We start from the raw sequence: 117127 nt of genomic DNA, 5'->3' as shown, positions 1-117127 counted from the left end.
AAATTATTTTATAAAACTGTTATGTTCGGATTATAGACTTTACTATAATATAATGACTTTTTATTCTTATAAATGACAATTGTCACATTGTATGTCATACCAGCCTTGGCACTAGAAGGCTAATTCTAACGAGTGAAATCGACTGAGCACTGGAGTTACAGTAAGCATCAGGCCGACTAGGTGCCTGGAGCGTGGGCAAACAAAGTTTCGCTGTCTTTGAGCCCCGACGGCGCTAAATCCGGCACTGACTTCTTTCAAACGAAAGATACAATAAAAGCTGAAAGTGACATCCTTGACAAACCCATGCGAACTGCACAAGCTAATCTGGTACAACACATTACGTACATGCTTTAAGTCCCGTTTTTCCAGAAAGAGATTGATGTATAAGGATGCTCAATTTGTGGCGTGCCCACGGATTTGTTTGCAAAAAGTATTAAAAAACAGAGTGTCGGACAAGCATGGCCAAAACGAGTCTTACTGTGTTACCGGTAACAAAGCAAATGATCAAGACATAATGCGAACATTAACAGAAAAAGGTGATGCCCTTGTAGGAATCATCGTTATGTATTGTTAAAAGTTTGAAACATATTACAGTGGACATTTATAGATATGGCAGATAATTCAACAGTGTTATATCGATGATGAATCTGTAAGCACATGCAGTCATCCCCGTTTTCCCGCAGAGGCCGATGACACAGACGCCACAACCGATGACCTAGTCTGTCAACAGACTGATAATTTTCTTTTCTAATTTCAAAATTACTTCTTGAGATGTATTGCAATACAATATCGAAGCTCCTTTTCTCTTCTGATTGAATTATATATTTTAAGCAGATAAGAAAACGTAACTCTGTTTAGTATAAGTACGATACAAGAAGTAGGAGAGAGTTATCTCTATAAAAATGATAATGCAGGGCTGTTAACAGTCTACCGACGACCCAGAGTCCTGTGTTTTGTTGCGCGGCATACCTTCTTACCATGCATAACACTTCTACCATTGTCCTCTATTGTGATATAATGATATTTAAGAAGAAACAGTAATACTGGACATTTACCATGCTCTAAAATATCCAATGTAGGCATATTTTGACGATTAAAAAACCTGAAAGTTATAAAGCGTTGAAACGCGAAACCACAGGTGGTTTGCGTGTGGCTATGATATTAATTAGTGAAATCATCATTTTGAATGATAAATAATCATAGTATAACGAACAATCAACTTTTATGGAAAAAAAATTCACTATCAAATATATATATAACAAGGTATCCAACTCAAAATCACCCGAAAACGGGGTGCATCGCTTTGAACAGCCAATACTTCATCAATTGTGCAGCGATTTTCACGATATTGATCTTATTCAACGCTGAAATGAATTTCCTTTCTAGAAATGTATATATCTTGTTATATTTCTACAAATGCTGGGTCAAATTTTAAGAAATAACACGATACACAACTCGCGTAACCTACTTGACCCCGATCAGACCGAATTAATGAATGAAATCTTCAGTTGTAAAGACACACCTTCGCATTGGACCAATGAAATCACTCGTGTGTTTAAAATGTCGGTTAGTTGAAATGTATGTAAACAAAGGTTTCAAACGGCGCTGGACAGTTAGTTTTGATGCATAATGCAACGGCAAGCACGGTAAGATTTTTTTTTCACACGCTTTATTGAATTATGGTATCGAGGTCCGTGAACTTTGCAGGGAAAATGCCCTTTACTCCGTGAAGATTTCATTCATTTAACCTGTCTGATCGATGTTAAGTAGGTTATGCGAGTTGTGTATCGTAGTATTTTTAAAAGTTTATCCAGCATTTGTAAAGATATTGCAAGACATGTACATTTGCAGAAAGGAAATTCATTTCTGCGTTGAATAAGATCGAGATCGTGAAAATCGCTGCACAATTGATGAAGTTATGGCTGTTCAAAGCGATCCATCCCGTTTTCGGTGATTTTGAGTTGGATGCCTAGTTGTATATATATATATATATATTTGATAGTGAAATATTGTTTTACAGAAAAGTTTATTTTTCGGCGTAAGCTGCATAAGCCAGCTTTTCACCCTGACTTGACCTTTGTAAGTGTCCAATAAAATTCAAATAAAATTTCCCGCGGCTAGGTACGAATGAATACACTTCATTTATTCCATTGGCTGATTTGAGAATACCACCAGAACATTGGAAACATATCCGCGTCTTTGTACCACTGTTTTACTGTATGAAACAATTTTATCTCTAATGAAAAGGCTTAATAGATAGAACAGTTTTACACTCAATTCTCGACATCAATACAGTTTGTGCGTACACCTTTTATTTTCAGAGTATTACCAGCGCAAAAGCGTTTATACATAAAAGGCTATGTTCTCATATTTAGTACTTACTTCCATATTCCTGTCAACATGTTAACATGTAAAAGTATAAAGAGCAGTGGAAGCGAGGCCTCACTTTAAAGAATTGCATTTCAACCCGCGAGGTTTCGGGTCAAGTCGCGGACATTCAGAGTTTATATACAGGTCATCACCGGAGTTCGCGGTCAGTAAAATAATCGTTATATAATAAAGACGCTATCCGTGAACTAGGTTACCTGGAATTTTCTTTAGACCAGAAATATGTTAAAAGAAGATATTCAGCAATATAATTATGGTATGTCAATAATAGATTCTTAATGTGTTTTCAACAATACAATGATAAATATTATTTTTAATAAATTTAACAATAATTATTCCACCATATTGCCTAATGTACTAAAGTGATATTATGAGCATGTAACAGTTTATAGGTGTCTATCGCAACCGTTGATTATTTTTGATGTTTCTACTTCATATACACTTATAGTAATTAATGCAGCATCAACATACTAAAACAATATACCAGAAAGGGAAAAATAATGCATTTGAATATTAACCGTACTTTCGTTTGACAACTGATCATGCGTTTACGAGTTGAACCTAAATTTAGTTTTAGTGCAGATTTGTTCATACGACACAAAGACACAATATTGTTTTACGGATCATTTCGGCTTACAGGACTGGGTGGGTCACGTAAGAATATCGAATATAAAATATATTTTTATAAACAACTGGTAGCAAGGTGAGTTGCAGATAATTGATCAGTAACCACATTTTAACTAACTATTTTGACCTGTTAATTCTTTTCAGCTCAATTCAACGGTGCAAAATGCCCATAATATCACTTTAAGCATGAGCACGATGATTCTCGATACTGTTAATAATCGAATCAAATAGCAATGCCCGACAGACCACTAAAACAGGTTTGTTCTCGTGTGGCCGGTTGACTCATATGTTTAAATTTCACTTCCATTCTTCTTTTGGTTTTCTGTTTTGTATCTATAGGTTTATGACCAGCAATATGTTATAATGTAAAATAAGCCGCGAAAACTCCCCGTAACATCCCGTACTGCGTGTGATGCAGCTAAGAACTGCACAGAAAAAGACATTCGCTATCCTTGATCTCATTCATTAAACTATTTACGCCGTATATCTTTTTTAAAGATATTTCTTGTTCACTTCTAGGATGTAAATGTTATTTTTGGCTGGAAGTTTATTTCTGTTGTTGTTTTAATTTGAACAAGAATAGTTTCCTACAGATGTGTCCGTTGTTTGTGTAATGAAAAGATGAAGTAACTCATAACAATTACATGCTCCTGAGAGATATTTGTACAATGTGGTAATGAACGTTATCATTAATTTGTGCGAGACAGAACGACTTTTTCATTTGGAAAAAAATAGTCGGTAATTTCAAACAATTACCGACTATTTAAATAGATAATCTTTCCATTTACATCAGTGTTTGAAACGCTTATGAAAAATAATTACCCAAGCCTTTCAAAATTTAAGCACGGACAGATCTGTATCGGACTATTCTTTTCACAAATGAAAATAGACGCTACCCTATTCGTCTGCGTCAAGAATTTGTCGTAAAAATTGTGGTAAGCGTTAGATGCAGACGTGCACAACAGATTTAGTTCTGAATACAGATTTCTGAATGCAGATTTTTATAGAAACTCCTCACCGCAGTTACTTCCCTTGCTTCGTCCGGTCAGTAACTTCTAGTATAAGGGAGACCACTGCGTAGGAGATTGAGATTTATAGTGCAGATAGAATTGTTTTACGAACGAAATTTGTTTTAGGTTACCGGTATAAGAAGATTTTTTGACATAAAACGGTCTTAGAAAAATTCACTAAAAACGGTGTCAGCAATATTCTTGGAAGAAAACGTTAGAAAAATGTTTCCAAATAAAAAATTGTAGAATTACCATATACGATATTAAATAGAAATTTCGTCTGATTTTTGATCAGGAAAGGCTTCATAATGGTCAGCCGTATCATGTGCATTTTCGAAATGTAGTATATACCTTAAGCATAGGTGCGTTGCACCTATGCTAATAATAAAATTTAACCTACATGAAACGGGAATTCGAGCCAGAGAACAACGTGGCTTCCGTCAAGGCCAATGCCATACTTTGAAATCAACATATTTAGGACTTCAGTGCTAAATAGGGCTTGCCCGCTCTACAACTATGCCATTTAATGAGGGATTTTGCACTAACAATGTACCTACATGCATGAGCACTTCCTTGTCGGCTTTCTACCAGACTTAAAACCAACATTCAGTCTCACCCAGCAATATAATTGAGACGCGTTCTGAGAAAACGGGATTTAATGCATGTGCGTATAGCGTCGCCCCAAAGGCTAATCAGGGAAGACATTTTTAGCATAAACTGGATAAAAGAATAGATTTTCTTCAAAAAAAATACAGGCGGAAAGTGTCGTCCCTGATTAGCCTGTGCGGACTTAACGCACATGCAGTAAGCCCCGTTTTCCCAAAGTGAGGCGTTTGATAGCAGCTAACTCATAAATCTGAGACAGCAAAATAACTTAGGCCAGTACAAGTGTTTGAACCTAAACAAAGCATCGGGCGGGTCCAAACATTAATATGTTGTTAATGTGTAATAAAAATGGCGGATTTTTATTTAGTATTTTGAATGGGCGGTAGATTTTAATGCGGGTGACTGTTTCATTGTATTGATATTACTACATTATTACGTTGCATTTGTTGATACACAAACTCACTTATGAATAGCTATTGCTGTTGAAATTGGATGTTTTACAAGGGGAAAAAATCTGAAGTAAAATTTTTTATATAAAAAAAATTGATGAGAAATATATGCAAATGTTTTGTACGTGTGTGGGGAATACAAAACATTATTTTCTTTAACAGTTATTTAAGAATATTATCAAAAATATACCAAACGTTCTTTAAGTCAATGTCATGCTTACACGTTTTCTAGTGTTTTTTTCTTAATTCGTTTAAAAGTAACTTAATAAGAATTACAACATATAATGTCACTGATATGCGATCTTGTACCGTGCTACAAAACTAGATAGTAGACCACAAAAACGTGAAACGCTATCGTTAGTCGGCTCTAGCAAAAATATCTGAGAAAATGTATATTATTATAAAATACCATATTTTTGTATAACAAACATAAAAAAATGAGACTATAAAAAGATATGTAGTTTCATAATTAACAATACTTTGTTGTTAAATGAAGGAAATATTCGAAACCAAACGACTATTCATAACCTGACAAATGTGTGATATAAAATAAATTATATTTACATGCAAATGTATAAGAAAATCATTAACAAAATTAAAATTTACAATTTTACAAAAACAAATGTTTTACTGTCATAAATATATATTTTTTATAAAAATATAGAAGTGATTAAGAGTAATAACAATATGAAAAAATACTATTAAAATAATAGCACAATAAAGTAATACAATTAAAAACCCTGCTATTTAACCGATGGTCGAAAAATTAGTAAGTTTTTGATTGACAAGTAAAACGACGTTAAACGTACACCTGCAAGTATTATCCAAAATATTTGATATTGCGACAATTATGACGTCATGGCAAGATTCGTGTTGCGTTTCATCGAACGATCGTCGGGAACAGTTTGACGACCGCGTCGATATTTCGACAGTTTGGCCACTTATGTCCACTTTGCTAGAGCACTTGACTACGGTATGCTAGAGCACTTGACTATTCGAAACTGCATAGCCGCTGCTTTGATGCTCCATTTTAGCACCACTGTTTGGCCATGGAAAGGAATCCCACATAGAATTAGGCCTCGCTGAGGAAAACTACGGGGTTAAACGTCAAGTTACGTCCCACATTAGCCCGTGTAATCCGCACAGGCTAATCAGGGACTACACTTTACGCTCATGCATTAAGCTTTGTTTACCCATAGCGAGACTCAAAAATATACACAACATTAAATGTTAACATACTAGTAGTATAAATGAAATGTTGATATGTAATAACCGCTCTATTTATACTATTATATGGGAATGCGACTGATCAATATACATGTTATGCACTTCAACGCGTCGAAGCTTGATCACGTACCCGCTACGTCATCATGTGCGTCATTATTGTGTCCAAATAGAACCACTCATTATCTCTTGGGGGTCTGTTAATTTGCAGTTCTACTTTTGGTTTGACAACTTGTCTACCTTCCTTACTGAACATGGCGTAAATAACCTGTTGATCAGAATTGATGAGACGGACAGATATAAAATAGTCCACGGCCTGTTTGAACTGTTTTTCATGTTGTATTATGACGCTTTTTTCGCCCAAAAATAGTCCGCCACCAACCCACACCATATTTTCCTTGAAAATATCATTTACAGGTGTTGACATTGAAAGGGATGAGTTAATCAAACCCATAACTATTTTCTTGTCATCAAAGCCATTCGGCACCTTCATGCAGAATTTGGATTCCAGACGGCTTTCTCTAAGATATCCGACATCGACCCACGCAAAATATCTTGTTTTGAAATAATTATCACGCGCCGCGCGTGCAATGACGTCATACTTGGCAAGTTGCGCGCATGCGTACTCTGCATTGACCGTATTTTGAAGATGTTTCGGATAGCCCGGGGAGTTAAAAATGTCCTCAATTTGATTTCGAAGTTTGAAAGCCCACGAAGAGTTTCTGTTCAGGAGAATGATAAGCACATTCTCCATAGAACGATTGTGCTGTTCCTTCATATGACTCGCGAACCGTTCCGAGTCAGTGAACACAATCAGAGGATTTTGGATATGCATGAGTGACCTCGACCACAGGTAATATTTCGTGCGCGTGAAGTAGTTCCCCGGTGACCCCTTTTCGAAGGGGCCAATGTCGAAGAAAGTGGTGACAACGGTAACATCGCGACCTGCAGATTCAGTCGTGCGATTCGGGGTGAAGAACACTCTTGCATCCAACACGCTCTGAAATGTAGGGCAAACATATATGAGAATCTCTCCGTGCAAACGGAGGCAAATGAACGTGTCTCATCCCAGATATGCCTGTGCGGACTGCAGGGACGGCACCTTCCTCATAGATTTGATTTTCGTTGAGAAGATACTTCCTTTTAACGAAAATTTATCCACAGACGGAACGTGCCATCCCTGATTAGCCTGTGGTGACTGCAGAGGCTTATCTCGGACGACACTTTACGCACATGTATCAAGCTCCGCGGCACACATTACTTTATTAAATATACCGTAGATCTTACTGCAGCAGTTGAGGCAATCAATAGAAAGCTACATTTATTTTCGAAATATTCATTTAGTTTTCGTGTACAATATTTCGGTAAGGTGGTTGAAGGTTCTAGACATTTCCTTCTAAGTGATATTTTCAGAGTCAGTTTGTTGATCAGAAAATTTTCATAAAACTAAAAACATGGGCTAGATCAGTAGTTTTTTTTTATTGAATAAGTCATGCATCGCAACATAAACCAATAATGTATTATTGGACAATATTCTCTTTAAAGTGCATTAACTGTTTAAAATCAATATTAATCCCTTTATATTTGCCTTTCCATTCCATCTGTTCCCAATAAATGTTTTTTTTTTTGGTTTCTAGTTCAACATTTTTATTTTTTTTAAACAGTACATTTCCTTTACTGCCTGCCACAATGTAAATGATCTACATAAAATGTGTTCAAATTCAGAATCCTCGAGATAAGATAAGAAGCACGCGTCAATTGTTTTTCAGATTACAATTAAAAACACTTATTCCATTGTACATGTGTATGTTTATTTACCTCTGATTTCCGGATGGCGATGCCAGGATCCGGCTCGAAGAAAGTCTTCTGCAGGAAGAGGGAGAGGCAGGCGGCGGCCAAAAGGATCCGCAGCAGACGCTTGTCGTTCGTGTGCAGGCACCGCGTGTTCAGGGAGCTCAGACCCGTCATGTCTGAAGAGGACGACAGTCACTTATTAATAAACCACTCAGATACACAGTTTGATGCGTGTGTAGTCCATTAGAGAATAACATTTAATACATTTCTTCGTAGACTAATGTGTTTTTCTTCATTCGCAAACCTAATATACAGATGAGCAGCAAAAAGCATAAAACATGAACAGTCTGCGAGCTACTCACATGCTGTTTTGGTTTTATAGTAGTTGAATATAACCATTTTCAAATCGTAAAACGTCGTCAAAGAGTATACCGTGCACAGGCTCATATGTGAAGATTATTTACGCACATGCAATACGCCCCGTTTTCCCAGATCGAGGCTCAATCTCATACTTGTTCAGATCAGGCCGACTTATCATGAAGTTCGATCTCGATTGAATTATGGCAAACTCAATCAAGCTTGATGTTCGCTAAAAAAAAATTAATATGAAAGCATTTATTCACCACATAGTTGCAACGTAACTATAGTATCATGAAAATATGCAAAAAAAAGAGTAAGTATTACAATAAATTAATCTGCACATAATTACCACACGACTTGAAACGGATTCCAGGGGCTTAAAGCATAGTTAACACAAGCATGTGTGTGTTGTTGTTTTTAATTAAATACGTTTAATTGTAAAGTAATTAGGAGGCGTGTTCATAGACTTTTGTATTTTGGAAAAAAGCATGAAATATTTTTTCTAACACATCTATGTTTTGAAAAGTCTAAACTAAATATAATAACAAGAAATAAATTTAAACAAAATACGAGTATACTGCCTATCCCGGAATCGAACCCGGGACCTCTGGAAGTCAAAGCACATGCTCTACACATGTGTTACGAATGATTCGGTATATAGTCTTCACTACGGTATATAAGTAGTCAAAGTGTTTAATATATACTGCAGAAGACGTATTAATTGTATTCATCTGACGTCGAATATCTGACGGTGACACGTTCAAATAAATAAAATCTTAATAATGAAAATCAATCATCATCGTCATCAGCAGCAGCTGCTGCTGCAACAACATCAGCAGTTTACTAATTATTACCACCATTATCAGCAGCGTTACCGCAACTGCAATTTAAATTGTTGTATGTTTTTACCCAGGAGAATGCAACCCCTTCAATATGATAAGGTAGAAATTTCATAAGGCGTAAACAATTAACTTGTTTTAAATAGCATAAAACAACATTATAATTTTGAGAGGCGTTTGAACAATCCGATTCTTTCAGAAGAAATGTGCGGATATATTTATCTATATTACTATACGAATGTGTAATGCAATATTAACCGCTTTAAGCGAAAATGTATCTTATGCCCTATGCGGCCAGCGTAGAGCGTGATCAGCAGGCTCCGGCCTGACAGCAGCTACGCTGTTCGCTAATTTTACCAAGAAACATTACGCGACTTTAAGGAGGACAGCGTAGCTCCTGACAGGCTGTGCGATTGCGCCGTCTGATCTGGAGCTACGCTAGCGTCTTACGACATAAGACCCATTTTCACATGCTGCGGGTTATTCGTATAGCAATATATTTGATTTCAATCCAGATGCAGAGGACATCGAGTTTGAAGTGTAAAACCTGTATATCGTTTTATTTTGCTGATGACAGTTTATGATAATGGGCATTTGTGTGAAGCTTTATAATTATCAGGAAAATTACCCCAGTAATATGAAACAAGAAACAAGACTCGTCCACCTTTACCCTTCATATATAGTTTATTCTGTTTGTTTTAGGTTATGCAATTACTCTGACATGTGTGCATGTTTTATCAAAATAAAGTGGTTAATCTTTAAAAAAAAACAAAAAAAAAACAGTTACTGTATTCTATTAATGCTTTCCCATTTATAATTGCTTATCATTGCCACACACGTCGTTTGAGAATATAGGGACTTGTTCGCAGATGTTCGTTTTAAAACCATCTTTTTTTTTGGCTGCATATACCGTACTACATTCATTGAAATAATAATCAAACAAATGAACATAAATAAACAAGTGTACTAAAAAATCGCTCACGCCGAGATTCGTACCCGGGTCTTTTGCGAGCAAAATCTAACTCGCCAGCTACTCTGCCATTAAGGTTTCAAATTCTTACGATATCTTAGTGATACAAGTGTTGTTGTTGTTGTCGTTTTCAAATTATTCATGGAATGCGTTACTTAAAAGTATTTGGATTAATGTAAATCTTTTTACGACATTGTTACTATATTTCTCATGCAATATACAGCATGAGTGTGGATTTGATGTTTGTTTATCAGTTATAAGTTATAATTGGAATGAATGACACACATGTTAAAAAGTGTAACTTTGCCAATCTGTTAACAGGTCCCTTAATTAATCCTTGGGCGATGGTTGGAATTAAGTCATAAATGATAGCATTGAGCAAATAAGATAGTAAATTCTCTCGTGTTCGATCTTTACTTTGAGATTTGAATCTTTTTTTTCGCACAAATCAGCGAAGAATGTAAGGTCAATAAGAAAATCAATACCCAGTTTATTTGGAAAAACTGTTAAAAAGTCAGGCGTGATTTCGCAATTCAACGTGTTCACTTTACAAAACCGGCGGCTACTTGTTCAAGATATATAATACAATAATTTTAGAGATCTGTGTGGGCCTGAACAATTTTCGTGAACGCATTATATTTAAGGAAATGAATATGGATAACGACACAGAGAAGCATGTCATTGTTGAACTACCCCCATCCACCCCTTAAAGACAACACAGGGTCCACAAAACTAAATAAACAGCAACTAAAAACAGCAATAATGAACAACAATAACAAAAAAATCATTACTACATGTATTTGTAGTGAATATTCTGCTTTTTTTTTACAACTGCAATATAGTTAAAATAGGCTTTTCTTCGAATAGTCCTTTATCAGGCAATAAACTACTTTCTGTCATACTAACGCGTGACTTTATAATGAGCGGATTAACCCATTTGGGAATCGCATCTGACGCACCATAACGCTGTGGTAGAAAATCAACTGTGCATGTCACAAATTGTTTGCCGCTATAAATCAACGCAAAAACACGCAAAGTTAACTATTTTGACGTTAATACATATTCCTTTCACCAAGCTATCAGTGTTAGTATACGGTGAATAAATGAGTCTCTCTCTGTTAAAATTGGGCTTAATTCATGTGCTTAAAGTGTCGTCTGAGATTACCCTGTGCAGGCTTATCAGTAACGACACTTTCAACTTCAATTGTATTGTAAGTTTTAATAAAGTAGTTTCTTAGCGAACATCCAGTGGCACTGCACCGGCTAATCTGGGACGACACTTAACGCACATGCAATAAGCCCCCCTTTTTTCAAGAACGAGGTTGATGTATAACGATGCTCAATTTGTGGCGTGCCCCTGGATTTGTTTGCAAATAAATATTTAAAAAAGAGTGTCGGGCAAGCATGGACAAAACGATTCTTACTGTCTTAAGAAAGCATAGGATTAATAATTAATGAGAACATTAACAGAAACAGGTGATGCCCTTGTAACAATTACAGGCTTGTATTGTTACAAGTTTGAAACATATAACAGTGAACATTTATAGATATGACATATAATTTAACGGTGTAATAGGATATGATGAGTCTTTAAGCACATGCATTCATCCCCGTTTTCCCGCAGTGGCCGATGACACAGACGCCACAACCGACGACGCAGCGACCCGTGTTTTATTGCGCGACATACCTTCTTACTATGCGAAACACTTCTAAATGTGCCCTCTATTTTGACATCGCTTCATTGCTTCATTGCTCGAAAATTTATCCATGCTGAACAATATTATGCCTGACAGGATCTATGGACAGGGTAAATCATCTATGGTGGGGCATTAACACATGGAATCTGTACAAAGTAAAAGGCAGTTTTATAACCAATCGGTGAAGGAAAATGCATCAGTTCAGCATCTATGGAATACTCTTAATGCTTTAACAAAACCACAAACTTCACTAACTCTTCGAACAAATATAAGGATAAATAATAAAGATATTGAAAATGTTGATGATATCTTAATAGAGTTTAACAATCATTTCATCAACATTTCCCATATAGTTTCGAAAAGAAAATATGACCCAAACATTTATCAAACTTTTAAAACATTTTTAGACAAAAAAATAGAAATTAATGTATTTGACATTCCTCAAATCACGATATTTGACGTTCGGAAAATAATAGACTCTCTCAAAATATCCAAAGCTGCCGGAATAGACAATATTGGCGCTAAACTTCTCAAATAGTGTGGGGATACCATTGTAGGTCCGATTACTTCTATTATTAATAATTGTATAAATGCTGGAATTTTTCCTGACCAGCTTAAAGATGCATTTGTTTTGCAAATACATTAGGGTACAGATAAAAGTGATCTTAACAAATATAAACCAATTTCTATTCTCCCAACAATTTCGAAGATATTTGAAAGACACATTACAAATCAACTGAAATCACATCTTGAAAAGCATGAACTACTCCACAGTTACCAATCTGGTTTCCGCCAAAATCATTCCTGTCAAACATCCTTGATTCGCCTTGTAGATTCTTGGTTACAGTATATTGATTCTGGTCGCATGGTTGGATCAATTTTCCTGGATCTCCGGAAAGCATTCGATTTAGTAGATCATGACATTTTACTTGAAAAACTCAGCATGTACCATTTTTCTGACAATGCTCTTGCTTTGATGAAATCATATCTTTCTAATAGAAGACAGTGTATTTAAATAGGTTCCAGACAATCGTCGTTTCAATATATCAAAACCGGTGTACCACAAGGCTCTATACTTGGGCCAATTTTATTTCTTATTTACATTAATGACATCCCATCCTTCGTTAAAAACTCAACAATTGATCTTTACGCAGACGATTTAACATTACACGTATCGGATTATAACATTCATAATATACAATTAAATTTGCAAAACGATTTGGACAGTATAGCAACATGGTATTCCTTTAATAACAAGTCATCCAAACAAAACTTTATGTATGCTTTTATCAAAAGCTCGTAGTTCTACTGACAAGCTTAGACTTAATATTAATGGCATTCTCCTTGACCAAACCAAAGAATTTAATTTACTAGAAGTTACGATTGATGAGCATCTTACATGGCAATCGCACATAAACAGTGTATGTCGTAAATTTAACTCTAAACTGGCCTTATTAAAACGAATTAACTATTTTATTAACCATGAAACAAGAAAACTATTTTACAACTCATATATATTAACGACTATGGATTATTGTTGCGCATTATGGTGTTCAGCAACACAGTAACACTAACGTAAAATACATTTGACACAAAAACGAGCTGCTAAAATAATACTGAATAAACCATATTCAACTCCTTCAGCTCCCTTATTCAAAGAACTTGGTTGGATGACATTCAATAACAGATGTACTTTCCTAATTGGATCTATTGTTCATAAGTTTGTAATAGGCGCAATGCCCTCTTATTTCAATAATGTTATTCATATCTCAAATAACAATTTGTACGCTCTTAGATCCATCACACACACTGATATATCATTTATTCCGTTTAAGACAAATTATGGAAAACGAGCGTTTTCGTTTCGGTCACGAACCATATGGAATTCAATTCCAATAAGCATCCGACAAATGTCTTCGAATACTACATTCAAAATAAAATTTAAAGAATACCTACACACAAATCATTAATATATATGCATGCTCATTTGGTAATTTTTCTATGTTAATACTTTGTTGTGATGTGTCCGATGTGATTTATTTTGAAAATTTGATTTTTGAAAGATTGATTTTTGTATCATATTTTGTATATTCATAATCATCATCGTCATCATTATCATCGTCATCGTCGTCTTCGTCGTCGTCGACGTCGTCGGAATTGATAAGGAAGTTATTATATCATTTAACTGTATAGTTCATTATCTTTTTTCCCTTGTATGTTCGTATGCATGTTTCAAAATATAAACTTGTGTTTTGTTACTGAAGACCACATTGTAAAAAATAAATTATTTCTTAATGTGAATTCTTCATGAAATAAAGTTATTATTATTATGCAACATACTACCAGAACATACTAGCATCTAATTCTTTAAATTACAAAAATTTCGTTGGGTAAAGGGTGTTAACTATGGTCTGAGTTTTCATATTTACTATTGATGTATGTTGTGTGTCACATTGGCACTGGGACTTCTAAAAACGAAAAGACTTGTCACCACAACCCAATTATATAAAACGATGTGTCGTGTGCAAGAGCCACGCAGCTAGTTTCATTTTCAATGTCGACTTTGCAGTCATTAGTAAAAATATAGCACTGAATGAAAATATGGCATGTCGGCTCTATACAGCCGCTATATATATATATATATATATATATATATATATATATATATATATATATATATATATATATATATATATATATATATATATATATATATACATGTATTGAACAAAATCGAAATAACTTGCTTCAAATTTTACCTACATGAAACGGTAATTAGAGCCAGAGAACAACGTGGCTTCCGTCATGGCCAAGGTCATAATTTGAAGTCGACATATTTAGGACTTAAGTGCTAATATAGGGCTTGTCCGCTCTACACCTATGCCATTCCTAATGATTTTGAACTAACGATGTGCCTACGTGCATTAGCACAGCCTTGTCGGCTTGCTACAAGACTTAACGCCAACATTCAGTCACACCCACCGATATAATTTAGGCGCGTTCTGGGAAAACGGTGTTTAATGCATGTGCGTATAGCGTCGCCCCACAGGCTAATCAGGGAAGACATTTTCAGCATAAACTGGATTTTCGCAATGGAGAGACGTTCTTCAAACAAACAAAAAACATTAAAGGTGGAAAGTTTCGTCCCTGATTAGCCTGTGCGGACTTAACGCGCATGCAGTAAGCTCCGTTTTTCCAGAGTGAGGCTCAATTTGTGTAAGCGTTTGATAGCAGCTAATCCTAAATCTGAGACAGACAAATAACTTAGGCCAGTACAAGTGTTTGAACGTAAACAAAGCATCAGGCGGGTCTGAACATGAATATGATGTTAATGTGTAATAAAGATGGCTGATTTTTTTCGAATGGGCGGTTGATTTTAATTCAGGTGAGTGTTTCATGGTACTGATATTACCACATTATTCTGTTGCATTTGTTGATAGACAAACGCACTTATGAATAGATATCGCTGTTGAAATTGTTTGTTTTAAAATGGAAAAAAAACTGAAGAAAAAATAAATGGAAAAAACTGGATCAGAAATATATGCAAATTTATTTATACGTGTGTGGCGAACACAAAACTTTATTTTCTTTAACAGTTATTAAGAATATTATCAAAAATATAACAAATGTGCTTTAAATCAATGTCATGCTTACACGTTTTCTATTGTTTTTTTTTCTTATTTTCGTTTAAAAGTAACTTAATAAGAATAACAACATATAATGTCACTTATATGCAATCTTGCACCGTGCTACAAACTTGATAGACGACCACAAAAACGTATAAACGCTATTGTTAGTCGGCACTAGCAAAAATATCTGAGAAAATGTATATTATTATAAAATACCATATTTTTGTATAACAAACATAAAATAATGAGACTATAAAAAGTTATGTAGTTTCATTATCAACAATACTTTGTTGTTAAATGAAGGAAATACTCGAAACCAAATGACTATTCATAACCTGACAAATGTGTGATATAAAATAAATTATATTTACATGTAAACGCATAAGAAAATCATTAACAAAATTATAATTTACAATTTTTCAAACAAAAATGTCGGTAAACATAACTGTTTATAAATATATAAAAAAAATTATAAAAGATAAAAGTGAATAAGAGTAATTACGATATGAAAAAATACTATTAAAAATAAAGCACAATAGAGTAATACAATTAAAAACTTGCTATTTTAACCGAGAGTCGAACAATTAATAAGTTTTTGATTGACAAGTAAAACGTAACACCGATGAAGGGATAGAAGAGGTTATGTCCTTATACGTGTAACAAGCCTTGTCATAAACACAACGATGATGATTAATCTTAGTTTAATAATTGTTGATTGAACATTGATAATTTAATAACTTAAATAATGACGAACAGATTATCAAAGATCTTTGATATTTCGACAATTATGACGTCATGGCAAGATTAGTGTTGCGTTTCATCGAACGATCGTCGGGAACAGTTTGACGACCGCGTCGATATTGCGACAGTTTTGGTCACTAATACCCACTTGGCTAGAGCACTTGACTACACTTGGCTAGAGCACTTGACTACACTTGACTATTCGAAACTGCATTGCCGTGTTGCTCCACTGAGCGGGTTTTGAACATTTTTAGCACCACTGTTTGGCCATGGAAAGGAATCTCACATAGTGTTATGCCTCGCTGAGGAAAACAACGGGGTTTAATACATGTGCGTCAAGTTACGTCCCACATTAGCCCGCGTAAATCGCACAGGCTAATCAGGGACTACACTTTACGCTCATGCATTAAGCTTTGTTTACCCATAGCGAGACTCAAAAATATACACAACATTAAATGTTAACATACTAGTAGTATAAATGAAATGTTGATATGTAATAACCGCTCTATTTATACTATTATATGGGAATGCGACTGATCAATATACATGTTATGCACTTCAACGCGTCGAAGCTTGATCACGTGCCCGCTACGTCATCATGTGCGTCATTATTGTGCCCAAATAGAACCACTCATTATCGCCTGGGGGCCTGTAAATTTGCAGTTCTACTTTTGGTTTGAGGACGTTTGTACCTTCCTTACTGAACATGGCGTAAATAACTTGTTGATCAGTATTGATGAGACGGACGGAGATAAAATAGTCCACGGCCTGTTTGAACTGTTTTTCATGTTGTATTATGACGCTTTTTTCGCCCAAAAATAGTCCGCCACCAACCCACACCATATTTTCCTTGAAAATATCATTTACAGGCGTAGACATTGAAAGGGATGAGTTTATCAAACCCATTGCTATTTTCTTGTCATCAAAGCCATTCGGCGCCTTCATGTAGAATTTGGATTCCAGACGACTTTCCCTAAGATATCCGACATCGACCCACGCAAAATATCTTGTTTTGAAATAATTATCTCGCGCCGCGCGTGCCATGACGTCATACTTGGCAAGTTGCGCGCATGCGTACTCTGCATTGACCGTATTTGGGAGATGTTTCGGATAGCCCGGGGAGTTAAAAATGTCCTCAATTTGATTTCGAAGTTTGAAAGCCCACGAAGAGTTTCTGTTCAGGAGAATGATGCGCACATTCTCCATAGAACGATTGTGCTGTTCCTTCATATGACTCGCGAACCGTTCCGAGTCAGTGAACACAACCAGAGGATTTTGGATATGCATGAGTGACCTCGACCACAGGTAATATTTCGTGCGCGTGAAGTAGTTCCCCGGTGACCCCTTTTCGAAGGGGCCAATGTCGAAGAAAGCGGTGACAACGGTAAGATCGTGACCTGCAGATACAGTCGTGCGATTCGGGGTGAAGAACACTCTTGCATCCAACACGCTCTGAAATGTAGGGCAAACATATATGAGAATCTCTCCGTGAAAACGAAGGCAAATGCACGTGCGTAGAGTGTTGTCCCAGATTAGCGTGTGCAGTCCGCACAGGCTAATCAGGGACGACACTTTCCGTCTAGACTTGATTTTCGTTGGGAAAATACTTCATTTTGACGAAAAATTATCTACATGCGAGACGTGCCATCCCTGATTAGCCTGTGGTGACTGCAGAGGCTAATCTGGCACGACACTTTACGCACATGTATCAAGGCCCGCTATCCCAGAGCGCGGCAAACATTAATTTATAAAATATACCTTAGATCTTATCGCAGAAGCTGAGCAAACCGATAGTAAGCTACATTAGTTTATAAAAGACTCGTTCAGTTTTCGTTTAATGACGTAATGACAATATTTCGGTAAGGTGGTTGAAAGAACCTAGACATTTCCTTCTAAGTGATATTTCCAGAGTCAGTTTGTGGATTAGAAAAATCTAAAAACATCGGATATATCAGTACCGGTACTTTAAAAAGAAATAAGTCATGCATCGCAATATTTTGTCTTTTACAAATAATGGACTATTTAGCAATATTTTCTTTAAAGTGCAATAACTGTTTAAAATCAATATTCATCCCTTAATATTTGTATTTCCATTCCATCTGTTCACATCATAACTAACGATTATCAATTTCAGTGTGTTATACAATGGAATTAAAATAACACATACTAGAAATATCAGGTTTCCAAGGTATATATTGAATATTGATGAGTCGATATGAGTATTCTTATTGAGTTAGCTTGTAGTGCTGATCACAAAACGAATGGAGATAAAAACACGCACAAAAACATGCCATTTTTTTTGGTGTTCTGTTATGGCGACGGGTTGAAGCAAACTACACTGGAGATCATGCTCTTGGCAAGCCGGGCTTCCGAGATTAGCATGTGAAGTCCACACTGGCTAATCAGGGACCACGATTTACGCCTAAACGGGATTTTCGCTAAGGAGCGACTTCCTTGAAATACCATAAAAGCGAAGTGTCGTATAATTGATTGATTAAACTATCTTCTAATATGTATATAATCCAAAATGCTAAATATTACATGCTGTTAACAATTAACCCATTTATGCCTAGTGGACTCTCCCATCCTACTAAATTGGATCAATTTTTTTCCAAAAGTAGGGGTGTCTAGTATATTTATTTCTATATTTAGAATATTTCTGACAGAAATTCCTTTAAGCAAACAGCGCAGACCTAGATGAGACACCGCATCATGCGGCGTCTCATCTGGGTCTACGATGTTTGCTAAGGGCTTTTTTCTAGGCACTAGGCATAAATGGGTTAATGACGTCTGAGTTATATTCCCGTCGAGATGTTCAAGTCACAAACTTTGACCGTGTGGAAGAAGTTAAGGCCACTTGAATTAGAATGACAATATATTACCAATTGGATTAAGGTCATTATTGTTAAACGCCATGTAAAATAAGCGGAATTCCAAAGGCCGATGTAGATGGAGGGGGACAGAAACGGCGCACGCATCACTCTGAAATATGTTTAGGTTCAATTGTTTCCAGTCAAGCGAACTTTTTTTCAATCAGCATACATGTATGTTATTTTTTTCTGATGTACGTTACGTGACTTCGTAACTTCCGCTTAATTGCTGTTTTTCTTTGAATAATTTGCTTCGTTAACCATACTATCACAACAATACCAAACGACAGCATAACGCGTCCTACACCAAAGCGAAACAAGTATTTTGTTTGAGAAAAAAACATCCACAAAGGTATATCGTACAGACGTACACAGCAACATGACTGCTAAATCATGTGAGTGTACAAATAACACGTGACTATAACATGTGCTGTGCCTTTCGATGTGTTTTTAAATGGTTGGTAATGATTCAATAGCCTCCTCCCCCTCTCCCAGGAACCTAAGAACCCATGCGCCCTATTCTTATCAGGTTATCGGACCTATTAAAAAGCTCTCTATTTGTTTCCATTTTTTTTACTTATTTTTTTTTGTTTATAGCTCAACTGTATTTTGTTTTTAAAACAGTACATTTCCTTTTTCCTTTGTTGCCTGTCACAATGTGAATGATCTACATGAAATGTGTTGAAATTGAGAAACCTCGAAATAAGATTAGAAGCACGTGTTACTTTTTATCAGATTACAATTAAGAACACTACTTCCATTGAACACGTGTATGTTTTCTACCTCGGATTTCCGGATGGCGATACCAGGATCCGGCTCGAAGAAAGTCTTCTGCAGGAAGAGGGAGAGGCAAGCGGCGGCCAAAAGGATCCGCAGCAGACGCTTGTCGTTCGTGTGCAGGCACCGCGTGTTAAGGGAGCTCAGACCCGTCATGTCTGAAGAGGACGACAGTCACTTATTAATAAACCACGCAGATACACGGTTTGATGCGTGTGTAGTCCATTAGAGAATAACATTTAATACATTTCTTCGTAGATTCATTATTTAAGGCTTCATTTGCAAACCTAATATACTGACGAGCAGGGAATAGCATAAAACATGAACAGCCTGCGAGTTACTCACGTGCTTTTTTGGTTGTGCAGTGGTTGAATATAAACATTTTCAATTAGATTCTGAGCAGCAAAGAATTAACAAACTGATGAAAGTAATGAAAAACGAAAAACGTCGTCAAAGATTAGACTGTGCACACGCTCATATGTGAAGATTCTTGACGCACATGCAATAAGCCCCATTTTCCCAGATCGAAGCTCAATTTCATACTTTGTTCAGATCAGGACGACTTATGATGAAGTTTGATCTCGATTGAATTATGGATAACGCAATCACGCTTGATCTTCTCTAATTCTTCAACATATGAAAGCGTTTATTCACCACATAGTTGCAACGTAACGATAGTATCATGAAAATATGCAAACAAATGAGTAAGTATCACTAAAAATTAATCTGCACATCATTACCAAACGACTTGAAGCGGGCCTAAAGTAGGGTAAACACAAGCATGTGTGTGTTGTTGTTTTTAATTAAATACGTTTATTGTAAAGTATTTAGGAGGCTTGTTCATAGACTTTTGTATTTTGGAAAAAAATCATGACATATTTTTGCCAACAAAATCTATAATGATTTGAAAAGTTTTAACTAAATATAATAACAATAAACTAAGTTAAACTAAATATACTGCTTACCCCGGATTCAAACCCGGGACCTCTGGAAGTAAAAGCACATGCTCTGCACATGTGCTATGAATGATTCGGTATATATTCATCAACTAAACGGTATATTAATACTCAAAGTGTTTTCGACATTGTCTATGAAAAGTTTTACAAACGCTTTATTTGTTAACGGATTTAGAATGATGAGTTTCAATTAATGAATCAATATTTTTTTTGTTTCGGCAGGATTGTTATTTCTCTTGTTTGAACATAATGTATATACATGTACTCTTGAATCTGTGACAGAAATATTGAAAATTGAATTTTACCAAACTGTGGACAAGTCCCTTAAATTTAAACCAACTGCAGACGTTATTTCATACGTAAAACAATTAATAGTACTGACCTCTCTGACCAGTGTCTCGCCATATAACCGAAGTAAACATATCGAAAAATATCCTATACGTCATTCCGATCAACCATATGATCAGGAGAATCTATCTTATGTATGACGCTATATATAATAATGTCACTGATTGCGCAAACGGATCGAGGATTAAACACTCCACCAAACAATCAAACAATAACTATGGTAGGGGCATGTCTGGACCCGACTGTACTTCTGTACCCGAGTTTACACGATCGATAATAGATCAATGCAAACCCAATAATCTCTATGTACAAATAAAGGGATTTCATGACAGATTTCGGATTTTGTGAAAGATTTAAATAGTATTTGGGGGATGTTATTCCGTGAAAACAAATGGCAGGACTAATTACCACCACCATCGTCAGCGTTACAGCAATTTCAAGTTACATTGTTGTACGTTATTTTCCGGAAGAAATCTTATAAGGCGTAAACGATGTATTTGTTTAAAATATAACAAAACTAAATATATTGAGAGGCGTTTGAACAATCCGATTCTTTCAGAGGAAATGGAGTGGATACATTTATCAATATTACTAATTGTAATGGAATATTGACCTAACGTCATACGACATAAGACACATTTTCGCATGCTGCGGTATATTCGTAATACAATATATTTGTCTTCAATCACGATACAGAGGACAACGAGTTTGAAGTGTAAAACGTGTATGTCGTTTTTTTTTCTTATGACAGCTTATGATAATGGGCATTTGTGCGAATCATTATATCATGAAAATTACCTTAGTAATATGGAACAATAAACAATATTCGCCCACCTTTACTCATCATAAATAGTTTAATGTGTTAGTTTGAGGCTATGCAATTAATATAACATGTGTTCATGTGTTATTAAAAGATAGTGGTTAATCTTTAAAAAAAAACAAGTATCAGTAACTGTATGTTATTAATACCCGATACTTCCCAATTATTTTAGCATTACATACCAACACACGTCATTCGAGAGTCACACAGGGATTTGTTCGCATATGTTCGTTTTAAAGCTATTACATGTATTGGCTGCATATATAACACTACTTGAATTAATGAAAAAATAATTATAATATATATAATAATATAAAAAAATAATCGACCACGCCGAGATTTGAACCCGGGTCTTTTGCAAGCAAAATCTAACTCGCCAGCTACTTTGCCATTAAGGTTTCAAATTCTAACGCTATCTTAGTGATACGAGTGTTGGTGTTGTTGTTGTTGTTGTCGTTTTCAAATTGTTGATGGACTGCGTTACTTTAAATATGTTGATTCATGTAAATCTTTTAACGACATTGTTACTATATTTCTTATGCACAAGCGTAAAATTGAATTTTGTTTATCAGGTATAAGTTATAAACAAACATGTTTAAACGTGTAACTTTACCAATCTGTAAACAGGTCCCTTTAATCCCTGGGCGATTGTTGGAATTAAGTCATGAATGATAGCGTTGAGCTTATAAGATAGTAAATACTATCGCGTTCGATCTTTACTTTGAGATTTCAATTAATATTTTTTCGCACAAATCAGCGAAGAATGTAAGGTCAATACAAAAATCGATATCCAGTTTATTTGGAAAAACTGTCAAAAGTATATCTCTATCGATTTGAAATCAAGTCAGGCGTGATTTCAAAATTCAACTTGTTCAATTTACAAAACCGGCGGCTACTTGTTCAAGATATACAATAAAAGAATATTAGAGATCTGCCTGGGCTTGAACAATTTTCTTGTAAGCATTATATTTAAAGAAATAAATATGGATAACGACACAGAAAAGCATGCAATTGTTGAACATCCCCCCCCCCTCCGAAAGACAACACAGGGTCCACAAAACTGCATAAACAGCAACAAAAAACAGCATTAATGATTAACGATGACAAAAATGCATTACTAGTTGTAGTCCATTATTCTGCTTTTTTTTAAACTGCACAATACAGTTAAAATATGATTTTCTTCGAATCGTTCTGTATCATGTAATAAACTACTTTCTTTCATACTAACGTGTGACTTTGTAATTAGCGGACTAAGCCTCTTGCGAATCGCATCGGACGCACCATAACACTTTGACTGACAATAAACGGTACATCGCAAATTGTTTGACGTTATAAATCAACGCAAAAACACGCAAAGTTTACTGGTTTTGACCTTAAAGGGGCCATTTCACAGATATTGGCATGTTTTGAAGTTTGTCATTAAATGCTTTATATTGATAAATGTAAACATTAAATTTTAAAGCTCCAGTAAAAAATCAAAAATAAAATTTTAAAAAAGTAAAAAAAAGTAGGCCGCAGCAGGGCTCGAACCAGTGACCCCCGGAATCCTGAAGTAAAAACGCATTAGCCAACTGAGCTATCCTGCCAAGCATACATAAGATGCGTCTTTTATACGTTATTATAAGCAATCTTCGTAGTTTCACAAATTTAAACAAGAACAGAACTCTCCAAATTATTCAATCGTTTCGCGTTGCAACGCTTTATAATTTTTAGGTTTTTACATCGTGTAAAGATGCATATAATGACTATATTAGACCATGGCAAATGTTCAGTAATACTGTTTCCTCACAAATATCATAACTAAACCGAAAATTTGCGAATCTGAAACAACTTTTTTCAATTTTGTCAATTTACCGAACCGTGAAAAGATCCCTTTAATACATATTCCTTTCACCAAGCTATCAGTGTTAGTATACGGTGAATAAATGAGTCTCTCTCTGTTAAAATTGGGCTTAATTCATGTGCTTAAAGTGTCGTCTGAGATTACCCTGTGCAGGCTTATCAGTAACGACACTTTCAACTTCAATTGTATTGTAAGTTTTAATAAAGTAGTTTCTTAGCGAACATCCAGTGGCACTGCACCGGCTAATCTGGGACGACACTTAACGCACATGCAATAGGCCTCATATTGACATGGGATCGGTTGCGTCCGGTCTTGGTTGCTGGGTCGATACCAGAAAACTAAGGCTCAGATCAAAAGCTAGCGGATTTACAATATGGAATCGACAGTTTTAACTTCCTCTTTTCATTCAGTGCTTTTTGGCATTTGTCGACAGCGCTTTCTTTCGTTTGGAATTGAGCCAAAATACGACTGTTTAATCCGTAAAAAATTCAGTTAATATTAACATTGCTGGTTTATATTTTTATGTCCCCCACTATAGTAATGGGGGACATATTGTTTTTGCCCTGTCTGTTGGTCTGTCTGTTTGCGCCAACTTTAACATTTTGCAATAACTTTTGCTATATTGAAGTTAGCAACTTCATATTTGGCATGCATGTGTATCTCATGAAGCTGCACATTTTGAGTGGTAAAAGGTCAAGGTCAAGGTCATCCTTCAAGGTCAGAGATCAAATATATGTGGCCAAAATCGCTCATTTTATAAATACTTTTGCAATATTGAAGATAGCAACTTGATATTTGGCATGCATGTGCATCTCATGGAGCCGCACATTTTGAGTGGTGAAAGGTCAAGGTCAAGGTCATCCTTCAAGGTCAGAGGTCAAATATATGTGGCCCAAATGGCTTATTTTATGAATACTTTTGCAATATTGAAGATAGCAACTTGATATTTGGCATGCATGTGCATCTCATGGAGCCGCACATTTTGAGTGGTGAAAGGTCAAGGTCATCCTTCAAGGTCAGAGGTCAAATATATGTGGCCCAAATGGCTTATTTTATGAATACTTTTGCAATATTGAAGATAGCAACTTGATATTTGGCATGCATGTGTATCTCATGGAGCTGCACATTTTGAGTGGTGAAAGGTCAAGGTCAAGGTCATCCTTCACAAGGTTAAGGTCATCCTACAAGGTCAAACATCATATAGGGGGACATTGTGTTTCACAAACACATCTTGTTTTTATGTCCCCCACTATAGTAGTGGGGGACATATTGTTTTTGCCCTGTCTGTTGGTCTGTCTGTTTGCGCCAACTTTAACATTTTGCAATAACTTTTGCTATATTGAAGATAGCAACTTCATATTTGGCATGCATGTGTATCTTATGAAGCTGCACATTTTGAGTGGTGAAAGGTCAAGGTCATCCTTCAAGGTCAGAGGTCAAATATATGTGGCCAAAATCGCTCATTTTATGAATACTTTTGCAATATTGAAGATAGCAACTTGATATTTGGCATGCATGTGTATCTCATGGAGCTGCACATTTTGAGTGGTGAAAGGTCAAGGTCAAGGTCATCCTTCAAGGTCAGAGGTCAAATATATGTGGCCCAAATCGCTTATTTTATAAATACTTTTGCAATATTGAAGATAGCAACTTGATATTTGGCATGCATGTGCATCTCATGGAGCCGCACATTTTGAGTGGTGAAAGGTCAAGGTCATCCTTCAAGGTCAGAGGTCAAATATATGTGGCCCAAATGGCTTATTTTATGAATACTTTTGCAATATTGAAGATAGCAACTTGATATTTGGCATGCATGTGTATCTCATGGAGCTGCACATTTTGAGTGGTGAAAGGTCAAGATCAAAGTCATCCTTCACAAGGTCAAGGTCATCCTACAAGGTCAAACATCATATAGGGGGACATTGTGTTTCACAAACACATCTTGTTTTTACTATGTTATACATTATAAATTAAAGATTTAACAAGTAAATTAAAAAATTAACAATCTATTGATATTGTTACCGATGCATTATTTGTAAAGCTTTGGCCGCAAACATTGAACGTTTTTCATGGGCACTATGAATTTATAATTTTTAAACTTAATTGCATACAAAACATTTGACATTTTACGCATTTCTAACTGAAAAACGTATAGAAAGAAACATGGCAAAAAATCCAGCGTTTTTATTTAGATTATGTTTGCATGTAATATTCTCAATTATTGTGATGGACATGTCTTACAGTGTTGTTTTGAGTTTGCATAGCTGTTAAAAGATTGTTTTACGAGAGAAAATCCTATTATAGGGTTCTATCTATGTAAAATAGATGGGTTTCGCTGTGGGAAAACGCGGTTAAATGCATGTGCGTTAAGTGTCTTCAAAGATTAACATTTGAAGTATGCACAGGCTTATCAGGGACGGCACTTTACGCACATGCACCAAGCTCGGTTTTCCCACAACGATGCTCACATGTATACACGTAAACGACAGTACTGTATGTAATACAATATACACTGACGTACCTCGGGTTGCAGCGTTTTCTGCTTCCGTTTGTTGGACACCGTTCCGTCTGCAACCAAGTTTTCTAGAGAACCAAATGGCCGTAGAGCGAATTCTACTGAGCGGCATTATTACTCGTGTAACACCATTGTAGAACCCCCGTGAAAAAATACACAAGAATTAGAACTTCACCAATCTTGCCTGAAATCCGCAGGTTAATTATTAATATACAAACTTCACAAAGACGCGTACAACATAACATTTAATATTTGACCGCGATATTCACTTTGCATATATATATTTCCGAGAACAAAATATGAATTTCCGAAAACATTACGTGCATTTCATGTTTTACTTTGCGTAATATTCGCGACTGATTGTTGAATTCTACATGCGAAATCTAATGTAAACAGTCTGTAAGAGCGATCGATCGCAATCGATCTGCGTGTAAACGGGTCGCCGATATTGGCTATCTACCTAGATTGCTTTTTAGTTGAGACCGGTCGATATATGGCAATCCGGGTCTGTATTCGCGTCAATTATTTATTTACGCAGTATGCTCAGGAGCTACCCTGTCGACTTTTAAGTCGTGCAAGGTTTCGTTGTCTCATTAGCGGACACGGTAGTTCCTGACCAAACCTGCGCAAGCAGGTCTGGGGCTACACCTGCCGGATATGGCAGAAAACCAATTTTCGTCGTCGCGGTTATACAAACATATTGAGAGGTGATTCCTTTTTTATTTGGATTTATTACGAATTAAAACGTAATTGTAGCTCGAGTGGCGTTTTAACTCTGGTCGATTAACGATGTCAACTGTAACTATTTGTTTAACAGTATCGTATGTCGAGGTTTCTTGACTCGCTTTATTTTAGACCGTGAACGTCTCAAATGCATAATCTTCAATAGTTTCAATGTTATGTTAGCACTCAGCGCGATGTGGGTGGCAATATCACAGCGCTTGTCTGTCCATCCATCCGTCTGCCCGCTCGCCGCTCGTACGTTAAGAAAACGATAATCAAGATTACAGTGGCGAAGTGGATATTGTGTCAGCATAGCGACCGGAAGGGCACGGGTTTAATCCCTAATGTGGGAGCGTTCTTTAGATCGCGCTGAAAGACACCAAGAAGTAGCAGATCTACTCAGGAAACGGACTCTAGAGCTTTCGATGCAATTGAGCTAAATTTAATAGATTTAAACTTAAATGAATATCATAATTTTATAATAAGCTCGTATTGCAGTGGTATACTCACTTATCTTGGCGACAAGACTTGTTCAAATTCAAATGGCTAATCAGGACACGTTTAAAAGATCTAAAGTATGGAACATGATTACTGTTTCTACTGTTGTACATGAAAAAACAATTTATATTGGTAGGATATTTTTGTCTTGCTAAAAAAACTTGTTCGTGGACAACTCGTCGATTTCTGATTCTGCAAAAAAGAGGAATTTGCAAAATCAACGAAAATACATGACCCAAGTATAATAGTGTTTTTTTTAAGTACTTACCGTTAAGTGAGAAAGCTGATATAGTTTATAAACCCTCCAGTAGCAAATATCTCAGCAAATATTGCATACCAAATTCTTAAAATTCCGATCATTGCAAACTAAAATTACTGATATAAATCATAATCGATCACATTCGGACATCAGATTTCTGGACTTACAAAATAAAAACACCAGGGCTGGTGACACGCTTTGATGATTGAACGTGAACAAACTAGGTTCAACAGATTGATCACACTGGCATAGACACGTTGAGTACACTAATGGTAATCTTTTGAGTCGCGTTCTGGGAAAACTGGGCTTAACGTATGTGTGTAAAGTTCAGTTTGAACAGGCTAATCAGGGAAGACACTTTCCGCTTGATCTGGATTTTCGCTAAGATAAGATTTCCTTCAAATGAAAAAGTCCATATAAGCGAAAAGTTGCGTCCCTGATTAGCCACTGGGACATGCATTAAGGAGTTTTTCCCAGAACAAGGCTACATTAAATGACTACATTCCGAGTCCATGGAGAAAATAGCTTTATTATCTATTATGGTTGCATTAGAAGCTGTATACTATCACTTCAAACTTACGACATACATATGAGCCGCATCATACGAAAATGAGTGTTATTCCATATGGGACCAGCACAGCTCCACACCAGCCTGTGCATTTGCGCACTCTGGTAAGGGGCCACCCCGTCCACTAATAAGACCAAATGCTCAAGCTACCCTGTCCGCATATGGCAAAAGCTCTTTGCATGACGCTGTTCAAACATAGCATGCATATGTGAGATAAGTTATGCAATATAATTTGAATGGGTTTAAGTGCCCATTTGAAAATCGGTTGCCTACTTTAAAAACATTGTCGTTGCGTGCTTTGTAAACCTTTGAAAAGATGCCTGCATTTGTTTTAGAAATTTTAAATACCAACCATATTTTAAGTGGATCTGCATAATATAAATAAATCATGAACTTCATTAAAATCAAATAATAGTGTTTTACTAACTGAAGATACAGTAAGAAAACAGGTCGAGTTCCAATTACCTTCTTAGCACTTTTAAGAAGTAAATCTTAAGAATATAATTATCAGTTCTGCTTGTTCCTATGTTTGAATTCTAGGAATGTATCTGATAAAAGTTTTTCAAATCATCATGGAGAGTAAATCATGTACATATCATGTTAGGCAGATAAACAATGGCTACAACGGTACGTAAGGCAACCAAACGAGTATCGTTTTGGGAAAACTGGGTTTAATGCATGTTCATCTCATTATCTATGGGTTGACACTTTTTTGCACATGCATTAAACCCACTTTTCTCAGAACAAGGCTCATAAAATTTGAATGAGATTGGAAAATCATCATTTCCAAGAAATGTAATACAAAACTACACTGAAAAGACAAGATTTATTGAGAGAAATAACATGCCACTTTGATAAAATAGCAAGTTAGCCATACAATGAAGGCAAATCTTCAAATACAAAATGAATTTGCTACTTTGTTAAAATGTTGAAAGCAGTTTAACAGATATTTATAATTTGACATACTAATGTGACAAATTAACATGCTCTCATTTCATATCGATCAGTATAATTCAACACGTGGCACTTACTTATAGCATGAATATATATATATATTTCAACATCATTTTAATGTACAATTGCTATATACAGCACAAAATAAATAAATGTAGAGTCTGTAGGACACAACACTGAGCTGAATTAATGATCACATGAATGGCAGGCATACTCACAGAGATATTCATGGCAATGATGAATATAAACGAGCGTCGCTCTGGAAAAATCTGGGCTTTATGCCCGTGCTTAAAATGTCGTCCCAGATAAGCCTGTGCAGTTTGAACAAGCTATTCTTATCAGGGACAACACTTCCAAACAAATAACCAGATTAGGCATTAAGTGTTGTCCCTGATTAGCCCTTGTGGACTGCCGAAGCGCAGCTCAAATGTGAATAATGAAAAACACAAAGATTTATTTTATGTAGCGTAATCAGCTATGAGATTTACATAAATATTTGAGTTAATTAGCATTTTACAATTTACCCTATTTGAAAAATATATCAATAATGCGGGACTTGAAGTGTGGAAAGAGATCTTATTATTACATCTCAACCTCACACACTCTATGTTGATTCTTCTGTTGAATGAAGTCGCTCAAATGGGCAATGCACAAATATATGTCCATACAAACAGTCTTAATTATTAATATATGGGGTTGATAAAGAACTGTTTAGAACACTTCATGTACATACAGACCAGAATTACTTTTAGTAAACATTCTAGCAAACTTGCAACATTGGCGTGAATGCAAATCATTTTTTTGTACAATAATTATTAGAAAATATAGCAACCATAGCAACCAAGGTCACCATAGCAACCAGGATAACCATAACAACCAGACTAACTATATCTACCAAGATAACCATATCAACCAGGATACCCCTAAGCGACCAGGGTACCCATAGCAACCAGGTTAATCATAGCAACCAAGGTGACCTAGAAACAAGGGCAACCATAGCAACCAGGGTAACCAAAGAAACCAGGGTAACCATAGCAATCAGTGCAAGACTACAAGGTATTTGAAATATGAAAATGAAGCGTTGTAGTATATACCTTAGTTGAAAAATTATGGGCATATTAACAAAAATATTATGAAACTGAAGATCAAATAAGCCATGTTAAAATGTATCATAAAACTAATGAATTGGTGAACTAGTAATGTAAACTCAAAACAGCAATTACATTTTATGCGTACACTACTAAGAATTGTGAACAAAGGCGTTTAATACTGTAATGAAATTGTTTACTTTTTTGTATCAGAAACTTGTTATATGCACAGAAACAGTAATTTGTAACATCACAACAATGTAGATCCATTGCATGTATTGCATCAAATGGGAACATTTGCATGCAAGTCCTAAGAAATGTGAAAATGACAGGTTATTCTGTAACTGAAACAATTTCAGAAAATCTTACAATGGCTCACACTCAACTGATGAACACCACAGAGAAATTTGAAGCATCGCAAGAGCCAATTATAAATTCGGCACCAGCGTTCTGTAAATTCAGGCAAAATGAAGACCACACTACCAAAAAAGGTATGAACAAATAACAGAGGAGCTTAAACTTCCTGCCTTAAAATACAAACCTCATTCTGGGAAAACTGGGCTTAATGCATGAGCGTAGTGTCATCTCAGATTAGCCAGTGTGGACGACACTTTTCGACGACACCACATTTTCATTTAGAAGACTTCTTTTTAACAAAAAAAATCCAAAAAAGTGAAGTGTATCGTCCCTGATATGCCTAATCTGGAATAACACTTTAGGCGATGCATTAAGCCCAGTTTTCTGACCACAGCTCATACCACTATGCACGACATATCCTCAATATAGGTACTTCTAATTGCTACGAGGCATAATACAGCCCGACTAGTATGAAAAGCTCTCGAACAATTGACAGTTACATGTATACTGGTGAAAACCTAACTTATTTTTGACAACTTATCTCTGCAAATCGTATTGTTACTTAAAGATAACCAATGGTTTCAAAGCATTCACATCAATGATACTTACAAAAACACAATTGAAAAGAAATACGCATGGATACCAACAAGGTAACTTCAACAGATTTCTTAAATACTTGAAAGAAAACAAAACTTTTATTTGAAAGTATTCTAATTTGTTTACTGGACCAATTAAACAAAGATAACAACCAAGTGCATCCGCTTATGAGCCTCATTTTGGGAAAACTGGGCTTAATGCATGTGCGTAAAAAGTCATTCCAGATTAGCCTGTGCAGTTCACACAGGATAATTATGGATGACACTTTCCGTCTTAACTAGAATTTTGCTTAGAAGAGATTTCCTTTAAATGAAAAATACAATAGAAGTGTTGTCCCTGATTAGCCTTGCAGACAGGACCGGCTTATCTGGGACAAAACTACACAAATGCATTAAGCCAAATTTTCCCAGAAGTAGGTTCATATTGACTTAGATAACAATTGATTGCACCAGAATATTCTCTGAACAACTGTCTATTTGAGTCTAATCAGGAGTGGGGGGTTTACAAAACTGCTCTCCTAACACTGCAAGTGGAATGTGTGACAAGGGTCTTCGTCCGTAAAGCATGCTTTAGCATGGAGGAAACTTCCGAAAGATTCACCTTTACTATTTGTATGCAATGTACATACACTTGTGCCACTGCAGCAAAGCATATTGGAGCCTCAATCTGGGATAACTGGGCTTTATTAGAACATCCAGTCTAGGCAGGAAAGTGCTCTCACATGGCTTTATTAGAACATCCAGTCTAGGCAGGAAAGTGCTCTCACATGACTTTATTAGAACAGCCAGTCTAGGCAGGAAAGTGCTCTCACATGGCTTTATTAGAACATCCAGTCTAGGCAGGAAAGTGCTCTCACATGACTTTATTAGAACATCCAGTCTAGGCAGGAAAGTGCTCTCACATGACTTTATTAGAACATCCAGTCTAGGCAGGAAAGTGCTCTCACATGCATTAAGTCCTGTTTTTCCAGAATGAGGCTTATTGGGATATTTTCCTTTATCAAGTTCATCACAGCTGGACAAAAACAAACAGTGAGATTTTCAATTAAACTATGAAGTAAATGAGTCAGTGCATTTCTCATTACATGACATAAATGCACTAATTACTAGGGAGGTACAATTAAACTATGATCAACTACTAACAGCAAAATCAATTCTCAAGTGAGAATGTAAAGAACAACAAGAAATAAAAAACATGCAACATATTCAAATTAAATTATCACATAATTGACAAAATGAATTTCCTTGGATAGATACATAAATTAAGCAAATAGCAAATGTACACAACTTTTGAAATGGTGCATGTGATTCAAAAACCAACGTTTACAAAATAACAAAGATGAAGCTGTTAGTCTTCAAGCCCTGTTGTAACACCCTGCGATGCAAGAATGTCTCATACATTCCCTGCTTTTACGCCCTGCTGTGCAGCAATACATCATGCACACACTTCCAACTGTCCATGTTCTCATGGCATTAAATGATCACTGGATCATTTGTACTAAAGGTAATCCACTGGGCTGTATGTGTGGGCTGCCACAGCTCAGTAAAGCATGTTAATACATTGTTTCCGTAGCAACCAAGCATGTCTCCATAGCAACCATGCACACACAACATCTGGCTACCTGTCCATCCTCAAAAGATCAGCTGCTTATAACACAAAATTCTTCAAACACACAGCTTCTACCCTAGATGGTTCCTATTTTCTTTTCTAGTACATTTAACTTCAGTTTTGCACTTAGTTTTGTTTAAGCTTCCATTTTCAGTCTGTCTTGTGCACATTTAAATTAAATTTTGCACTTTCTTCCATTTCTTCTTTCAACGAGCAGAAACTGTCTGGACTTGATTAACTGAAACAACAAGTACAATCATTAGGATTTTCATTACTCATCAGCAAAAGACACTTAGGAACTGAAGGGGTATTCCAGGGTTGTATTCACAAACCTATTCTCAGACTTAAGTCTTAAAATAAGGGATACATCTTGAAACTGTTCTTGAACCTGTCAAACTGTTCTGTTCTAATAATGTAACACAGTTCAATATGACACACAAATAATGACAAATATGTCACAAAATCTGCTTCAGGCGTAGTATATCAACCTAATTTAAAGGTTAAGCTTTAAAAATAGTAGCAATGCCGCAGGGAAAAAACTTGTATAGCGCTTATTGGTATTAAATGTCCGAGATAAAAAGTGTGTAATGGTCAAGTGACCATTGGTATTAAATGTCCGTGGTTTTAAATTCCGAGTTGTGTCCGAGCTAAAAAGCGTTTAATGGTCAAGTGACCATTTGTATTAAATTTCCGTGGTATTTAATGTCTGAGTTTAAAAGCGTGTAATGGACAAGTGACCATTGGTATTAAATGTCCGAGTTAAAAAGTGTGTAATGGTCAAAAAACCATTGGTAAAGTGTGTAATGGTCAAGTGACCATTGGTATTAAATGTCCGAGTTAAAAAGTGTGTAATGGTCAAGTGATCATTGATATGAAAAGTGGTAAGATCGCAAGTGTAGCGATCAAGTTAAAGTGTGATAAGTAAAAGTGTAATCGCAGGTGTAAGTGTAGCGATCAAGTAAAGTGTGATCGCAAGTGTAGCGATCAAGTAAAGTGTGATCGCAAGTGTAGCAATAAAGTAAAGTGTGATCGCAAGTGGAGCAATCATTGATATTAAGAGGTCAAGCGACTGGTAGAGCTAGGTCTAGCCCAATCAAGTAAATGGTTTTTCCTGGCCTGCTCGCTTGATGATCAAGAGCATTTTTATTTGGGTAGGCGGTGTTGCTACTATAGCGTCATTACTTCACATCGGTAATTCAACGTGTGCTCTTCCACCCCCAGTAGGCATACTTTTCTTGCAGCCAACTTCCACGAGTGTATCATCCAATCTTTTTCGGGGCTCATGGTTACCAACGGCTGTTCCTGGTTAATGCTGCGGCCATTATATCCCACTCTCTTACTTGCGTAATATATTATATAGATCTGTTAGTGAATACTTTATACATGTACATTCGATTTCATTTGTGTGATGTTTATTGGGAGGCAAAATATATTGTAATAATGTCATTAAAACTAGCCAACTGAACAAAGGTGTTGTTTAATCGATATCGTTGCAGTCTTAAAATAAGACTTATTAATTTCTGAATATAAACTAATAACATTCATTTTCGCGGAAACGATTGTTGTTTACTGGTTTCTATAGATACGATTATGGACTACTTTGTCTGTTTCGTTATGTACGGATTGCCTTGGTCCAGATCGTTAGTACTATAGAATTACACAATTTCCGTACCACGTGATATGACGTCATTCCGCCTTTTGTTAACTGCCTGTGCTGGTGTTATGATCGTCAAAAACCCCACCCACCGCACCCTGATTAATATCGAGACTGGTTGGACGTCCACAGTTAAAAATACACAATTCAATGTGTTACAATTTCTTACAGAAATACTGTTTAAAATGTTTTTGTTATATGATTCTGCCTTAAAGTTCTTTATTTCCAGTCAATGTACACCATCATTCTCCTGACGGGCTCCTAGGGTCCCGTGGCCGACTTCCAGGCGTGTACCTGTGCCGGGGCCAGGCAACTTCCTCATGACTGATCAAAATGGGTTTAACATTGGGTCCTGTTCAACTGTGACAATGACTCAACACATTTGCTCGAATGGACTCTGTGGTCTACATGCGTAGATTATCATCCTAGTCTTTTCGGGTACCTCCATGTAATTCAAGGCTCAGCGCATATCCGTGCTGTTGCCGGCAACATCCTCACAAGCAATCAATATGGATTCAACATAAGTTCGTGTACAACTGGGGCGCTTTTGCGTGTTCATCTAGTACACGGGAATTTGGCAGCTAACCTATGTAACAACAACTCAGCACATTTGCTCCAATGGACTCTGTGGGCTACATGAGTAGTTTATCATCCTCGTCCCGTTGGGTAATTCCAAGTCCTTAAAGGTTAAGCGCATATCTGTGCCATTGTCAGCAACATCCTCACAGATGATCGAGCTGGGTTTAGCCTTCCTTTGTTTACAATTGGGGCGCATTCCATCGGACAGCGTGGTGCGGCGCTTAAAATATCTTGAGTGCTACAACTGACCAACGAACTGTTGATATTTTATACACTTTTTTTTATGTATTACATTCATTGTTAGGGCATCCAGTTTTAAAAGCCCTAACTTTTATGGCATTTGTTTAAATCCCCCCTTTTTCAATCTCAATACTGGGTTGGTTGTTTATTTTATGCCATACTAGTTTCAATTGGACATATATGGTTCGCATATTAGGAACAATACATAAAACCAAGTTTATGCACACAATTGAATGTTTTCAGGTACAGTTTTCCAGAGTTATTTGACATCGGTTTCCCTATGAAGTTTTATCTCTGGTTTTTCCCCTGGCCTTGAAAACACCATTTAAGGTTACAGAATAGAAGTGATGTCTACAAATCATGGTTGTACAGTCATGTTCTTCTACGATTGAAACTTGATTGTTATGTATTACAAATGATTTTTCTCTATTACAAACTGGTTTATTCGTCATCCATGTCTTGTTTGTATGTATTTGCCTTCCTGTCGCAGTGGCGGGAAAATTCAATTTGCCTGGGGTTTGGAGGGGTTTGCGTACTTATTCTACAACATTTATCTCTACAAGCTAACCTTAGCAACAATGAATCAACACATTAGCTCGAATGGACTCTGGGATTCAGGCGTATTATATCAACCTAATTTAAAGGTTAAGCTTTAAAAATAGTAGCAATGCCGCAGGGAAAAAACTTGTATAGCACTTATTGGTATTAAATGTCCGAGATAAAAAGTGTGTAATGGTCAAGTGACAATTGGTATTAAATGTCCGTGGTTTTAAATTCCGAGTTGTGTCCAAGTTAAAAAGCGTTTAATGGTCAAGTGACCATTTGTATTAAATTTCCGTGGTATTTAATGTCTGAGTTTAAAAGCATGTAATGGTCAAGTGACCATTGGTATTAAATGTCTGAGTAAAAAAGTGTGTAATGGTCAAGTGACCATTGGTATTAAATGTCCGAGTTAAAAAGTGTGTAATGGTCAAGTGACCATTGATATGAAAAGTGGTATGATCACAAGTGTAGCGATCCAGTAAAAGTGTGATCGCAGGTGTAAGTGTAGCGATCAAGTAAAGTGTGATCGCAAGTTTAGCGATCAAGTAAAATGTGATCGCAAGTGTAGCGATCAAGTAAAGTGTGATTGCAAGTGGAGCGATCATTGATATTAAAAGGTCAAGCAATTGGTAGAGCTAGGTCTAGCCCAATCAAGTAAATGTTTTTTCCTGGCCCGGTCGCTTGATGATCAAGAGCATTTTTATTTGGGTAGACGGTGTTGCTACTATAGCATCTTTACTTCACATCGGTAATTCAACGTGTGCTCTTCCATCCCCGGTAGGCATAATTTTCTTGCAGCCAACTTTCACAAGTGTATCATCCAATCTTTTTCGGGGCTCGGGGTTACCAACAGCTGTTTCTGGTTAACGCTGTGGCCATTATATCCCACTCTCTTACTTGCATAATATATTATATAGATCTGTTAGTGTATACATTATACATGTACATTCGATTTCATTTGTGTGATGTTTATTGGGAGGCAAAATATATTGTAATCATGTCATTAAAACTAGTCAACTGAACAAAGGTGTTGTTTAATCGATATCGTTGCAGTTGTAAAATAATGACAAATAATAAATGACACAAAATCTCTTATGACATAATTCCTCATTCTGAACATTTCATTTATGACATAAACAAAATGGCAATCCTGTATATATTAAAACGCTGAAGTTTTTCCTTGGTTCTTAGTCTATTCTTTATTGTTAAGAGTTGGTGAATACAGACCAAGATTGAGAACATAAGCAACTTAACTTATTTACCATTAATTTTGTCTTGTATTTACTTTCCACCGAATCATCACAATAAATTGCAAAATATTGCCAAAATAATCATCATTTTTATTTTAAAATAAATCTTCACAAAAATCCAGTCTAGGCGGAAAGTGTCCTCCCTGGTTAGCCTGCGTAGACTGCACCAGCTTATCTGGGAGGACAGTTTATGCACATGCATTCAGCCCTGTTCCCAGAGTGAGGCTCCATTACAAACTATGAATGGAAACACTCACTTGTATGATGCTCGTGAGGGGGAGCGGCCGGGCGTGTCGGTGGCTGGCACATTGAGAAAGTCCCACAGCAGGATGGTGTCGTCATGGGAACTTGAGACGATCTGGAACTCGTCAAACTGAAGCCGGAACACGCGGCCCGAATGTTCCTGCCACAAGAAGGAGAACACTTCTTGGGAAAATTTGGCATCGTTGCAGCTGCACTGAGCTAGTGCACATTCATTCAGGGGCAAAATATCTGTACACAAATTTGAGCTAGTGCACATTCATTCAGGGGAAATAAATCAGTACACAACTTTTAAAGCAGGGAATATTTGGCATCGTTGCAGCTGCACTGAGCTTGTGCACATTCATTCAGGGGCAAAATATTGGTACACAACTTTGAGCTAGTGCACATTCATTCAGGGGAAATAAATCAGTACACAACTTGAAAAGCAGGGAAAATTTGGCATCGTTGCAGCTGCACTGAGCTAGTGCACATTCATTCAGGGGCAAAATATCGGTACACAACTTTGAGCTAGTGCATATTTATTCAGGGAGGAGAATTGCAGGGAAAATTTGACATTGTTGCAGCTGCATTAACCTTGTGCGTGAAGTGTCATTTCAGATAAGCCTTTGCACAGGCTAATCAGGGACATCACTTTTTTCTTTAATAGTATTTTTCCTTTAAAGGAAGCCTTTCCAGGGGAAAATCCAGTTTAGACAGAAAGTGTGGTACCAGGCTTATCTGGGATGACACTTTATGCACGTGTATTAAGCATCGTTGCTGTTACATTAAGCTAGTCACTCAGTGTACATTCATTTAGGGGCTGAGTATCAGTACACAACAGTGAGCTTTGTCATGGATCAAACTGACATATTCATAATTAAAGATAAGAAGTACATTTATTAAAAAGTTTATGTTTATTCATACCTTTCTTGTGTGCATTCTTATAAACAAGAGGGCCTGAAAGGCCAAAAGTCGCTCACCTGTGATACAAAAGAACTGACCTGTTCTGTGTAGCCTAATATATCGTTAGAACAAAATGATGTATACTATTCTGACCAATTTTCATGAAGATTGAACTACACATGTGACTTAAATTTAAGAGTGGTAACAAGGTTTTACTATAGCCATATTAGGAAAAATGCCCCGCCTCCTGGCAGCCAAGTTTTTCAACCAACTGAGCCATAATACTGGACACAGGTGGGAAGACTTGGCAACTGAGCCATAATACTGAACACATTTGGGAGGACTTGGCAACTGAGCCATAATACTGGACACAGGTGGGAAGACTTGGCAACTGAGCCATAATACTGGACACAGGTGGGAAGACTTGACAACTGAGCCATAATACTGAACACATTTGGGAGGACTTGGCAACTGAGCCATAATACTGGACACAGGTGGGAAGACTTGACAACTCAGCCATAATACTGAACACATTTGGGAGGACTTGACAACTGAGCCATAATACTGGACACAGGTGGGAAGACTTGGCAACTGAGCCATAATACTGGACACAGGTGGGAAGACTTGACAACTGAGCCATAATACTGGACACAGGTGGGAAGACTTGGCAACTGAGCCATAATACTGGACACAGGTGGGAAGACTTGGCAACTGAGCCATAATACTGGACACAGGTGGGAAGACTTGACAACTGAGCCATAATACTGGACACAGGTGGGAAGACTTGGCAACTGAGCCATAATACTGGACGCAGGTGGGAAGACTTGACAACTGAGCCATAATACTGGACACAGGTGGGAAGACTTGACAACTGAGCCATAATACTGAACACATTTGGGAGGACTTGGCAACTGAGCCATAATACTGGACACAGGTGGGAAGACTTGACAACTGAGCCATAATACTGAACACATTTGGGAGGACTTGGCAACTGAGCCATAATACTGGACACAGGTGGGAAGACTTGACAACTGAGCCATAATACTGGACACAGGTGGGAAGACTTGACAACTGAGCCATAATACTGGACACATTTGGGAGGACTTGGCAACTGAGCCATAATACTGGACACAGGTGGGAAGACTTGGCAACTAAGCCATAATACTGGACACAGGTGGGAAGACTTGACAACTGAGCCATAATACTGGACACAGGTGGGAAGACTTGGCAACTGAGCCATAATACTGGACGCAGGTGGGAAGACTTGGCAACTGAGCCATAATACTGGACACAGGTGGGACGACTTTGTAACTGAAGTAGATGTGCTCACCACAAGGGTCTTGATACACAGGGTTCCTGAAGGGGCTCTGGGGTCCAGGGCTGCAGCCAGATCCCACACCTTGATCTTCCTGTAATACACACATGAACATAGACAAATCAGTGTTTTTACCTTCTTTATTAAGTAATCGTTAAAGACACTTTCCCAATCAAGGAAAACAAAAAAACTTCCCCATAGCCATCTGAACAATTGCTGTGTTTGTGAAACACAATGCCCCCTTTAAAGCCATACATTTGACCGTCGACCTTGAAGGATGACCTTGACCTTTCACCACTCAAAATGTGCTGCTCCATGAGATACACATGCATACCAAATATCAAGTTGCTATCTTCAATATTGCAAAAGTTCTGACCAAGGTTAAAGTTTTGTGACAGACACACATACAATGACAGACAAACAGACAGGCCAAAAACAATATACCCACGATCATTTGATCCCAGGGGATAATAATTCCAAAAAGCATCAATTTTGTTCCAAAAGCACATTATCTACAAGTGAAAAATAAAATGAGCACTAAAACTGAACATTTCTGCAAAAAGAGATGAAAAGAATAGTTTAATGGGTTTGTGCAATTAGGTACCAAACAATTAGAACTAGAGCTTTGTCACAGACGTGACTAATACCCTCACATTCTGCATTGACACAGAAATTGTGCATGTTGTCTTCACAAAAAACAGCGGACACCATGCTCAATGTTTAAAACGCACATAGTGACCCGTCACCTAGTTTTTGACCCGGCATAGCCCATGTTCGAACTTGACCTACACATCATCTAGATACAACCTCTGACCAAGTGTGGTGAAGATCGGATGAAAACTACTTGAAGTAGAAAGCGGACACCATGCTCAATATTTAAAACGCACTAAGTGACCCTGTGACCTAGTTTTTTACCCGACATGACCCATATTCGAACTTGACCTAGACATCATCTAGATACAACATCTGACCAAGTTTGGTGAAGATCGGATGAAAACAACTTGAAATAGAGAGCAGACACTAAATACAGACCGACTGACCAACAAGCTTACTCCTATATACTCCCCTAAACTTTGTTTGTGGGGGCATAACAAGAGATTGCCAAGCAATATTGTCCCCTACCGGTGAAACTCCACCATTGTCAGTATTTTTTTAAAATATATTTTCTTTGTTGCCATAGCAACCAGAATTCTTAATGTAGGAACAAAATGAAACAATGTGCTTAATCTCCATATTGCCATCTATCCATGTTTCAAGTTTCGTGAAAAAATATGCAGAACTTTTAAAGTTATCGCAGGATCCAGAAAAGTGTGACAGACGGACTGGCAGACAGAGCTCAAACCATAAGTCCCCTCCGGTTTCACCGGTAGGGGACAAAAAGACATAATTCCCAATCTTAAGATTTCACAATGCAAATTTTCCCAATTTCAAGGTTTTTGGCTAATTTTTCCCAATGGGCATGGTACATGTACTTTTCTAAATCTGGCAAAATAATTGTTGCAGATAGACACGGAAAAGGGGCTGTTTGCAGAAAATTTGTAAGGAAAATATTAGCTTATATAGTGAGACATAGATGAATCTCAAATATAATTAGCTTGAGAAACAAGTTTTGTGTTTGAAATCTGGCAAAATATGAAGCACGTATAGTCTTAACAAGAGTTCTTGACAATTAAAGAAATTGAACAGAGATACATCCACTGGAGTGTTATGATTTTAAGTATTTAACTGTGGTGTCTACTAGGACTTTGTGGACTCCTTGTGGTTTTTATGTAATTCATATATGAACCCTTCTCTAGGAAAATGGGCTTAATGCACATGTCCTGCTATATAAGCCTGTGCAGTCCATACAGGCTAATCATGGACCTTTTTTTATAGCTTAAATGGATCCTTTCGTTTAAAGGAAGTCTCATCTAAACAAAAATCCAGTTTGAGTGGAAAGTGTCATCCCTGATTAGCCTGTGCAGACATGAATTAAGCCCAATTTTCCCGGCATGAGACTCATGTATGCAGGCCATAACAATTGCATCAGGAGCTCATACATTTTGGTTACAACAGATTTATTTCGCAATACTTATGACAAAGTTATGAAAAATAGTTATGGCAATGCTTCAACTTTAAAAATCTTGAAATGTATAATGAAAATTTGTTCCAGATTAGCCTGTGCAGTTTGCTCAGGCTAATCAGGGGTAACACTTTCTGCCTTCCCTAAATTTTTGCTAAGAGACAGCTTTTAAACAAAAAATACCATAAAAGCGTAGTGTCATCCCTCATAAGCCTAGCCAATGCAGACTAATTTGGGACAACACTTAACGCAAGTGTCCAGTTTTCCCAGAAACAAACAAAATCCAATTAATCAAACCAATACATCTCAGTCAGCATGAGTCTCCTTGCTTAAAACGAATTCCCAACCAATGTATCCCCATACCCATCATATGCTCCACTGACGATCCTGCGGTTATCAAAGCGTATACACCGCACCAGTTCCTCGTGACCCTCTAGCACACGCAGGCACGCCCCACACTCTATGTCCCACAGACGTATCGTGTTGTCTGAACTTCCACTCACCACAAGGCGGTCACGATATTGTAGGCAAGCAATGCCACGTTTATGTCCATTTAATGTCCGCACAAATTCACATGACGTTGTACTCCATACCTTAAAAAGCATTATTTCATTAATGTTTCATCATCCAGTGCAGTTTTCACAATATTTGACTTCCTATGACCCAGTTTTAAACTTGGCCGAGATATGGTCTTGATATATTCAGACTATGTTAGTATAATTTTAATATTCCAAGGCTCGTAACTTTGTAAAAAATTAATGTACCCGAACAAAACTAAGTGTTCTAAAAGTCATGCAGGTAGACTCACACACCAAAAATCAGGTCTGTCTCTATAAATTTTTTGGAAGGAAACTTGAACTTGATCTGTTAGTCATGTACCTAGACTCGCATAAAAACAGATTAATATCTGCAAGTGTTTAGGAAAAGTCTGGAACACTGTTATTAGGGGGACATTTCTAAGGCCCGCAACTTTTCCAAAAAGTCAATGGACCAAAAACATCAGCTAACTATCTGAACGCTATTAGTAAACAAGAAACCGTCGGAGACGAGTGATGCTCCCCAAAGTTTTTTTTTGTCACAATATTGCACGTTATATTCAGATAAAAGGAAACGTCTTGAGGGCACAGTAGTTGGGGGAACAATAATTTTTTATATAAAATTTCAAAGGGCCATAACTCTGTAAAAAATCATCCGACCAGAACCCGCTGATAATATGCACATCTCCTCTTGGTAGTGAAGCTTCCCATAAAGTTTCATTGAATTCCGGTCATTAGTTGCTGAGAAATAGCCCGCACAAAAATTGTGCACGGACGGACACACGGACGGACAGACGAAGCTGGAAACGTAAAATCCAGAGTAATCACAAACAAGGTTAAATTGCACTAATTTAAACTTGGTTTTCATGGTCAATTGCAAAGCCATGGCAGACCCGGTACTTACTTTGATAGTCCTATCTCCTGAGGCAGACACTATGTACTTGTCATCAAAGTCTACAACATTGACAGCAGCCCTGTGGCCCACTAGTACACGTCGTAGGTTGATGTCTGAGGGCGACTGCATGTCCCATACTGCTATAGAACGGTCCTGAAAAGCAGGCAAATACAAGGTAATAACAACAATATATTGGTACAAGTTGTTTAAGAAAAATAGTTTTATATTTAAAATATTTTATTGAGATTTACCTACATATTAAAGAGATCTTTTCACGTTTTGGTAAATTGACAAAATTGAAAAAAGTTGTTTCAGATTCGCACATTTTCGTTTTAGTTATGATATTTGTGAGGAAACAGTAATACTGAACATTTACCACAGTCTAATATAGCCGTTATATGCATCTTTTGACGATTTAAAAACTTGATTGACTAATTTGGAGAGTTCTGTTGTTGTCGTTTAATGTTGTGAAACTACGAAGCTTGCTTATATGAAGTATAAAATACGTCTTTTATTCATACTTGGCAGGATGGTCGGGCGGTCTTATTGGTTTTTACTCCAGGACTCCGTGGGTCACTGGTTCGAGCACTGCGGCGGGCTACTATTTTTTTCTTTTTTTAATTTTATTCTTGATTTTTTACTGGAGCTTTTTAGATCCAATGTTTACATTTATCAATATAACACATTTAATGAAAAACTTCAAAACATGCCAAAATCTGTGAAAAGGCCCCTTTAAGAAACAATTAGATACCTCTTTAAATTTTCTGATAAATAAAGAGTATAACAAGAGATGTGTTCGTCAGAAACACAATGCCCCCTATTGCGCTGCTTTGAAATAATTTTTTTTTTTTTTTTTTTACCTTTGACCTTGACGGATGACCTTGACCTTGAACTTCCAACACTCAAAATGTGCAGCTTCATGAGAACGCCACTTTGATTTATTATTTTTACCTTTGACCTTGAAGGATGACCTTGACCTTGAACTTCCACCACTCACAATGTGCAGCTTCATGAGAATGTAGCTTTGAATTTTTATTTTTTTTGACCTTTGACCTTGAAGGATGACCTTGACCTTGAAGGATGACCTTGACCTTGAACTTCCACCACTCACAATGTGCAGCTTCATGAGAACGCCACTTTGAATTTATTTATTTTGACCTTTGACCTTGAAGGATGACCTTGACCTTGAACTTCCACCACTCACAATGTGCAGCTTCATGAGAACGCCGCTTTGAACAAAAATAATTTTGTGTTGACCTTTGACCTTGAAGGATGACCTTGACCTTGAAGGATGACCTTGACCTTTAACTTCCACCACTCACAATGTGCACCTTCATGAGAACGCCGCTCTGATTTTTTTTTTTTTACCTTTGACCTTAAAGGATGACCTTGACCTTGCACCACTCACAATGTGCAGCTTCATAAAAACGCCGCTTTGATTTTTTTTTTTACCTTCGACCTTGAAGGATGACCTTGACCTTAAAGGATGACCTTGACCTTGAACTTCCACCACTCACAATGTGCGCCTTCATGAGAACGCAGCTTTGAAATTTTTTATTTTATTTTTACCTTTGACCTTGAAGGATGACCTTGACCTTGAAGGATGACCTTGACCTTGAACTTGCACCACTCACAATGTGCAGCTTCATGAGAACGCCGCTTTGAAATTAACATTTTTTTGTTGACCTTGAAGGATGACCTTGACGGATGACCTCGACCTTCCACCACTCACAATGTGCAGCTTCATGAGAACACCGCTTTGATTTTTTTTTGGATCTAAGACCTTGAAGGATGACCTTGACCTTAAAGGATAACCTTGACCTTGAACTTCCACCACTCAAAATGTGCAACTTCATGAGATACACATGCATGCCAAATATCAAGTTATCTTCAATATTGAAAAAGTTATGGCAAATGTTAAAGTTTTCAGACGGACAGACGCCATATATTTGACATTTGACCTTGAAGGATGACCTTGACATTCACCTTTCACCACTCAAAATGTTCAGCTCCATGAGATACACATGCATGCCAAATATCAAGTTGCTATCTTCAATAGTGAAAACGTTATGGCCTATGTTAAAGTTTTTGGACGGACGGACAGACGCCATATATTAGACATTTGACCTTAAAGGATGACCTTCACCTTCACCTTTCACCATTCAAAATGTGCAGCTCCGTGAGATGCACATGCATGCCAAATATCAAGTTGCTATCTTCAATATTGAAAAAGTTATGGCCAAGTTAAAAGAGATGAATTTAAAGCTTCATCACCATTATGCCGTTTTATTTTGGGTAAATTGGTTGTTAATTGCATTGATTCGAGTAAGTAAGTAAGAAAGCTTGTGTTCTTAAGCCGTTACCCCCCTCCCCCATCTCATTTCCCTTTCAGATTTTGAAATACCCCCACAAAAAATTCTAAAGGGGTAAAATACCCCCAGCTTTAAAAAAACAGGTGGTGAAATACCCCCCTGCCTGAAAAATTATCTGGAACCCTGAATACAGGGCAATATGTTGAGAATTATGGAAGCAAGAGTCTTTCCATTTGTGCAATTCCTCTGATGGAGATATACCTATATATTAAGTTTCAAGTTTATACCTTTAATTGTTTTCACGATATAGGCTCCAGACAAAAGTTTAAAACTGACATAAAAAAGGACCATAACTCTGAAAATATGAGGCTAAGAATTTTTGTTCTTGTGCACTGCACTTTTCCTCAATAATATCTACCTACAGAACCTACTTTCCAGATGTTCCATACAAAATATAAGACAATACTATTGCCAAGCAATATATGTCCCTCACCGGCTCCACCATTGTCAGATTATATATATATATATATATATATATATATATATATATATATATATATATATATATATATATATATATATATATATATATATTTGTTCCCATAGCAACCAGAAATTTTGACGTAGGAACAAAATGAAATGACGAGCATAATGTCCATATTGCCATCTATCCATGTTTCAAGTTTCATGAAAAAATATGAAGAACTTTTAAAGTTATTGAAGGATCCAGAAAAGTGTGACAGACTCACGGCCACACAGAGCGCAAACCATATGTTCCCTCCGGTGAAACCGGTAGGGGACAAAAGGCAATAAAATTAAGTTAGACATTTCTTGCGTTATATCGCGTGCCAGATATATCGCGCTCGCGATCTTTGGACCTCACCAACTGCGATATATCGGCGTTGCAGTGTACTCAAGTTTGAAGATGTGACCATGATCCAACATAACTCACCTTTAAACATGTGACCATGATGCCATTTTACCAATACTCGTACCATTTTATACCCCAGACATATGAGCGGGTAGATTCATGATTGAGTGCTCACCTTTAGCCATGGGAACATGATGCCATATGACTCACCTTTGAACATGTGACCATGATGCCATCACAGAAGCGCAGATGTAGGACTGCCTCACAGTGGTGTATGAGGGTGTTGACCATCTCCCCCGTACGTACGTCCCACACGCGTACAGTGGAGTCGCTGGAGCCCGATATGATGATGTTGTTGTCGTACTGCAGACACAGCACTGAGCCTGTGTGGCCCGTGAGCACCTGCACACACTCCAGAGTGTTCCGGTCCCAGATCTGCAAGGGAGGGCATGGAGCAATATGTACTGGGGTACATACTGAGTTTGACTTAGACTCAGTGTTCCAACTATGCTAAAACAGAGGAGAGCAGTCTCTTGCCACCTCAAGATCCCACCGTGCCCAAAACCCTTTTTTGATCTTATCACATTATCATACAGGAGATTTTATTCGACATTACAAAAATAAATTAAATTATCACAGTCAAACTGGTTTTATTTATCATCAAAACAATGTTTTACATGAAAATACATGCAGTGTGAAATATATAGATATGTATAACATGTTATTGAAAATATGCCAAAGAAATAATATGACCGCAGTCTCAAATCCATTCTAGGTAGAAAATGTCATCCCAGATTAGTCTCAATGGACTGCACAGCCTTAACTGGGACGACAATTTATGCTCATGCATTAAGACGCATTTTCCCAGACCTCACTTCATTTTTTATTCCACCTAGCTTTATTGTGTTATATCTCAGTCCGCTAACTCTTCTAGTATCCTACCTTTATAGTGTTATCTCTCAGCCCGCTAACTATTCTAGTTTCGTCATACTGCAGGCAGTATACCCCCTTGCTCGTCTCACTTCTACAGTGTATACGCTGTAAAGTGTGGCGACCTGTCCGCCAATTGGTTTCTATTCTCTGTAATCAAAGGTGTACAATTCCTTTTCTATTCTCTGTTATTAAATATATACAATTCCTTTTCTATTGTCTGTTATAAAACATGTGCAATTCCTTTAATAATTTCTGTAATTTAACATGTACAAGTCCTTTTCTATACTCTGATATAAAACAATTTTGTATACCTTCTTAATACACATAAATACAGTCTGTGATTTAACCCTTAACCAGTCAGATGCATTTTAGCATGTTTGTAGTCACTAAGAAAATCAAACTTAATTAAAGACCTTTCTAAACAGATTCAAGTTTTATAGGCTTCATTTCCAACTCTAAGTTACTAATCAGCAGCAACAGCATTCAACTGGAGCAGACTGCAGTTACTTGCAGCACCCGATTGTATAAACAATTAAACCGGCGGTTAACCACATACCGGCGGTTAAAAGTCGGTAACTTGTTGGTTACTGGTCGGTAAGCGTTAGTATAAAATTGGGTAAGTTATACCGATCAGTTAAAGCCCAGTTAAAACATACCCTGCTTCCCTAGGTGGGTAAGTACAAGTAACCGAGAGGTAACTTACACAAAATGGCCGAGTCGCGCGACATTATAAAATCTAACCATCGACAACCTTGAACATTTCGACAAGTAAACAGACTATTGCTGCGACTGACACTTTATTTGACTTAATTTACAGGGCAATACGTTTTCCGACTTCGGACAACAAATTTAAGGACGCGCAGAACGTGATTTTTTATTTAATGTTATGGATATGCCGTGTGTGATCCGATGCATCAATGGCGCCCATGGCATGTTAAAATCATTTCTCCGAAAACCGTAAACGACAAAGGTACAAACAAAAACCAAAACACGTTCGAACTAGTATCTTACCTTTAATAATCCTTTAAAATCCATCAATAATCCATTTAACTCAATAATTGACGATTTTGCATCTAGGGTCTTTAATAATTATTTTAGCATAGTTAAATAAAGACCCTTATGCCATCCTAATACTATTTTCAAATGAGTTTATGAACTCGATAAACTTTCTTTTTCGTTACACGCTACGTCACGTACTCTACATTACTGCTGTTCAAATGAACCGGAGCAGTTTAACAAATGATAGCCGTTGGTAAACTCGGTTAAATTTGCAGACTTCTGCATACAAACATATGTTTAAACTTACACAATGTTTTATTTGTCTATGGTAAATGCCCTTATTGTACACGAAAATAATTTAATATATAAGTAAACAAAGAATGAAAAACATTCCATTACACAACAGATATAAATGAGTCGTTAATACCCGTGTAAAAAATGGGACATTCCGAATTCCTGTGTGGTGCTATTTTTATCATCTTATACTTTATACATCTCTATGCCTAACATGAATTTAATCGGAAAGCAAATATTGCAGATTATTTATGAATTGTGCGATATTTGTATGGCTTGTTGTACATTCTAAAAATGTCAAAAGTATATGCACGGATTATAAACAATGCACATTGCACGAAATAAGGAAAATGTGATAAATTGACAATTGAAATATGTCGATATACAGTGCATGTACATGTGAAATAAGTCGCGTTTATAAGAAATCGTCAAAAAGACTCGCACTTTTCTCAATTTCAATATGCAATATTGGACTACAGACAGAGGGATTTTCGGATGTAATTTGAAGTTAAGGATATACTCAGCGTTGTGCTTTGAATGTGTGAACATCGTTCTTTGGCGAAAGATATTATTTTATAACGCAGTCATATGAAAACGGGTTATAAGCAAAATTAAAAGAATAGGCTAGCATGTTACGACGACCATGAATATGTTACATCATTAAAAAAAAACACAAGAAAATTAGGCGTCTTATCAAGCACTCTCTCGCAGTTGGAAGCACCAGGGATTCCGCTAAATGAGGCAAATCCCGACATCATGGTATTTTTTTCCATGGTCTGTGACATATGTTCGTAAACATTTTGAAAAATTTGATGAACTCATAGTTAAAATGTACACTTTATTTTATTGTAAAAGCAGTTGTAAATTAATTTGATCAAAAAAATACATGACGCTGTTTATTTTTTTTTGTTAACGAAATCGAAGCGTGACACTTCGCGCGAAAATTACGTCATTAGAAAATGCATTGTGGGAATGTTTCATTCTATACATAGATGGTGACGTCACTACGTTATTGTCAGTAAGACCGGTGTGACACAATGGGAATGTTTTGGTTAAATTTACCGTTGGTTAAATTCCACTATGCGCGGTTTAGTTACTTTGCGATATTTCGTGTTTATACAATCGAGTTACCTTGACGGTTACTAAACCTGAATAACCGCAAACTTACCAAGGTTTAAAAGCTACCGAGCGGTAACTTTAACCAGCGTTTATACAATTGGGTGCAGGCTGTACTGGTTTTATGGTGGTTGCACATAGCCATTTTCACTTTGCTTCTGAGAAGGAAAGGGTTTAAGTATTGGGCACACCAAAAACCTTTGGTAACAGGTAACTGTACACATGTAAGTAGCAAAGATTTTCTGTGTTAAAACTTCACTTATCATTTGATGCGCTATAAAAGTGAGTTTTGTTTGGCTTGTTTACTTACAACCATTGATATGTTGAGGCAAGTGGGATGTGTAAGATTTGAGACAGCTTACACTATTTATGTTTAAAATATTAATAGATATATTAATATAAATATGGCTTTCATTATTTGCACTCAAATATATCTGTAGGACATGTGACAACTTACATCTATGTCCTTTACTATTTGTTGATATAGATTTCTGTAGAACTTGTGACAACTGTCATCTATGCCCTTGATTATTTGTGGGTAAAGATTTCTGTAGAACTTGTGACAACTTAAATCTATGTCCTTTACTATTTGTGGGTAAAGATTTCTGTAGAACTTGTGATAACTTACATCGATGTCCTTTTATTATTTGTGGGTAAAGATTTCTGTAGAACTTGTGACAACTTAAATTTATGTCATTTACTATTTGTGGGTAAAGATTTCTGTAGAACTTGTGACAACATACATCTATATACTTGTTTATTTTTCGGTAAAGATAACTGTAGAACTTGTGAAAACTTACATCTATGTCCTTTATTATTTGTGGGTAAACATTTCTGTAGAACTTGTGATAACTTACATCGATGTCCTTTTATTATTTGTGGGTAAAGATTTGTGTAGAACTTGTGACGACTTACATCTATGTTCTTGATCATTTGAGGGTAAAGATTTCTGTAGAACTTTTGACAACTTACATCTATGTCCTTTATTATTTGTGGTTAAAGATTTCGGTAGAACTTGTGACAACTTACATCTATGTCCTTATTATTTGTGGGTAAAGATTTCGGTACAACTTGTGATAACTTACATCGATGTCCTTTATTATTTGTGGGTAAAGATTTCGGTAGAACTTGTGATAACTTACATCTATGTCCTTTATTATTTGTGGGTAAAGATTTCGGTAGAACTTTGATAACTTACATCTATGTCCTTTATTATTTGTGGGTAAAGATTTCGGTAGAACTTGTGATCTTTTGGAGGTTCTCCTGGCCGTGGTTTGAACAAATACTGGCCCCTGAAAAGTAAAATTACCACTTATGAAGCATGTATACTGGCAAATTAATTAAATGAGCCCCATAATAGAAAACCTGGCCTTTATGCATTTGCATAAACTTTGTCGTCCAAGTTAATCAGGGAAAACACTTTGCACTTTTATGGTATTTAAGATTTAAATCAAAGATATATTTGTTGCAGAAAGAGCTTTCACTGATTGATCCTGTACGGACTGCACAGGCTAATCTGGGAAAACACTTTATGCACATGCATTAAGCTCAGTTTTCACAGAACACAGTTCAAATGAGCTTCTTTAGTTAACTTAGTCCTTGTCCAAATAAGTTAATGAACAGTATAATATTTCCAGAAAAATACGAAAGCCTTTAAACAAAGATTTATCTGGGACATTATGCTAAGTACATTAAATATGCATAGACAATGTTTATGACCTGAATGCGCACAAGTACTTCATAGCAGAAGGTAATCTACATAAATAAACTACAAGCTTCAATAAACAAGAGGAAATCAATTCATAATACATGCACCTTGCAAATTAAAACCCCATACCAGGTATGTTTCTTGGTTTAGGTAAAAAATAACAAAATATATTCCAAACGACTTCCGCTGTGAGTAAATTCCCATTTGATTAAATAATTAATTTAATGTACAATTTGTTGGTCTAACGGCAACTTAACATCACGGCAAACAGCTTTGTCACAGGCATAGCATCCATGCCCTTAACAAACGTCAAAGACACATAAGTCAGGAATAAGTTGATCAATATGACAGAGTGAGATCCTTGAAGTCAACATGTATTTATTTAGCTTGATTGCATTGAAAGCCTTAGACTTATCCAAACACTTGCGAGTCTGTTTCCTGGGTAGAACCAATACTTGGCGTCTATGGGGGGATCTAAAGAATGCTCCCATAGTGGTGATAAAACTTGGTGGACACCATATCAACTATGCCACAGCAACAAAGGAGAAACAAGAGATTGCCAAGCAATATTGTCCCCTACCGGTGAAACTCCACCATTGTCATTTTTTTTAATTTGTTGCCATAGCAACCAGAATTCTTGACGTAGGAACAAAATGAAATGACGTGCATAATCTCCATATTGCCATCTATCCATGTTTCAAGTTTCATGAAAAAATATGTAGAACTTTTTAAGTTATCGCAGGATCCAGAAAAGTGTGACAGACAGACTGACTGACAGACTGACTGACAGAGCGCAAACCATAAGTCCCCTCCGGTTTCATCGGTAGGGGACAAAAACAAGAGTTTTTGCCGGGGTTACAGTTGTAACAATCTGAGGTGACTCACCAGCCCCTGCGGTCAGCCAGGCCCCTCCACAGGTTGTCTGTGAAGGTCATACGTTCCATGAGTTTCTTCCACAGCATGCCATCAGAGATCACCCGGTACCACTCCTTACACACCAGCTCAGCTGAACACAGGGACTTGGCATCCAGGTAAGACAGAATGGTCTCTGCTACATGGTCTAAACCTTTGGCTGGAAAATGGAATGTGAGTTACAGTAAAGAGACTAACTATTCTAAGAAGGTGGAGTTAAGGATAATAAAAGTAAATTATGAAACATAAATGTTTAATTTCAAGGTACATTTTTATTTTTGAACTCGGCTGTGATATCATTAGAACAACTTTTTGAGAAAGTTTCAGGAAGGATGGACAGATTATGCAACTTTTTAGAGTCTTTAGAAGCTTTTTTTAATTAAACAAGTGTGTTACTTTCAATGATTTATTTTAACAGATAAAAGACCCTAACCGGGCAGCGCAGAGATAAAGTCTCTCTGCAGCATAGGTTTCAGGTAAGAGTTGATCTGCCCATGCTGATAGTGGCACATCTTGGAGAGCAGGTGCTCTACAAAGGCCACTTGGTCATGTTCGGTCCATGCATCAAACAGCTTCACACAAGCGTCTTTCTCCTTAAGGTACTGGGGGGACAGGCTCTCCTCTGTGCTTCCTGGGTTGATAGACTTCAACATGCTGAGCGTGTCAATCTGCAGGCAGGAAACAGTAGTGTGATTGAGGTGAAGTCAGAGAAAAGGAATTCTGTTCACTGATTATGGACAACCAGATGCAAATGACGGGGTGACAAATCTCTTACAACAGACATGAATAAACATTTAATTGAACTTAAATTCAACATGCTGAGTGTGTGAACTGAAGACAGAAAAAAGAAAATCTTAACTCTATGCTCTACCTTCTATCAGATGCAACCATATATAATGCGCATCAGATTTTTAAAATGCCAAAATGGAAGGAAAACTTTTTTAATAAAGAGAACAAGCAAATCAGACTTCAAATTAGTCCACATTTCACAATTGCCCAATCAGTTTATCACTTCTAAAATTCAAATGTGTGGGAATGTAACTGCCCTTAATTGTACTTCATGTCAAAGAACAGTATACACAGTATATGGACGTGCCTAAGAGACAATTACACTGCCTTGTTAAATGAGATTGTTGTTATGTTGCACTATTGAACATGACCTTAGACCAGGAAAGCCCTCCACAAATTGCAGGGGAACTTTTAAGTAGCAATGTTGTTAAATATTTGACCAAGTGGAAAGTGTCGTCTCTATTGGCCTGTCTGGCCTGAACATCTGAGACGACACCTTATACATGTACTCATGCATTAAATGCGGTTTTCAAAAATAGTGGCGTATTTTTGTCAAGAACCCCTGATGAATACAAAATACAGATACATGCATACTTACAGTAATATTGTTTATATAATATGCAAAAATAATAAAACTTATTATATCAAAACTAGCTTACATTGTTAAATCCTATTAAACTAACAACATCTATGAACACACCGTGTCTAGCACCCATCTTGTTTGTTTGTAAACAAATATGAACAGTAGATGGGTACATGTACCTACTATGAGATCAACATAAGTACAGCTACATGTACATGTATCCTCCTCATTATCAGGAGGTGATGTCACTTTTGTACATGTACCAATACAAAGTTATAAACAACTGAGTGAACCAATTATAAGGGTAATAACCATCATAAATGAACACAGTGAAAACATGAAAAATTATTCAGTTAAATGCAGATAGTGGAATACATGTATACATATTTAAATGATGCTGAAAAATGTGAACACTGAAATCAGTATTTCATAATTGTCTTTATATAATTTAAAGCGGGTATATACGATCTTGTCAAATATTTATTAATTAATATAAAATGTGTAAAAAACTTATTATACATATATTTCAATATAAACTAAAATAAAAGTTAAGAAGAACATGTGTCGAAAAATGCTGAATAAGCCAGATATTTAATTCTGAAATCGAAAAAGGCTGTACAGCCGAATTCGCCAGCATGTATATCATGCATGTATGATGTGAATCTAAATTTAGTTTAACGGTTCATTTGAAATTCCTGCAGCGATATCGATTCATACGACACACGAACACTTACTAAAAAGACGAATGCATCGGTTATTGTAGGAAAATACTTACGAATTATCTTCGTCACAATCGGCTCGGGGCGCTAATTTGTATTTGCTGTATTTTATGAAATTCGTCTTTAATGTATCATTTTTCTTGCATATTGTGTGTTATTATAACATATTTGTATCAATATTTTACAATTCAGCACATATAAAAATCGTATATACCCGCTTTTATATAATAATAACAAGAATAAATGTTAACTAAGCAACTGAATAATAAATAACAAGAGCATATCAAACATGGTAACCTTAGTGTTGTATGCCAAAGTAATGCCTGTTGTACATGTAATCACATTTGTCCATGCAGTTTTCCAATTCTCTTTTCCAATTTTCTCCAATCCCCTTAATGGAATGATTTCCCATTGGATTTCCAGACGTTAGGAAAAATGTTGATAGCCAGATGAGTCTAAACCAAGCATGTTTCTAAGTACTGATCTTACCCGTGCAAAATATACATATTTTCCCCAAATTATTATTTTTTCTCAATATGGATTTGTGTGTGAGGGGAGGGGGGGGGGGGGGATTAATTCTTAAATTTTTACTTAATGTATCATTTAGTTATGTAACATTAAATCATGTTCATACGACTATATGATTAATTAGGTACACAAACTAATGAACATTAAACATCATTAAACAAATTCTTATTTATTGGATTCAATAATACTTGTAGTCCTTATACTTAAAAAAATAGTGATATTTAAGCAATTTTCAAATTTTCCAATAATAAACAAAATAAATGAGTGAATTAAACTGGTATATTTCCCACAAAAGGTGAGAAAAAAAGATTTTCATTAGCCGAGAAACAATTAACATGAATCCCAACTTTGTGAAGATTAGAAATCATATTCGGATAGACATTCTTTCAAATAACATTCCAAAATGCATAGAGGTTATTGCCAATTCCAATATCATGCCATCTCAATAATTAATATGCTGTCAATTGAAGAACAAACACTATATTTACAGGCATTGCCATGCTTACAACAGAACTATTTGTTTTTTCTAGACAAAGCTGATCCTGCGCATGCAAATAAATTGTGAACACATTTAACTTTTAGTTTAGCCCTTACATATCCCAAAATTGATTAAATGACAACAGTCTTGAAAAAAGATACGTGTATTATCTGTCTAACAAGCATTAGTCCGTTGCCACAAACACCAATAAACAATCTGACAAAATGCATGTAACAGGCCTAATTTGTCTAAAACAAAGCATGTTCCACATTTACAATAATGTCATTCTTCCAGATTACATATCATCATTTCATTATACACAATTGATGATCTATTTTGTATTTATTTCATAACAGGCTCTTGTTTACAATTAGAACAGAAGTGTCAATGACTAGTTTACACAATCAAGGTAACATTCAATGCTTGTTGCCTGTCGGTAAGTGCAGTGCATGGACACATAAAACTATCAAGTGTTATTGCCTTGTGCTTGATCATTATGTGAGGTTATTAAAAGATGACCGAAGCAGGGGTCTAGCTAGGCTCAAAATTTAGGGAGAAGTCACTTCTCCCTAAAGCCAAAATAGGGAGAATTGGTAACATATTTGGGAGAAATGGTACATTTGCGTCATAGATCTTAGTTTTACGTATATTTTGCAGCAACTTAGTGGTTTCTGTTCAGCTTTCAATCAACTCTTCAAATAAACTTCAATTGTAAAAAGCCAGTAATGTTCAGAATCTTTTTACTTCCTTGTTAATTTTAAGCAATTCAACATTAAATCAAATTCATTTTTTGTTACAAATATTTGTTTTAAATAAAAAATTCATTTAAAATCTCATTTTACAGCAGAAATTCTGAATCTGACCTGTAAATGAGCCCCATATTTATTGCAATTGCTAGGTTACATCTTCCCATTTGATCATTCCTTAGTATTGTTTTAATGGGTCATTTAACATTGCTGAATCATAGTTATTGGTAGCATGCAGAAGGCAATAATTCAAGGCATCATCTATTAACAATTTCAAGAAGTGTAATAGCTCCAGACTGTTCTTTTGAATGTTCAACTTTGCATGACCTGTACATGGGGCACTAATGGCTGAGAATCCTCCTGTGTCCAATTCTCCACATCAAATTGATTTTAATTGTCAATGTCTGGCACAAAGTAAATCATTAAAAGGAGGAGAAGTCACTTGACTTCATGAAATTAATGTGTGAAGTGAAGATTAATTTGGGGAAGAAATCGCTCATTTCGCCCACTTGCGATACCCCTGCCGAAGGACATGTATCAAGTATCCATGCTGTTTACATGCTAGAGTGACGTGTATGAATACGAACCTATGTTTTTATAAAAACAACCATGTGTAACCTAATAATTATGTATTTGTTACACAATATACATATAAAACTTTTTTCCACATACAAACACAAACTGGATACACTTTTGCCGCAGGATGCAAAATGTGTCTTTTGCCATGTGCCAAAATGATGCAAAGGAAAAAATTTGCATTTTCATCAAAACGCAAGAATCTGCATCTATTAATTCTTGAAATGCATTAAATCCCAATTTAAACCTCTGAATCATCTATTACTTAAAATAACAAGAGGGCCATGATGGCCCTGAATCGCTCACCTGACTCATTAAGATCAGATGAAAACTATGACCTCTATTGTCTACACAATGTTTTTCTATGATTTGACCTAGTGACCTAGTTCCTGACTCTAGATGACCCAAATACAATCCCATTCCAGATTTCATCAAGATAAACATTCTGACCACAGTTCATAAATATTGGATGAAAACTGTGACCTCTATTGTCAACACAAGGTTTTTCTATTTATTTGACCTAGATTTTTACCCCAGATGACCCAAATACAATCCCACCCAGATTTCATCAAGAATTCTGACCAAATTTCATAAAGGTTGGATGAAAACTGTGATCTCTAATGTCTACACAAGGTTTTTCTATTATTTGACCTAGTGACCTAGTTTTTGACCCCAGATGACCCAGATAAAATCCCAACCCAGATTTCATCAAGATAAACATTCTGACCAAATTTCATAAAGATTGGATGAAAACTGTGACCTCTATTGTCTACAGAAGGTTGTTCTATTATTTGACCTAGTGACCTTGTTTTTGACCCCAGATGACCCAAATACAATCCCAAACCGGATTTCATCAAGATAAACATTTTGACCAAATTTCATCAAGATTGGATGCAAACTGTGACCTCTACTGTCTACACAAACAAATTGTTGACGGACGGACGCACGGACACACGCAGGCACGCACAACGGACGCCAGACATCACACGATCACATAAGCTCACCGTATACATAATTGATTAGATTACTAAGGTGTGATCACACCTACATGTATAATGGGGCACACTTCAATTGATTAATGATGTTCCTGCTTTAAATATATTATATATCGTATCATATATGATTTTTGAATGCCGGACAAAAACCCTACTGGACAAAAACCCTCCCGTCAGTTTTATAGGGGCCAGACAAAAACCCTCCCATGAAAAAACGGGACTGGACGAAAACTCTCCCATGAAAAAAGGGGACTGGACAAAAACCCTCCCGTGAAATCTGAGCCACGAGTTTTAATTGATGTTGTTATGATATTGGATTATCGGATATAAATGCACATTAGAAAAGCGGTATGTATACAGTTAATCGATACACATTTTCTTCTTTCAATTTCACACCCCTGAAAAACACAATACACACAATGGGTAAATTTTTCGGATTAATCAATGCAACACTGTGTGAAACAATTACATTTGTCGGTGTTTAATTGCTTTCATGGGAGGGCTTTTGTCCGCTCCCTTTTTTTCATGGGAGGGTTTTTGTCCGCCCCCGTTTTTTCATGGGAGGGTTTTTGTCTGCCCCCTATGAAAATGACGGGAGGGTTTTTGTCCGGGAGGGTTTTTGTCCGGGAGGGGTTTTATCCGTATCCCATGATTTTTTGTGCTGGGTTCCTATGCTTAAGTCAATATCAATTTGTGTTTCAATGATCATGCATGTGAGTTGAAAAGAGTAATTGCCATAAAAAAAATCAATTTTGAACTTAAAAAGTAATTATTATGAACCTACATTTAAATAAATATACTATGCCCCATCAGGTTTGTCTGTATGTCTGTCTTAGGTATCTAGTCACTTCGGCATCTGGTTAATTCGGCACCGTAAAAAAGTGCCACTTGGGTACTCGGGTTTGACCAGTCTGGCATTCACAGTTAGTCACTTCGGCACTGGTATATTATAACATATTTTATTGATGTTCAATCAGTTTGCAAAGTATATACACAAATCGCGTTGCCAATTAAAGTAGGTGTGATGTATTTTTCATCAGTTGGCTAGATCAAAGTTTAATAGCAATTTATAAAAAGGCCAGTTACTTGATAAATAAAAGAGTTTGGTAAAATTAGATATTAGCACTTCGAACAATTGCGTCTTGTTTGTGTATATACTAGATTTTATATGTGATGGATTTTTTTTAATAAGCGTACTATTTATTTATGTACTTTTGTTTGCGTTTATTTTTTTCTTATTCCTTACAATTGTTTTACAATAGCTTTTTCCTTCTAACTTATGTGTGACTAGATGTGATATTAGATATGAATATGTGAAATGTTTGTGGGTATGTTAAATCATTTAATTTGCATATCTAAATGAGTTACATTGGTATTCTTAAAAAAACTTTTTAAATTTATGTATAATTTTGTGTAAAATGTTTAGTGTGTTTTGCTGCTTTGTCTCTCCTTTTGAAATATATCTGTTGGTAAGAAAATTGCAATGTTCGTGTCTATTGTTATCGATGTTTGCCATGTTTTTTTTTTAACTTTGTTCAAAATAGAAAAATTAACTGATCAAAATTCGATGAATTATATTTGTATGGTTGTGACATTTTTTTTCCGATGTTTGCCATTTATTTTGTTTTTTTTACTTTTTCAAAATAGAACAATTTATCAGATTAAAATTATTTGAATTATAATTGTTTGGTCATGTACAATTGTATCGATGTTTGCCATGCATGTTTGTTTTTATGTTTTTCAAAGTATAAAAATACAGATTCGACATCTTTGTATCATACATGGTATGTGTCACTGACTAATTGGCAGTTCTTGGATAATCAAATATGGTCTGTTACATTCTTGCTGCATTCCAGTTTGAATGAATTTCACAAGTATTTGACACTTCCTGTAAAAGGCAATACAATAGCCCACCAAAAATTGGATCAGTTTCATCATAGGCTTGACTTTCTTTGCTGCATGCTCATTTAATGATAATTTATTTAATTTGTTACCTTTGGCAAGTATTTCTGTAAAAATCTTTATATACAGTAACATATGCAAAAATATTTTATTCTTGTATTTGTTATTATAAATTAAGATTTTTACAGTAATTTTATTTATTAGATTGAAATAAATTCTCCATTAAAGGATAACTTTTAAGAACTTCTATTTCTATCAAACTAAGCTATTATCATTGATTTAATATCTTAGCATGACTGAAAAAACAAACATTTTAAAGTTCTTGGTTAATGTAGCATTTCATTTGGATCAATTAATAAAGTATAATTTACCATAACATTTTACTTAAATTAATTTCATTTAACCTATAACATGCAACAAAGATAGTCAGGGATTTCAATAGACGCAGAATCCTGCGTTTTGACGCGTGCAAATTAAAAATGACTCGTTTTTGACGCAATCCTTTTTTCTGCCGCGAGTCATTTTGACGCATCGAAAATTTGACCCGTACGTCAAGTCAGTTAACATCTCGAGTTCCATGGTAATAAATTCCGCTGTGCTCCTAATTGAAATTAATGTTTCAGTATTTGAAACTCGGTCTATAATCGAGGGACTATCCCGGGCGTTGTTTATCTTATCTGATCTCTTCCAATACACATGTCACCTTCTAAATAGTGCGTGCGCACTAACTGGGTAATTAGCATACGTGATTACGTGATAATTGATTGACCATCCGATAATAGCAGGGTTTTTTGCAGACGGCACGGTTAAAGAAAGTCGGCAAAAGTAATTAAATAAAAAACAAAATTGATCAAAGGTCTATTAATTACGTAGATCCACTAGTCCGGCGAGTTTTTGCAAGTTGTTAATCCATTGATAATTACGAGTAACACCCATCTTATATAAAATGGAATCACAGTTCATTTTTGATACTAACAAGTCATAATACTACACATAAACATTGAGAAAACACATTTCCTCGATTAGATATAAATTATCCGAGCAGAATTAAATTGCTACTTTTGACATTGTAAATGGCGGACGCAACATTCAACCCGCATTCAATTCAAAACTGACCATTCAAATTGCAAGTAACGGTGATTCAATAATGGAGAAATCATTATCTGGATTTAACAAACATTTAATAAGGTTTGTTAAACCAGATAACAAAAAGAAAAATTTGGATTATTAAAGGTAAGGCATTCTTAAGTGTACATATTTCGGACATGTATTGTAATCGGATAAACAGAAATAGATATACTAGATGTTCCATGCATTTAGATTGTGTTTCGTTAGAAAAGTTATCATAGGCATGATGATAATATAATGACAATAAATATGTGATGAAAAGGTGCTGCCGGCACATATCTTAAATTACTTAAATGTGTTAAGAGACTTGTAGATTTTAATGTACCAATTCATTAAAATATGTTGTGTTATCTATCATGGTATTATTATATAATAAAGCAGTCTAACTTTTTAAGATATATTGTTACTCTTAGAGCATATTTTTATCTAAAACATTGAATAATACAGACAAAAACACAATTAACACACTTCAAAATTGACCCCAACATTTTTCAATTTGACTCCTCAAAATTTCTGTCCAGGGGTCATTGACTCCTGGTTTTTAAAATCTATTGAAATCCCTGTAGTTATACTCAGTGCTCCAGCTAGGCCTTAATCGAAGGGCGCCGCGCCCTGCCCTCCCGAACCTCCGCCCTGCCCCCCGACCCCCCGCCCTGCCCCCCCCTCTCAAAAAAAAATTATTATTTTTTTTTTTTTTTAATATGATTATTCATAAATCTCTTATTTCATTGTAATTATTTTAATCCTCCTTGTAGACATTATATTTGAATGGTTTAATAATAATGAGAATAATACAATTATTTATAACATATAAATTAACATGCAATAGGAAGCATTCCAGAAACACCCGCGCGCTCGAACGGCACGTTCACAAAATACTGCGCGTCGAAAGTGCCCTTTTGACAATATACTGCGCGTCGAAAGTGCCCTTTTGACAAAAAAGCCCCCCTGCCCTTTTCAAATCCTAGCTGGAGCACTGGTTATACTCATAAGTGAGTGGGTATGATCACACCAACAAATAAATAACTTATATTCACTGATTGGGCTTGTAATGTAAATGACACACTTTTAGATGATGGCTGCTCAATTAAATAACTTGAGCAACCATTAATCTCATCAGTGTCATCTTACATACAATCAGTGGTTCATAAGTTACCTATTGGAAGGTGTGATCACACCTTACTAATCTAATCAGTATCTTGGGAGGTGTCATGACTACACCTTGAGAGGTGTAATGTCCAGGCTTAGAGGGTGTAATGACTAGGGGTGTAACGTCTGGGGGTGTAATGACTGGATAGGCATTCAAATCATGGGCACTTCAAAATGTTATATGAAGAAAAACGTTCATCCATTCCTTTGATTTAAAGGCCGTACCGCATGTTAGACAATATTATGTTCAAGACACTAGAGCCCTTCTTTTAAGTTTTAGTAGTGCTATGGTGTTCATTCAACACATGTCATAATTTAATACATGAACAGAACACAAGTCACATATTCGGATAGACATTCTTTCAAATAACATTCCAAAATGGGTATAATCGGGTTTAAATATCTCTAAAGCTTGGATAAGTTGTACTTAAGCAGCATATTATCAAGGAAAATACAACGGCTATAATCATTCGGGTAATACAGAATTTGTAACAAAATCATGAAAATGGCCGTCGCTTCCTGAATTAATTGATAGATTAACTTCTCTAGTAACCCCACCTTTTTCAGATCAAGACGTTCATCGGATGATGAACAAGTTTCCATTTTGCTTTCCATAGAAGTCATTTCTCGATCAAAAATCAAACATGTCAAAATACCACTTTATTCACTGAGTTTTCATGATTTTCTTTCTGTCATGGAGGAATGACGTCATACAAGGTGCGAACAGGGGCAAATAAACATAACTTTATCGGCTTGTGTACTGTTGTCGTTAGTGGTTTTCCATAAGCGATTATAATTTTTCGCATGTAATCAACCTAACGGCTACGTTCTATAATGTACGATTTACGAAGAAATATGAAATTTGATCGCCGAGATCTTAAAAAAAAACACAACAACAACAGATATTAAGGTAATACTTAAATATGGTTCACTTTATAGTGCTTCGAAAGGTTACAATTATATGTTGCCTTGGTGAATACACATACTATTCTCCGAATATAGCCATTTCTTTCCACGCTCTAGATCGACTGCTGACTCTCTCTAACACCTGACAGAAGTTAATAACAAACAAGGGACATAAACACGATACCACAAAGCTATTTAATCGTGAACACTTTATATGAAATTCATAAAAATATGAAATATCTTCAACTATGCGGGCGCTGTATAGGTCCCTGAACTATGTGACTGGTTCGTTTAAAGATTGTTATCATTTTCGCGTTAACAGTAATGTATCAAACTATGCTGCTTATTTTAGCAGATTTACAAGACCCAATTTTAAGAATGTTTCCCATATCTTTTTTTTCTAATGAGTGTGCGTATACCGGACCTGTGTGTGTATTTCGAAGTTAATATGGCCTAGGTGAAAAGCGCACGTGACAACCACTGCTCTAAACGGACACATAGTTGTGACGTGATCTGCTATTCAAATATATCCACAAATTGTCGTATCTGTGTATGTATTTCATTGCAACTATACTATGTTCGGATTGACGCGGGTACTCATGAAGGTGATACAATTTACATACACGTTTCAATAAACACATAATGAAAATAATTGTGTGAAATCGTTATTAATGGGATTTATGTTTCATAAGTTTGCAAACACCAACTGCATAATTAAATAAGTGTTCCTCATCCTTAGTAAGAGCAATATCCGCAGAGTTTTCGTGTCATGCTCGCACATATAATGTAACCCAGCTACTGACGCTGACCAATGAGCTCGTCCATTCCAAGGCCCGCCATAAACAACATGACTTGCTGTACTTGACTTCAGCAAGGCCTTCGATCGGGTGTCACACAGTCGCCTGCTCATCAAACTCAGCCATTATGTCATCAGGGGCAACACCTTGAAGTTGATTGAAGCCTTTCTGACAGATCGCACAAAGACGGTAGTCGTTGATGGAGCAACATCCGAGCCAGCCCCCGTCATCAGCGGAGTCCCCAGGGAAGCGTCCTCGGACCCATTTTATTTTTTGTTTTCATCAACGACTTGCCACTAAATGTCACATCCAGAATAAGGCTATTTGCAGACCACTGTGTGGTGTGTCGGGAAATCAACTCGGAAGAAGATTGCCAGATCCTACAAAACGACCTGATAAAGCTAGCCGAATGGGAGAAACAATTGGATATGGACTTTCACCCAGAGAAGTGTAGCATTCAACGTGTCCACAAAAAGAGGAACCCTCTGGTCTGACTCAACTACCAAGTACATGGGAGTGACCTTGTCCCAAAGCCTTTAATGGAACCACCATGTGGACATAATAGTAAAACAGGGAAATAGCACACTCGGCTTCCTCCAGCAACATATGCGTCAGCAATGAGAAGGCTAAGATCACGGCATACACCTCTCTTGTCCGGCCAAGCCTTTAGTATTGGTCCACAGTTAGGAACCCTTTACAAAGGACATGACATATAAGCTTAAAATGGTACAGAGGAGGGCTGCTAGATATGTAACAAACAGATACCACAACACCAGCAGCGTATCCTCCATGATCGAGCACTTGGGGTGGGAGACGCTTGAATCACGACGGACCAAAGCGCAACTCACCATGCTGTACAACATCATCAATGAGCTGATGGATATCCCACCCAACCAATACCTTATACAAGCCGCAAGTCGCTCTAAGGATCATAATAAGAAGTACTACCAGCTGTCTACATCCACATCCTACCACAAGACTTCATTCTTCCTACGCAATATATCCGTTTGGAACCACCTCCTTGCGACAGTCGCAGAGGCCCCTGACTTGGTATCCTTCAAGCAAGGGCTTTCCTCACTCACTTTTTAATCACTGTTAGGTGTCCAGCTCCAAGTAACCCCTAGTGATTCCCATTGCTGTACCGGCCGCGGCTACCGTAACCGAAGAGGATGTGTTGAAGAGGTGAAAATGAAGCTGGCTAAACTTTTTACTATCTCTATACTTTTAACTGATTACCGGAATAAACCCCCTTCGGAAGAAACCCCCTTCCCTAAAAACGGCATAGCGGAAGAAACCCCCTTTCACATTTTGCATACGCGGAAGAAACCCCCTCGCTAGTTTTGCATAGGCGGAACAAACCCCCTTCGAGTTTTCAGACAGGCGAAATAAACCCCCTTCGTGTTTTCAGAGAGGCGAAATAAACCCCCTTCCTAAGTGTTAAGTCTTTCCCGCAGAGGTAGTAAAATCCCGACTCGAACGATTCCCCAATACATCCGTTTCAACCCGACTCTATTACTGCATGCTTGCTACTTTTCAAGTTTATATTCATTTCCCGATAATCCCGTTCATAACATTTTTAAAGCACTTTCTGGTAAATATTAACGATAAAAGCTCTCAATAATTTCTTTAACACAAACCTTGCCATTTTTTCTCTTGTATCAAATAAATTTCGGCATAAGTGACTATTAATAGACTTGATAAAATATTCCCTCCGAACATGCATCAATCCCCTGACTAGTTGTGTGCTTGTTACAACGCTCAATACACCCACGCTTTCTATGCTGCATAATTGTCGCGCCCTTTTTATTGAGAAAAAGATCAAGCAAGCATATACTAGAAAACATTAAAAATTTGTTGTTGCAAAAAAGGACACGCATTTCATGATAAAACAGGCATATATTTACATTTATTTACAAAGATCTCAAACAAGCATATATTAAAAAGCAATAAACAATTTGTTGTTGAAAAAAGACACACATTTATTTAAGATTAACAGGCATATATTTACATTTATTTACAAAGATAAAATAATTCCCTAAAATCACACAATTATAGCCGAATGCTAATGTAATTAAACAAAACTGTACATAACTTCACACGAGCCGCAAAGGCGCCGATCATGACACAACTTCTCATCATTATCTACAATAGCCGGTATATTAAAGGACCTTTTATATAATTAAATGAAGGTGCTAAAATCTATTTCCAAACTGTTATGTGCTGAGTAAAGAGGTGTACCGGCCATATGGTCACAAGTTGTTAATGATGAGATGCTCGTGTGAATTTGTCTTGCACTCGTATCAGTGAGAATATACCATTTTATATGCGTTAACTTGTACTAGATTGATAAAAATAACTAAAACACAAAATTAGCGCCCAGAGCCGATAGTGACGAAGATATTTCGTACATATTTTTTCCTTCAATAACCGAAGCATTCGTCTTAAAAAAAAAATTGAATCATGCAATCATGCTTCCCGGGAACTTTCTGAAAATGAAGGTGAATTTCTGTAAACAATTACCGTGCGTTTGAATGTAACTAAATCGTCTGGAAGGGGGTTTGTTCCGCTATGGAAGGGTGTTTCTTCCGCCTATGCAAAACTAGCGAGGGGGTTTCTTCCGCCTATGCAAAACTAGCGAGGGTGTTTCTTCCGCGTATGCAAACTTTGAAAGGGGGTTTCTTCCGCCCTGCCGTTTTTAGCGAAGGGGGTTTCTTCCGGAGGGGGTTTCTTCCGTACACCCTTTTAACTATCAAATCTCTTCTATCTATCCTATCATTTCATATCTTTCTCTTGACCTAGCACCACCCATCGCGTAATAATCAAGTGTGATTGCGCCGACGTATGATGTAGATGTAGAACCGTCGTGCAATAGCTCGTCGCTCGAATACCGGTTGTAAAATATAGAAATTTAGTTGGATGTGACCGTATCAAAAATGTCAGCCCCCATGGATTTCAATATTCCAACATGCGAACGATCAACTTTAAAAGAGAAAATAAAAATGGCACATCGTCGTAAGATGACAGTTGATTTTAAAGTTTTGTTGGTGAAGAATTTAACGTCAGCATAACTACAAGATTTGCATTGTTTCAGAATCATTCAATATATTGTCTATTTGCTTTTTCGGATTAACTTTTTATCCGAAGTATTACTAATATATATTGCTTAATGCCTAGCGATTTTTCTAGGAATGCAAACGATGGACTCTGAGGGTGCTTATGCTTGAAAACAATGTTTTATTTTAAGAAATCACTGGGTTCCTAGTCCATATAAACGAACTCCCAGAGCCTTTGATAATTTTTGCTATGACGGCTCTGGGAGTACATATGCACCCTTAAAAAAAACACAAGCGCATTTCTGCTCACAGATTTTGTGCGCATCACTAAACAGACCTTGTCGATTACCAATTAAGGAAAAAGATTAATAAACTTAAAAAACACATTAAGTTTACCTGTATTGCCATACAGGCATTATCTTTTGCATGCAACCTAAAAAAACACGACAATGTTTCAACACACTATTCTTGCTGACATTTTCATTTTGAAATTTGGAACAGTGTAAATATTCAACATCTGTTCAACATTGTTATTGACTTAGGTTATGCAAATATCACCATGTTGTGCTAAATATTGGTGTTCTGCAACCTAACCCATAGCATGGTGTTCTGCAACCTAACCCATAGCAACACTTTAAGTCGGCAACATTATTACAGTTTCCCGATATGGTGTATAAAGCGTGCCAAAGAATAACAAAGTAACGCTGATAAGTTTTTGCAGTATCAGTGTTCCCACGGAGTGTATATTGACAGGAGATGAATCGAGTATTTGACCCTTACTGTAGTAAATTCAATCTTATGCAAAAACTATTCATCCGATTTTATTGGTTTATACGTTATCTTGTTGCTTATTAATTCCTCTTTCAAAAAAATATAACTTTTAGTATATTCCCGTTGTTATTGATGGATTTATAGCGAGTTAAACACAAGAAATACACATTTTATGTTTTACCACTGCGCGTTTTAACGTGTTGTGGCTATCGATCTTTTACGATTAGCGTACAGCGAAGCGCCGAGGTTATACATTTTGATGTACCCACTCACGTCTTTTGTTAAATTATAGTTTCATTTCTCGGCCGATTTTGACAAATTATATATCATTAGAAAGCTTACGTTACGTAGTAAACAGATATATCAATATATATTAAGTTTTTCTTCTGATTTCGACAGCCCGGCGAGTTATAACTTTAACTTTTGCAAATATCATACCGTTTTGGAGTTTTAGAATCTAGATTTACGGTTGACATGTTCGTACTTAATACCAATTTGTAGCGTTTATATTTGGAGTTCAGTTTTAAAAATTACATCTTGCTTAGGAGAATAGAATTCTGTATACGATAGAAAAAAAAATTGTTTAAAAACGAAAGTAGTTAAGGAATGAAGGCGGGAAAATGTAGCGCGCGTTCCTAACGCACTGAACTGATGCTACGGTCTTGGCGATTATGCTTTTGTTTAGAAACCGGCCATTGAATTTCTTTTGCCATCTTATTATATTTTTTATGGAATATATTGTAGTATTTTGTTCACGAAACATATCAATAAAGCTTATTATAAATGAATCTTAATAAATTAACGATTTCAGCTCTTGTTTATAACACAGAAAGGGTGTAAAATTTATGATGAAACAGCGTATATAGCGGACCCTCTCGATATTATTCGGCTTTGCATGCATACTTGAAATAAAATGGGTGTCAAAAACATTCATCGTTTGCTGTTTATTATCAACAAGGTAATTATGTATAATTATTTGAAATGTTATTTACCTTAAATTATCAATTTATTAAAGATTCTTGAAAATCACGGTCCGTGTTACGCGGGTCATTTCGTATTTTGACATCAGGGCATCATGTCCAACTATTGAAAATCAGATTTTTTTCACCGGGACGATGACGGCTTGGATTTAGACAGGCAGACAGATAGTTTATTCAGACTTAAACAACAGTACATCGTCTTCAACTCAAATATATAAATTATTTTTGGACGAATTGTTAGGTGATTACACATATAGCAGTGATGATTCTGAGAATGTTGCCATGTTTCTTATCCGTGTAATCTAGAGTCCATGGTTTGAGCATTTTTATCGCGGTGTTCAATAAAAGATATCTCAATAATCTTGTTTATTGATAGATCTGTGGTTTTATTGCCCCTGTGTTCAGCACAAACCAATTATCTCGTTATGATCAGATACTGTGCCGACCAATACTAAATAACACTATGGTGTCATACGCCACAGCAGGGACCTATACTTGTATATTGGTCCCTAACCACAGGTGGCAATGTCTGGTCAGTTTACACTTTTTATGATACCTCCATGTCTTTTCGTGGTATTAGTGGTCATTTCTTGAAGTAATGTAACGCCAAATACTCAATTTTGCGTTTATAAGATATGTAGCGTATTAAAAACATTTATAGTCATCTGCCCATACAGATTGCCATAAACTAAATACTGTATAGATGTCAGCCAGCTAAATCACAATAATTATAAGTGCTTAATACCTATACATGTACATTTTAAACATTTAAAAAATCTAATACTTAACATTTAACGTATTAAGCGGGTACCGGTAAAAAAACTCCGTCATTTCGTAGTCCTATAAAGAGTGTATGGTAGTGTACGGAACAACATAATTAAAAACAGCATTCTCATTTGACCACAACGGGGTTAAATAATCTTTCCGAAAAATACAAATAATACAGAGTTTTAATTTAGAATTCTATATATTTATAACTCTGTTAACTTATAAAGATATTTCAATATACATGCATAGACAGTTGACCGTGATTTTCAAGAATCTTTAAATAATTTTAATTAATTGATAATTTATGGTTAATAACCTTTCATATAATTTTACATAATTACCTTTTTGATAATAAACAACAAACGATGAATGTTTTGACACCCATTATATTTGAAGTATGCAAAGCCGAAAAATATCAAGAGGGTCCGCTATACATTTGTATACGCTGTTTCATCATAAAATTAACACCCTTTCTGTGTTATAATCAAGAGCTGAAATCGTAAATTTATTAAGCTTCATTAATACTTAGCTGTATGGATATGTCTCTAGAACAAAATATTTCAATATATTTCATAAAAAATATAATAATCATGGCAAAGGAAATTCAATGGCCGGTATCTAAACAAAAGCATAATCGCCAAGACCGTAGCATCAGTTCAGTGCGTTAGGAACGCGCGCTACATTTTCCCGCCTTCATTCCTTAATTACTTTCGTTTTTAAACAATTTTTTTTTCTATCGTATACAGAATTCTATTCTCCTAAGCAAGATGTTATTTTTAAAACTGAACTCCAAATATAAACGCTACAAATCGGTATAAAGTACGAACATGTCAACCGTAAATCTAGATTCTAAAACTCCAAAACGGTATGTTATTTGCAAAAGTTAAAGTTATAACTCGCCGGGCTGCCGAAATCAGAAGAAAAACTTAATATATATTTATATATCTGAAAACAACGTTACGTAAGCTTTCTAATGATATATAATTTGTCAAAATCGGCCTAGAAATGAAAATATAATTTAACAAAATACGTGAGTGGGTACATCAAATTTATAACCTCGGCGCTTCGATAAAAGATCGATAGTTACGACACGGTCACGTGACTTAGACACAACAAGATATTTGGCGTAACGGTCCCGTTTCATATCCGAGGCAGGTCGATACATCTGTAGTCGAGAAGACGCTGGACGACCTGTAAATAAATCTCAAATACACACACACGTTTCATATCCGTGTAATCTAGAGTCCGTGGTGTTCCTTAGCATTTTCTGTGGTGATCAAATTTTGCAGATTTGGACTAAAGACGGCGTATTTCAACTCTCAGCAACCCTTTCAATTTTGGGTTATGAAGCTTAGAGTTAAACTATTGCAACTACTGGGTTGCACGTTTTTCAAGTAAACATTTTATTTTGCCAGTAACTAACAGCTGAATATTGTTAGAATTAGGGACCATACAGACCATGAACCATACAGCCCAGACCATACGGACCAGATTCGCGGACCATACTGCCCAGATTAGCGGACCATACGGCCCAGATTTGGGGATCTTATTGACCATGTCTGAACTGATATTTGTTGCTGTAATTACTTTAATGACAACATACTTGTTTAAATTTGAACATGTGCGGACCATATTCTTGGACTATAAGGCCCAGATTAGCGGACCATGTCTGAGTTGATATTCGTTTCGTGTTCCACTTCCTTCAATATTGTAGTAATAAATTTAATGTAATATATAAGCAGGGCTGCCGCTGCCGTTTGCCAGATTCGCCAATGGGGAAAATTTAGCAAATTCGGCGAATAAAATAAGCGTTTGGCGAAAATGTCCGGCGAACGATTTTTGTCAGGAAAAAAATCGTTCGCCAGACGTTTTTGCCAAACGATTATTTTCCTGACCAATGCCATTCCAGATAGTAAACTCTTTCAGCTTTAGACTGTGCTTCAATACATTGCCGTATTATTGACCTGCAAAATTGATACGCAGTCTGCATTAACACCATTCTATACATAGATGGTGACGTCACTACGTTATTGTCAGTAAAGACCGGTGTGACACAATGGCATTAACACCTGTCAGAAACCGGATATAGAGACAAAGGAAACTTACTGGTGTAACCGTTGATCTTACCGGCTTAAATAAACAATTACATCTGCTTAAAGATTGCTGCCGATTTCAATCAATTTGAGTAAAAGCCGTTAGCGAATTATCAACTTAGTCACACAATGAATGTAAGTAAAGAAGTTAATAATTGATTTTAATTTCAAGAAGTTTGTAATGTTTGTAATAATTAAAGGCTAAATTCGTTACAATTGTGAATGACAATTATTATAGATGAAGGGGTATAAAACCCTTGACATTTATGGCGAAAGTGGCGGAAATTGTGACTGCCATAATGGAGACCATAGGCAATAAGCGTCCTTTGGACTCAGACGAATCTAATGACCCGATCTAAAAAATAATCAAATCTGATAATAGATCATTTAAAGATGTTTGGCTTTCGGAATTCATGTGGTTAGATTATAATGCAAAATCAAAAACGATGTATTGCAAAATATGCATACAGTTTCAAAAATCAAATTCATTCACATCTGGGTGTAGTATGTTGAAAAAAGACAACATTTCAAAACACGAAAAGTCAAAAGGTAATAAAAAAGAATGACAATCATTAATATTAAAATGTATATACATGAATATTTTTATATTATTGATAATATATTAAAAATAACAATAATAATTTATGTTCATAATATATATTGACGCTTTTCAAAATGAGCTTTTTGTTATGAAATTTAGCATATTTGATTTTGTTTATTTCAGATCACAAAGAGGCGTCACAAGCGTCTAGTCTGAAAACATCCATGACAAATGCGCAGGCTGCAGCAATATCCAAAAGTGAAGCGGCTGTAGTGTCGGCTATGACTAATGTGTACTTTGCTGCACAACTGTATTTTTTTTGTGCTTGTCACACAGGCAAATACATTGATTTTATGTTAAAATCTTTACCATGTCACAACTTGTAGAGGTCAACACGTTTCAAAATGGTTTGTTATTATATGTTTCTGTACATGTGTGAATGAATAAATCTTTGCTGAATTGCACTATATTGCCCTATTTTAAAAATAATACAAAATATATTGCAAAAAACATTTTTAACTAATAAACTCAGTAGAATTATCTGTGACATTTAATAACATCCGGTCCATAGCGCCACCTCGGAAGTAGCATTAGCTCATATATCAATGCATTGCAAAAAAAAGGTAGTGCCCCTGATTAACAATGGTGTTATAGTGAAAATTGGATTGGTGGGCTTTTATGGGTGAAGGGAAATACAGGGTGCGGTCAGCATTACAATGTCATTTACAAGTTGTGTACAAGTTTTGTATTCATGTAATAGTTCATAAATTTTTCAGGGCCAATCTTTTGATGAAAATTTGCTCTTTTCTCAGGTGGGCCCTCTATAGTTGTGCTTCATTCTGCGATATTTCCACATTAGCTAAAAATAGAAATATATTTGGGAACACTTTTTTATGCCCCCTTTCGAAGAAAAGGGGGGAATATAGTTTTCGCACTGTCCGTCAGTCTGTCTGTCAGTCTGTCACACTTCTGGTGTCCGCTCTCTAATTCAAATAGTTTTCATCCGATCTTTACGAAACTTGGTCAGAAGTTGTATCTAGACAATATCTAGGTCAAGTTCGAATATGGGTCATGCCGGGTCAAAAACTAGGTCACGGGGTTGAAAAAACAAATCCAAGGGAAGTAATAAGATTTAAATGGACTTAATTATCTGACCTGCCAAATTATATATTTTTGTTAAATAAATCAAAGCTGCGCAATAGGCGGCATTGTGTTTCTTACAAACACATCATGGTAAAAGGTCAAGGTCATCCTTCAAGGTCTAAGGTCAAAAATACAAATCCAAGGGAAGTAATAAGCTTTAAAGGGAGATAATTATTCAATATTCAACATAGCAACTTGATATTTGGCATGCATGTGTATCTCATGGAGCTGCACATTTTGAGTGGTGAATCTACAGTCACGGTAGTGGCTTTTAATTATTTACTACTAAAAATAGAGATTTATTAAAGACAATTATTTTCAAGGTAAGTAATTTATATAATTATAAATCTCAGATTATATATTTCCTTACCAAGAATTTAAGTTCTTTTCACAGTTACTGTACAGATTTTTTATTTTGATTATTTATTACTCAAATGATTGATTGTTTTTTTTTCAGCTCACCTGAGCACAACATGCTCATGGTGAGCTTTTTTGATCGCTTTTTGTCCGCCGTCTGTTGTCCGTTGTGCGGCGTCAACATTTGCCTTGTTAACTCTCTAGAGGCAACATTTATTGTCCAATCTTCATGAAATTTGGTCAGAAGATTGATTTCAATGATATCTTGGATGAGTTCGAAAATGGTTACGTTTGCTTGAAAAACATGGCTGCCAAGGGGCGGGGCATTTTTCCTTATATGGCTATATATGGCTATAGTACAATCTTGTTAACACTCTAGAGGCCACATTTATTGTCTGATCTTCATGAAACTTGGACAGAAGATTCATCCCAATAATATCTTGGACGAGTTCGAAAATGATGCCGGTTGGTTGAAAAACATGGCCGCCTGGGGGCCGGGCATTTTTCCTTATATGGCTATAGTAAAACCTTGTTAACACTCTAGAGGCCACATTTATTTTCCGATCTTCATGAAACTTGCTCAGAAGATTTGTCCCACTGATATCTTGAATGAGTTCAAAAATGGTAACCCTTGCTTGAAAAACATGGCTGCCAAGGGGCGGGGCATTTTTCCTTATATGGCTATATATCGCTATGGTAAAATCTTGTTAACACTCTTGAGGCCACATTTATTGTCCAATCTTCATGAAACTTGGTCAGAAGATTCATCCCAATAATATCTTGGACGAGTTCGAAAATGATGAGGGATGGTTGAAAAACATGGCCGCCAGGGGGCTGGGCATTTTTCCTTATATGGCTTTAGTAAAACCTTGTTAACACTCTAGAGGCTACATTTATTGTCCAATATTCATGAAATTTGGTCAAGATTTGTCTGAATGATATCTTAGATGAGTTTGAAAATAATTATGTTTGCTTGAAAAAAATGGCTTCCAAGGGGCGGGGCATTTTTCCTTATATGGCTATAGTAAAATCTTGTTAACACTCTAGAGGCCACATTTACTTCCGATCTTCATGAAACTTGGTCAGAAGATTCATCCCAATAATATCTTGGACGAGTTAAAAAATGATGCCGGTTGGTTGACAAACATGGCTGCCAGCGGGCGGGGCCTTTTTCCTTATATGGCTATAGTAAAACCTTGTTAACACTCTAGAGGCCACATTTATTTTCCGATCTTCGTGAAACTTGGTCAGAAGATTTGTCCCAATAATATCTTGTTATCTCAGGTGAGCAACTTTGGGCCTTTTAGGCCCTCTTGTTTTAAATGTCCATAGAAACATGATGAACTTGGTTATGATCTCTTTGAAAACACAGGCCTTGGTTGTCAGTGATGTCTGACTTGGTCATTTTTGACTGTCACCCCCCCCCCCCCCCCCCCCCCCTCTTTACCTGTGAAATGATAAATAGAAATTTTATTCAAAGCGGCGCAGTAAGGGGCATTGTGTTTCTGACAAACACATCTCTTGTTTAACGTTATGTTTTGAATTGTGTTTTCTGAATTGTGTAATTAGTTCACTCAAATGTTCAGGTCCTGGGCCAGAATCATTCAAAAGGTTCCAATCCATTGCACAAAATGGCTGCTTGAGCTAAAGAATGTGATTTACAGTTTTGTTTATTTGACATTTATCTTTAGTTGCTGGATTTTTTTTCATGAAAATGTTAATTGGAGGGTCCTCTGCCAAACATTTGCACATGGTTATGCTCCACTGAACAATATGGCAGCCAAAGCTCAAAATTGAAATTATGTCTAAATTCCTTATTGTTCTTACTTCATGGTAATATTTGTAAATATTTTCACACGAATTTCAATAAGTTGGTCCTCCGCCATTCGCAAGTTTACGCACATCAATGTTTTCAAAACAAACTGTGAACTGTATTTTTTGCACATGTTTGGCACTTCCTGATACTTCATTTAAGTGTGTGCCTTTTTTTTTCAGTTGGCTACAAAGCAGTTGCAATAAACATTTTTATACCAGAGTTAACTCAAACATCAAAGAAGAAGAAAAGCCAGCAGCAGGTAATTGATTGCGCGAACAACACACAGCTATTGATTCTGCTTTGCATTTGGGCCTTGCTCTGGGAATAGCGGGGGGGGGGGGGGGTAAATGTATATGTGTAAAGTGTTGTCTCAGATTAGCCTGTGAAGTCTGCTCAGGCAAATTAGGCAGGACACTTTCCACTCAGGATTTTTGTTGAGAAAAGACTTCCTATAAATGAAAAATTCCATAAAAAGACAAGTGATGATGATGATTGATGATGAAATCAGGAACATGGAAAACAACCTATATTTCTAATGGTACAGTATACAGTTATTTCATGGATGCTTTGTGAACAGTCAAAACTGTTGTCCCAATGTATCAGGGATGCATTTGGAACTGTTGCTCGAGGCCAAAAGGCCAATAGGCCAAGGGCAACAGTTCCAAATGTCAGCCCTGATACCGAGGGACAACAGTTTTGACTGTTCACAAAGCATCCATGAAATAATTGCTTTATTACCTGATCAAATTACAAACATAAAAAAAGAGCAAATTAAATTTTAACACAACAGTGTTATTGAAACCTGAAAATATACATTTTTTAACATGTGTCTTGGCCTTACGTAGACCTTGAAGTATAGGAAAATGTAAAAACGGCAAATGACTCTTGTTTTTAGCTCACCTGAGCACAACGTGCTCCTGGTGAGATTTTAGGATCACCTTTTGTCCGTCGTCCACATTTTGTCTTGTGAAAACTCTTGTGGCCACATTTATTGTCTGATCTGCATGAAACTTGGTTAGAAACTTGCCCCAATGATATCTTGGTTGAGTTCAAAACTAGGTCATACTGGGTCAAAAACTAAGTCACTGTTTAAAAAGAAGAAAAACCTTGTGAACATTGTAGAAGTCACATTTGATGCCCATGTAACTTTGTCACTATGTTTGTCATAATGATATGTTGGTTGAGTTAAAAAATGGTTCCGGTCCATTGACAAACATGGCCGCCAGGGGGCAGGGCAGTATTCCACATATGGCTATAGAGAAACCTTGTGAACACTCTAGAAGTCACAATTTTTGCCCAATCATCATGAAACTTGGTCAAAACATTGGTGTCATTTATATCTCAGACGAGTTCGAAAATGGTCCAGATCGGTGAAAAAAAATGGCCAACAGGGGGCGGAGCAGTTTTCTCTTAATGTATACTGTGAAAACATGTGAACTCTCTTGAAGTCACATTTTTGGTCCAATCTTCATTAAATGTGGTCAGAACATTTGTTTTTTGGATATGACGGTTGAGTTCGAAAATGGTTTGGATTTGTAAAACAAACATGGCCGCCAGGGGGTGGTCATTTTCCTTATCTTTATATAGTAAAAAAAGCTTGCGAACACTCTAGAAGTGACATTGTTTGCCTAATCATCTTAAAATTTTGTCTTCACATTGATTTTATAGATATCTCGGACGAGTTCCAAAATGGTCATGATCGGTGGAAAAACATGGCCGCCAGGGGGTGGGGGAGTTTTCTCTATATGTATATAGTGAAAACATGTGAACTGTCTAATAGACACATATTTTGCCCAATCTTGATGAAATTTGGTCAGAACACGTGTTTCCTGGATACAATGGTTGAGTATGAAAATGGTTTGGATCCGTAAAAAAACATGGCCGCCAGGGGGGGGGGTGGTCATTTTCCCTATGTTTACATAGTAAAAAAGCTTGTGAACACTCTAGAAGTCACATTTTTTGCCTAATCATCATGAAATTTCTTCAAAACATTGGTTTTGTGAATATCTCGGACGAGTTCGAAAATGGTAGTGATCATTTGAAAAACATGGCTGCCAGGGGATGGAGCAGTTTTCTCTATATGTATATAGTGAAAACATGTGAACAGTCTGGAAGACACATTTTTTGCCCAATTTCTTCATGAAATTTGATCAGAACCTTTGTTTCCTGGATACGACAGTTAGTTCGTAAATGGTTCGGATTGGTAAAATAACATGGCCGCCAGGGGCGGGGTCTTTTTCCTTATATTTATATAGTAAAAAAGCTTGTGAACACTCTAGAAGTGACATTTTTTGCCTAATCATCATGAAATTTGGTCAAAACATTGGTTATGTGGATATCTCTGACGAGTTTGAAAATGGTCGTGATCAGTGGAAAAACATGGCCGCCAGGGGGTGGGGAAGTTTTCTCTATATGTATATAGTTTAAACATGTGAACAGTCTAGAAGACATATTTTTTGCCCAATAAGGCTTGTTCATAAAGTGTTGTCCCAGATTAGCCTGTGCAGTCTGCACAAGCTAATCAGGGCTGACATTTTATGCTTTATGAAATTTTTTGTTATGCCTCCCTTCGAAGAAGAGGGGGTATATAGTTTTGCTCATGTCAGTCCGTCGGTCGGTCGGTCCGTCCGTCCACCAAATGGTTTCCAGATGATAACTCAAAAAAGCTTAGGCCTAGGATCATGAAACTTCATAGGTACATTGATCATGACTGGCAGATGACCCCTATTGATTTTCAGGTCACAATGTCAAAGGTCAAGGTCACAGTGACTTGAAATAGTAAAATGGTTTCCGGATGATAACTCAAGAACGCTTAGGCCTAGGATCATGAAAATTCATAGGTAGATTGATCATGACTGGCAGATGACCCCTATTGATGTTCAGGTCACTAGGTCAAAGGTCAAGGTCACAGTGACTCAAAATAGTAAAATGGTTTCCGGATGATAACTCAAGAATGCTTACACCTAGGATCATGAAACTTCATAGGTACATTGATCATGACTGGCAGATGACCCCTATTGATTTTCAGGTCACTAGGTCAAAGGTCAAGGTCACAGTGACTTGAAACAGTTAAATGGTTTCCGGATGATAACTCAAGAATGCTTACGCCTATGATCATGAAAGTTCATAGGTACATTGATCATGACTGGAAGATGACCCCTATTGATTTTCAGGTCACTAGGTCAAAGGTAAAGGTCACAGTGACTTGAAACAGTAAAATGGTTTGCGGATGATAACTCAAGAATGCTTACGCCTAGGATCATGAAACTTCATAGGAACATTGATCATGACTGGCAGATGACCCCTATTGATTTTCAGGTCACTTGGTCAAAGGTCAAGGTCACAGTGACTTGAAACAGTAAAATGGTTTCCGGATGATAACTCAAGAATGCTTACGCCTAGGATCATGAAACTTCATAGGTTCATTGATAATGACTGGCAGATGACTCCTTTTGATTTTCAGGTCACTACGTCAAAGGTCAAGGTCACAGTGACTCAAAATAGTAAAATGGTTTCCGGATGATAACTCAAGAATGCTTACGTCTAGGATAATGAAACTTCATAGGTACATTGATCATGACTGGCAGATGACCCCTATTAATTTTCAGGTCACTAGGTCAAAGGTCAAGGTCACAGTGACACAAAACAGTAAAATAGTTTCCTGATGATAACTCAAGAATAATTAGGCCTACGATCATGAAACTTCATAGGTACATTGATCATCACTGGCAGATGACCCCTATTGATTTTCAGGTCATTAGGTCATACGTCAAGGTCACAGTGACAAAAAGTGTATTCACACAATGGCTGCCACTACAACTGACAGCCCATATGGGGGGCATGCATGTTTTACAAACAGCCCTTGTTTAAAGGAAGTCTACTTTAATTGAAAATGAAGCCCTCCCTGATAAGCCTGAGTGCACATGCATTAAGCCCTGTTTACCCAGAGCAACTCAAATAATGTTGCAATAATGTGCTTGCATAGACCTATCTGTGTCATACATGGGGAAAAGTCAGGTCAGATATCACTTTCTTTAAAAACATCACGAAAGAAGAAATAATTAGTGATGTTGTTTTGATTCTCAGGTGAGATTTAGAGCTTCTGATATCAAATATTTTGGGAAGCTTGAAGTGTTGGCTATTTCAGGATATTGCCCCTGCAAAGAGTCTCAAATTGAGTGATCTGGAGCTTCAGGAATTGTTAGGTGTAAGTTGACATGATAGAACAGAACTTTGAAAGGGTTAAGAAGACATTATAAAACAACAATTGGTAAGGGTTAAGTAGACATTATAGAACAGAACTTTGTATGTGGAAGGGATATTATAAAGTAGACATTATTGAACAGAACATTGTAAAGGATAATTAAACATTAAAGAACAGAACTTTGTAAGGGGTAAGTTTAAATTATAGAACAGATCTTTGTGACGAGTAAGTAAATATTATTGAACATAACTTTCTTTGGGGTAAGTAGACAATTTAGAACAGAACTTTGTAAGGGGTAAGTATACATTATAGAACAGGACTTTGTAAGGGGTAAATTGACATAATAAAGCAGAACTTTGTAAGGGGTAAATATACATTGTAGAACAGAACTTTTTAAGAGGTAAGTAGACATTATATAACAGAACTTTGTAAGAGCTAAGTAGACATTATAGAACATAACTTTGTTTGGGGTAAATAGACATTATAGAACAGAACTTTGTAAGGGGTAAGTATACATTATAGAACAGAACTTTGTATGGTGTAAGTATAGATGTTAGAACAAAACATTGTTTTGGGTAAGTAGACATTATATAATCAAACTTTGTAAGGGGTAAGCAGAGCTCCAGATAAGGATTTGTGAAATTAGTAACGGTACTGCCACTGACAGAAAGAAAAGGAGTAACGCTTAAAATCAATTAGTACCTGTACTACCATATCCAAAAATACAGGTAGTACTGTACTACCCGTGTTCTTGGATATTGAAGGGTGTATAACTGACTTTACAGAAACATTTGCAGCAATTATTATAAATATATGTAGCTTCTTAAACAGTTACTGTATTAGGTTTTCCATTCTGAATTATGATGCTAATACAACTACACATTAAAACTCATGACTAATACTATTTCTTCATTTTTCTTGACAAGAAAACACAAGCCAACTAGTAAGCTAAGTAAATGAACACTTATTTCACTGTCTCATCCGTTTCCCATCGTGTTTTCTAACGTTTTACTCCACAGATGCAATCAAATCGTTTAATATCGGGGCGACAATGTCTTCTTCTGGGTTTACAGATTTAATGTCAGGATGGTTAGAAGACACCGTATGTAGTCATTATATGACAACAAAGTGTTGTTTTGAGCCGCTTTTGGTTAAGCCGGAATTCAATTGCGCGCAGACATATCGTTTTTGACAGATTTACAAGTTACAGGAAATTACGCGACAGAATAGACAATAATAAATGAACCCAGTCTACAACTTTTCGGTAATTTAAATTAACGAAAAGCGCCGTTAGGTTAGAGACCAACAAATCACGCCGCGGTGACGCAGACGTATCGGTTTGACCAGATTTTTTTTCCGTAAATGCGTAAAATGGATATTAATGTCGTAATTGTACGTCCAGTTTATAAAAATAAATGCGTAAATCTTCATGAAAAAGGTGTATTTACGGCTGTACGGCCCTTATCTGGAGCTCTGGGTAAGTAGACATTATAGAACAGAACTTTGTAAGGGGAAAGTAGACATTATAGAACAGAACTTTGTATAGTGTAAGTAGTTGTTTTAAAACGTAACTTTGTAGGGGTAAGTAGACCTTATAGAACAGATCTTTGTAAGGGGTAAGCATACATTACAGAACAGAACTTTTTTGCTAAGTGTAAGTAGACATAATGGATCAGAACTTTGTAAGTGTACTTGGTAAGTCTTTGGCTTCACTAGCTATTGTGTAATTTACATATTCTCTGATAATAAACATGTTTGTTTTTTATTTCTACAAATGTTATAAGTACAGATTTTACCTTCTTTATTTTGAACACACACATATCTATATTCGAGGGTGTTAACCATTATTAAAAATACATTGTAAAGTTTGCTTGATGAAATATGATCATGTATTAATGTTTCATAGATTAATTACATTATAAATGGTATGGCTGCTACACTGATTCTCAAATGGTTGTTGTCCGCTCAGGTACTACTGCAAAGTACCCTGGTTGCTCTTAATAATACTACCATGTACCTCCGGTACAGAAAATACGCTTAAAGGCACCCGGTCATACTCCAGGGTACTTTTAAGTATATATTCTGAACTCTGGTTACATTGTTGTATACATAAGAGTATATGGGGTACTTATAAGTGGTACTTTAGCTGAAAACAACCAATATCCCAGATTTATTTTGCAGCCCACATGGAAATCCTTTCGACAACTGACCCGAATATCTGCCACTCTCGCAGATGTGCAGCATAACTTTGTCATGGTAATGGAAGATTTTGTTGAATCTTATGGTCTTATATACTAGAGAAGTATTTATTTCAGTTAAATTAAACATTTAAAGGGACCGTCAACCGTGAATGACGAAAAAAGAAAAGTTATAAAATACCGTATTTTTTTACAATTATTAGTTTATATTGATTAAAATATCACGACCGGTATATTGATCATCATCGTCACGTTGTAAACCCAGGAATGCAAATTGTGCATGCGTAGTAAATTGTATATATATATATTATATATAAAATTATCAATCTACTTGCGTTATTTATAGTGTGTATATCGTTATGTCACCTATTTTCGCGATGTACTTTCGATTTCACATTGCAAAATTTTATAACGAACATACTGAAAATATTAACTTTTTTCAAGTGATGTAATATACCAGTGGTGATATTTTTAACCAGGTTTTCCGAAGGAAAAAACTGGTTATTAGATTGGCGAATGCGGGCGGGCTGGCTGGCTGGCTGGCTGGCGGGCTGGCGGGCGGGCGGAACAAGCTTGTCCGGGCCATAACTATGTCGTTCATTGTCAGATTTTAAAATCATTTGACACATTTGTTCACCATCATTGGACGGTGTGTCGCGCGAAAAAATTACGTCGATATCTCCAAGGTCAAGGTCACACTTTGAGTTCAAAGGTCAAATATGGCCATAAATGAGCTTGTCCTGGCCATAACTATGTCATTCATTGTGAGATTTTAAAATCATTTGGCACATTTGTTCACCATCATGGGACGGTGTGTCGCACGAAAGAATCACGTCAATATCTCCAATGTCAAGGGCGCCACGACTAAAAATAGATTTAAAAAAAAAACAAACTTACAAAGGGGGTTAATTTTGTTTGTTCATTTCAAAAGTTCAGTTTGAGTTTTCTCCCTTTATCAGATTTTTTTTTCACAATGAAAACCTGGTTTTGTGACAATTTTGTCCCTTGTAATCAATTTAAACTAATAATTGTAAAAAAAAACATGGTATTTTATAACTTTTCTTTTTTCGTCAATCGCGGCTGATAGTCCCTTTAAGATAACAGAAAACACTGTCCATTAATTTTATTTTTTGGCAAAATGTAACTTAATAAAAAACATAGTTTGAATATGTGCAAAGCTGGTTGTAAAATTTGATCTTAAAAGTCATCATAGTTTTGTCACCAAATATAATAATTGGCATAATTCTGTTAACTTATTTGTCAATAACTTGCATCAGTGTGTGATCATTAATGTCAATTAGGGTAATCAGTATGTGCTCTTAGTTGTCAATTACCGGCATAAGTATGTGCCCTTAGTTGTCAATAACCGGCATAAGTATGTGCACTAAGTTGTAAATAACAGGCATAATTATGTGCACTTAGTTTTCAATTATGGGCATAAGTATGTGCACTTAGTTGTCAATTATGGGCATAAGTATGTGCACTAAGTTGTCAATTACGGGCAGAAGTATGTGTACTTAGTTGTCAATTACAGGCAAAAGTATGTGTAATTAGTTGTCAATTATGGGCATAAGTATGTGCACTTAGTTGTCAATTAAGTGCATAAGTATGTGCACTTAGTTGTCAATTATGTGTACAAGTATGTGCACTTAGTTGTCAATTTCGGGCATAAGTATGTGCACTTAGTTGTCAATTACGGGCATAAGTATGTGTTCTTAGTTTTCAATTATGGGCATTAGTATGTGCACTTAGTTGTCAATTATGGGCATAAGTATGTGTACTTAGTTGTCAATTACCGGCATAAGTATGTGCAATTAGTTGTCAATTACGGGCATAAGTATGTGCACTTAGTTGTCAATTACGGGCATATGTATGTGTAGTTGTCAATTACGGGAATAAGTATGTGCACTTAGTTGTCAATAACCGGCATACGTATGTGCACTTAGTTGTCAATTACAGGCATAAGTATGTGCACTTAGTTGTCAATTACGGGCATAAGTATGTGCACTTAGTTGTTAATTACAGGCATACGTATGTGCACTAAGTTGTCAATTACAGGCATAAGTATGTGTACTAAGTGTCAATTACAGGCATAAGTATGTGTACTTAGTTGTCAATTAGGGGCATAAGTATGTGCACTTAGTTGTCAATTACCGGCATAAGTATGTGCAATTAGTTGTCAATAACTGGCATGAGCATATGCACTTAGTTGTCAGTTACTGATTTACTGGCATAAGAATATCCACTTAGTTGTCAACTATTGAATTATTGGCATAAGTCAGTGCACTTAGTTCTTGTTAACAGCCTAGATAGACAAAGCTTGCAGAGAAAGTTGTGAGTAGGTTAATTGGCTGCCATAATATGATGAGAATATTGTTTATAGTGTTTTAGTATTGTTACAGACAAACAAACAAAATGATTTTCCATAACACTACATGATACTAAATGAAGGTAGCTTGTGGCCTGGCGTTACATATAATGCATTCTGGGAAATCTTGGCATAATGCATGTGTCAAGTGTCGTCCCAGATTGACCCTGATATCTGCATGTGTCAAGTGTCGTCCCAGATTGACCCTGATATCTGCATGTGTCAAGTGTCGTCCCAGATTGACCCTGATATCTGCATGTGTCAAGTGTCGTCCCAGATTGACCCTGATATCTGCATGTGTCAAGTGTCGTCCCAGATTGACCCTGATATCTGCATGTGTCAAGTGTCGTCCCAGATTGACCCTGATATCTGTTTAGAAGAGACCTCCTTTAAACAAAAATTCCATAAAAGCTAAAAGTGTCCTCCCTGATTAGCCTGTGCAGACTGCACAGGCTAATGTGAAGAGCACTTTACACATATACATTATTCCCAGTTTTCCCAGAATGAGGCTAAAAATGTTTTTTTAGTCCACAGACATCGTTCAGCAGTATGACCTTGTAGCTGTGCAGCCAACCACAGACAAAACTTTTTACGTAAGTATCTTTTTAGTTTATTTTGTGTTGAAAAAGAAAGGAGCTCACTGCAACATGTTAAGTTTCATCTTTGCTGCAATACTCTTATTCCAATTTTTAATGAAAAGTAATGATACCATGAGTGGCAAGCAAAGTTGAGTATGATTTTCACATGAAAGGATGAACTGTGTACATTGACCAACCATTGCCTGAATGAGTCTGTGACATAAATAAAAGAAGTTCTGTAAAATCATTGTTATTGGTCAATAATAATTTTTCGTCGATTTTTATGGGTTGACCAATCTCAGCATTTAACTATATCACATCGGAAAATGACCGTCACAAATTCCAAAAAAAGATTTCAATATGAAACTGCATGGGTGTATAGATATCAATGAGGAAAATTGTAATGCATAAAAGCAATTACTCTACATGTAAATATTTTTTTAGGATTATACCATATATCAATGGATTTGCACCCATCAACAAACTTTATTTGGCAGGGGATATCAATTCAACAAATTTGCTTGTTGTATAAGAAACAGAACTAAGATCTTGTGTATCCTCTAAGATGTTTTCTTTTTCTGCAAGCCTTCTCAGCCTTGAATGTTGACATAATAACTCTGGATCAAACATGCCTCGCTTTGGGAAAATGGGGCTTAATACATGTGCATAAAGGGTTGTCCCAGATTAGCCTGTTCAGTTTGTACAGGCTAATCAGGGACATCACTTTCTGCCTACCAGGATTTCACTCAGTAGAGACTTCCTTTAATATATCCTGTATCATGATATGATGTTTTATATATTGTTTCATATATCCTGTAACATGGTATGATGTTTCATTTATCCTGTATCATGGTCTGATGTTTAAAATATTATGTAACATGGTATGATGTTTCATTTATCCTGTAACATGGTATGATGTTTAATATATCCTGTAACATGAATGTGATGTTTCATATATCTTGTATCATGGTATGATGTTGCATATATCCTGTTACATGGTATGGTGTTTCATATATCCTGTAACATGGTATGATTTTTCATATATCCTGTAACATTGTATGTTGTTTCATATATCCTGTATCAGGGTGTGATGTTTCATATATCCTGTATCATGGTATGATGTTTCATATATCCTGTATCATGGTATGATGTTTCATATATCCTGTAACATCATATGATGTTTCATATATACTGTAATAGGGTATATTGTTTCATATATCATATGACATGGAATGATGTTTCATATATCCTGTATCAGGGTGTGATGTTTCATATATCCTGTATCATGGTATGATGTTTCATATATCCTGTATGAGGGTGTGATGTTTCATATATCCTGTATCATGGTAGGATGTTTCAAATATCCTGTATCATGGTATGATGTTTCATATATCCTGTAACATCATATGATGTTTCATATATACTGTATCATGGTATGATGTTTCATATGGCCTGTAACATGGTATGTTGTTTCATATATCATATGACATGGAATGATGTTTCAGCAAGCCTGTACAGCCCTGAATGTTGACATTATCACTCTTGATGTCACAGAGAAGCTACCATTCAAACTGAAGAGGACCACTATTAATGCTGTAAGTTACAACAAACAAAGTTTGTAACATATCTTGTACACACACTTTCTAGAATAAATATGTTTAAACCAAAGTTATTATCATTAGCTGACTAATTATTAAAGGCTGTGAGTTATCTTATTAACTACAGTAGTATGGTATTGTCCACAAGTAGTAAGCATTATATGAGGTTCCTTCTGGTAAAACCAGGTTTAATGCATGTGCGTCCCACATTAATCTTTGTCCCGACTGGATTTCGTGTAGAAGAGAAGTAAAGAAAACAAAAATTTCATAAGAGCAGACTCCACAAGCTAATCAGGGATGACATTTTAGGAACAGGCCTTTAGCCCAGTTTCCAGGAGACCGAATCAAATTGAAGGAAATTAGTGCTTTGACACACAGTGAACATCAATTTTAACAGACCCCATCAATTTTAACAGACCTCATTAATTTTAACAGACCTCGTCAATTTTAACAGACCTCATCAATTTTAACAGACCTCATCAATTTTAACAGACCTCATCAATTTTGACCTCATCAATTTTAACAGACCTCATCAATTTTTACTGGTCTTTGGCAGAAACACATGGATCATTAGACATTTGGTGGATATAAAAAAAGATAGTGATATGAAAATCTTTTTAGGTGTTAAGTTATGTACTAATGTTACTTATGGAAAGATTACGGATCAGTAAAGACACATGATACTTGTGTGATAATTGCTTTTGAAAAAGAAGAAGTGAGAAGTTTAAATATGAGCCTCGATCATGGAAAACTGGGCTTCATGCATGAGCAACAAGTGTCGTCCTGGGCTTCATGCATGAGCAACAAGTGTCATCCTGGGCTTCATGCATGAGCAACAAGTGTCGTCCTGGGCTTCATGCATGAGCAACAAGTGTCGTCCTGGGCTTCATGCATGAGCAACAAGTGTCGTCCTGGGCTTCATGCATGAGCAACAAGTGTCGTCCTGGGCTTCATGCATGAGCAACAAGTGTCGTCCTGGGCTTCATGCATGAGCAACAAGTGTCGTCCTGGGCTTCATGCATGAGCAACAAGTGTCGTCTAGGGCTTCATGCATGAGCAACAAGTGTCGTCCTAGGCTTCATGCATGAGCAACAAATGTCGTCCTGGGCTTCATGCATGAGCAACAAGTGTCGTCCTGGGCTTCATGCATGAGCAACAAGTGTCGTCCTGGGCTTCATGCATGAGCAACAAGTGTCGTCCTGGGCTTCATGCATGAGCAACAAGTGTCGTCCTGGGCTTCATGCATGAGCAACAAGTGTCGTCCTAGGCTTCATGCATGAGCAACAAGTGTCGTCCTAGGCTTCATGCATGAGCAACAAGTGTCGTCCTAGGCTTCATGCATGAGCAACAAGTGTCGTCCTGGGATTCATGCATGAGCAACAAGTGTCGTCCTAGGCTTCATGCATGAGCAACAAGTGTCGTCCTGGGCTTCATGCATGAGCAACAAGTGTCGTCCTAGGCTTCATGCATGAGCAACAAGTGTCGTCCTGGGCTTCATGCATGAGCAACAAGTGTCGTCCTAGGCTTCATGCATGAGCAACAAGTGTCGTCCTGGGCTTCATGCATGAGCAACAAGTGTCGTCCTAGGCTTCATGCATGAGCAACAAGTGTCGTCCTAGGCTTCATGCATGAGCAACAAGTGTTGTCCTAGGCTTCATGCATGAGCAACAAGTGTCGTCCTAGGCTTCATGCATGAGCAACAAGTGTCGTCCTGGGCTTCATGCATGAGCAACAAGTGTCGTCCTAGGCTTCATGCATGAGCAACAAGTGTCGTCCTGGGCTTCAGGCATGAGCAACAAGTGTCGTCCTAGGCTTCATGCATGAGCAACAAGTGTCGTCCTGGGCTTCATGCATGAGCAACAAGTGTCGTCCTGGGCTTCATGCAAGAGCAACAAGTGTCGTCCTAGGCTTCATGCATGAGCAACAAGTGTCCTCCTAGGCTTCATGCATGAGCAACAAGTGTCGTCCTGGGCTTCATGCATGAGCAACAAGTGTCGTCCTGGGCTTCATGCATGAGCAACAAGTGTCGTCCTGGGCTTCATGCATGAGCAACAAGTGTCGTCCTGGGCTTCATGCATGAGCAAGAAGTGTTGTCCTGGGCTTCATGCATGAGCAACAAGTGTCGTCCAAGGCTTCATGCATGAGCAACAAGTGTCGTCCTGGGCTTCATGCATGAGCAACAAGTGTCGTCCTAGGCTTCATGCATGAGCAACAAGTGTCGTCCTGGGCTTCACGCATGAGCAACAAGTGTCGTCCTGGGCTTCATGCATGAGCAACAAGTGTCGTCCTAGGCTTCATGCATGAGCAACAAGTGTTGTCCTAGGCTTCATGCATGAGCAACAAGTGTCGTCCTGGGCTTCATGCATGAGCAACAAGTGTCGTCTTAGGCTTCATGCATGAGCAACAAGTGTCGTCCTAGGCTTCATGCATGAGCAACAAGTGTCGTCCTGGGATTCATGCATGAGCAACAAGTGTCGTCTTAGGCTTCATGCATGAGCAACAAGTGTCGTCCTGGGCTTCATGCATGAGCAACAAGTGTCGTCCTGGGCTTCATGCATGAGCAACAAGTGTCGTCCTAGGCTTCACGCATGAGCAACAAGTGTCGTCCTAGGCTTCACGCATGAGCAACAAGTGTCGTCCTGGGCTTCATGCATGAGCAACAAGTGTCGTCCTGGGCTTCATGCATGAGCAACAGGTGTCGTCCTGGGCTTCATGCATGAGCAACAAGTGTCGTCCTGGGCTTCATGCATGAGCAACAAGTGTCGTCTTGGGCTTCATGCATGAGCAACAAGTGTCGTCCTGGGCTTCATGCATGAGCAACAAGTGTCGTCCTGGGCTTCATGCATGAGCAACAAGTGTCGTCCCGGGCTTCATGCATGAGCAACAAGTGTCATCCTGGGCTTCATGCATGAGCAACAAGTGTCGTCCTAGGCTTCATGCATGAGCAACAAGTGTCGTCCTGGGCTTCATGCATGAGCAACAAGTGTCGTCCTAGGCTTCATGCATGAGCAACAAGTGTCGTCCTGGGCTTCATGCATGAGGAACAAGTGTCGTCCTGGGCTTCATGTATGAGCAACAAGTGTCGTCCTGGGCTTCATGCATGAGCAACAAGTGTCGTCCTGGGCTTCATGCATGAACAACAAGTGTCGTCTTAGGCTTCATGCATGAGCAACAAGTGTCGTCCTGGGCTTCATGCATGAGCAACAAGTGTCGTCCTGGGCTACATGCATGAGCAACAAGTGTCGTCCTGGGCTTCATGCATGAGCAACAAGTGTCGTCCTGGGCTTCATGCATGAGCAACAAGTGTCGTCCTGGGCTTCATGCATGAGCAACAAGTGTCGTCCTGGGCTTCATGCATGAGCAACAAGTGTCGTCTTAGGCTTCATGCATGAGCAACAAGTGTCGTCCTAGGCTTCATGCATGAGCAACAAGTGTCGTCCTGGGCTTCACGCATGAGCAACAAGTGTCGTCCTGGGCTTCATGCATGAGCAACAAGTGTCGTCCTAGGCTTCATGCATGAGCAACAAGTGTCGTCCTAGGCTTCATGCATGAGCAACAAGTGTCGTCCTGTGCTTCATGCATGAGCAACAAGTGTCGTCCTGGGCTTCATGCATGAGCAACAAGTGTCATCCTGGGATTCATGCATGAGCAACAAGTGTCGTCCTGGGCTTCATGCATGAGCAACAAGTGTCGTCCTGGGCTTCATGCATGAGCAACAAGTGTCGTCCTGGGCTTCATGCATGAGCAACAAGTGTTGTCCTAGGCTTCATGCATGAGCAACAAGTGTCGTCCTAGGTTTCATGCATGAGCAACAAGTGTCGTCCTGGGCTTCATGCATGAGCAACAAGTGTTGTCCTAGGCTTCATGCATGAGCAACAAGTGTCGTCCTGGGCTTCATGCATGAGCAACAAGTGTCGTCCTAGGCTTCATGCATGAGCAACAAATGTCCTCCTAGGCTTCATGCATGAGCAACAAGTGTCGTCCTGGGCTTCATGCATGAGCAACAAGTGTCGTCCTAGGCTTCATGCATGAGCAACAAGTGTCGTCCTGGGCTTCATGCATGAACAACAAGTGTCGTCCTAGGCTTCATGCATGAGCAACAAGTGTCGTCCTGGGCTTCATGCATGAGCAACAAGTGTCGTCCTAGGCTTCATGCATGAGCAACAAGTGTCGTCCTGGGCTTCATGCATGAGCAACAAGTATCGTCCTAGGCTTCATGCATGAGCAACAAGTGTCGTCCTGGGCTACATGCATGAGCAACAAGTGTCGTCCTGGGCTTCATGCATGAGCAACAAGTGTCGTCCTAGGCTTCATGCATGAGCAACAAGTGTCGTCCTGGGCTTCATGCATGAGCAACAAGTGTCGTCCTAGGCTTCATGCATGAGCAACAAGTGTCATCCTAGGCTTCATGCATGAGCAACAAGTGTCGTCCTAGGCTTCATGCATGAGCAACAAGTGTCGTCCTAGGCTTCATGCATGAGCAGCAAGTGTCGTCCTGGGCTTCATGCATGAGCAACAAGTGTCGTCCTAGGCTTCATGCATGAGCAACAAGTGTCGTCCTGGGCTTCATGCATGAGCAACAAGTGTCGTCCTAGGCTTCATGCATGAGCAACAAGTGTCGTCCTGGGCTTCATGCATGAGCAACAAGTGTCGTCCTGGGCTTCATGCAAGAGCAACAAGTGTCGTCCTAGGCTTCATGCATGAGCAACAAGTGTCTTCCTAGGCTTCATGCATGAGCAACAAGTGTCGTCCTGGGCTTCATGCATGAGCAACAAGTGTCGTCCTGGGCTTCATGCATGAGCAACAAGTGTCGTCCTGGGCTTCATGCATGAGCAACAAGTGTCGTCCTGGGCTTCATGCATGAGCAACAAGTGTTGTCCTGGGCTTCATGCATGAGCAACAAGTGTCGTCCAAGGCTTCATGCATGAGCAACAAGTGTCGTCCTGGGCTTCATGCATGAGCAACAAGTGTCGTCCTAGGCTTCATGCATGAGCAACAAGTGTCGTCCTAGGCTTCATGCATGAGCAACAAATGTCGTCCTGGGCTTCATGCATGAGCAACAAGTGTCGTCCTGGGCTTCATGCATGAACAACAAGTGTCGTCTTAGGCTTCATGCATGAGCAACAAGTGTCGTCCTGGGCTTCATGCATGAGCAACAAGTGTCGTCCTAGGCTTCATGCATGAGCAACAAGTGTCGTCTAGGGCTTCACGCATGAGCAACAAGTGTCGTCCTGGGCTTCATGCATGAGCAACAAGTGTCGTCCTAGGCTTCATGCATGAGCAACAAGTGTCGTCCTAGGCTTCATGCATGAGCAACAAGTGTCGTCCTGTGCTTCATGCATGAGCAACAAGTGTCGTCCTGGGCTTCATGCATGAGCAACAAGTGTCATCCTGGGATTCATGCATGAGCAACAAGTGTCGTCCTGGGCTTCATGCATGAGCAACAAGTGTCGTCCTGGGCTTCATGCATGAGCAACAAGTGTCGTCCTGGGCTTCATGCATGAGCAACAAGTGTTGTCCTAGGCTTCATGCATGAGCAACAAGTGTCGTCCTAGGTTTCATGCATGAGCAACAAGTGTCGTCCTGGGCTTCATGCATGAGCAACAAGTGTCGTCCTGGGCTTCATGCATGAGCAACAAGTGTCGTCCTAGGCTTCATGCATGAGCAACAAGTGTCGTCCTAGGCTTCATGCATGAGCAACAAGTGTCCTCCTAGGCTTCATGCATGAGCAACAAGTGTCGTCCTGGGCTTCATGCATGAGCAACAAGTGTCGTCCTAGGCTTCATGCATGAGCAACAAGTGTCGTCCTGGGCTTCATGCATGAACAACAAGTGTCGTCCTAGGCTTCATGCATGAGCAACAAGTGTCGTCCTGGGCTTCATGCATGAGCAACAAGTGTCGTCCTAGGCTTCATGCATGAGCAACAAGTGTCGTCCTGGGCTTCATGCATGAGCAACAAGTGTCGTCCTAGGCTTCATGCATGAGCAACAAGTGTCGTCCTGGGCTACATGCATGAGCAACAAGTGTCGTCCTGGGCTTCATGCATGAGCAACAAGTGTCGTCCTAGGCTTCATGCATGAGCAACAAGTGTCGTCCTGGGCTTCATGCATGAGCAACAAGTGTCGTCCTAGGCTTCATGCATGAGCAACAAGTGTCATCCTAGGCTTCATGCATGAGCAACAAGTGTCGTCCTAGGCTTCATGCATGAGCAACAAGTGTCGTCCTAGGCTTCATGCATGAGCAACAAGTGTCGTCCTGGGCTTCATGCATGAGCAACAAGTGTCGTCCTAGGCTTCATGCATGAGCAACAAGTGTCGTCCTGGGCTTCATGCATGAGCAACAAGTGTTGTCCTAGGCTTCATGCATGAGCAACAAGTGTCGTCCTGGGCTTCATGCATGAGCAACAAGTGTCGTCCTGGGCTTCATGCAAGAGCAACAAGTGTCGTCCTAGGCTTCATGCATGAGCAACAAGTGTCCTCCTAGGCTTCATGCATGAGCAACAAGTGTCGTCCTGGGATTCATGCATGAGCAACAAGTGTCGTCCTTGGCTTCATGCATGAGCAACAAGTGTCGTCCTAGGCTTCATGCATGAGCAACAAGTGTCGTCCTGGGCTTCATGCATGAGCAACAAGTGTTGTCCTAGGCTTCATGCATGAGCAACAAGTGTCGTCCTGGGCTTCATGCATGAGCAACAAGTGTCGTCCTGGGCTTCATGCAAGAGCAACAAGTGTCGTCCTAGGCTTCATGCATGAGCAACAAGTGTCCTCCTAGGCTTCATGCATGAGCAACAAGTGTCGTCCTGGGCTTCATGCATGAGCAACAAGTGTCGTCCTGGGCTTCATGCATGAGCAACAAGTGTCGTCCTGGGCTTCATGCATGAGCAACAAGTGTCGTCCTGGGCTTCATGCATGAGCAATAAGTGTTGTCCTGGGCTTCATGCATGAGCAACAAGTGTCGTCCAAGGCTTCATGCATGAGCAACAAGTGTCGTCCTGGGCTTCATGCATGAGCAACAAGTGTCGTCCTAGGCTTCATGCATGAGCAACAAGTGTCGTCCTAGGCTTCATGCATGAGCAACAAGTGTCGTCCTAGGCTTCATGCATGAGCAACAAGTGTCGTCCTGGGCTTCATGCATGAGCAACAAGTGTCGTCCTAGGCTTCATGCATGAGCAACAAGTGTCGTCCTGGGCTACATGCATGAGCAACAAGTGTCGTCCTGGGCTTCATGCATGAGCAACAAGTGTCGTCCTAGGCTTCATGCATGAGCAACAAGTGTCGTCCTGGGCTTCATGCATGAGCAACAAGTGTCGTCCTAGGCTTCATGCATGAGCAACAAGTGTCGTCCTGGGCTTCATGCATGAGCAACAAGTGTCGTCCTAGGCTTCATGCATGAGCAACAAGTGTCGTCCTGGGCTTCATGCATGAGGAACAAGTGTCGTCCTGGGCTTCATGCATGAGCAACAAGTGTCTTCCTGGGCTTCATGCATGAGCAACAAGTGTCGTCCTGGGCTTCATGCATGAACAACAAGTGTCGTCCTAGGCTTCATGCATGAGCAACAAGTGTCGTCCTGGGCTTCATGCATGAGCAACAAGTGTCGTCCTAGGCTTCATGCATGAGCAACAAGTGTCGTCTTGGGATTCATGCATGAGCAACAAGTGTCGTCCTGGGCTTCTTGCATGAGCAACAAGTGTCGTCCTAGGCTTCATGCATGAGCAACAAGTGTCGTCCTAGGCTTCATGCATGAGCAACAAGTGTCGTCCTGTGCTTCATGCATGAGCAACAAGTGTCGTCCTGGGCTTCATGCATGAGCAACAAGTGTCGTCCTTGGATTCATGCATGAGCAACAAGTGTCGTCCTAGGCTTTATGCATGAGCAACAAGTGTCGTCCTGGGCTTCATGCATGAGCAACAAGTGTCGTCCTAGGCTTCATGCATAAGCAACAAGTGTCGTCCTAGGCTTCATGCATGAGCAACAAGTGTCCTCCTAGGCTTCATGCATGAGCAACAAGTTTCGTCCTGGGCTTCATGCATGAGCAACAAGTGTCGTCCTAGGCTTCATGCATGAGCAACAAGTGTCGTCCTGGGCTTCATGCATGAACAACAAGTGTCGTCCTAGGCTTCATGCATGAGCAGCAAGTGTCGTCCTGGGCTTCATGCATGAGCAACAAGTGTCGTCCTAGGCTTCATGCATGAGCAACAAGTGTCGTCCTGGGCTTCATGCATGAGCAACAAGTGTCGTCCTAGGCTTCATGCATGAGCAACAAGTGTCGTCCTGGGCTACATGCATGAGCAACAAGTGTCATCCTGGGCTTCATGCATGAGCAACAAGTGTCGTCCTAGGCTTCATGCATGAGCAACAAGTGTCGTCCTGGGCTTCATGCATGAGCAACAAGTGTCGTCCTAGGCTTCATGCATGAGCAACAAGTGTCATCCTAGGCTTCATGCATGAGCAACAAGTGTCGTCCTGGACTTCATGCATGAGCAACAAGTGTCGTCCTAGGCTTCATGCATGAGCAACAAGTGTCGTCCTGGACTTCATGCATGAGCAACAAGTGTCGTCCTGGGCTTCATGCATGAGCAACAAGTGTCGTCCTAGGCTTCATGCATGAGCAACAAGTGTTGTCCTAGGCTTCATGCATGAGCAACAAGTGTCGTCCTGGGCTTCATGCATGAGCAACAAGTGTCGTCCTAGGCTTCATGCATGAGCAGCAAGTGTCGTCCTAGGCTTCATGCATGAGCAACAAGTGTCGTCCTTGGCTTCATGCATGAGCAACAAGTGTCGTCCTAGGCTTCACGCATGAGCAACAAGTGTCGTCCTAGGCTTCACGCATGAGCAACAAGTGTCGTCCTGGGCTCCATGCATGAGCAACAAGTGTCGTCCTGGGCTTCATGCATGAGCAACAAGTGTCGTCCTGGGCTTCATGCATGAGCAACAAGTGTCGTCCTAGGCTTCATGCATGAGCAACAAGTGTCGTCCTGGGCTTCATGCATGAGCAACAAGTGTTGTCCTGGGCTTCATGCATGAGCAACAAGTGTCGTCTTGGGCTTCATGCATGAGCAACAAGTGTCGCCCTGGGCTTCATGCATGAGCAACAAGTGTCGTCCTGAGCTTCATGCATGAGCAACAAGTGTCGTCCTGCGCTTCATGCATGAGCAACAAGTGTTGTCCTAGGCTTCATGCATGAGCAACAAGTGTCGTCCTAGGCTTCATGCATGAGCAACAAGTGTCGTCCTAGGCTTCATGCATGAGCAACAAGTGTCGTCCTGGGCTTCATGCATGAGCAACAAGTGTCGTCCTGGGCTTCATGCATGAGCAACAAGTGTCGTCCTGGTCTTCATGCATGAGCAACAAGTGTCGTCCTTGGCTTCATGCATGAGCAACAAGTGTCGTCCTAGGCTTCATGCATGAGCAACAAGTGTCGTCCTGGGCTTCATGCATGAGCAACAAGTGTCGTCCTAGGCTTCATGCATGAGCAACAAGTGTCGTCCTGGGCTTCATGCATGAGCAACAAGTGTCGTCCTAGGCTTCATGCATGAGCAACAAGTGTCGTCCTGGGCTTCATGCATGAGCAACAAGTGTCGTCCTGGGCTTCATGCATGAGCAACAAGTGTCGTCCTGGGCTTCATGCATGAGCAACAAGTGTCGTCCTGGGCTTCATGCATGAGCAACAAGTGTCGTCCTAGGCTTCATGCATGAGCAACAAGTGTCGTCCTGGGCTTCATGCATGAGCAACAAGTGTCGTCCTGGGCTTCATGCATGAGCAACAAGTGTCGTCCTGGGCTTCATGCATGAGCAACAAGTGTCGTCCTAGGCTTCATGCATGAGCAACAAGTGTCGTCCTGGGCTTTATGCATGAGCAACAAGTGTCGTCCTGGGCTTCATGCATGAGCAACAAGTGTCGTCCTAGATTAGTCTGTGCAGTCACTTTACACGCTGAGACAGACATTTTGTTAAGCAGAGAAATTAAATGAAAAAAAAATCCATAAAGGTGGAAAGTGTTGTCACCAATTAGCCTGTGGGGACTGCACAGGCTAATTTGGGAAGACACTTTTTGCTCATGAATGAGGCCCCATTTTCCTAGAGACAGACTCATATCAAAAGCCAGTTTTTTGTGTGTTGTTTCAGGCTGTGCAGCGAGGTATCAAGTTTGAGTTCCAGTACAGCCCGGCTATCCGAGACTCTACCCTGAGAAAGTACTTTATTGCAAATGCTCAGCAGTTTGTTTTCTGTGACAAAGGCAAGGTAAGGTATTGTTAGTTGTAAAAGTTATGAATTTTTTAGCATTAACTTGAAGTAGTAATCTTTTTATAAATGAAAGTGGAAAATGCAGAGAAACTTTTCAAATATGATATCTGCTTATAACCACATCCGGTCCAATACGACATTTTTATGCCCTAGGTAGGGTGGCATATAGCAATTGAACTGTCAGTCTGTTTGTCTGTGTGTCTGTCTGTCTGTCTGTCTGTCTGTGTGTCCGTCCGAAAATTTTAACATTGGCCATAACTTTTGCAATATTGAATATAGCAACTTGATCTTTGGCATGCATGTATATCTCATAAAGCTGCACATTTTGAGTGGTGAAAGGTCAAGGTCATCCTTCAAGGTCAAAAGTAAAAAAATACAATCCAAGGGAAGTAATAAGCTTTAAAAGGGAGATAATTTCTAAATCTGCCAAGTGATATATTGAATTTTTATTTCAAAGCGGCGCAATAGGGGGTAACTGTGTTTCTGACGAACACATCTCTTGTTTGATAATCTTTGATATATGTGATGGATGTAAACGTGTTTAAACCAATTAGCAGATTAGGTTAATCAATCCACACTTAAATTAGTTTGAGAACCAAAAAATATGTTGATGTGATGTATTGATCATCTCTTTTACCAAATTAATTAGCGGATACATGTTGTAATACTTATTAGTCAAACAAGGTTTTATCGGGCATGATCAATCGCCTTTAATCGGGTGCCAATTGTCCTGTCCTGGTCGTCAAATTTAAGAGCTGCCCATCGTCTGGGAATGCAAAAAAAATAGAGTGCCAATTGTCAGAGTGCCGTTTGTCCGGATACCTCCAAACATGTGTTGTTTGTTCATCCATATCTGTGTCCAAACATATATCATGTGTTTATCAATATCTGTAAACAAACATGTGTTCATCCATATCTTTGTTCAAACATGTGTCATATGTTCATCCATATCTTTGTTCAAACATGTGTCATGTGTTCATGCATGTATGTTTTTAAATATATGTCATGCATTCATAGATTTGTGTTTAAAATTGTGTCAAGTATCTTTGCCCTAATGTGTCATTTTTTCATCCATATCTGTATTTAAACATGTATCATGTGTTCATTCAAATCTCTGTCGAAACATGTGGTGTGTGTTCATTCAGGTCTGTGTTCTAACATTTGTTGTTAACTCATTAATGTCTGTGTTCTACTTGTTGTTTGTGTTCATTCAGATCTGTGTTCTAACATTTGTTGTATAGTCATCAATGTCTGTGTTCTACTTGTTGTTTGTGTTCATTCAGATCTGTGTTCTTACATTTGTTGTATAGTCATCAATGTCTGTGTTCTAATTGTTGTTTGTGTTCATTCAGATCTGTGTTCTAACATTTGTTGTTAAGTCATTAATGTCTGTGTTCTACTTGTTGTTTGTGTTCATTCAGATCTGTGTTATAACATTTGTTGTATAGTCATCAATATCTGTGTTCTACTTGTTGTTTGTGTTCATTCAGATCTGTGTTCTTACATTTGTTGTATAGTCATCAATGTCTGTGTTCTAATTGTTGTTTGTGTTCATTCAGATCTGTGTTCTAACATTTGTTGTTAAGTCATTAATGTCTGTGTTCTACTTGTTGTTTGTGTTCATTCAGATCTGTGTTATAACATTTGTTGTATAGTCATCAATGTCTGTGTTCTACTTGTTGTTTGTGTTCATTCAGATCTGTGTTATAACATTTGTTGTATAGTCATCAATGTCTGTGTTCTGCTTGTTGTTTGTGTTCATTCAGATCTGTGTTATAACATTTGTTGTATAGTCATCAATGTCTGTGTTCTAATTGTTGTTTGTGTTCATTCAGATCTGTGTTCTAACATTTGTTGTTTAGTCATTAATGTCTGTGTTCTAATTGTTGTTTGTGTTCATTCAGATCTGTGTTATAACATTTGTTGTATAGTCATCAATTTCTGTGTTCTAATTGTTGTTTGTGTTCATTCAGATCTGTGTTATAACATTTGTTGTATAGTCATCAATGTCTGTGTTCTAATTGTTGTTTGTGTTCATCCATGTCATTACCCAACATGTGTCGTGTGATCATTAATGTCTCTTTTTAAATATGTGTTGCGTGTTCATTCATATCTATATCCAAACATTTTTGTGCTTTTTCCATAACAACTTGTATGTTTGTTCATACAAAACAGTGACACTATTTTTATTGCAGAATATCATTCTCACGAGCGGCTGTGAAAAGGTAACATTTTGTGCATGTATTTTAGTGTAATTGTTTTTCATGTAAAATGTTAGCTAAAGGTTGGTCCCATTGCAAATATTGAGATTATTTTTATATAAGACCGGCGAATTAAGCCCCCTGTAAAAAGTAACTTTTTTGAAAATGTTTCAATTATTAGACTTATACGAGTTATACTTGTGGGCATCATTACCTCAAGGTATTCAAAATAAACTGTGAAGTGTATTTGACTTTTAAACAGTATATACATTTTCCATTCCAGGCAATGGAGTTACGAGGTCCCTATGATGTGGCAAACTTGTATCCTTTACCTTGTACTTTTGCAGTGTATGTACTGGTACAAGTTGTCTAATTTCAAAATTGAAATAAGATGTTCTTATATTTATATTAGAGAGAAACGTAAGCATTTGATAACTTATTGTTTTCAAATAAAGATATATACATAGATATTAAAAAAACCCCAGAGCAAATGAGAATTGCCTTATAGTTCTACAAAATTGAACTTGCCACCAGTATAAGTCTCAATGGAATCTTTAAGGTATGTTACACAGCAAACATAAAACCAAATAATGTCTTTTATCTCTTTATTATCTCCCTTTCATCTCTGATTATTTTCCTGTCATATCTTATTATCTCCCTTTCATTATACCCCCATTACCATTGGTAATTGGGGCTATAAAGGAGTCACTTTGTCGGACGGTCTGTCCCAAAATTTCATCTGATCTTCACCAAACTTGGTCACAAGTTGTATCTAGATGTTGTCTAGGTCAAGTTTGAATATGGGTCATGCCGGGTCAAAAACGAGGTCACGGGGTCACTTAGTGTGTTTTTAACCGAAAGTCTGTCTGGACCATAACTATGTCATTTATTGTTAGATTTTAAAATGACTTGGTACATTTGTTCACCATCATGGGACGGTGTGTCGCGTGAAAAAAGTACGTCAACATCTCCAAGGTCAAGGTCACACATGGAGTTCAAAGGTCAAATGCTTGTCCGGGCCATAACTTTATCATTTATTTTGAGATTTTAAAATCATTTAGCAAATTTGTTCACCATCATTGGACAGTGTGTCGCGCGAAAGAATTACATTGATATCTCCAAGGTCAAGGGCACCCTTTAAGTTCAAAGGTCAAAAATGGCCATAAATGAGCTTGTCCGGGCCATAACTATGTTGTTCATCGTGAGATTTAAAAATCATTTGGCACATTTGTTCACCATCATTGGATGGTGTGTTGCGCGAAAGAATTACGTCGATATCTCCAAGGTCAAGGTCACACTGTGAGTTCAAAGGTCAAATATGGCCATAAATGAGCTTGTCCGGGCCATAACTATGTCGTTCATTGTGAGATTTTAAAATCATTTGGCACATTTGTTCACCATCATTGGACGGTGTGTTGCGCGAATGAATTACGTCAATATCTCCAAGGTCAAGATCACACTGTGAGTTCAAAGGTAAAAAATTGCTATAAATGAGCTGGTCCGGGCCATAACTATGTCATTCATTGTGAGATTTTAAAATGACTCTGTACATTAATTTTGTTCACATTCATTGGACGGCGTGTCATGGGAAAGAAATCAAGAGTTTAAAGGTCGAAATGGCCATAAATGATAATGGCATAATAATTCTTAAAAATCACCATTAATTAAATAGATTCTCTTGTTTTGTGAAGACAGCATGCAAAATAGTCTGTGTCAATGAGGCGCGTGGGGGTGTATGTCACGTCTGTGACAAAGCTCTAGTTTCTGATGATCTTTCTTAATATGCGGTTATATCCCTTTTAACTCTGATCATCTCCCGTTTATCTGGGGTTATCTCCCTTTAATCTCTGCTTATATCCCTTTCAACTCGGATTATCTCCCGTTCATCTCTGCTTATCTCCCTTTCATCTCTGATTATGCCCCTTAACTGCTGTGTTCAGAGGCAGCCTACTGAACCTGAATGCTGCCCAGTCAAAGGCTGCAGTGACCTTAAACTGTGAGGCCCTGCTAAAACACTCAGGTAACTGCCACACTTTCTTTTTTTTCAGAGAAGATACCTTTATTGTAGTTGATATTTCTGGCTTCTGTAAATTAATAGATAGTCCCCAGGTCAGTGCATAAGGTAGTTGTGAAGGCTCAGCGATAAATAAACTCTGACATACACACACAATAGATAGTCCCCTACCAATGTTACCAGAGTGGACTAAAGGTTTTCTCCAGTTTGTGTCCGTCCAAATCTGGATCCTGCGTTAACTCGAAAGGCACTAAAACTTGATATTTGGATAAAGGGCCATACAACGAGTATGCATGATACTTCAGTTGTTTTTTTTCAGAAAAAAATTGAGGTTGCTATGGTCACAGATGCTATGGTTACGTACATAATTCTGACCATGTGATTACTCAACAAGTACCTTAGCTAGGTCGATGAAACTTGGTTAGTGAATAGTTAACCATAAGGGATATATGTACGCTATTTCAGTTTTGTTATGTCCCCCTTGAAGAAGAGGGGGTACATCGTATTGCTGGATGTCAGTCTGTCGGTAGACCAGTTCGTTTCCGATCAATAACTTGTGAACGAATGGACCAATTGGCTTGATACATCCCATGTGCATTGGCCTCTTTGCCAGTAGATGACTCCAATTAAAATTGGGGTCACTAGATCAAGGTCACTGTCACACTAAGTGTGAAAATTGTTTCCGATCAATAACTTGTGACCGGAGGGACCTATTGGCTTGATACTTCGCATGTGAACTGGCTTTTTACAGTAGATGACCTCTATTGAAATTGTGGTCACTAGGTCAAGGTCACAATAAGTTGTGACAACATAATTTCATATAACTTTTATATCACAATAAACGGGTGATATGTAAAACAAAGGGAAGTGTTTTAAACTGTGTAATAAATGAACACAAATGCGAACCACTATCTGCCGACACAAAGACTAATCTATTTTATTTGAACATTGTGTCATCACTAGTTATACATGTAATACTATAAGATTCTCAAACCATTTACTTTAACAATCATTTTACAGAAGTGCATAACTTCGTGCCACCTAAAAACTTAATAATGTGGCTAAGTCACAATAATATGATAAGATTAACTCTAATGGTCCGTTTTGTTGCAAAAAACCCTGTGTCAAGGCCCAGTTTGGGGGGTGGACATTTGTCTCCGACAGCGGAGCTCTTGTTGTCGATAGGTCTTGCAGAAAAATCTGGGTCCACGATAACTAAAAATTAACCAAGATATGGTTATTTCTATGGTTACATGAATAACAATACATTCGAATCTTCAGTACTAATGCTAGGTTGATGGAACTTGGTATGAGGTTAGAAGGCCCTATAGTGAATATGCATGTTATTTCATTTTTTTCGTTGGTTAAGTTAAGGTTGCTGCGCTGATAGAAATAATAGGAATCTTAAATCTGCATCCTGCCATAACTATTAAGTACTTAAGATTAGTTAATGAAACGTATAGCCATCCTGATCCACTCCCACAACATGTTCGCGGCAGGGGACTTCTGTATTGAATGTGACAAAACTCATGTTTTATAAATAACTATTGTAGACATCTGCCAGATCTGTATTGTTGAACTCTTTTTACAATCCCAATGTTGCTGGAATCATCAACATATTGTTTTAAAGGAAGAATTTTTATGTCCCCCACTATAGTAGTGGGGGACATATTGTTTTTGCCCTGTCTGTTGGTTGGTCTGTTGGTTGGTCTGTTTGCGCCAACTTTAACATTTTGCAATAACTTTTGCTATATTGAATATAGCAACTTGATATTTGGCATGCATGTGTATCTCATGGAGCTGCACATTTTGAGTGGTAAAAGGTCAAGGTCAAGGTCATCCTTCAAGGTCAGAGGTCAAATATATGTGGCCAAAATTGCTCATTTTATGAATACTTTTGCAATATTGAAGATAGCAACTTGATATTTAGCATGCATGTGTATCTCATGGAGCTGCACATTTTGAGTGGTGAAAGGTCAAGGTCAAGGTCATCCTTCAAGGTCAGAGGTCAAATATATGTGGCCCGAATAGCTTATTTTATGAATACGTTTGCAATCTTGAAGATAGCAACTTGATATTGGGTATGCATGTGTATCTCATGGAGCTGCACATTTTGAGTGGTGAGAGGTCAAGGTCATCCTTCAAGGTCAGAGGTCAAATATATGTGGCCCAAATCGCTTATTTTATGAATACTTTTGCAATATTGAAGATAGCAACTTGATATTCGGCAAGAATGTGTATCTCATGGAGCTGCACATTTTGAGTGGTGAAAGGTCAAGGTCGAGGTCATCCTTCAAGGTCAAATATATTGGTCAAAATTGCTCATGTAATGTCACTTCTGCAATATTGAAGCTAGCAATTTTATATTTGAAATGCATGTGTATCTCATGGAGCTGCACATTTTGAGTGGTGAAGAATCAAGGTCATCCTTCAAGGTCAAACATCATATAGGGGGACATTGTGTTTCACAAACGCATCTTGTTGATTTAGAAGTGGCAAGGTCGAAATTCACTCAACAGTAAAGCCACTGGGGAACATTACTATTTAGGACTAGTTGTACGCCCTTGTTCAGCCCTTGTTCATCTGTTCTTCGATCTGTATTTTTGTATGCGTTGTGCAGGACTTAAAGATTTTGCTGTCAAAGGCATGAGACTTTGCAAACATATGAACCTGCATTTTGAATTGCGCAAATTCCTATTTTATTATGGATGTTTCAACATAAACATAGTTATGGTCTTTTTAAGCTAAACTGAGCACAGCGTGCAAAGGTGAGCTTTTGTAATCAGCTTTTGACCCTGCATGGTCACTGGTCAGTCGTCAACCTATACCTTGTGAACAGTGTTAAGAAAACAGGACTTTTTCATGGTATTGCTTAATGTTTACAAAACTTGGTCAGAACATTTGTGCTAATAATGTCTTGATCGGGGGGCGGGCAGTTTTCTTGAAAGGGTTATTGTGAAAGCTTGTTAACCATTTAGCAGTTACATTTATTGCCCAATCTTTTTATGCCCCCCTTCGAAGAAGAGGGGGTATATTGCTTTGCACATGTCTGTCGGTCCGTCCACCAGGTGGTTTCCAGATGATTACTCAAGAACGCTTGGGCCTAGGATCATGAAACTTAATAGGAACATTGATCATGATTCGCAGATGACCCCTAATAATTTTGAGGTCACTAGGTCAAAGGTGACCCAAAATAGTAAAATGGTTTCTGGATGATAACTCAAGAACGCTTAGGCCTAGGATCATGAAACTTGATAGGTAGATTGATCAATACTCGCAGATGACCCCTATTGATTTTCAGGTCACTAGGTCAAAGGTCACAGTAACCCGAAATAGTAAAATGGTTTCCGGATGATAACTCAAGAACGCTTAGGCCTAGGATCATGATACTTGATAGGTAGATTGATCATGACTCGCAGATGACCCCTATTGATTTTCAGGTCACTAGGTCAAAGGTCAAGGTCACAGTAACCCGAAATAGTAAAATGGTTTCCGGATGATAACTCAAGAACGCTTAGGCCTAGAATCATGAAACTTGATAGGTAGATTGATCATGACTCGCAGATGACCCCTATTGATTTTTAGGTCACTAGGTCAAAGGTCAAGGTCACAGTGACCCGAAATAGTAAAATGGTTTCTGGATGATAACTCAAGTACGCTTATGCCTAGGATCATGAAACTTCGTAGGTAGATTGATAATGGCTGGCAGATGACCCCTATTGATTTTCAGGTCACTAGGTCAAAGGTAAAGGTCACAGTGACCCGAAATAGTAAAATGATTTCCGGATGATAACTCAAGAACGCTTATGCCTAGGATCATGAAACTTCATAGGTACTTTGATCATGACTCACAGATGACCCCATTGATTTTCAGGTCACTAGGTCAAAGGTCACGGTGACCCGAAATAGTAAAATGGTTTCCGGATGAAAACTCAAGAACGCTTATGCCTAGGATCATGAAACTTGATAGGTGGATTGATCATGACTCGCAGTTGACCCCTATTGATTTTCAGGTCACTATATCAAAGGTCAAGGTCACGGTGACCTGAAATAGTAAAATAGTTTCCGGATGATAACTCAAGAACGCTAATGGCTACGATCATGAAACTTCATAGGTAGATCAATGACTCGCAGATGACCCCTATTGATTTTGAGGTCACTAGGTCAAAGGTCAAGTTCACGGTGACCCGAAATAGTAAAATGGTTTCCGGATGATAACTGAAGAACGCTTATTCCTAGGATCATGAAACTTGAAAGGTAGATTGATCATGACTCGCAGATGACCCCTATTGATTTTCAGGTCACTAGGTCAAAGGTCAAGGTCACAGTGACCCGAAATAGTAAAATGGTTTCCAGATGATAACTCAAGAACGCTTATGGCTAGGTTCATGAAACTTCATAGGTACATTGATCATGACTGGCAGATTACCCCTATTGATTTTCAGGGCACTAGGTCAAGGTCACAGTGACAAAAAACATATTCACACAATGGCTGTCACTACAATAGAGAGCCCATATGGGGGGCATGCATGTTTTACAAACAGCCCTTGTTGAAACTTAGATTATTTTTCCAATGATATTTGAGTTAGTTTAAAACTCGGTATCATGGGGTTAAATTAGATCACGAGATCAAATTTAAGAAAAAGCGTGCGAACACTTGCCACATATGTTGTCCGATCATTGCAAATTTTTGTCAAAATATTTTGCAAATGATATCTAGGTCGTTGGGTAATTACCATGAAAAGTTGCGATCACTTTAGAGGCCTAATTTTTTGCCCAATAGCCATGAAACTGGCTGGGAATATGCGTTGTTATGATATCCTGGCTGAGTTCTAATTCGATTCTGAACATCACAACAGCTGATAAAAACAGTGAATTTCTCTCAGGTCTCAGGATTTTTGGCTCTCTTGCATTATGATATTTTTTTGAATTTTTTTGTAGTGTGTTCTGATTGAAGAAGCTTTTCGAAAAACATACATTCAAAGAAGTGAATTGCTAAAACACAAAAACAACAAAAACAAGACAAAATAATCTTCTTCTTATTATGCTCCCCCAAAATTTATTTTGGGGGGAGCATATAGTCGCCACTTTGTCTGTCTGTCCGTCCGTGCACAATTTTTGTCCGGGCTATTTCTCAGCAACTAATGACCGGAATTCAATGAAACTTCATGGGAAGCTTCACTACCAAGAGGAGATGTGCATATTATGAGCGGGTTCTGGTCGGATGATTTTTCACAGAGTTATGGCCCTTTGAAATTTTCAATTAACTGTACATATAGTGCAATTCTTGTCCGGGCTATTTCTCAGCAACTAATGACCGGATTTCAATGAAACTTTATGGGAAGCTTCACTACCAAGAGATGTGCATATTATCAGCGGGTTCTGGTCGGATGATTTTTCACAGAGTAATGGCCCTTTGAAATTTTCTATAAATAATTATTGTTCCCCCCAACTACTGTGCCCTCAAGACGTTTCCTTTTATCTGAATATATAGTGCAATATTGTGACAAAAAAAAACTTTGGGGAGCATCACCTGTCCGACGGTTTCTTGTTGATGTATGTAAACATAGTTCAATTAAATAGTATTAATGTGACACAACAATTGCTGGTGGTTCTCACAGAACATTTCAACAATTTCATTCTTGTGTTCTGGACATTTCTCCAGCGCAGCCACTGTTGCCTTGATAACTTTTTATTTCTGTAGTTTTGTCCTGCCTGACTGTGCTTGTTGAACTGGTTGTGAAGTCCTACACATTTGTCGTAGTAACACTTGGAACATTTTTCACAGAAGAACTGTGCAACCATGATGAATACGCCATTTTCCTTACACACTGTGCAGCAGTAGTCGTATATTAAGTCTAACCCTTTTTGCAATTAGAGTTTTGATTCTGTTGATTTTGGCATTGTTTTCCCAGTTTGAAATATTGTATATTACAATTTAATTGTGATAGTGTATAGTTTTATCAATAAAATTGAATAAAGGATTACCTGGGGATGTGTCCTTATTAAGTACAAAATTTAGACTGTTGAAGGGACTTATTATACACTGTAATTAAATTCATTTCTAGCAAAACTGTATAGAATATGTTTAGTTAATAATACTTTTAAAGAGAAAACATAAAATAAAAATAGACCTGCACACAAGCTGGGAATCTCAAAGTAAAAGCTTATTTTAATCACTTGGTGCGTAAGTACATGGACTTGAATTGTGTTAATGGTTGACATGTGTTTTATGAAAAGTATTACAAATGATACAAACTGTCTGTTTTGGGGTCAAAACTTTAATTTGGAGTCAGTAGGCACTTACAGTTACAGAAATTGCAATAGTGTGTTATTCAGTTTGAATAACAATGCAAAGATGTTGTTTATTCCTACTGGCATGTTCAAAATTAATTTCTGGCAAATTTAACGTTTCCAGTAAAATATTGACTTCAAAATAATTATTGGTATACAAATTTACTTTCTTGTTGATTCATTAAAAAGAATTGTATTTTGCTTGTGAATAATATATATAATATTTCAAATTTAGAATCTCGAAGACTCAACAAATCGGTTTCCAAGGTTGAGAAGCTGGAGGAAATCCCTGGCAACGAGACATGGTTGTTGGACAAACTGAGGGTTCATTCAAGTCTTGAGAGTGTGAATGGAGGATCCAGGGACATAGCTGGTATTCATGGCATCGATTCTAGTGACGAGGAAACAAGTGTGGATGGACCAGCAGCAAAGAAAATAAAACTTGTACAAACCTGAACTTCGTATTCATAATGTTCAGACATAACACTATTTTCGCGTGAATATTATTTTAACTGTCGTGATTTTCTGTTAGCGCATTATTTACACATTAAATTGTCCTTAAAGTTTGTTATGATCAGAGTTTTCAATCGAATGTTGACTTTTATTGATATGAAAAACTAGTCGTCTACATATGCTGTATATATTCATCTTCTCATACATGTTCCTGGGTCACATATGCTGAATAAGTTGTTCACCAAAAAGTGTAATTTATTAATATTACAAAATCCTTAAAAAAATCAGTTAAATATAAGATGACAGAAAAAATACATGTTTCCATATTGCAAATATGTCTGTTTAATCCACTTTGTCTCGTAACTTCACTTAAGTAAAACACAAGCAGTTTAGGGCCTTAGGCAAATTTTTTCTTTTGACCTCCAAGTATGACTGTACCGTTTGAGGTAATGAGACAATGTTACAAACAACGCTAACTCTCACCATGATTGTCATTTGTGGTACCATATTTATAAATTGGATGAGGAAAGACAATATTGCATTAATTTCAAGTTGTTTTATAGCTAAATTTGACCTTTGACCACCAAGGGGGGCCTTAACATTTGAGATAAGGAGAAATGTTAAATACACGAGATGCTGTCCCCTCGTGGTGGTCATTTGTGGTTATGCCACATTTGGGGACTGGCTGGGTCCGTTTGGATTGAGAAAAAAGGGTGTAGTTTAAAAAATAATAATGGGAACTTTTCTACTAACGAATCATTTATTGTAATTTTGATTGGGAATGTTTAAGCCCCATTTTGGGAAAACTATATATTTTGCGATTGGGGTTGGGTCCCTATAACGGCCCAAAATTTGAACTAAAAATAAATTGTAATTAATTTTAATACATCATGATAAATGACAAAGTAACAGTCTAGAAAAACTGATATATGGACAAATTAGACTTCTGAATTTTTGCCCTTACAGGTTACGAGTCAAGTGTTACACGCGACATGCATTTTGTCCTTTAAAAAAATCCATCAATATATAGCAAACATATGGCTGAAGCAGGAAATTTCAAGCATTGTAAAGGACTAAATTTACCTTGACCTTAGTGTGACCTTAAAATGTGAGGATGGGGGACAGGAGTTAAGCTCTACACATCGACTTATGATGGTGACCACTTGTGCCCAGATATGTCAAAATTCCATCATTATATGGCAAGGTATGACTGAGACAGGAAGGTTTGAGCACCGGTCAGATGGACAGACGGGCAGATAGAATGTCAACTTTACGGTTTCGTGAAAGGAGCAATAGATAATAACATGTTAGTGTCATTGCGTACTTGAATCTATCCAACGAGTTGAAGAAAAGTTACAGGACGAGGCTTCCTGATAAATATACAATATTTGTAAAAATAAAGAATAGTTATGGAAAATAATTGATATTCAAAATATTAGCATTTAATTGTTAAAAGTAAAAGCCAAAACTGATTAAATAAACTGCGCTGCACATTGCGTAGTAATATCAAAGTTATTGATGAGCTTTCATGGTTACGCCACGCGAAATAGTAAACCATTCGATGCTAAAGCAAAGTAACAAGACACAATATCACTTTATGGCTCGATTCAATTTCTTTTTCAATGCATTTGAAATGTTACACACTCAGGTTGAATGAATGTTTTGTTGAAACTTAAATATTGTTTCACCTAAGCAACAGACCAGACACAAAGATGGCTTCCATTTTCAATTTACAAAATGTGTAAGTCGAGCATGATATAGCATTTTTTTCCCGCCCATATTTCCATGTCAGTCATGAACAAGTCTTCTTGTACTTTTTACTTACTGGCATGTACTGACTAATGCTCTTCTTACTAAAGTGTTTATATAGATACAAATCGCTATGTTTATTTTTGTCTGAGGTTATTTGCTGCCATGAAGAGTTGAAAATCTGCAAGCGGCATATAAGATGCATGTTTCCATCACCCTCTCCCTTTTACATTATTATGCCCCCCTTCGAAGAAGAGGGGGTATATTGTTTTGCACATGTCGGTCGGTCGGTCGGTCTGTCAGTCCATCAGATGGTTTCCGGATGATAACTCAAGAACGCTTAGGCCTAGGATCATGAAACTTCATAGGTACATTGATCATGACTGTCAGATGACCCCTATTGATTTTCAGGTCACTAGGTCAAAGTGACTCAAAACAGTAAAATGGTTTCCGGATGATTACTCAAGAATGCTTACGCCTAGAATGATGAAACTTAATAGGAATATTGATCATGACTGGCAGATGACCCCTATTGATTTTGAGGTCACTAGGTCAAAGGTCAAGGTCACAGTGACTCAAAACAGTAAAATGGTTTCCAGACGATAACTCAAGAATAATTAGGCCTAGGATCATGAAACGTCATAGGTACATTGATCATGTCTGGCAGATGTCCTCTATTTATTTTTAGGTCACTAGGTCAAAGGTCAAGGTCACAGTGACAAAAAACATATTCACACAATGGCTGCCACTACAACTGACAGCCCATATTTAAACAGTTGATGTTAACAGGCAATTTTGTGGATAGACATTATTTGGTGAACTATTAATCAAACTAGAGCTTTGTCACAGATATGACAAATACCCCCACATGCCGCATTGACACAGAATATTTTGCATGTTGTCTTCACAAAAAACAGCAGACACCATGCTATCAATGTTTAAAACGCACTAAGTGACCCCGTGACCTAGCTTTTGACCAGGCATGATCCATATTCGAACTTGACCTAGACATCATCTAGATAAAACATCTGACCAAGTTTGGTGAAGATCGGATGAAAACAACTTGAATATAAGAGAGCGCACACTTAATACGGACCGACCGACAGACAGACCGACAAGCTCACTCCTATATACCCCCCTAAACTTTGTTTGTGGGGGTGTAATAAATTACCCTTTAAATTTTAAGTCATTTCCATCGAAAAGTTAAAGAGCAGTGCACCACCATTGTAACTTTTAGCACCATTTTAGGCAACTGATACTGTTCTCATCCGTACATTTTTCAACAACACTTGATTTAAAGCATCGCGTTATTCGAGTACATTCTACATTATTGAAGGAAAATACAGTGCAATCTCACCGGTTTCATTCAAGCCATATATTCAAACACTTATATTCAAACTTGATAATAATTATGCACACATACGTCATATTTTAATACAACAGTGTTTTAAAATGCACAGACACTAGCATCCTTGAACTGAATGAGTGATGCAATCCAGTAACGCTGTCAGCCGGAAAGCACGTGCAGTTTGGCGATACTATTTAAAGTCCTAGAAACGCTGCATTTGATTAAAAACTTGCGGCTAGTATTCTTATATGTTATACATTGATTTGAAATGTATTCATTCAATGTATGTATACACTATACACTGTGTATTGAAATTAAAGAAAAAATGAATGAGAATGATGATACATTTTAACAAGTTATATCGTCTGCACGTCTTAACTGCATTTAACCTTTAACTGAAAGGTGAAAAACTAGTCTGCTATGCACATGAAGTAACCGTATAAAGGAAGGTAGGCATTTAAAACAAGTTTATATCACACCTCGAGTTACCTTCTACAATGTCATTTAGCTGACGAATAAAATTAAAATGTGAATTACGCTACTGGCTGTTAAATCATTATACGGACTACTTGTCACCACATAATGCTGTCATTACACAAACCAATTTAGTATATTGACATAATTATAAACATGGTACAATTTTGTAGAAAATCGAGGTATATGGGTTTAAATAACAAAATGAATACCGGTATTATGCTAGTTTATTTTTCCAATACTATGTATGAGCATCATGGTTTTCGCTATTATATGGTATGATAATAAAGCCACTCGACTGATACATAATCTTGGAAAAATAGACTAGCTTAATATCCCACATGTTTTCTGCACTAGAGTAGAGTGTGCAACTACTTTGTATCAGAAGGTTAGTTTTCAGGCAGATACAACTGATTTCAATGCAGACAACCCCCTCCCCCCCAATATGATTTTTTTTTCAAGAGCATTTCTTTTATTCAGACAGTGGTGGCCATGCTTTTCAACTAACTGGAACAATATTCAAACTCGTCACAGATAGCATTAGGACAAATTTTCTTACCAAGTTTCATGAAGATAGGACAATACATGTGGCCTCTAGAGTGTGAACAGGTTTTACTATAGCCATGTAATGAAAATGCTCCGCCCCCTTGTGGCCATGTTTTTCAACCAACCGGAACCATTTTCGAAGCTGTCCAAGATAAAATTGTGACAAATCTTCTGACCAAGTGTCATTAAGATGAAGACAATAAATGTGGCCTCTAGAGTGTTAACCAGGAAAATATGGACGTCGCACAACGCAGAACCCACGATGAATAAAAGGCGATCACAAAAGCTCCCCATGAGCACATTGTGCTCTGGTGAGCTATCAAAAAGTTAGCAAATGAAAAAAAACTTAATATTTAATTCTTAAACATGTTCAAAATTATATAATTTGTAATACATGTCATTTTATAACATAAACATGTAATTGCATGAGATAGAACACGGTTCTCTGTATATTATTATTACTGCAGATATTAAAAACAAATGTAAATGGAAACTTTAATTGAAATAAATTAGTTTGCAATTTACCCAGCTATGTAACAAATGTAAATGCATAATGAATTATAGTATAAATAAGTGTCAGACACCTTAAATGCCGAAATTGTAATCATGGTATGTTGGTTCGATTGAGCCTCGTTCCGGGAAAACAGGGTTTAATGCATGTGCGTAAAGTGTAGTCCCGGATTAGCCTACGCAGTCCTGGATTTTTGCCAAGAGACATTCTAATAACAAAAACATCTTTAAATTGGAAAGTTTCGCACCTGATTTGCATGTGTAAACTGCACAGGCTAATCTGGGAATACACTTAATACACATGCATAAAGCGCAGTTTTCCAAGAGTGAAGCAAAATATGTTACTGTTGCCATCTCTCAGGGTCACACATGGTTTCAGTGTATGGAATACAATTGATAAACTTGCACCCTGCACAGTTCTCAAAACTCTGAACTCTGACAAACATATATCCTAGCAGGAAAAACATTGCACATAGCAGAACAAATGAAACTATCACTAATACAACTCTTGCATGCGTTTGCCATTTCCTAAAGGTAATATACGGCAAAACAATAACACCACTAAGTGCACCAATAACAAATCCAGAGATCATACCAATCACGTCGAGATACGGGAACGTTCCTAAAAACAAAAGGAACAAAATGGCTGCTGAAAGTTTTGCAAGTTCTCTTAGCGGTTTCTTAACAATAGACCAAAACTGCAGCAGTTCCACCAAAACTACAGCCAGCATGCCGCAGATTGCACCTACTCCGCCTACACTGCATACAAACGGGGTGAAGGTTGCTGACGCCTGAAATATATGTGGAATTATTCAGTGACTTTAGTACTAATATATGTGGAACTACCAGTTATTGCTTTTCCATTATTGAAGGAATGCCATATTTTTAGTAAAGATTTGTGTACATGTATAAATTATTAAATGTATTTCCTAAAAACATACATACTATAGACTAAACAATGACCAGGCACTTTAGGGAATGGTTTCGTTTGTTTCGTTAGGCCAGAAACAATTACCATTATTTGAAGCATATACAGCAGACATTTTAGCTATCAAGGGACACTTTAAAATTTTCATTTAGCTCCATTTTGTTAAGCACCAGGGACACAAAAACCTGCAATTCAATTCTTACAAGCTTACCCTTGCTAATCTGACATCTCATCCATAACATCAAAGCAACTCAGTTTCCCTACTGGAAATCTTTTATAATAGCTACAATTATGAATCGAAACAAACGAAGAATGTACACATCAATTAGAGCTGTATCAACAGAATAAATAAGAAATGGTCTCATATAACTAGAACATAGAACAAAATGACTGCGGCGTAATTTAACAACATGTTGCGCAATTCATATCATCAATTCATATCAAAGTATTTGCCAATTTAGGTTCGCTTTATTTTTCATCAATTTTCTAATTAATTTATCTAAAGTTCGTTTTTTAAATTAACAATTTTTAATACACAAGTCCATCCATTAAAACAAGAGGGCCATGATGGCCATGAATCGCTCACCTGACTACCCTTAACATTAACTTAAATTCTATCAGACTATGGCGAGCTATATCATAGGTACAAATGGGCCAAATTTCAGGACCATAGTTAAAAAAACAAGATGGCCCTAGATCGCTCTTCTTAGGAAAAATGGTATAATACATGAACAGGAGCTCCTACAAGCTGTTTATATTATGTACATTTTGATTCAAGATGGCTCATATGCAAATAAAACCTGATCACATCATATCTATTGTATGGCTATACTCAAATCAACATTCTAGAGCAAAAACAGATATGACCTCTTGACTGTGTTTTGACCCCAGTTGTTTCGTGTGCAATTTAAACGAAAGACAGATAACACCAGGAGATGTGATAGCTAGTCAAGCTTGGTCAGTTAATGTTAAAAGACAACTAATGGTGTAATAATATACACAGATGGACGGACATTTGCAAACAAGTGTGCTGTTTAGTGTAAATGTGAATCAATTAAATGTCAGGATATTGGCTGGAATAGCCACATATATTTTTGTAGTAATCTTGATAGTAGTGGTCAATAAATACCATGTATTGGGTCAGTAAATAAAAGTATGCATCTGAAATTCAATGTTTTTATTAACTTCATATATATAAATTAAAATCAATAGACGAGAAAACAATGCATGTCTAGAACAGATAAACATTTCTATCAGAGACTAATAAACAATATTGAAGATAGTTATCTATTTTTTTATCATTGGGTCACTGAAGCATATTTTTACCACAAGGTTAGGAAAGTAAATTAAAAAAAGTTGTTATATAGACATGTTTTGATATGTTTGGTTTGTTTTTTAGGAAGTTTAAATGGAATTTGTTCTACGTTAAAATGATTAAATGTTATTTGCAATAAATAAATGGGTCAAAGACAGAAATGGCCGGATGTCGTTTATCAAAATTAAGTCCATGGGCTGCCTGTGAAAAGGAGAGATGTGTACCCATATACGATCCAAAATCAGATATTATCAAGATAAACATTCTGACCATATTTCATTAAGATCAGATGAAAACTATGACCTCTATAGTCTACACAAGGTTTTTCTATGATTTGACCTAGTTTCTGTCCCCAGATGACCCAAATACAATCTGATGGAAACTGTGAACTCTATTCTCTACACAAGTTTTTTTTTTAAATTTCACCTAGTGAACTAGTTTTTGACCCTAGATGACCCAAATTCGATCCCAACCCAGATTTTAACAAGACAAACATTCTGACCATATTTCATTAAGATCTGATGAAAACTGTGACCTCTATTGTCTACACAAGGTATTTCTATGATTTGACCTAGTGACCTAGTTTCTGACCCCAGATGACCAAATACAATCCCAATTTCATAAAGATTGGATGAAAACTCTGACCACTTTTGTCTACACAAGGTTTTTCTATTATTTGACCTATTTTTTAACCCCAGATGACCCAAATACAATCCCAACCCAGATTTCATCAAGATAAACATTATGAGAAAATTTCATATAGATTGGATGAAAACTGTGACCTCTACTGTCCACACAAACAAATAATGGATGGACACACGCATGCACGCACGCCGGACATCACACGATCACATAAGCTCACCGTGTCACTTCGTGACAGGTGAGCTAACAAGATGTTTTTGTGAAACACTATGCCCCCCCATATATTTGACCTTGAAGGATGACCTTGACCTCTCACCATTCAAAATGTGCAGCTCCATGAGATACACATGCATGCCAAATATGACGTTGCTATCTTCAATATTGCAAAAGTTATGGCAATGTTAAAGTTTGATGCAAACAAACAAACCAACAAACAGACAGAGAAAAAAATGTGGCCTCTAGAGTGTTAGCAAGGCAAAATGTTGACAACGGACGACGGACAAAAAGTCATCCCAAACGCTCACCAGGAGCAAGTTGTGCTCAGGTGAGCTAAAAATATGTAGAAAAGGCAAACTCCGGAAAAAGCGTTAATAAGTGCATTTGCCATCACATATGGAATATTAAACAAGAACTGTCATTTAAGGCCGGACTATTCGAATAATTATCTGTCGGCTGTATTTCAGTTAGCAAGCGAATAGCGGTAACGTACTGGTAAGGTAATTAAATAATACACTATTCGCCACATGCTATATTATCTAGTACGAATGAATTATCTGATGTAATTTGTTGTTCTTCATAATCAAAGACTTTATAAAAGGTTTAGGAGTGAGACTACGTCACATGTCAGTTACAGTCTTGTAAGGTGTGTGATAAACTTGAAATACAGGCACGATTGCATGTGACCAATCAAAGATTCAGCTTGGTGTTTGCATTTTATTTTGAAACAAATCGAGTCAAGATAGGGACGACTTTGAAAATGTGAAATATAGGGTGACTACACAGTAAGTAATTGAGCGCTTATTTTGTTAGGGAGTGTGTTTTTAACATATTTTTTACAACTCTGAAATCAAACCAAATACGATAGTGATCTATATTAATTTAAAACTAATTATTTGAGCTTAATTGCATCAAAAGCCAAAGGTTAATTGGGAAGTTTCCTGGGTAGAACTAGTACTTGGTATCTTTGGCGAAATATAAAGTCACTATGTGGACGCAAAATCAACTTGAAGTACGAGATACCTACCAAGAGGGCTCCCGTTCCCGCCAAGATGTAGATAATGGCCACCCGCAACCAGCCCGCAGTACGCTCTATCTGACCAATCATGAACCACTGGGACACAGCCACCACCAACACATGTATGATGCCCTGGAATAGAGGAATATCACACCATTGTAGGAATAATTTACTAGTATATTGGGAAGGAAAGTGCTGTGTATGGAATCATTCAGCAGCATGCCACCACACACACAAGACAGATTAAATATTTACCCTACAGCTTAATGATATTATAGAAGGCAACTCTAGGTGTAATATAAACGTTTGCTTTACATGCCTATAAAACTATACACTATACACTGCTACTTCATGCTCACAGCTGTTTGTCTTTCACTCTCGGTTAAAGGGGTCAAATGCAGTTAAAACTTATGGACTATTTTACTCGTTGAAAAGTATCAACGTCCCGATCCTTTTGTTCTTAAAATTACAATATATGCATGCATTGAACACATTTCAAATAAATGTACCATATATGAAATATTGTAGTTAGATATTAATTCGATATAGAGTTTCTATTAAATTTTTAACTGAATGCAAAACAAATCGCCAAACTGCACACACTTGCTGATATATCAATACTGGATTGAATCATTCATTCAGTTGTTATGCCACATTTTGATTGTGAAGCATACCGCTAATAGGAAGCGTGCGGTGTGAGTGGTACATTGTAGAGGAAACAAACACAGCAGTTGTCACAATTTATTTTAACAGCTACATTTCTTTTGCTGCTACTTGACCTTGCATGTACTTAAATACCAAATTTCCTCCAGGTGTTTAAACCATAATGAAGAGCTTTAGATTTATTTAGCAATCAAGAACAATCAAGAATATCAATATATGAATATACATGTACAAGATGTGTTTGTCAGAAACACAATACCCCTTACT

At 37.5% G+C, this 117127-nt stretch overlaps 4 protein-coding genes across 17 annotated transcripts in view; 1 reads left to right on the top strand and 3 right to left on the bottom strand.

The window, feature by feature from the left end:
• Positions 1-5720: 5720 nt before the first annotated feature.
• Positions 5721-26877, bottom strand: LOC127842927 (uncharacterized). Of its 3 annotated transcripts, none has more exons than XM_052372727.1 (3): positions 26470-26877; positions 8123-8274; positions 5721-7304 (listed from the first exon to the last, which is right to left on the bottom strand). In XM_052372727.1, the coding sequence occupies exons 1-3, from the start codon at positions 26573-26575 to the stop codon at positions 6441-6443; spliced, it is 1122 nt and encodes a 373-aa protein (XP_052228687.1). In that variant the 5' UTR covers positions 26576-26877; the 3' UTR covers positions 5721-6440. The 3 variants fall into 3 exon arrangements, with proteins under 3 accessions (XP_052228687.1, XP_052228689.1, XP_052228686.1); XM_052372729.1 differs by lacking the exons at positions 5721-7304; positions 8123-8274; positions 26470-26877 and adding exons at positions 16079-17786; positions 19988-20139; positions 21320-21406; XM_052372726.1 differs by lacking the exons at positions 5721-7304; positions 8123-8274 and adding exons at positions 16080-17786; positions 19988-20139 and having other exon boundaries at positions 26470-26867.
• A 2446-nt stretch (positions 26878-29323) lies between these two features.
• Positions 29324-64992, bottom strand: LOC127841546 (F-box/WD repeat-containing protein 1A-like). 5 transcript variants are annotated; one of them, XM_052370441.1, is made up of 11 exons: positions 64859-64992; positions 52914-53148; positions 52454-52640; positions 51059-51152; positions 47461-47598; positions 46729-46953; positions 43345-43488; positions 42268-42497; positions 39859-39936; positions 37639-37788; positions 29324-33353 (listed from the first exon to the last, which is right to left on the bottom strand). In XM_052370441.1, exons 2-11 carry the CDS (start codon positions 53131-53133, stop codon positions 33350-33352), a joined length of 1470 nt encoding a protein of 489 aa, XP_052226401.1. In that variant the 5' UTR covers positions 53134-53148; positions 64859-64992; the 3' UTR covers positions 29324-33349. The 5 variants fall into 5 exon arrangements, with proteins under 5 accessions (XP_052226401.1, XP_052226400.1, XP_052226399.1 ...); XM_052370440.1 differs by lacking the exon at positions 64859-64992 and adding an exon at positions 62632-62798 and having other exon boundaries at positions 37639-37784; positions 39858-39936; XM_052370439.1 differs by lacking the exon at positions 64859-64992 and adding an exon at positions 62632-62798.
• Positions 64993-66620: 1628 nt separating this feature from the next.
• LOC127842883 (ribonuclease P protein subunit p30-like) lies at positions 66621-107564 on the top strand. 5 transcript variants are annotated; one of them, XM_052372649.1, is made up of 12 exons: positions 71360-71576; positions 72166-72389; positions 75478-75557; positions 79446-79505; positions 81684-81758; positions 84596-84661; positions 86152-86241; positions 96370-96486; positions 98685-98714; positions 98974-99011; positions 100631-100710; positions 107234-107564. In XM_052372649.1, exons 2-12 carry the CDS (start codon positions 72353-72355, stop codon positions 107452-107454), a joined length of 894 nt encoding a protein of 297 aa, XP_052228609.1. In that variant the 5' UTR covers positions 71360-71576; positions 72166-72352; the 3' UTR covers positions 107455-107564. The 5 variants fall into 5 exon arrangements, with proteins under 5 accessions (XP_052228610.1, XP_052228611.1, XP_052228608.1 ...); XM_052372648.1 differs by lacking the exons at positions 71360-71576; positions 72166-72389 and adding an exon at positions 66624-66788; XM_052372652.1 differs by lacking the exon at positions 79446-79505.
• Positions 107565-111911: 4347 nt separating this feature from the next.
• The window catches only part of LOC127842880 (uncharacterized), a 70378-nt gene continuing 65162 nt past the window's right edge, over positions 111912-117127 (bottom strand). For 3 of the 4 annotated variants that reach the window (XM_052372637.1, XM_052372639.1, XM_052372638.1), the window contains 2 exons: positions 116207-116329; positions 111912-112869 (listed from right to left, as the gene is read on the bottom strand). In XM_052372637.1, coding sequence (XP_052228597.1) covers positions 112420-112869; positions 116207-116329 — 573 coding nt within the window. In that variant the 3' untranslated portion in view covers positions 111912-112419. The remainder of the gene's footprint in view (positions 112870-116206; positions 116330-117127) is intronic. The other variant, XM_052372640.1, reaches the window with a different exon arrangement.

This window comes from Dreissena polymorpha, chromosome 8 (genome assembly GCF_020536995.1).
Source record: "Dreissena polymorpha isolate Duluth1 chromosome 8, UMN_Dpol_1.0, whole genome shotgun sequence".
In the NCBI taxonomy this organism is placed as follows: Eukaryota; Metazoa; Mollusca; class Bivalvia; order Myida; family Dreissenidae; genus Dreissena; species Dreissena polymorpha.
Note: the sequence above shows the minus strand (reverse complement) of the source record. Positions and strands in the feature narration are given on the sequence as shown.

What these genes read in the sequence shown, in the direction of transcription:
- LOC127842927 (XM_052372727.1), bottom strand. Translation starts at nt 26,575, where the DNA reads ATGCCGCTCAGTAGAATTCGCTCTACGGCCATTTGGTTCTCTAGAAAA. An exon ending in AGAAAACGCTGCAACCCGAG is followed by an intron (nt 8,275 to 26,469) that starts GTACGTCAGTGT and finishes CGTCCTCTTCAG; the next exon opens with ACATGACGGGTCTGAGCTCC. An exon ending in TCGCCATCCGGAAATCAGAG is followed by an intron (nt 7,305 to 8,122) that starts GTAAATAAACAT and finishes CCTACATTTCAG; the next exon opens with AGCGTGTTGGATGCAAGAGT.
- LOC127841546 (XM_052370437.1), bottom strand. Translation starts at nt 54,027, where the DNA reads ATGTACCCATCTACTGTTCATATTTGTTTACAAACAAACAAGATGGGT. An exon ending in AAATAATAAAGGACATAGAT is followed by an intron (nt 47,599 to 51,058) that starts GTAAGTTATCAA and finishes CTTTGATTACAG; the next exon opens with AGAATAGAAACCAATTGGCG. An exon ending in CTGTGTATCAAGACCCTTGT is followed by an intron (nt 37,789 to 39,858) that starts GGTGAGCACATC and finishes CTCCTTCTTGTG; the next exon opens with GCAGGAACATTCGGGCCGCG.
- LOC127842883 (XM_052372648.1), top strand. Translation starts at nt 66,710, where the DNA reads ATGTCAGCCCCCATGGATTTCAATATTCCAACATGCGAACGATCAACT. An exon ending in TTTTCTGTGACAAAGGCAAG is followed by an intron (nt 96,487 to 98,684) that starts GTAAGGTATTGT and finishes TTTTTATTGCAG; the next exon opens with AATATCATTCTCACGAGCGG. An exon ending in TCACGAGCGGCTGTGAAAAG is followed by an intron (nt 98,715 to 98,973) that starts GTAACATTTTGT and finishes TTTCCATTCCAG; the next exon opens with GCAATGGAGTTACGAGGTCC.